Genomic DNA, 132,475 nt, shown 5'->3' with positions numbered 1-132,475 from the left:
ACTCCTTCACTGTCCACAGAAAAGAAGGCGGCAGAAGACTGTATGAGGTGAAAGTAAATACGAGGGAAGCCAGAAGAGATACGGAAAGGGAAGAGGATAAACACCCCAACAGGGAATCTGCCCTCACCCTCCATCCAGAATACCTTCACACACAAGCCAGCTAAAATCCATTGTTTACAGGCCTGTGGATCATTCCTTTACCAGAGTCCCACAAAGACTTTCTGATATTAACAATTTATATCAGTTGGATAGATAAGAGTAAGCCTGGATCAGTGTGCTAATATATGAAAGCTTTTTTGGCCCCCTACAAAAACTGAAATTGAAGTGTTATTTTAAAACATGCCCATGGGGGAGGGTAGTGGCAGGATCCTCCCTTAGCAGCCATTTTGCAGCACTAACCACTGTGTGTGTTAAGTGTTATCAAGTCATTTACAACAACCACAGGCACTCACGACTGCCAAAATGGCCTGTCGATAACCACCTTGCTCACGTCTTGCAATCTGAGAGCTGAGGCTTCCTCTATAGAGTTACATCATTTCCTGTTGAGTCTTCCTCATTTTCTGCTGCCTTCCACCCTCCTAAGCCTAATTGCATAAACGCCGACGTTCTCCAGCGAGTCTTCTGTTCCCATAATGTGACCAAAGTACTCACTACCCCTTCTTTAAAGTACCCAAAGTGCCTGTAGGCTAAAGAAGATGAGGAAGGAGAGTTTCCAGCTCCAGGTTGGGAAACACCAGTGTGTGTGTGTGTGTGTGTGTGTGTGTGTGGTGTGTGTTGGAGATTGAAGAAGACAGGGTTTGGGGAGGGGCTTCAATAGGATATAATGCCGCAGAGTCCACCTTCCTATGCAGCCATTTTCTACAAGTGGACTGATTTTTGGGAATCAGTTGTAATCCCAGAAGATTGCCAGTCACTACCTGGAGGTTGGCAACCATATCAGGAATGCCCTGATGAGGGGAGGAAAGCGTACAATTGGGGGGTGGGAAGGACTACCTGGGGAGCAAGGAATGAATGCCAGCCCACTTACTGATCCATGCATATGCACGGTTTCAGACAGGAACTGAGACATTAAGGCTGGAGCTTAGAAGAGAAAGACAGGGTTTAAAGGAGTAGAGGAGAGAGGCCTCCTACAATGGGTGGGCAGGGACTCTGTGGGCAATGGTGGTTTCACCTACAAAACTCCAAAACAAGGCAAATATTGTGAGCCCAGAAGAACATCCCAACATTTGAAGAACTTCCTATTCCAATTCCAATTTACAAATGACACTTGAAAACCTAGGGAATAGGAGACCCCAGTTCCAATCCCCTCTCTGTCATGGAAGCTTCTTAGGTAACCTAGGGACAGTCACATGCACGCAGCCAAGCATCCTCACAGGGTTGTTGTGAGAATAAAGCAAAGGACAGAAAACCAGTGGGTCCCCATTGGTGAGGAAGGCAGAATGTAGAAGAAGTAAATAAATAAATCCAAGATAAATACCAAACAAGAAGTGGAAATGAACTGGAGCTACCAGCACAGCCAGATGGATGGGACCTATGTAAAGCCCTTGTAAGGAGAAAACTGGCACACTGGTTTTTACACAGCGGAGTGCCAAACCATGCCATCTGATAAGTGTGTGGCACATTCAGTTACCTCAGGAATCTCCCGTGTTGTTTTCCTGCATGCGTAGCTCAGGCTGCAGCTAGGATCTGCCATGGCAGCTTCTGACTGTTTTGTCCCCACCATGTGTCCTCATGAGGTGGGGACAGAACATCTGGGTCCAACTCTGACTTCACCTCTGAGCTCTGTTGTTGGCCGGCGTTGCTTGCAGAGCAAATACCTCAGTGCAACAAGTGCCTGCTTGTTTGACATCAGCCCATTCGTTCAGCTCCATTCTGCTAACATCAGTCAAATCAGATAAGAGGCTCCCTTCAGCTGGCCATTGAGGCTGACAAGGAACAATAGCAGAAACCACACAGAAATGAATGGCAGAGCGGAGCCTTGTCTAATACAACATTTTCCCCCTAGGAGGTTCGATCCTGCTGGCCCTGTGAAGGAAACTGGGTGGGTGAGAGGCCCGGGCTGTCTGTTCTTCTTTCATATGTATTCTCCTATAAAAAAGGTAAACTGTTTGCTGTGGGAGGACATTGCAGGGGTCTGCGGAGTAGGAGAGTTCTAAGGCTTAGTGCTTCCAGGGCTGTAGGATGCCGCTCTGGAATCACTGCTGCTCCCCACCCCCCCCACCCCCCCCCCCACACACACACCAAGCAAAGTTGGTCGGAAGTCACTGCTGCCCCCGGAAGCCAGCTTCCCCAGGGCCATTGGGGCATCTGCCAGAAGTGGCAGGATCTCACTTTTATTCTGTTCCTCTCTACTTTGAGGGGCAATTTCTGGCCAGGATATACCTAGTGGGTGCTGAGGCTGCTGAGCACTTTGGGCTTTTGGGGATGGGAATTATACTCTGTGTACCGTTTCTAGCTGCTTCCACTACCAGGTGCTGGCCAAGGTCAGCTCCAACGGACTTTTGCTCTTATCAAACTGCCTACATATTTTGTTGTCTGTTCACATGGGGGGGGGGGGGTGTTTCCCTCTCATGATATTACTGCTGTTTGCGCACGGAAAAGTCAATTCTGGTTTTTCCAAGCTGTCCTCTGAATGAATAAACCTCTGTTCTCTACAAGGTGTTGTTTCAATCATTGAGGATCTGACATTAAGCCAGAATCATCATCGTGTCAAACTTCATGCTCAAATCTGGTGCTGAAGTTGCACATTTTAAATATTTAGTTGCTTTTCTTCAAAGACTGTCTGGGCTCCCTTTTGATCCTTACGCTATGGAGGCTGCGGCTGGCCTTCATGAGGAGGGGGAGTCTGGTGCGACTTTGGATTCTACCAAGGCTGCTTCTGCAGGGTCGACTACCCTTCGGCTGGATAAGTCAGGACTCGCTGCCTGCGACCCCTACCTAGGGCCAGTCGGGACTGGACGAGCCACTGCCTCCCCTTTGCAGCACGCTGAAGGCCCTTCTGCAGGAGCTACTTGCTTCCTATCTGCTCCACTTGAACCGGGAGTTATAGTTTGTGGGGAAAAACTTCTACAGTGCCAACTGATTCTTTGCTGGAGTTAGACAAGGCTCAAGGGTGGGTTACAGCCCCCCTTATGAGGGGGTCCGTGGTACCCCATAAGCTGGCGGATCCTGCTAAGTCTAACAAAGCAGAGATGTGGCGTTTGTTTCATGCCCAAGAACTCGCTCGGGAAGAAGAACGTGTACCAACGTGCCTTGAACCAGATGCATCGCGATATGGAGCTGATGTGTATGACTGTTTGTCAGACCCGCACTGAACTACTGAGAGTTCAGGATGAGGCCCAGTTGGCTCAGATGCAACAGGTTCCACATGGGCAGCCCCCGATTCCAGCCTATGGGGCGCCAGGTGGGGGTGGACTGCCAGTGGGGGTGCCAGGGCAAGCAGCAGATGGTCAGCAAGGGGCTAGAGCAGGACAACCGGCTCCGCCTGTGATTCCTGTTCTGTGCAGCCGGTGCCAGCACCACCTCTGATCCCTCCACCTCCACCTCCGCCACTCCTGTACCTGATTCAGCCTCCGTTTGGATACCCGCATCCTATAGCCCCTCGTGCAAGGTTGAATGTGCACTATGATGGCTCCCAAAAATGGCTCTCGGCTTTTTTGGTGCAAGTTAGTGCTCATATGCAGCAATACGACCGGCAGTACCAGCATGATACCGAGCGGGTTTATGAAGTGGGATCCGCAATGGATGAGGCTGCGGCGGAATGGTATGTGAGCCTGTTGCAGTGAGGGGCTTTCGCACAGTGGCCAGTAAAATCCCTGATTGGGATGAACCCGTCAAGATTTATGCCTTCAAGTGGGCTCTGCACCCTGAATGATTGAAATGGGCTTTGCAACTGGACAGTCCGGGTACGTTAATGGAGTGGATCATGCTGGCTGGCATGTCAGATGCACGTATGCATGAAGCCAAAGCCCATGCTGGCAAGCCAACAGGGCCTCCCGGGGTCGGTGCCCCAAAGAAACCCGCTCCTCGCCAGAAACTCTCAGAGACGGAGAATGTGCGCCTTCGGCGTCTCGCATTGTGCCTGTATTGTGGAGGATCCGGCCACCTAGCTGCTGCTTGCCCAGCGAAGCAGCCAGCAAAGCTACCCGTCTCCGGTAAGACCGACATGTTGGCCAAGGGACCCAATCCGAAGAAGGGAGCAGCGCGCCTTGCTCTACCTACAGAGCTGGATTACAATTCGTCTGTCGAGGATTACAAAAGTTATGCAAAAGCCACCCAAGAGTTGGCCAAGGATTTCTCGGAAAGGGTGAGTGAACCCATTATCCTCCCCTTAATCATCTCCAAAGGTCTGAAGGGGCCAAAAGTAAAAGTTCACGCTCTGGTAGACGCTGGCTGCTCCCACTGTTTCAGGCACCCCAGTGTAGTGGAGAGCTTGGAATTACAATCAATCTCTTTGCAAAAGACTCTGTCCTTTAATCAAATGGACGGCAGCCCAATGCACAGGCCCCCAGTGAATTTGCACACTGAACAAGTCCTGGTTCAAACTGCACAGCATTGGGAATGGCGCAGTTTTGTCATAGCTAACATTTCTGATTACCCTGTCATTCTTGGCATGTCTTGGCTCATAGACCATGATCTTCACATTCAATGGGCGGACCATATTGTAACTTTTACAAAACGCTCCTGTGGTGACTATATGTCATTACACCCTCCAGACTATTCCGGCCCGCTTAGTTATGGAAATCATGCCTTCCCGGATCAGCACAGCATCCCTCCACCCTACCAGGATTGGTGGCAGGTGTTTGAGGAAACGGAATGCAATGTGTTACCCCCTCATGAGGATACCAATTGCAAAATTGAATTGGTCCCGGTTGTAAATTGCCCAAGGGCCGCTTATATCCTATGAGCCCCACTGAGGATGCTGCACTTCGTGATTTTTAAAGCAAAAACCTTGCTTATAATTTCATTCAGAAAGCTCGCAATAGCTTTGCAGCACCAGTCCTTTTTGTCAAGAAGAATGATGGGTCTTTGAGACTATGTACTGATTATCGAGGTCTCAATGCAGTCTCCACTACCAATAAGTATCCCTTACTGCTCATCAAGGAGCTACTTGCAAACCTTGGCAAAGGCCGAATTTTCACCAAGCTTGACTTGCGAGAAGTAGGGTCTTTGCTCTTACGGGATGGACTGTGGTGTAAGGGTGACTTGCTCTATGTCCTGCCTTCCTTACATGCAGATATCATTTGCTTGAGTCATGATTCTAAGTCGGCTGGTCATTTTGGCTTTGTGAAAATGCTGCATCTCATTTGCAGGCAGTTTTGGTGGCGCTCTATGTGCCGGGACATTAAACTATCTCAATGGCTGTCCTGTGTGTGCCATGGCAAAAAGGGTCCCGGATAAAACCCCAGGTTTGTTGCAACCGTTGGAGTCCCTGGATGGTCCTTGGAAGGTGATTGCAATGGACTTTATCACTAATCTGCCACTTAGTAATGGCAAAACTGTTATTTGGATGGTTGTGGACTTATTCTCCAAGCAGGCACATTTCATACCCTGTGCTTCCATTCTAACAGCTCAGAAACTGGCTAAGCTGTTTGTTCAGCATATCTATCATTTGCATTCTGCCCCTGATAAGATCATGTCCGACAGGGGGAGTCAGTTCATTTCCAAGTTCTGGAAGGCCTTTTTGCAGCTATTAAATATTGATCAAGCCCTCTCCTCTCCTTATCATCCCCAATCGGATGGAGAGTTGGAATGCTCTAATCAAACTTTGGAACAATATTTGCATTATGTTAATTATCAACAGAATAATTGGGTGGAGTTACTGCCGTTTGCTAAATATGCCTATTATAATGCTGTTCACAGTAGCATTGGCAAGACCCCTTTTGAAGTAGTGTCTGGACGTCCCACGAAACCTCTTCCTTTCCTGCCCCATGGAAGGGGCAAACTGGGGCTTAAGTACATTGGACCTTATAAAGTCATTAAAGTGATCAATGGAGTTACTGCTGAACTAGACTTGCCATCCAGAATCTCCTCCTGTTCTGATTGATGGGGAGATCTCTGCTATTCATCATCAGATCTCTGCTATTCGCAATTCACGCATCTATCATAACCGCTTGCAATATTTGGTATCCTGGAAAGGCTGGCTACCTGGACATGACGAATGGGTCAATGTTGAAAACATCAAGGCTCCACGGCTCATTCGGGACTTCCATTGTTCCTGTCCAAGCAAACCAGGAGGGGGGGTCCTAGAGGAATGTCAGGATACCTAGTGGGTGCTGGGGCTGCTTAGCACTTTGGGCTTTGGGGGGATGGGAATTATACTCTGTGTACTGTTTCTAGCTGCTTCCACTACCAGGTGCTGGCCAAAGTCAGCTCCAACAGACTTTTGCTCTTATCAAACTGCCTACATATTTTGTTGTCTGTTCACATGGGGTGGAGGTGGTTCCTCTCATGATAATATTGCTGTTTGCTCACGGAAAAGTCAATTCTGGCTTTTCCAAGCTGTCCTCTGAATGAATAAACCTCTGTTCTCTACAAGGTGTTGTTTCAATCATTGAGGATCTGACACCAGCCCACCCCCACCCCCAGGATGAGGCCCAGGACAGCTGCCCCTTTTGCCAGAGGCTAAGACTAGCCCTGTCTGAGATGCTTATTGCATTTGGGAGCTGACTGAGAGGTGGACCTGCTCTGTGTACAGGGAGCATCCAGACATTGGCCAAATGCCCCCCACCCCAGCAAAGCCTTGCTACAGTGATGACTCTCCACACCTCCCCCCCCCCACCACTTAAAAATGCTAGTTCCAGGCTGGGTCCCTGTCCATATTGCTGCCAGAACGAGATTCTCTCAAACAGCAGCCTGGTAGCAGAGCTGGCCAGGTAATTTTATTTATTTATTTTGTTAAACTTCTATACTGCCCCTCTCCTCTTGGGCTCATGGTGGATTTCAACAACAATATATACATAATAAACACAGCAACTATAATCATCCATTATAAATTAAAAATGTAAAAGTATACATACAGCCACTAAAACAAGATGACAAAAACATCCACTTTCACTGAGCCCCACAAAATCCTAAAAAGAGGGGCAGATAAAAACAAAACCAATTATCTGAAAATGGGGTGGGAGGGGGGGAGGGGGACACCAGGATGGTGGCCACTGCTGCCTCAACCATATGCCCTCTGGAACAGATCTGTCTTACAAGTTCCGTGGAACTGCAATAGATCCCCCAGGGCCCTAGTTTCACCAGAAAGAGCATTTCACTAGGTTGGGGCCAGGGCTGAAAAGGACCTGGCCCTGTTTGAGGCCAGCTGGACTTCCTTTGGGTTAGGGACTGTGAGCCAATCTTCAATAGATGATCATAGTGCCCATTGAGGGACATAAAGGGAGAGAGGGTCTGGCAGGTACATTGGTCTCACAGCATTTAGGGCTTTGTCCATCAGCACTGAAAGCTTGGGCCTGATCCAGTGCTTCACCTGGAGCCAGTGCAGCTGGTGGAGCACAGGTTACATACGCAACTGTCACAAGGCTCCCATAAGGACACTTGCTGCTCTGTTCTGGAGTTCCCAAAGCAGGCGCAAGGATAGCCCCGCATAGAGTGAGTTGCAGTAATTCAGCCTAGAGGTGATCGCTGCATGGATCATTGTGGCCAAGTTGGCTTGGGACAAATAGGGGGCCAACTGTCTTGCCTGGCAAAGATGAGAAAATGCCACAAATGTGACAGTATTCACCTGGACCTCCATTGATAACGAGGTATCCAGGTGTGTGCCAAGGCTCTTGACTGATGCTGCAGCTTGTCAAGGGGTGGCAGCTGACTTCCTCCTATCTGCTTTTGGCTCAGCCACAGAACCCCCATTTCTGCTGGATTGGGTGTCAGCCAGGCCTCTTTCATGCATCCCATCACAGCCTCCAGACAGTTGGCCAGTGCAGCTGTGGAAGCATCTGGATGATCATCCATCATTAGATACAAGTGGGTGCCATCAGAATACTGATGATACCTCAGTCCAAACTTTTTAATCAACCCAGCAAGAGGGTGCATATAGATATTAAATAATAATGGTGAGAGAATTGCCCCTCGTGGAACACCAAACACCAATTCATGACAGGTGGAGGTTCTCCCACCAGTTGCAACCCTCTGTCCTCTGTCCTGGATGTTCACTGGAACTGTCTTTCAGATCATGTCCCAAGAGACCTGCTGTTTCTTCTTCACCTCATGAGCAAATATCTTGCATTTCCCACCCTGCACTAATATTAATGGCTACATCTGCCTGTCTGAAACCTCCTCTTATGGTGGCTTATTTTACTCCATCCTGCTCTGGTTCCCACATTGTGACTGTCTAACCACCACTGAGAGTGTTTCACACCAACTGGAGGGAACTGGTGTCAAGACCCCCTTGGCCAGACAATGAAGACACTTGTAGGATCACAAAGGTTTCTTTATTGCAGGCATAAGTCAGGTCAGGAGCAGTTGCGAGGCAGCTCTGCCAATTTAGCAGAGCTGTTATCCATACAAGCATTCCCCCCTCCCCCCTCCCATCCAGGCAGTGAGCAAGAAAGCAGTTTTGAGAATGTGGCCTTCAAGAGGCCAGCACCAGGGAATAGCTGATAATGCACCTGGCTGTTGGCAGGCTGCGAGCGAGCAAGCATAAGAATTCACACAGTGCAGAAACCCACAGAAATCAAGCCTGACAACTGGTGACTCTTTCTGTTGGCTCTTGTTTTGAACTGGCCTCTCTTTGCAACATCCTGTTAGGTCTCAATCCTTAAGCCAATAAACAGACTCTGTGTAGTTGATCAGTAGCATTTATTGAGAAGCATCAATGCACCAAAACTTGGCAAAGCCAGTTCTGGCAAACCTGGCTTTTGCCACCCCCTTTATCCCCTGCAAGTCCCCCCTCCCAAATTCCCAAGAAATTGTGAAAAACAGTCTCCAGAGCTGAGGCACCCCGAGGTTGGTGGCAGATAAAGCCACCTGGCTTCCTGCCCTGTGAGATAACAGATATGACTCCCTTCCTCATGGGATCAGGGTGTCAGGGGAAAGCCTAGTTATCTACAAAGTGTGTGAAGTCATGTAGTAAAGATCAAAGAAAGAATGCCCCAGATGGCAGTGGTAACATAGGCTGGTTACTATATATTTTAGCAGTATTTGGTTTGCAGTGTTAAGCAGTTACAATGAGGTAGGAATGCAACTCAATTACATAGATACAATCCCCCTTACACATCCCCTCCCTGCTCCTGCTGGCTTTACACTCTGATGCATCTGAAGAGGGGAGCCCTGACTCAGAGAAGCTTATGCTGCAATGAATGGGGTTAATCTCCAAGGTGCTGGGCGACCCCAGTTGCATTTTGCCCGGTGGTGGTGAGGGGAATGACAGGCCACTGGGAGGGGAGGGAGGGAGGGAGGAGAAGGCAGGTGTGTGCGCGTGTGGCTTGAAGTATGGGTAGAGGGCCAAGAGTGATGGCTTTGTTGGCACTCACCTTGCTAGGATCTGTCTGGGCATCAGGAGCTGTACTGTGTGCTCCACGAGGAGCACCTTGAGCCCCCTCTTTAGGTCCAGCCTGGATTCCTGGTGGCTGCCCATCAGCATCTGCCTGGAACTCCCAGGAAGACTATGGGTGCCACTCACTACCCGTGTGGTCTTTTGTCAAGCAAACGGTTAGGTCTTAGAACCTTAAGCCAATAAATAAAGTATCAGTCAGCAGCATTTATTGATGAGGTATTCAATCACCATACTTGGCAAAGCCAGTTCTAAAGAAACTGGCATTTGCAGACCCATATATCCCCTAACAAATCCCCCCTCCCAACTTCCCAGAGGCAGCCTCTGGAACTGAGACTGCCCCAAGGTCAGCAACAATAGCAGAGGAGCCACCTGATCTCCTGCCCACAAGATAACAGTTGTAACTCTTTTCTCACAGGACAGGAGATGTAGGGGATGCCTAGTTTACTACATAGCATGCAAAGCCATAAAGCATAGGTCAAGGAAAGAATGCACAGATGGCAGTGGTAACATATAGCAGGTTGGTTACATATAGCAAAGAGGCATTGATTGGTTATATCTGGCAGTTATATGATTTTAAGAATGTATCTCATTTACTCAGCTATGCACCCCCCTGACACAAATGCAGATCTTGGTTGGGGCTGGCAGCAGCACCGTCGTCCTTGAACAACGTGCTTTGGTCTGCTGTAGCATGTTCACTGTCACACCAAAAGTGGGATAGTTTCCTGCTTGCAAAAGGCAGGGATAATTTCTCGTTTGTGGAAGTCCTCTGCTGAGATTCAAGTTGCAAAACATTCTTTTCCTAAAAGGTAAATAACAAAGTTAACACTGTAACTTGGCAGATTCTAAGGTTTTTTTTAGGGAAGAAGGGGCAGATCCCAGACTTCTGTTGCCCCCCCCCCCCCCCGGGAAAGATGTAGAAACCCGAGGAAAGATGCTTCTGTAGAGGCGTGGAGGGGCACAGTCCTTGGAGTTCAGCAGCCCAGACTGCCTGTTGGTGTAAATGTGGCTGATTCACAAAATCTGGCAACCTGCCCCTCAGGGACTATCATCTCTGGGACTTGTCTTGTGAAAGCGTCTTCTGTCTCTCTTGGTTCTGCTGGTTGCTCCTTTATTTGTTTGTCAATCGGTCAACAGAAGAAAGGGCCCCCCCCCCCCCCCGGCAAAACTCTTAGCTACTGCTTGGATTTGTCTGTACCAATCTCTCTGGGGCTATGTTGCAAACCTGCAATTAACTAGGGCTGGTGAATGTCCCTGGGATTTTTGGGTGAAAGGCGTGATGTGTGAAGCATGAACTTCTGTTCTGGGGATGATCCCTTCCTTGAAACCACACTCTGGGGCGAAGCTTTTGTCACCAGGACTTGTTGGACTTGTTTTGATCTAACTTGTCGGTGACTTCTTTTTGATTTATCACCCAACCCATAAAGTATCAGAGCCACCCGGGAGTGCCACACAATCTGCCGTGGAAGGGAGAGCTCCTCAGCCGCAGCCTCCGGTAAGTGCTATTTGAAAGGACTGTGGTTGACAGCAAGGGAGCCGGCTCCGGCAAGGGCATTCCCGGTGGCCACCGGCTGATGTGGCTCTCCTACTGCTCAGGATTCCAGATCTTCTTGTCAGCAACACCTTTCTCCCTTGCTTGCTCCTGGAAGCCAGTAGAGGGGCCAAGAAAGCCAAAAGGAAGAAAGGTTGCTGCAGGGGGCTGGCCAGTGGCCTCTGTCCTTGGGCTGGGTGCCACTGATCCGGGTCTCTCTCTGCTTGCTGAGCATGTGGCTCAGAGGGGAGCGGAGGCTGCTATCTGCATGGAGGGAGGAAGAGCAAGGTGGCTGTGTTCCTCTGCAGCCCTGCTGAAGAGTAAGCCCCAAAGAATTTACTTATGAGTAAACTTGCATAGGCTCACACAAGTTCGAACTCCACATAGAGGGAAGGGGCTGTGGCTCAGTGGCAGAGCATCTGCTGTGTGTTCGGAAGGGCCCAGGCTCAATCCCTGGAATGCCCAATTAAGAGGATTAAGGACATGGTGATGTCTGAGGTCTCGGCGATTACGGCCAGTCTGAGTAGACAAGCCCGACCGTGATGGATCCAGGGCCTGAGTCAGTAGTCCTCAAACCCCCCCCCCCAACACAAGTTGCTCTACAATAATGTCCAGCATTATTAACATGCTTATCAACTATTGCATAGTGCACCTTATGTCAAATATTCTTTCCTTTCTTTTATGGAGATTTTTTAAAAAATTGAGTCACAGCCGATTTGTTGCAACCCTGTAGTGGGCTGAAGGCAAGAGAAGTGGTTTGCCTCTGACGGTCTGTGCTTTGAACCCCTGGAGTCCCTTTGTGTTTCTAAAACACTCACCAGGGCTGACCCTGCTTAGCTTCTGCACTCTGGCAAATTCTCACTGGGCCTCCTGCCCATCCTTTCTTTCCTCTTATAATAACTGAGCAGCTGTTTATAGCAGATCCTGCTCAAAGGGTCAGATGCAGAGAAGACACAGCGGGGGGTGGGGTGGGGGTCTTGCTCAAAAGCCCCAGAGGCCTTTTGGGGTCCTGGCATCAAACAGATTTTGCTGCTGCTGCTGCTGCTACTACAATGAAATTGCACTGAAATTTTGACTGTGTCTTTGCATGATAGCTCCAGACTTTTATTTTACTCACTGTGAACATATGGGCTGGAAGTGGAAGAGTGCAAGAGACGTGATGAGATGGCAGGAAAATATTTGGGAGATTAAACAGTTGCCTCTAACCCCCCCTCCCCCCCCTATCTCAAGGCTGTCCTGATTGCAAAGAAGTAGCCATGTTAATAAGTCACAGCAAAATGAAGCCAAAAGCCAGGGACACCTTAAAGACTAACAGCATTTATTTTCAATATGAGCTTTTACGAGTCAATACTCACTTCACCAAATAGATACATGAAGGAAAATCTTATGAATAAGGGGTGTGTGTGTCAAAGTGTGGTGAGTCTTTCAAGTATAATAATAACTATTTATTATTATTTATTATAAATTTAACCGTAAGCAGAAAAGGGATTAGGCGACTAGAAAGATCAGGGATGAGTCCCATCATAAATCAACAGAATTAGCAGCTACACATATTGGATGATGGAAGAAGGTCAGAGATTTGAACAGATAAGCAAATAGTTCAAGCAAAAATTAACTGCTAATTATACAGACCGTAGTTTGACAGACCATGTTAAGATTGGCCAATTAAAATTTGTGAAAAGTGAGTCCTGTAGAACTATTAGAGTGACTGAGGAAATCCAAGTGTCTGTTTCAGCCAGAATGACACGTGGCCTTTTTTATTATTGGGGGGTGGGGGGTGGGGGCTGAGCTGTGAATGTGATTTAGCACTTACACACTTTATAGTCTATAGCCCGGGGAGATCAAAGGGTCCCCTACTGGCTTCCCAATGTCATTAGCAAATAGGCACTGTTAGTACATAATGGGATATACAAAACGAAGTGCCAAATGCACAAGTGGGTGAGCCCATGATGGCGCAGTGGATGTGCTTTTGTCCTGTAACAGTACGATAAACTTGGCATCTGGGCCTGTTCCAAGGTTCAGTCCCTGGGTTTGTTGCACTTTTGTGCTGCCTTGAAATGCTGGCTGTAGAAAACTGTGCTCTGGGGCAACCATACAGCTGCCTGGGGCTGGAAATGAAATTAGAGACAGGGAAGAAAGATGGTTGCCAATTGTGAGGTGGGGCCTCCAAGGGAACTGAACTGAACACTGTAGTCTGGAGGGAAGCAGGTTGGCTAATTTTAAATAGGGATGCCAACTCTGGGTTGAGAATTCCTCAAGATATGGGGGTGGAACCTCAAGAGGGCAGGGTTTGGAAGGGGAGGGAACCTCAGCTGGATAGAATGCCATTGGAGGAAATGACGATATTCAGAGGGTGGATTCGATGGCATTCTATCCAGCTGAGGTTCCCTCCCCTTCCAAACCCTGCCCTCTTGAGGTTCCACCCCCATATCTTAAGGAATTCTCAACCCAGAGTTGGCATCCCTATTTAAAATTAGCCAACTTGCTTCCCTTCCACGTTGGGTCTTAGGAAAGGGACTTGGGAGAGGGTACATACTTTGATAGGATCCTTACACATTTGGCTCCATCTAATTCCTCCCTTCTGTTAGGGTTTATTAAGGTGGAGGGGGGCCACCAGGTCTACCAGGACACACTGTGTTTGTTCATGATCTTATCCACCAATATTTGGGGCTGCCAAGTCAAAGAGGCACTTTTCAGCCCCAGTGAGAAGAAGAGTTAAACATCAATAATATCAATGGGGTTTCTCTGAGCAGTAAGACGACACAAGGAATATATGTTAAGCAATGAGCACAGAGACACAAAGAAAACAAGCGCTGACTAAGAGAAAAGGGAGGAAGGTGGATAAAGTTTCAGGGGTGGGTGCCACTTGCCGGTCTTGAAGAGACATGAAGGAAAGCAGCACTGAAGAGAAAAACTAATTTATTGCTCTTCCAAGGTTTCTACTAAAGAGCAGGGGAGGTCTGATGAATCAATAGGACCTACAAGCATGCTTGGCTGATACCCCTGAATTCTGAATGATTGCTGGGATGAGTGCAGGCAGAGTAAGTAACGATCTGCTCAAGTGCTGATTAAATCACCTGAGGGTGACACCATGGAGAGCAGCAAGCTCCATTGTCCAGCCAGGCACAATTTTGGACCAGGGAAAAGTTCAGCAGCCAAACTCCTTCCTGGCTAAGCTTGACACAGAAGATGGATCCCAAAACTCTGTGAGAGGCATTGATTTTGTGGGGAGCAGCATTATGCTCTGATGCCAGTCTTTGACCTCTGTGCCTTCATGGCATCCTTTGGGGGGTGGGGGGAGGGATCCAACTGCTTATCATTAGAATGAGAACTGTTATCCAGGAATGAGCCCCGTTGCATCCACTGAGACGTCAGCCCCTCCCCAACTGTACTAAACTATAAAGAGACTTTAGAAATATTTGTGTGTGTGTGTAAAGTGTTCTGAAGTCACAGCCAACTGACAGCAACCCCAGCAAGGGCCTTTCGAGGCATGTGAGCAGCTGCTGCTTTCCTCTGCAGAGCCTTCCTTGGTGGTTTCCCTTCCAAGTACTGACCCTGCTGAGCTTCTGAGCTCTGATGAGATCGGGCTGTATCTTGCTGCCTCCCCTCCAAAATATTTCTACTAACCTGGAAAAATAACAGGCTCACAGGATGCTTAACGGGGTGGGGTGGGGGGCCTGCGGAGATATGAGATGCTGGTTTGTTGTACCAGAAAGTGGAGGCAGGTGAGCCAAATCTCCAGACAGTGTGATCTTCCTGCCCCTCCATTAACTTCCCCAGATGCTGAAATCCTGTGGGTTCCAGCTATCTCTTCCCATTCCATTCCATCCCCATGGTGTAGCAGTTAAGAGCAGGTAGACTCTAATCTGGAGAACCAGGTTTGATTCCCCCTTCATGGCAAGTAACTACAGCACCATATCTGTTTTTCCTTGAAAACAGTAACACAAGAAGAGCTTTCTCATTGGCCAGATGTAATTCTCTTCCCTCCTCGCTGTTAGACGGGAAATACAAGAAAATCCCTTATGAAAAGAGGCTCTGCCCCTGCCCTCTAGGCGAAATAGATACATTAGAACACATGTTATTTAGATGTCCCACTTTTGAAAAGCCCAGAAAGGAAATCCTCAGCCCAGCCATGACAGGTCTAATAGGCCTAAACTACAAAGATGCATTGGCCTACATACTGACAGTTAGGGACCAGAAAATCACACAGGCAACGGCCCGTTTTTGTTCTTTAATTTGCAAATACAATAAGAGACATCTGCCGACTGAATAGTTTAGGGAGGGAAAGACTGAATGAATTGCGATCCTTAGAAGATATGGTCGGAGGCCGGAGTTTTTTAGTAATGTCACTATAGGTTTTAGCAAGACTGCACAGGCACTTTACAAGTGTAGTTATATTAACTTTTTAATCTTTTGTCATAATCAAATGTATTTTACCTACTACTTGCTTTTTCGCGAGTTGACCTTTTAGTATACAGTCACCGACTGTATATAAGTGCACTTCTCAGTTTGTATTATTATGTGCTGGTCTTTGACTGCAATAAAGAATTTGAGAGAGATTCCCCCTTCCTCCATATGAGTGGTGGACGCTAATCTGATGAACTGAAATTATATCCCCGCTTGTCAGAACTCTCCTGCATAGACAATGAAGCACTTGAAAATTCAAAGGTTTTATTGCTGATGACAGGTGAAAGGCAGAAGCCTGTTTTGAGCTAACAACAGTTTGATAATATGCAACAGTATCCCTCCTCCCAAAGTGCGAAATAAAACAGACCAAGATTCATTTTTTGGTTATGTCTGTAGCAAAAGGAAGAAAAATGATAGGATAGAGTCACTACATGGAGGAGATGGCAAAATACTAACAGGGGATGGAGAAAAGACAGAACTACTCAGCACCTTCTTTGTATTGTTGTCACAGCTGCCAGATCTTTAGCTGGTTGTTGGCCTTCATTACAATTCGAGCCTCACCCAGAGGCCCAGGAAGTTGTAATGTATCGGCGTAGTATTCGTGCGGATCCCAGCAGGGGTGCCTTCTGAATTTGACCAATGTTAATTTTGTCAATTCGAAGATGTTTCAAGTGTTGCCCTAGTGTTTTTGGGATGGCGCCCAGCGTGCCGGTTACCACTGGGACGACCTCAGCTGGTTTGTGCCATAGACACTGAAACTCAATTTTCAAATTGTGGTATCTAGTGACCTTCTCGTGTTCTTTTTCAATGACCCTGCTGTCACCGGGGACTGCTATGTCGGTGATGGTCACTTTCTTGTTCTCGATCACGGTGATGTCTGGTGTATTGTGTTTCAACACATTGTTGTTGTTGTTGTTGTTGTTGTTGTTACTGTAGATTTCACAGCTGCCAAATCTTTAGCTGGTTGTTGGCCTTCATTACAATTCGAGCCTCACCCAGAGGCCCAGGAAGTTGTAATGTATCGGTGTAGTATTTGTGCGGATCCCAGCAGGGCTGCCTTCTGAATTTGACCAATGTTAATTTTGTCAATTCGAAGATGTTTCAAGTGTTGCCCTAGTGTTTTTGGGATGGCGCCTAGCGTGCCGGTTACCACTGAGACAACCTCAGCTGGTTTGTGCCATAGACACTGAAACTCAATTTTGAAATCATGGTATCTAGTGACCTTCTCGTGTTTTTTCAATGACCCTGCTGTCACCGGGGACTGCTATGTCGATGATGCTCACTGTCTTGTTCTCGATCACGGTGATGTCTGGTGTATTGTGTATCAACACTTTGTCCGTTTGGATTCGAAAGTCCCACAGGATCTTGACCTTCTCATTTTCCATTACTTTCTCTGGACAATATTCCCACCAGTTCTTAGCTGTTCTTATTTTGTAATTGCATAAATTCCAATGGATCATCTTGGCCACTGAGTTGTGTCTCTGTTTGTACTCAGTCTGGGCAATCTTTGTGCAGCAGCTGAGGACATGATCTACAGTTTCATCAGCTTCTTTGCACAATCTGCATTTTGCATCGTCCGAGGATTTTTCGATTTTGGCCTTGATCGAATTTGTTCTAATGGCTTGCTCTTGAGCAGCTAAAATCAGGGATTCAGTTTCCTTTTTCAGAGTACCAGTTGCTTACCATAGCCAGGTCTTTGCATTGTCCACCTTGTCCTTGATTTTCTCCAGAAATTGGCCATGCAGTGCTTTGTTGTGCCAGCTTTCAGTCCTCATTTTAATCATTTTTTCTGTATTCTTGTTTGGTTTTCTGAGTCTTCAGCAAATGTCTGTTCTTCACTTCAATCAATGCCTGTTCTTGACTTTCCTTCACATAATTGGCCAGTGCATGCTTCTCCTCTTCCACTGTTTGCTGTACTTGCAGTAAGACTCTGCCACCAGATCTCTGGAGAAGGTATAATCTATCAGTATCACTGCGTGGGTGTAAAGCATGGTGCATTGTCAAAAGCTTCCGAGTTTTTCTATCCAATGCATCCAATTCAGCCTGTGTCCAGTTGATGATTCCAGCAGTGTACCTGCTGGAATTATTATTATTATTATTATTATTATTATTATTATTATTATTATTATTATTATTATTATTATTATTATTATTATTATTATTATTATTATTATTATTATTATTATTATTGTCGTCGTCGTCATCGTTGTTGTTGTTGTTGTTGTTGTTTTTATTATTATTATTAATTCAATTTAATAACCCACCCACCCCCTAAGGGCTCTGGGCGGTGTACAACAAAACAGTGCATAGATACAATACATAATAAATAAAACAAAATATACATGTGATATTAAAACATTAACAACACAGTATTCTCCCAAAAAGGAAACACTGCACATCCAGGAGAACATGAAACAGAAGATACTGTAGGAGAAATGCAGCACAAATAAATAAAGAGGTAGTGCGGGAATACCTAGCTACTTTAAACAAATTCAAATCGCCTGATGAACTGCATCAAGGGTATTAAAAGAACTGGCAGAAGTAATCTCAGAACCACTTGCTATAATTTTTGAGAACTCCTGGAGAACAGGAGAAGTCCCAGTGGAATGGAGGAGGGCTAATGTTATCCCCATCTTCAAAAAGGGGAAAGAGGAGGACCCTAATAATTACCATCCAATCAGCCTGACATCAATACTAGGGAAAATTTTGGAGCAGATCATTAGACAGACCGTCTGCCAGCACTTAGAAGGGAATACTGTGATCACAAAAAGTCAGCATGGGTTTCTGAAAAGCAAGTCATGCCAGACAAATCTTATCTTTTTTTTGATAAAGTGACGAGCTTGGTAGACCAAGGGAATGCTGTGGACATAGCATACCTGGATTTTAGTAAAGCTTTTGACAAGCTGCCCCATAATATTCTCACAAGTAAGCTAGTGAAATGTGGACTAGACAATGCTACTATTAGATGGGGTGGCCACAGGATTCTGTCCTGGGCCCAACACTATTCAATGTTTTTCTCAACAACTTGGATAATGGAATAGAGGGCATGATAATAAAATTTGCAGATGACATCAAATTAGGAGGGGTAGCTAATACCCCAGAGGACAGAGTCAGAATTCAAAATGACCTAGACCAGTGGTGGCAAACCTATGGCACCCTAGATGTTCATGGACTACAATTCCCATCAGCCCCTGCCAGCATGGTCAATTGGCCATGCTGGCAGGGGCTGGTGGGAATTGTAGTCCACGAACATCTGGAGTGGCATAGGTTCGCCACCACGGACCTAGACAGATTAGACAGCTGGGCCAAAACAAACAAAATGAGTTTCAACAGATAAATGTAAGATACTACACTTGGCAGAAAAAATGGACAGATATAGGATGGGTGACACCTGGCTTGACAACACTACGTGCGAAAGAGATCTGGGAGTCTTAGTAGACCATAAACTAAATATGAGTCAGCGTGATGCGGTGGCCAAGAAAGCCAATGCGATTCTGAGTTGTATCAATAGGAGCATAGTGTCAAGATTGAGGGTTGTAATTGTACCTCTCTATTCTGCATTGGTTAGACCTCACCTGGAATATTGTGTACAGTTCTTAGCACTGCAGTTCAGGAGGGATGTTGACCGGCTGGAGCGGGTCCAGAGGAGGGCAACAAAAATGGTAAAGGGTCTGGAGTTCATGCCCTACAAAGAGAGGCTTAGGGAGCTGGGGATGTTAAGTCTGGAGAAGCGTAGGTTAAGGGGTGATATGATAGCCATGTTTAAATATTTGAAAAGATGTCATGTTGAAGAGGGAGCAAACTTGTTTCCTGCTGCTTCAGAGACTAGGACACGGAGTAATGGATTCAAGGTGAAGGAAAAGAGATTCCACCTATACATTAGGAAGAACTTCCTGACCATCAGGGCTGTTCAACAGTGGAATTCACTGCCTCGGAGAGTGGTGGAGTCTCCTTCTTTAGAGGTTTTTAAACAGAGGCTGGATGAGCATATGTTGGGAGTTCTTTGATTGTGTGTTCCTGCATTGCAGGGGGTTGAACTTGATGGCCCTTGTGGTCTCTTCCAACTCTATGGTTCTATGATTCTGTGAAACAGTTCTTCCAACCCCAAGGTTACAGATAACACAGCTGCGGGAGAGAAACGTAGCAAAACAGCAGACAGAGCTTGACACAGCATAGCATCCCAGTAACCACCCATCCCCCATGACACACATCCTAACATTCCGCCTCCGTTAAGGCCCTCCTCCCCTGGTTTGCTTGGGCATGTGCGTTGGAACGCTTTGATGAGCTTTGGAGCTCTGACGCCTTCAGCATGAACCCACTTATCATGCCCAGGTGCGAATCCTTTCCAAGAGACCAAATATTGCAAGCGTTTGTGAAAAAAGTGAGAGTCCAGAACTGCCTGAATTTCAAAGTGTTGATCACCAATCATCAGAGGAGGAGGCGGAGCAGATGAAGTATGTCACATATTGGGAGCTGGAGTTTTTTGAGGAGGCTGCATTGAAACACAGGGTGTATTTTATGTAATGTTTTAGGTAGTTCAAGCTGAACAGTCACCTCATTGATCACTCGAATTACATTGAACGGTTCAATGTATTTATAGCCCAATTTAGTGTACTTACGTATGTCTCTCAAGTTCTTAGTAGAAAGGTACACTGAGTCACCCACAGCCAAGGTAAAGTGTCTGTGATGCTTGTCAGCCTGCTTCTTTTGGGAATCTTTGGCCTTTTTTTAGGACACGCAGAATAGGGTCCCATCCCTCCACAATCTGTTGTATCCATTTCTGCAGATCAGGAGGTTCAACTGCTGATTGCCCTAAAAATGGGAGGGGCTTAGCTGACTGGCCAGAAACCACCTCAAAAGGTGTCTTTCCTGTGCTACTATGAACAGCATTATTATAGGTGTACTCCGGATAGGGTAGCAGGTCCATCCAATTATCTTGATGATAGTTACTGTAGCACCTGAGGTACTGCTCCAGTGCCTGATTGGAGCATTCCACTTGGCCGTGTGGCGTGCTGACGTCAGACCTTGTTCCATGCCAAGAAGCTTCAGAAAAGCCCTCCAGAACATTGAGACAAATTGGGGACCCCTATCAGAAATTATTTTATCAGGAGCTGAATGTAACCGGTAAATGTGCTGGAATGACAATTGAGACAGTTTCGAGGCGGATGGGATGGTAGAGCAAGGAATAAAATGAGCCTGTTTAGAAAACAAGTCCACTACCATCCAAATTACAGTTTTGCCATGGCTTTCTGGTAAGTTGGTTGTAAAGTCCATAGAAATCACTCTCCAAGGACCATCCGGGGCAGGAATAGGCTGTAGCAGTCCCTGGGGTGTGCCCAGAAGGTTTTTGGCCAAAGCACGGACTGGACATCCTTTCACATAAGCCTCAATATCCTTTCTCATAGAGCGCCACCAAAACTGCCTTCATACATGATTAAGTGTTTTTACAAAACCAAAATGACCAGTGATTTGGAATCATGCCACTGCTGGATGATTTGCTTATGCAGCCCAGATGGCACGAACAAGCAGTCACCCCTCCTCCACAGCCCATCCCGAAGCACCAGGGACCTTTGTCATCAGGAACAGGGTGTTGTCCCACCTCCAAAAAATCAAACAACGAACTGGGAGGGGTAACAACACTGGTGGTAGGTGGTGTCGGAGTTGGAGGCCCACCCTGAAGGCAGGTCTGGGAGCGAGTCAAAGCCAAGCCCAGTTGGAAGGGTGTGAGAACAGTACAAGAGGCCTGTAACTCTACCTCTCATGCCACCCCGTCTGGGAGGCGAAAGAGCGCATCAACCAAATGATTGGTTTTGCCAGGGAAAAAATGCACTGTGAGCTTGAAACGGGGGGGGGGGGGGATCAGCCCAGCACATTTGTTTGGCAGATAAGTGGCCAGGCGTGCTAAGCTTGGCTAAGTTCTTATGGTCTGTCCAGACCAGGCGTCTGCAACCTGCGGCTCTGGAGCCACATGGAGCTCTTTCAGCCTTATACTGTGGCTCCACGTGGCCTGGAGATCGGAGGGTAGCATAAGCGTGTCCTGCCAGCCCCCCAGAGCAGTGCTGGAAGGAAAGGTGGGTGGAGGGGCCGAACCGGAGGTGGCTCTGTGTGTGTGGACACTGCTTTTCACGTCCCCTCCACTCACCTCTCCTTCCAGTGCTGCTGTGGAGGTCAGAGAATAGTGTGGGCATGTCCCTCCAGAGCAGCCGCCATCCCCCTCTGCTCCACAGAGCAGACGGCTGCCTGCTCCATCGGGCAGAGGGGGTTTCCCTGCCCGGCGCCACAGTCTCACGCAGCACGAGAGGCAGTGGCACTGTTCAGGCCACAGCCGCCATCCCCCATCTGCTTCATGGAGCAGGCAGAGGGGGTTTCCCTCCCTGGGGTCACTTCCTTCCGCAGTGCAAGAGGCAGCGGCACCGGGCAGGTCGCAGCTGCCATCCCCCCTCTGCCCCACAGAGCAGGCGGCTGCCTGCTCCATCAGGCAGAGGGGGTTTCACTGGCCAGCGCCTCTGCCTCCCAGCTCTGGAAGGAAAATTGAGTGGAGGGGCTGAACCGGAGGCGGCTCCATGCGGAGCTGCCTCTCCGGCTCAGTAGATCTTCGGGCCCATGGAAAACAGGTCCAAATGGCTCTTTGGGTGGTAAAGGTTGCCGACCCCTGGTCCAGACCATCCAGAAAGGGATGCTCTGCCCCTTCCAACCAATGCCTCTACATAGCAAGGGCCTGTTTAATGGCACCAGTTTCTTTATCACCTACAGTCTGGTTCAATTCGGACCCAGAGAATTTTTTCGATAAGTATGCACAAGGGTGTGGTCTGTCATCTAGGCCTCTTTGAAGAAGGGCAGCCCCCAAGGCTTAATCTGAAGCATCCACATGCACAACAAAAGAAAGGGAGGGGTCTGCATTCCTCAAAATAGGTTCAGTGGTAAAGACCCGTTTCAAAGAGTCAAAAGTCTGCTGACAAGCTGGGGACCACGGTATGGATGCGCTGGGATAGGCAGCCTCAGGCCCCCTGCCCTTTCTTCTCAATAAACCCATTAACAGCAGAGCCGGTTCAGAAAAATTTGGAATAAAGTCACAGTAAAAATGAGCAAATCCCAAGAAGGATTGGAGCTGCTTCCTAGTAGCCGGGGCTGGGCAACGCTGCAGATCCTCAACTTTTGCTGGGTCCATTTCCAACCTGGCTGCTGAAACTCTGTAGCCCAAAAAACCCATCTTGGATTGATGGAATGCACATTTGGATAATTTAACAAACAATGAATTATCCAATAGTCTCTGGAGCACCTCCCTCACCAAACGAATGTGGGACTGCTCATCCTCAGAATAGATAAGAACGTCATCCAAATACACCACCACTCCTTTGAACAGCAAATCTTGTAGCACATCATTAATCAAATTCATGAACACCCCAGGAGCTCCACTTAACCTGAAGGACATGACTTGGTATTCAAATTGTTCATAGCAGGTGTTGAAAGCCATAAGATGTTCAAAGTGTAAAGGTTTCAATGGTGTTGATTCTCAGCACAGCCGCTTGGCCTTGACTGAATTCCAGGACTCGGGCGATGGGCCAGAAGCGGCGGCTATTTCTCTGGTAGAGGCCTTATCTCACAGAAAGAGATGAGAATGCCGTTCCCATGAGAATGGGACTGGGGAAACCGGGAGGGGGATGGGACGGAAAAGCTTATAACCTGTGGATCTGGCGGGAGACTTCATTCCTGTCCGCAGCGTTAATGCATTGAGCTTTCTAAGATGTCTGAATAAAGCGGCCTTTCAACCGCGCCTTTTATTTCTGCTCTATGGAATTCCTTACATTGTGACAGAATCATCTTCATTTTGCTAAATATCAGGTGGACCTCTGGTGTTCCGGCATGCAGAGGTTGAATATTCCTGAGACTGTAGAAGGCGTGGCCCCATAGGGGCTCCGAACCTTCCCTTCCTGACTTGGAAGAACCAGCGGGAGAAACCCGGGTCATGAAGTAACTCTCTCCGTCCTGCATACCGACACGAGTCTTCCGCCGCCGTTGGGATGAGGGCGGAAGCGATCATCGGAGTTACGCTTAAGTGGTTTGAAACTGTCTATGGATCGTCGCCGCAATGGATGGGATCTACCATTTTTCGTGTGGATTACAAACCTCAAGATTACAACCTGTCTGGAGATGGGTCTGACCACCTTTCATGCAGCAACCCAGGAGTCGATTGAAAGGCGGTTCCTTATTTGTATTTGATGATACTAAGAATCCACAGTGGCATAGCACGGGCTGATCCCAAGACATAGTTGAGACGGGACTTTGGCGGGATCGAGTTAGGAGGGTTTCGAACCGGCTCTAACCAGGCCCCTCAGATCCCGGACGTAGCATAGCTGAAGCACAGAGGTGCCGATGGAGCCGTCGGTGGACTTGAGTGCTGCTCTCCGATGAGGAGGAATCGAAAGAAAGTCCGACTCCCCATCCGGTTGTTTCCCCCTCCTGTCCAAAAGAAACTGGAGCAGTGGCCCGACTTCTGGCGAGATACCCAGAAGGCGTGGGCGTGAGCGCCAGCTATGGGGAGGAGAGCGAGAACAGCTACAAAAAAATGAGAACCTGCAAAGGAGCCGTGAACAACAGCATAAAAGACATCAGCTTCGAACTGGACCCGTAGAGCTAAAGGCGGTGCGACAATATAGCGGGTTCTCCCGATCCCATGATAAGGTCCTGGAACACTCTAGAATGGACCTGGGCGATCCAACTACAGAAGGCATTAAAACCATCCGACGCCGTGAACAACTGCAACCATGCAACGGGAGCGAATTAGCCAGAATTGGGCTGAGAAAAGCGGCGCATCAAGATGCTGTTCACGCAGAGGGAACTAGCTGTCTTGGAACAGGAGTTGAAGAAACAGCGGAGATAGGATGCCGAGTTGGTACCTACGCCTTCACTAGCGCCCTTACCAATGCCCCTCCTTCGGACGGCGCTTCCTAGGTCCCTGCTACGGCATACCTACCCCGCCTCCCAAAGGTCCTGCGCCAAGAGGCCAGCTGGCCAGGCCCCGATGCCTCCACCGATTCCTGCTCTTCCCGGCTCCGCCCGCCTCAGCCCGGCGCGCGGCCCCAATGATCAAAGGGCCATGGAGAGGGGGGATACACAGGCCCCCGATCCCTGCCCGTTTCGACGGGAGCCGCTTCTAGAAACTTCCCTACTTCATTCTGCAGCTTTCGATGCACATATGGAGAGTATGACGACTATATCGATCTGAATGTGAGAAAATACGAGGGACATGGTCTGTCCTGGATGGGGTGGCTGCTGACTGGTTTGTGACTCTTTTGAGCTGCTGGCGGATGATACTCGCACAGTGGCTGCGTGCTTCAAACCGCTACGGGCCTTCCAAGATCGGGCGCTGAAATGAAGCCCATCCAGCACCATACAAAATCTATTCAGCAGGGCAGCAGTACTTTTGCGAATTTGCTCGGTAGATTCCGTCGCGGCGGCTGCTTTCGACTTCCTCCTGGAGTATGGCCTGAATGCATGAAAATGTGGAGGAATACTTCTCTGAGTGCCGGTGACATCAAACCCGAAGCAGTGTTTCTCTCATCCATTATCCAGCGCATTATGCGGCTGAATGGATGGTGGGATCTCAAGTAAGCGGCTCCGTTGGGATTACGCTTCGCTCCGAAGGCGTCCATGCCCGAAGCTCCCGCTTCTACGACCGCCTCTCTGCGACTTCGCCAGTAAGCCAAGCCCAACCGTCTCTACCCGAAACCACCTCAGGCAGCGCCGTCGGCGTTTGGGATTGTGCCCTCCTATTGCGGAGGACCATAGGCCATCCTAACTGCCAACTGCCCGAAAAACAAGTCCCGCAGCTCCGACCCCGCGCACCCCTCTGCCAAGCCACCCGCGAGGAATCGGTCCTCCTCCAAGCGGGCTCGTCTAAAGCTGTTACGAAGGTGATCGAGGAGGGAAGTGGCGATTTACTCTCATCAGCACCCATGGATGTGGATCCTACTCCAGATCACGGTGAGTGAAGGCAAGCGCCCATTACTGTTCAAAAGCGGTTCTGGCCAACCCTACTAAGCATACCGTGTATTCTAGCCTCAGCCCTCGTATTAGGGTCTGGCTGCTCCCATTTGCTTAATCTCGGCCCCAGAAGTGGCTGAAGAGCACCGGTTTTAGACCGAGTTCCCCAGCCAAAACCCATACCGTTCACACAAATGAATGACGGCCCTTTCGAACCGAGGGGCCGGCACCGATTCAAAGCATAACCTGTCATGCTTGGATTCGCTGACCATTGGGAGAAGATTAGTTTTATACTTGCTCCAGTGGCCAAACATTCCATTTGTCCTGGGCATACCATGCGGGTTATTGTTACATAGGGCCAAATATTATTTGGAAGAGCAGTTCACAAATTCACTTTGCGATCCCCATGTGGAGAGCTTATGCATTGGGGAGACAGCCCACCAAATCCAATGACACAAAACCCCTGGTTTTCTTCGGTTGTGCACATCCCAATGACTTTCAATTCCACAGGCATTCCACCAGCTTACCGGGACTTAGCCAAGAGTGTAACAAGAACAGGAGATAGCGATCAATTGCCCCCCATAGAGACACTGACTGCCAAAATCATATTACAACCCGGGAAACAACTGCCAGGAATTTAGAATCTGTCGTATGAGCTAGCGAAGAGAAGGAACTCCGTGTCTTCTTAGATAAAGAAAACCTTGCTGTAGATTCATGCGAAGGACTGCAAACATGCATGCGCTTCTCCTGTCCTGTTTGTAAAGAAAGGGGCCGGGTCTTTAAGACTTTGTACTGATTACCGAGGATTAAATGCTGTTTCCATGTCCAATAAATACCCTTTGCCCTTAATCAAGGACCTCTTAGATGCATTGGGCAAGGGGCCAGCATTACTAAGTTGGATTTGGGAAACCTACTACAGAGGTCAGGAAGTTAAGCGAAGACTCTGAACATTTAACAGCATTTAATACTAAATTTGGACAGTATGAATACTTAGCAATTATGCCATTCGGGTTAGCTGGGGCACCAGGCGCATTCATAGCCCTCATCAATGAAGTTTTACATGACTTACTATATATAAAGGAGTAGTTGTGTACTTAGACCAGATGTTTTGAATTTATTCACAAACCAGTGGAGGAGCATGAGGCTTTGGTTCGGGAAGTATTCTGTAGCGTTTACTCAACAACTCCCTCTTCGTAAAACTGTCCCCAAGTGCTGTTTTCGTCAATCCTCCGCCATGACTATTTAGGCTACAGGATCTCATCTGAAGGTTTAAAGGCTGGATCCCTGCAAAGATTGGCGATGGTCCTCCAATGGCCTGCCCCACCAACGGAAGGAGCTCCAGTCCTTCCCTGGGATTTACTAATTTTTATAGTGATTTTTATACCCAATTTGCTGAACTAACCCCTTCCACTCACTGAAGACCTCTGCACGCACTAAGGTAAAGGCTTCACAGGCTGCCAAGCCGGAGACTCTCTCTCCCTTGGTCTCTCCAGGAATGTCAAACGGCCTTCCAGCTTTTGAAATCGGCTTTCCACTACCGAGCCTGTCTTAAAAACACCTGACCCAGACTTCTTCCCTTTGCATTGGTTCCGTGGATGCTTCGGACAAGGCTTGGCGCAGCCAGCTGCAGAGAAATAAAGATGGTGAGCGCTTGTTCGTGTGCTTATTTATCAAAAAAAAATTCTCCGACTCAGAACTCCAACTGGACCCGTGGGGGATAAAGAGACTGCTGCCACCAAATTAGCGCTTTCCACTTGGCGTCACTTTGGCTTGAGGGCTAAACACCACCTTCCAGGTTTGAGTGGGATCCACAAGAACTTGGCTGCCCTCTCCACCCCTCAGAATGTCTGCAAAACAGCTTCACGTTGGGCCGATTTGCTTTTCCCGTTTTTCTTTCACTGTCCCATTTTTCCCCTGAAAAACCAATAAACTGGCGCTGATCGCTGTCGCCTTCCGGGGAGGGTGGAGCTGCTACTGAGACATCCAGCGCACTGTTCTCTCCCCTCACTCAACTAGGGCTGGCCCGTCACTTTCGATCTCAAGACATCCGGCTCCTCCTCCATCGCCCGTTCCCAGCCTGGTCTCCCCTTCCTGCGGGGAACTTCGAGGAAGGCGGGTCTTCCGAGAACGCCCGGTGGAAGGCGACTCCAAGCTGGCGCTTGGTGAATGGTGTTTTAGGCGGGGATTGTTGTTTTATGCCTCCCCGCCGTGAAAGCAGAAGTTCTCGAAGCCTGTCATGATGCCCGCTTCGGCTGGACATTTTGGCTTTTCTCAAAACACTGCATTTAGCCATGCCCGTCAGATTCTGAATTGGCGCCATCGCATAAAAGACGACATTGAGGCTTATATCAAGGGGTGCGCTCTGTTTGTGCGGAGGCCAAATCCCATTCCGGGGAAAGCCCCAGCATGGACTGTTAAGAAAACACTCTCCCGGTTGCCCTCCCGTCCCTGGGAAGTTATCTCGATGGATTTTTATTACGGAGTTTACCAGAGTCAAAGGAAACACTGTCTGGTGTGGGTGGTGGTGGACCCTATTCTCCAAACAAACCCATTTCATTCCCTGCGCCTCCAGCTTCCCTCCGGCTCCCTAAATTGAAGCGCTGACTGTTCATTCCAACATATATATAAGCTCTACGTCCACTCCTCCCCTCAAAGGTGGTGTCCGATCCCGCAGACCTCAGATTCGGCAAAATTCTGGAAAGCTTTCCCTGCGACGTATTGGGGGAGGGCCACCCGGTCGCCCATCCCTACCCGTTCAAAGTGACGGTGAGTGGAAAACGGCGAACAGAACTCTCGAGACAGTATTTACGTTGAAGTACGCAACTATCTGGGAGACAGCTGGATGCGATTTAATTCCGTTTACAGAATATGCACTACAACAATGCCGTTCGCTTGATGCATAAAAAACCCCTTGAAATTGTGTCTAGCGGCTCCTTCCCGCCCATTACTTTAACTACCGGCGGAATGCATCGTGTACTCAGAATTCCAGCAATGGATTTCATCTCTGGCTGAGGGGTGGAAAACGGTTCGAACTGCTTTGCAACAAGCTAAGAATTCCCAAAAGTTCCGAAGCGGGATGGCTTGTCGTTCTGACTTTCCCTTTGCGTGTTGGGAAGCTTGGGTCCTATTGTCTCACAGAAAAAAAAAACCTCAGAGGCGATACATAAATTCTCAAAGAGCTTTAGATTGCAAAAGTTCGGTGGGACCTTTTAGAATTACAAAGAGTGATTAATGATCGTTACTGCCCAGTTAGATTTGCCTAATTCTTTAAGTAATATCCATCCTGTGCTGTCATTCCAGCTTGCTCAAGGAGCTCCGGCTTCCGATGCCTGTACGAACCACCTCGGAAATACCCGCCGACTATAATTGATAGCCACAAAGCATTGTTATAAGTGGCCGCCATCCTGGCGTTTTAATGTAATCGCTTGCAATACTTGGTTTCTTGGGTGGGAATTATTCCTCTGGTTTTAACCAATGATTATTATTCAGAAAATATTGGCAGCCCCCCTCCCCTTATTTCTAGCTTTCCATCATACCTTCCCGCACAAAACCAAGGGGAGAAGTTTTTTCTAAAGGGGAGGCAGAGTGTAAAGGGAGTTCAATGGTGTTGATTCTCCAGCACAGCCGCTTAGCCTTGACTGGGTATTCCAGGACTTCGGGCGATGGGCCAGAAGCGGCGGCTATTTCTCTGGTAGAGGCCTTATCTCACAGAAAGAGATGAGAATGCCGTTCCCATGAGAATGGGACTGGGGAAACCGGGAGGGGGATGGGACGGAAAAGCTTATAACCTGTGGATCTGGCGGGAGACTTCATTCCTGTCACGGCGTGTACGTGAGCTTTCTAAGATGTCTGAATAAACGGCCTTTCAACCAAAACGCCTTTTATTTCTGCTCTATGGAATTCCTTACACAAAGCCTTCAGCAATGTGAACCCAGTAGCAGGCTTCCCTTAAATCCAATTTTGTAAAAATGTGACCCTTCCCTAGGCTCGCTAACAGGTCTTTGATTAGCAGAAGGAGGTAATTGTTCGAAGTGGAAACAGCATTAAGACCTCTATAGTCTGTGCATAAGCGAAGGGAACAATTCTTTTTTACAAAGAGAACTGGAGCGGCGTAGCTGCTCATAGCTTTCCGAATAAAGCTCCTAGCCAAGTTTTTGTCCAAAAACTCCCACAGAGCCTTGTCCTCTAGGGAACTCAGCTCTGGGAATGAACTCTATTTTGCAATCCGTGGCTCAATGTGGGGGCATGGAATCACATTCACTTTCCTCAAAAATAGTACTTAAGTGCCGGTAGGGTTTTGGGATCTCTGTGTTACCCTCGGCCCGAAGGCACTTGGCCTGTCCCAACTCCTGAGGTTCTGGAGGAATTTCTAGCACATGGCTGCTGCTTGTAAACGGATGATCATAGGGCTTCTGTCCTCTGGGTGAACTGGGTAGACTGTCTTAACGGAATCATTTCCAGCCTGAGCCCCTCCACAACACTGGGGTGCATAAAGCAACGCAGACACCCGGAGTCCACAAGTGCCAGCATTCTGGTGTTTTTTTGCTGCTTTGTAACAATCATGGACAGGACTATGGGTTTCCCCCCAGCACTCACCCTGCCGCTTTTCGCTGGCACATTCTCTGGAGGTTGGGCTGATGAAACCAAACCAACCCCTGTCCCTTCGCCTTCCAAATCTGCAAAGGAGGGGTCGGTTTCCAGTGGGCCCTTCAGGAGCTGGTTTCACCGGACAGGTGGCTGGCAGATGCCCGCTATCCCCACAACACAAGCAGAGGCCCAGGCGCCTCCGGCAGGCATAAGTTGACTCTTCCTTGATGGTTGTTGCGCAACTTGGCAGCTAGCGGGACCCAGAAGACACCAGAGGTGCATGGTGAGGTCCAGGGGGCTTTGTTTCAAATTATTTCAAAAAAGTTTATATATGGACACTCTCCACAAATAATGACATTGTAGTAAACAAGCATGAAGCGGAGTCCCAGTGGAAAGCACTTTGCTGCAAAGGGGAACCTCCGTCATACTATATCCTACAGCATCTTGAATCGCCAAAGACCTATGCAAGGGTCCTCTTTGTTGACTTTAGTTCAGCATTCAATACTATCAGACCGGACATTCTTCTAAGCAAACTAAATCAGCTGAGCAATTACCTGAGCATATTTGTAGAGTGGATCACAGCTTCCTAACAGATAGGAAGCAGCAGGTGAGGCTAGGAAAAAATTACATCAGACACCTGTAAAATGAGCGAGCAGGGGCCCCACTTTAAGGCTGTGTGCTTTCACCACTTCTCTTCTCTCTGTATACCAATGACTGCATCTCAAAGCGATCCATCTGTTAAAATGCAGAGAATTTGCCAGATGATACAGCAGTGATTGGTCTCATTCAAGAACAACGATGAAACCCGCATACAGACGGGAGGGTTGAACAACTAGCCTCGTGGTGCCACTGGAACAATCTAGAACTGAACACACTTAAAACCGTGAGAAATGGTTGGTGAGATTTCGGGAGAAACCCTCCCATCCTACCTCCTCCCGCAATACTAGACAACACACCATTATCAGCAGTAGAGACCTTTAAATTTCTAGGAGGGCTCCATCATATCTCACTTGACCTAAAATGGTCACCTAATATCAAAAATGTCATTAAAAAGCACAACAAAGAGATGTTCTTTCTAAGCCAACTCAGGAGCTCAAAACTGCCAGGAGACTGCTGATACAGTTCTACTGGAGAGAGATCACTGAGTCTGTCATCTGCACCCTCTATAATAACTGTGTGGTTTGGTTCTGCAACCCAACAAGATCGGCATTTCCAGAGAATAATCAGAACTGCAGAAAAAAACAATTGCTGCTAACCTGCCTTCCATTGTGAGGGACCTGGCCATACTGCGAGGGTCCAAAAAAAGGGCTGTGAAATATGTTACTGACCCCTCACATCCTGGACATAAGCTGTTTCAACTCTTACCACTCTAAAGCATTAAGGCTACAGAGGCACTGCACGCAAGACAACTAGACATAAGAACAGTTTTTTTCCCAGAATGCCATCACTCCTGTTAAACAAATAATTCCCTCGATAATGTCAAACTATTTATTGCTTATATATTTATTATATAATTACTGCACACTACTTTTTTCATCATTCCTATTACCCATCTCCTCCCAATTATGACTGTATGACTACTTAGCCTGTGCTGACATTTCATTTTATTTTATGATGATTTTACATTTTATGTTTTGTTACTATTGATTGTTTTCCTGATTGCTTACTAGACCTATATGACAATCATTGGAGTGCTGTACCTTATGATTCTTGACAAATCAGTAATTTTTCTTTATGTGTACACTGAGCATATGCACCGGAGACAAATTCCTTGTGTGTCCAATCACACTTGGCCAATAAAGATTCTATTCTATTCAATGTCTGGTAAAGAATCCAAAATCAAGCAGCAAGCAGCGTAGCGGTGTTTTCAATGTAAATCTTCTTCAAGGAAATCATTCAGAAATTTTTAACTGCCATCTTGAAGTTTTCCTATAGTGATATGTATTTCTCATCAAAACAGTTTTATAATATACAAAAACAATAAGGTTTTATATTAACAAAGTTCATACTTACAGGAAAGCAACTTCGCTTTTAACATATCCTTCATGGTTGGTCTTGCTTGTCCACGTCTGAACTTTTTTTGCTGTGCTTATCTACTTATATGAACTTTTACACCTTAAAAAAGTTGTATAATGAAATGTGTTGACAATTTTTGGTTCATGAATGATTGCATATCACTACATGAATAATATGAATGAGAGTTTTATTTGTGTGACGTACTGATTGATTCATTATATGAAGGTTAATATAATTAGATGCATATTGTAGTATATGATCATCTGGGTCAGCCTTACTTCCGCAGACTGGGCTCTCATCTGTAAAAGTTCCATTTCACACTGCATTTGTCAGAACTTTTCCTTGTACTCGAGCTTTTCCCATTCCCAGAGGTCTGCTGCCCCAGTATCTGTCCTGGATTCTTTGTCAGATTCTTTCGCTTTATCCAGAGTTTTTGCTGCCACCGTGCCTGCCGGCGGGGCTGTCCATGATTGGGCCTTGTGTCTTTCTTTCCGGGTTGCTGGAGGCACTCGTCCCTGATTTGGACCCAATCCTCCCAATGTGACCCGGTGCCACGGGGGTCTCCCGGTTGATATCCACTGTACCCTCCTGACCCTTCCCAGGGTCGTCTGGAGTGGGGGCCCCCACTGGGTCCATCAAATGCAAAGATTTGTAATCCATGGGATTGCCTCCATAATCCCAATACCATTCATCGGGAACATCCTCTCCCGGATCTGACCATGGTATTGATTCACTGAAACAGTTCTTCCAACCCCAAGGTTACAGATAACACAGCTGCAGGAGAGAAACGTAGCAAAACAGCAGACAGAGCTTGGCATTGCAAAGCATCCCAGTAACAATCCTTCCCCCGACACACATCCTGACACCACTCCTGCACATGAAGCTTGCTCAGTGGTGTAGCACTAATGGGGCAGGGCGGGCCATAACGCCCCGGGTGGAGCAGTGGCGGAGGAGGGGCGGGACTGTGGAGGGGGTGTGGTGGTGTGGTGTTTCGGGATGGGGAGGAGGGGCGGCACCGCAGCAGGGGTGCAGGGTCCCTGCATGCCCCGGGCACAGTTTCCCCTCACTCCACTTGCTGGGTGACCTTGGGCTAGTCACAGTTCTTCAGAACTCTCTCAGCCCTCCCTATCCCACAAGGTGTTTATTGAGGGGAAGGCAATTGTAAGCTGCTTTGAGATTCCTTGTAGGAGGGAAAAGCGGGGTATAAATGCAAACTCTTCTCTTCTTCTCTCCTGCTGCTACCTCCTTAATGAGGAAAAAAGAAAGCAAGAGAGCAGGGGCAGGTTAGGAAACTGAAAGTACCCTGGAGATTATTTCCAGAGGGATCCCATCAATGCTCTTGATAAGGTTTTAGGATACTGATCAAAGTAGTAAGTCAATGGGTAAAGAACTGATTACATCTTTTGGGAGTAATCCTAAGCGGGTATCCTTAGAACTAGCCCCATTTTATTCAATGGAACTTATCCCCAGTTTTCTGTTTTCTTTGCATATGAGTTTCTTCCTAACAAACTTTTCTCCATGTGTGCAACAATATCTGTTGGCTGAGAATTCACTTGATGCATCTGATGAAATAGATATTAACCATGAAACCTGGAACTACAATGCTTGTTATTTTTTATGGTGGTAAAGGATTCCTTTTTGGTTTTGCCACAAAAGGCTAACATGGCTATCCCTCTAGAATGTGTATTTTCTTGTTCCTCAGTTTGTGCAAAGATCTTTCCAGAACTTGTCTTATTAAAGGGAGGGACTTCAGGTTTTGGTATAACAAGGTATTCATTGTATTTCCATAACATAAAAGGAAAAGAGCAAACAATCTCTGCTCTTGCTGCCACACCCGAGCTCTCCCAGTCTTTCTCTCTACTAGCTTCCTGTTTCTTGTTGCTGCTCCTCCCTGTTACAACCACTTAATTAAGATTACATTTCACTACATTTTTTATTCCTTTTTGAGTTTATGACATTTTCTTCTTAAGCACACTAACAACAATATTGAACCGTAGCCATTAACTACTAACACCCTGTATGAACATCCTGCCTTAAGGGGGTAAATAGACTGTCAACCATCCTTAATGGCACCTGGGATTATTCTGCCCCATTATAGGTTGCTATTGCTGTCTAATAGAAAAAAGCCAATCTCTGTAACATGCTGTTATGAATCACTCTGCCTCTTGAGGTCATTCTCTCCGAGTTTGAAGGCAAAGAACATGATTTGCTGAGTGTAGGCTGAACTGGGACTGGTTTGGACATTGGTGCTTCAGTTCTGGTCTGGTGATTTGTGGACAAGCTTTGCACATTATCTGGGTGTTCCTTTTCTCAAGTTTTTGTTGGTGGTGTATCTGAACATCCTTCTGGAACAAGCTTTAAATGTTTTTTTGTTTCGTCTAAGTGTTCCAGCACCAGTTTCCACAAAGTATGATTGTTAGAGTTGGAGATTCAGCCCTTTCGAACCCGTGGTTCGGACCAAGCTGTGCAGGGCTTGGACTATCTCAGATGAGCAGCGTCTGAGCCAGAGCTGTCTGACCCTCGTCTGATCCGAACCCACGGGGTTCTGATCGGCGGCTCGCCTGAGCCGCGGCTCGTCCAAGCCTCAAATGGAAAAAAGGGGAAAAAAACAAACCCTCCCAGCCAGCAAGAATCATGGTTCAGCTGGGGGGGGGGAACTACCCACTCACCCACCTGGCAGCGGTGCCCCACTCCCACCCCAAAATATCCCTCCACCCCAAAACTCCCCCCTCCAAACACAAACTCAAACACAAGTAAAAAAAACCCCAAAAAGGGAAACCCCAGCCGCTTTCTCCCAGCCGGCAAAGATCGCGGCTCAGCTGGGTGGGGGGGGGAACCTCCCCCCTAAATCCACCCCACTCACCCATAGTTGCTTGCTGCTGCAGGTTCCAGCTCACACCGACTGAATGAATGAAGCAGTAGCAGGCCAGGCCGTATGGTGCTGCTACTGCTGAAAAACTGCTGCCAACCCCCCCCCCCCGAATCTCCTACAAATTTCTGGGGTGCCTGCAGGGGGCACATTTGTAGATTTATCGGCACCAAGATTTCTGGGTATCATCAGGAGACTGTCCTGATGATACCCCCCAAGTTTGGTACAGTTTGGTTCATGGGGGCCAAAGTTATGGACCCTCAAAGGGGAGCCCTCATCAGCTCTCATTGGAAACATTGGTGGATAGGGGCACCCCCTTTGAGGGTCCATAACTTTGGTCCCCATGAACCAAACTGCACCCATCTTGGGAGGTATCATCAGGACAGTCTCCTGATGATACCTGGAAATTTTGGTGCCAATGCGTCCAAAAATGCGCCCCCTGAAGGCCAAAACGTAAGAAACACCTGAAAAATTAAAACACATCTGAATTTCTTGGATGTTTCTGCAGGCTCGGAGCTCGGCAGATCCGAGCCCATTCATCTGAGCCTGATTTGAATCTGAACCGGCCTGTATTTCCTTGGTATCAATGAACTCTAATGATTGTAGTGTTTGCATTTCAAAATTACTGCAGGATCAGACCATTCCTTTTTGTTTTCAAGCTTTATTCTCACCTGTGACTCAGTTGTTGAGCTCTGACAGTGTCTGAATGCCTTGATGTTGATCATAGTCTCTCTTATACCAAGATTGTACTTTCTCATCTGCATTACAATTTTCTTCAAATCAGGCCATTGAGGATACAGTTGTCTCCAATAGGGAGTGCAAGTGGTATTTTTTTTTTTAGCAAGCCTTTATTGGCATAGACAACAGTACAACAATAATGAAAAATGGATTAAAAAGCATATACAATACAGGAAATAAATGTCAGGTCGAAGGAAATCTACTGGCGTTTAGTAATTTCCAGGAGAAAGTCTGCCACTATCATACAGAGAGAAGGATCAGGGTTGTCCAACAAGTAGTGTAATCTAATTAAATTGGGGAGATTAGGTAAATGTAAAGGAGTAAGATTCACATACTTGGATCTGATTTCCTTGAATCTGAAACAGTGTAGTAATTGGTGGGCCAGAGATTCAACTGAGCCATCGTTATATGGACACAATCGTTTAGCCGTTTCTTGCTTATTAAGCAAGTGGTATTTGTAGTTGTTGATCTATTATCAATTCTGCTGGACTATGTCCAATTGCATGATAGGTTAATAAAGCCAAAAAGGAATCCTCTTGTTTTAAAATTTGCTTTGCTGTTGGACAGCTCTTTCAGACTCTCCACTGGAATGTGGGAAGTGGGGGTTAGCTGTAACACATTTTAAATGGTATATTTTTGCAAACTGAGCAAACTCTCCCCCTGCAAATTGAGGAGCATTGACAGTCACAAGCTCATCTGGACAACCTTATCTGGCAAATACGTTCTTTAATCAATTAATAATGGTACAATCATACGAGGTATTTTTAGGTATCTTGAGGAGTGGTCAATGGCAACTAGATACCTTTGTCCTCATAGTTCACAAATATCAACTCCGAATCTTTCCCAAGGTCTATGTGGCACTGGAGTAACTATCAAGGGTTGTTTCAATTGCAAAGGTTTATGCTTTTGACAGAATTCACAGGTTTGTATGAGTTTTAAGATCCTGACCTATTCATGGCCACTCAACAGAAAGTTGTGAACATTTCCTTCATCTCGTAATTCCTTGATGTGAAATTGGTGTAGTATTTCTTGTCTCTTTCCTGTTGGGATAACACTGGGATCTCTATAGAGAAGTGACCCTTGTGAATATGTAAAATAAGGTTTGAGTTCATTTGATGTCCTGTGTTTTTGCTGCAACAATCCGGTTTTCATGAATTCCAGCGCATTCTGCAGCTTCGTGTCAGAGGTTGTAATAATCTGCAGCCAGTAAGGTAAAAAATCTGAAATCAGTTTCAAGCCATGTCATATGATTTCATAACGTTCAGTCTCTTCTATACATGGATGTCATGACACTGTATCTGCTACCACTATTACTAATGAATTAATTAATTAAATTTAGTATACCACCCTATCCCCGAAGGGCTCAGTTTTGCCTGGACAGTATTCTGTCTGAGGGTTAAATCTCATATGGCACAGAAGAAATCTTTGACATCTTATGGATCCTTTGTCCAAATCTTTACAGTTTATCAATGGTACTAAAGTTTTATGATCTGTGAAAAGCCGGAAAGAAGGTAGATCATAAAGATATTTGGGGAAAAATGCCAAAAGTCGCCTCGAGATTGCTTTACGGAGTCCCAATTTGGATTCAAGCTATTAACTACTCCTTGAATTCTCTTCAATCCAATTTTTTTCACAAGATAACTGGACTCCCAAATTGCGTGCCCTATGCAGCCCTTTGTCTGGAGTTAGGTCAAAACTCCTTGGAATCAGCCGCTCGGTTGAGGACTTTTAGATTCTGGATGCGAATTCATTTTCTCTCGGACTGTAACTCCCTGGTCCACCGTCTGCTCTCTGACACCCATTCCAACCCCTGGTTTTCCATAATTGAAGAAAAAATGGCCTCTATCGGACTGTCAGTGGATTCACTTTGCCCTTTGTCCTATTCAGAAGCTTATAAGAAATTAAAAGGTCAACTATTGGATAGAGAGTTCTCCACCCTAATCACCGCAGCCAAGAAAACGTGCTCCCCCCTGTATTTTTCTCTCCCATTTGAACGAGGCCACTTGGCACACTACCTGTATTGCTTAATAAACCCTGTTCAAAGGAGAGCCATAATGCTCGCCAGGTTCAATGTTATGCCTTCTGCCTTGTTACATGGCAGATTTAATAAGCAAGAAAAGGCTAAAAGATTGTGCCCATGTAACAATGGCTCAGTTGAATCTCTGGCCCACCAATTACTTCACTGTCTCAGATTCAAGGAAATCAGATCCAAGTATGTGAATCTCACTCCTTTACATTTACCCGATCTCCCCGATTTATTTAGATTACACTACTTGTTGGACAACCCTGACCCTTCTCTCTGTATGATAGTGGCAGACTTTCTTCTGGAAATTACTAAATGCCAGTAGATTTCCTTCGTCCTAACATGTATATCATGTATTGTATATGCTTTTAATCTGTTTTATTATTGTTGTACTGCTGTCTATGCCAATAAAGGCTTGCTTCTGCTTCTGCCTTCTGCAATCCGGACCCAATAATAGCCTTCCCTCAAATCCAATTTTGTAAATATACGCCTCTTTCCTAAACTGGCTAACAGATCTTTGATTAGAAGAAGGGGGTATTTGTTCGAATTGGACACAGCATTGAGACCTCTATAGGCGGAGGGAGCCGTCCATCTTTTCTATGAAAAGAATCAGGGCAGCAAAGCGGCTGGTGGCTTTTCAAATAAAGCCTTTTGCCAAGTTTTGTCCAAAAAGTCTCGGAGTGCCGCATCTTCTACAGGGCTCATGGGATAAAGTCTCCCTTTTGAAAACTTAGCCCCCGGAATCAGTTTGATTTTACAGTCCATAGTGCGGTGCGGGGGCAAGGCATCACACTCCCTCTCCTCAAATACCGTGCCCAAGTCCCTATAAGGTTTTGGAATCCAAGGGGTGCCCTCATAGTGAAGGCTCTTGGCTTGCCTTGACTATGGGGTTTTGGGAGACATATCCTGCACATGGTCATCACGAGGGGGGGGGGGTTGGTGAAACAAACAATGCATTCAGCCCACAAAATTGTTGGGTTAAGATCTACCAGCCATGGCACTCCTAGCACCACAGGGTTTTTGGAAATGTTGGCAACAGTACAACTGTGGCGCTCCCAATGTTGTGCACACTGAACCAGCCCTTTATGCATTTTTAGACGAGCCGGTGTTCCCAACATGGGGCTACAGACCATTTGGGTGAACTGAATGGAATGCCGCAATGGGGTAACTTCTAGACCCAGCCCCTCTACTACACTGGGGTGCATAAAACAATGGGGGCATCCAGAGTCTAGCATTCTGGTGTTCTTTGGTTGGTTGGTGATTGTCAGAGACAGGATTAAGGGTTTCCTCCCAGCACTCACCCTGCCCTCTGGCACTGGCATCTTCTCCGGGACCCGCACCAATGAAACTAAACCAACCCCCGTCCCTTCTCCTTCCTTCCTTCCTTCCTTCCTTCCTTCCTTCCTTCCTTCCTTCCTTCCTTCCTTCCTTCCTTCCTTCCTTCCTTCCTTCCTTCCTTCCTTCCTTCCTTTATTTATTTATTTCTTAGATTTCTGTATCGCCCCATCCCCGAAGGGCTCTGGGCGATGTACAACATATAAACCCTGTAAGACAGTTAAAACATAAAAACATTAAACTTTAAGGCAGCGGTAAAACCATAAAATGAACTCTAGCAGCAATACATCAAATCACAGTAAATTAAAATATAAGTGGCGTCCAACATTCCAACTTTAAAATTCCCTCTTCCCCAGAAAAAGGGGGAGGGGATGGTAGGTCTCCTTGGATGACAAATGGCCCAGGTATTAGGGGCCAGAGGATGGGGGGGTTTAGATGGGTTTAGATGGCTTGGTAATCGGGCGTTTGGCTTGTGGAGGAACGGTGGTCTTCGGTGCTGGTTTAGCCAGGCAGGTGGCTGCCAGATGCCCGCTATGCTTGCAGTATAAGCATAGCTGTCTCCGCTGTCTCCGCTGGGCATAGGCCGATTCCTCCTCAGGAGCGGCGGTGCAGCTTAAACGGACAGAGCCTTCGGCTTAGGTCCTGTCCCCAGCAAGAAAGATGTTCAACTGGGTTTGCTTACTTATATACACTATGATACATTAATTAGCCTATGGCTAGTACAGCCAAAGGTCACATATTTCTTATACAGGAAACTGATGCAATCTTGCTTAGTCATTCTCTTAGTCATCACTGCTGTCAGTCTTTCAGCAGGCAATTAAGGCAATCAAGAGTTTTGCCAGGCAGCTGTTATACTTTAAGCTCCTGACAATTGTAACTCCAAGAGATCTCCCAGGGCCCTACCTGGAATCTAGAAACCCTAATCCTATCTCGTATGATGCTTGCCTTGCTCTGTAGCACAGCAGGGGCCTCTGTTAGGATACAAAATTCCCATCTCATGTTTTAGTTGGTGTAAAAATGTTCATTGCTCAGAATTACTAGTTGTAGCTGTGACAACTGCACCCACGTTGAGTATCCCAATTCAGCCTTCTAGCCAGTGTTGAAGCACCTTTAATCCTTTTGGAATATGAAACATCTGCCATTATGACAGAGGATTTAAATATTTCAGATTGATCATTGTGGAAGTACCATTTGGTGGGAGATGGAATGGTTTCAGACAGTTTTCTAGTATTTTGGACTACGTTACACCAAGTTTCTAATTCACCATTGATGCCTTCTTGAGAGCCCATAACTTGAGGTTCTATGATGACAAATGCAGGGGAGATTCATCAAGATGTTTGTACAAGATATCAAAATCTGCTTGATTTGTGCTGCCTTGGCCAGATGGTGGCCATGTTGGCTTAAAATTCCTGTGTTCCTGCTCAGAATGAATCAGGACTGGTGCCATGCAGATTCTAGACAGCTAGTCAATGTAAATGTCAAATTCCTTAAAGTGTTCTACATGACGTCCTTTGGAGCAAGTTGTTTCATGGCTGGCAACAATGCAAATATTTCCTAGAAACCAGGAGTGACGGTGTGCCCTAAGCAGATTTCCTTTCTGTTTCTGTGTTGTTTGCATAAGGTATTATTCAAATATTGAGGAAAATACTTGTGTTGATTCTCAGTCTTTGTAATTCTCTTACATACCCAAGAGGACCCCCCCCCTTCATCTGGTGAACTGCATTTCTTTTCCCACTCCTTCACATGAAGTCTGCTGGGTGACCTTGGACCAGTCACAGTTCTCTCAGAACTCTCTCATGCCCACCTACCTCACAAAGGGTCTGTTGTGGGGAAATGAAGGAGTTTGTAAACTGCTTTGAGATGCCTAAAGGTTGAGAAAAGTGGGTTATAAATTCAAACTCTTCTTTTGTTTTGTATCATCTTATTCATGAACAGTACTCAAGCTATCTGAAAAACTTAATCCTGATGTCCTGGTGAACAGGATTTACTCTCTAAGAACACTTGCTGAAAATGGCAAACCATCTATTTGTCTTAATTGTACAAGTTAGTCTTTGTTAGTCTTTTCTAGCCCCATCAATGAATTCAATTGCACTTTGCATACTATATGTACCTGTCTTACTTGTGGAACTGTGAACTGCAATCTATGAAAACAGTGGAGTGTTAGTGTTCAGTGTGGAAACAGCATGTTTGTATAGTCCCATTGTCTAGTTCAGTTTGAGTTGTTTCCATTTTTTCCACTCAAATAGGTCACAGACTAGGTTGCAACAATCATCATCTGATGCCCTTATTATAATTCAAGCAGTGAAAAAACTCAACTCAGAGATACAGAATGCTGTAACCCTGATTGCTATTGGGAGACAGACAGAGCATGCATACCATACTCATTCTGCAGTAATCATTGGTTACCTGTCAGTTAACAGGTACTATTCAAGGTTCTGGTTATCACCTACAAAGATTTTGGACCTGCAAATCCGCAGGATCACCTCTCCCACTACACTTCCCCTGGGGGGGGGGGGGGCTGCCAATATTATCTGCCCATTTGTGCACATTCTCATTTGTGCTGCCTTTAACTTCCTGCCATCCGTCTGGAGGGCTTTTTCAAGTTGTTGTTTTTTTAAAATCAGCAATGGCTAGATTGCTATAGACTAATTATGTTATAAAGATCTGTTGCCGTGATATATTTTCTGTGAAGTCTCAGTTTTTATTTCAAAAAGCAAATCTTTATTTCTTTTGGTACAGAGGCAACTTTCCCCCTCTATCCACAACAAGACGGGCTCCTGGCACTCTTTCTTCCTTCTCTCCCTCTTACAGCCGGTGCAACGGAGCACCTGTTTTATTTTGCAGAATTGTGAAGATTTGTGACCCTCATTACATCAGTTTTGGCCTGAACCCTTTGATGCTCTTTCAGAAGTGATTCAAGATAGAAAGCAGTGGAGGGAACAGCTTTCACTCTGCCATCTTTACACTGCCCCCTGGTGCATAACTGGGAGAAACAGAAAGGAATGTTGTGTCATCTATCTTATATCTTCTATATATACAAAAAGCTAACAGTGACTTTGTTAGTCATGCCCTAACGCCGAAACGGCTGGATGGATTGCTCCCAAATTTTCACATGACGTTCCTCCCTGTTGCGGGCAGGTAATCTGACCTTAAATTCGCTGAAAGTCCATATCTGACCCAGGTAAAATGTCTTTTTCCTGGCGCACCAGGCCATGAAGCTGGCTGTGTTTAACTGTCACCCTTAGAATGTTCATGCAGCCTGTCTGTGGCCTGAGGGCTTGGGATGCCCTTAGAATGTTCGTGCAGATGACCAGAGATGAGCAGTTAACCCAGTAAATAGGTAATACAGTAAAGTAATATGAGTGGAAGTGAAACACATACACACTTTGCCATGTGAGACGTCAGGTGGGGTTCCCCCTCCCCACACACATGCAGGTAACTTTCACTCTCTGTGCCTCACCCACTGCTACCACACAACACACATCCAGCTCATCCTCACACACCTCACTCTGCCCCCCCTCACATCCAACCACCACTTACCCACTTCCTCACCCATATTCGCCACAGCTCTCTTTTACTAAAAGCAAGCTGGAGTTTGCCTTTTTCTTTTAACAAAATCTGCGGGGTTCATGAGGGCGTAACCCAACTACTACTGGCTCACAGCTTCTTTTGTATGTGTGGCCCTTTAAGAACCCAGGGAGCTGGCCTCGATCTGAGCGCCTCACCACCCTGCCTCTGCTGCCTGACTGGGATAGCCTCCTTGCCCCAGTTCTGCCTTACCCAAGCCAGGACTGTGTGTGTCAACCAGCCTCATGGTCAGCGGGATTCGCACTCTGGACAGTTCCATTGTGGAATGGAAAGGGTTACCTTATACTAAAAAAACAAGACACCACCATATAACAATGTGCATTGAAAAGGGAAAGAGGGATTCCATTTGACCACCCCAAAAGGCTATGCTGGGGATCATTGGACCTGCATGGACATCTGTGTGGGTTGTGGACTGTGATGAGAAGGACAATTGCCACAGCAACGTGTGGCCGGGCCCAGCTAGTTTAAAAGATTAAAAAAGATGTATTGTGGCAAAAGCTTTTATGCATTTGCAACCACCTAATTAGATACCAGCCTGAGGTACTGATTAAGAGCAGTACATGAAGCCTGTTGGGTGGCAGGCTTCTGCGTCTCCCGCTCCCCCACTCCGGGGCCCTGTTTACGGCTGTTGTGCCCCTGCTACCAACAGTTCTCTTCAGACCTCAAGGGGGGGAAATCACGTACTGTATTTGGGATTTACCCTTTAATGGAATGCAAGATTTCTGTTGTTGCTGTTGTTCTAAATAACAAAACTACCCCAATTAGGAAAGTCATTCTTGAAGAAGTCCAGTAACTAGAATCTTGAAGCTGAAGATCGGCCCTTCTAGTTGAAATTCCCACATGAAATTCAGTCTGCTCTCTCACTTCCAATATACTCTCTAAAAAAGATATCAACCCCAAGGCCAGAGCTGTAGATGGCTAGGAAGTGTTCTAGGAAGATACGGGATGTCTCCTTTTTTTTACTTTGCAAAGAAACCGCTGTTTTTAAGGGAATTTTAAAGGGATTCAAGGATTCCATTTTATAATTGTCGGAGCCTATATGATGTATAAACTATTTATTGGTATCTATTCTTTGCTCCTTTTGTTTGCTTGTAATTATGATGGAATTTTATGTTGTACACTGCACAGAGCCCCCTGGGGATAGGGCGGTATAGAAAACTAAATAATAAATAAACAAACAAAATATGTACTTGTAAATCAAAGTGTATGATTCTGTGAAACAAGAGCCATCTCCATAAATTAATACTGAGCGTTACATACACTTCATCACCAAAGTTCAAGCACAAGCAAGGAACTCTTGGGCGCCACCGTCTCCTGGACTCTCCTGGAGGGGCACAGCAAGAGACGAATAGGGTTGGGGCGTGACACTTTGCAACTGTGTTTCTGCCACTAAAGGAATTTCACAACCTGTCAGACCTTTAGTTACTGAATGCTAGCAACTGTCAGCACAACTATATTGTTACGAGAATCAATAAAAAGATGCCTGAACCTTTTTCCCCCAATTTTTTATAAATCGTGGAGAGTCTTATGGAGTTGAAAGGTCAGATGAAAGGTCAGCCTTATAGAGGACAAGTGCCTCTAATTAACCCTTCATAACCACAGAAAGGTGTAGTCGACCCACGCGGTCAGCGTAAGAACGAGACAAGACGCGGAGATAACATCTGGTGGAGATCGCCAGCAGCGGGAGACCGGAGGTCCGTGTTCCTAGCGAGTCTCTCGTCTGCCGGTTCCTGGCACCTTTTATTGTTACTCTACTCGAGGGGCGTGTAGGAGAGGGAGGACTGGGGGGGGGAGTTCCGGGAGAGCGGAAGGTCGGGAGATCATCAGGTGATGCATGCATCTCATCTGGCTACGTCTTGAGGAGAAAAGAAGCGTCACAGCGTCTGAGTCTAATCCTCACCTGGGGGCAAGACCATTTGTCCCTAAGCCCAGTGATTGAGCCAGACAGTTCACGACCACCAGCCTGACTCATGGTGGGGATGAGGGAGTGGGGGTGCGTCACGACCCGGCAAGGCCCCATGAGTCCCAGCTGGCGTCTAACGTTCCACTCTGGACACTGCTGAGTCAGAGCAGTGCACTACCACATCCTCCTCCTTTTTACATTTTAGAAAGCTGTGGGGGCCCGAGAAAGCAGCTAAGGGAGGCGATTTAAAGGGGCAGCTTGTCTCCTCCACGCCCGTTTGGTCCAGGCTGACCAAGCCCCGCTTATTAACATTAGAATTTGGTTGCGGAGGTAAGGGAAATGCGAGGGGCTTACACGTTACAGAGCAATATTAAACACGCATTGAGCGAAACAAGATCCGGTAATAAGGTACACAATTAGGACAAGCGCCAGAGCTGTACAATAGCATTCAAACATCCATCCACTCGGCAGCCAGCTCCAGAGGGCTGACCACCAGCAGGAGCAAAACATCACACTTCAGATTAGAGGCAATTTCTTGCAATTCCGCGTGAAAGCAATTGGGAATCATCGGGAAGATTAAAAACAATACATGTTATGTACCTCTCACTTGCAGCTTTGGTGATTCGGTTAATAAGCGGCATGATTATCTAGAGGCAGCAATAGAAGTTCTTGTTGCTTTCCCGGAGACCTTTTAGGGCACCAGGGCAGTGAAAGCGGGGTTGGTGGACTTAGCTTGAGGTCACAGTCCAGCTGGCCAATGAGTACAGGAAATAAGTCCGGAGGGAGCTCCCACAAGGAAATTAGCGAAGGAGAGGCAGACTCCGCTTAGGAGAGGACGATAGCATCTGATCAGTGGGGGGGGGGCGGGAGGGATTGAAAGGCGGAGTGGAAGCGATGGCGGCGGTGTCGGGCTCCTGGGGTGGAGCCCTAGGGTAGGGTAGTGGCGGTGGCAGAGAGTCCCGGCAGATAGGCGAGGCGGAGATGCAGTAATGACAAATAGTATAACCCGAAAACTGGAGCATCGCGATAAAAATTAAACAATAAGACATGGTTACCAAAGCTATAAGTTCGGTGACTCTCTGCGAGAGCACAGGTCGTGGAAAAAGTGTTCCGATAACATGCAGAGTGGCTGAGGGCAGCGGGGAGTTCCAAGAGTTAACCTATGCTCGGGATGTTTCCCGGCTGTAAAGCTCAAATTCCGGCCCGGAGGCGTTAGGGGAGGAAAGGAGGATAGGCTGATGCGTAGAATGAGGGTCCTGCAGGGGTGACCGAAGAAAGCTGTCACCCGGTGAAATTGCTGTATTATTGCGCTGCTGATGGCTGTAAAATCCCACAGTGATAGCCCCGCCAAAGGTTGCAGCTTTGCAGGATTCTTGGAGGCGTCTAGAAGCGAGGTGATTCGGCTGCTCGCGGGAGTCTTCGGGTTGGGCGGATCTTCGGGTTACGTTCCGATGCTGATTTTCAACTGGTCTGCTGAAGGCTGTGGGATGGGGTGCTCGAGGAGGCCCGTTCCGTCTTAAGTGGTTATTGGCCTGGCTTCGTTTGGCATCGTTCCACCTCGAGCGGTCCGGACATGTCGGACTGGGATCCCATAGAAGGGACCTGTAGGGAGGAGAAGGACTGAAGCATACCCCTTCCCCAGGTTATGAGGGGCCGGCCCCCGCCAGGTTCGATCTGGGAGTTGGCGGTAGTAGACCTTGGCGTGGGGGAGGGGGTCTGACTGCCTGAAGTGTGTCTTTCTATAGGGGGGTGAGCCCCTGTTGTCCTGATGGCTGGAGAGCAAATTTAGATGATTAATGGTGAAAAGTGAACTTGCCCGTACTGAGACTGTTTGTTGTATGTGGCCTAAATGGGGGGGGCTAACTCCCCTTTCTTTTAGTTGTCTGGCTAAAATCTCTTTGAAGTTGCGATTTGCCCTTTCAATAGCGATTGCTTGCCCGGTGCTGTTGTAGGAATCCCGGTGTGTTAACACGATTCCCCAGTTGGTGCAGAACTGGAGCATGGCTGCTTGCGGAGAAAAGAATATCTGTGGTAGCGTTGTCCCGTTTTTTAAGCGGAGGCCACCATGACTTGAGTTATACCTGCGCAAAGAGGTGCTGGATAGCGTGATTGAGTGGTCTGCATGCTTCGAATGATGAGGTGTAGCCCAGGCGTTACCGAGGAAGTAGGTATCTATGGTTACCGTGCTTAGCAGGGTGCTTCCAGGGGCTAGGAGGCAGGGACCAGGGTTCACGATCCATTTGCCACTGAAGTCATTACTTGCCAGGAGCCCCTCGGGGTTTACCCGAGAGGGTCTGGCGAGGGCAGGCGTGAGCATTGAGCTTTTGCATAAGGTGCCGATGGACTAAGCCACCTGGTTGAGGGGGGGGATGCTGCAGGATCGGAGCGAGGTGCCCTTTGCCCCCCTGGTGGAGAAAAAAGTTACAAAGGTGTGACTGGAAGGGTCGGAGAAAGAGGGTGGAGATGTGGAAGTGGCGTTGTCCTGCGTGCTGGTTTCCCTATTACAGGGGGCCTGGGAGCGGCGTGTGGCTGCACATATGGCCTATAAAAGTACTGGGAGGTTCTGGATGCTAGAAAGGTTCCGTAGCGTCAGGGAAAAGAGAGACTCATGAGGTTTGGAGTGCGATCCGGAGGGCCCACGTATAGGCTCGGGTAAGTGGGCAATTACGTGCGCCACGCAGTATTGGGAATGCGACCAGAAGGTTGAAGGGTTGGGGAAAGGTTTGAAGAAGGCCAAGAATGGCAGCGGCGAGGACCAGCTCCGGTTGGCGGAGAGCTTGAAGGCAGGCGTGTAAAGCGGTCTGCCATTGACCATTTCGTTGAAATGCAATGGCGCCGACGGCAACTGCCCCCGTCGGCGAAGATGGTGGGGAAGCGCCTTGGAATTAGGGGCAGGGCATAAAGAGCCGAATGGGACAGGGGGTAGAGTGGAGGAGAGTAGAGGCGAGGGTCTGGGGGGAGGTGGAAGAGGATCTCCCCCACGAAAAAAAAAGGAATTTCTAGAAGACCCAGCTGGAGGGTGAGGAGGCATTCAGAGGTGTTGGAACTCTGTTCTGGTTTTAGAGAGCATGGCGAATTTTTTAGGGAGTCCCATCCACCATTACCAGAAGTGCGTTAGCGCCCTATGGTTGATGAGATCCTGCGTAAAAGCTGGCCCGGGGTGGAAAGATTTTTGTGAGCACATGAGGCAGGTAAAGCCATTCGAGCAAAAGAGGAAGAAGGTTTGTGGCGGCCGTGTGTACCCTAGGACTGGTAGGGGAGAGGGGGGGGGGTATTCAAGAGGAAAGAGTGAGAGAGGTTGATCTTTGAGGGGACTCGATCCACCCAATCGGAGGGCTAGGACCTCCTTTACTGCTGAAAGGTGTCGCTTGTGCTTCTGGGTGAGATTGGATCTTGTCCCCCTGGATTTTCTTGCACCTGGCAGAGTAGCGAAAACAGGGGAGCTGAGCAAGGGGGTGGTGAGGCGAAGGGGCCGGGGACCCAGTTGAGGAGGTCCCGAGCAGCTGCTGCAGCTGGAGGAGGCGTGGCGTGTCTGGGATTTGAATCTCCGGTATGACAGAGGCGGAGTAGGAGTGGAGGAGCTTATGCCCCAGATACAAAAATGGCTTCGTTCTTCTGCACCTTTCCGGGAGGCTTGATGTGCAGGCCTGACTGTTTTAAGCGTGTCTAAGGCATAGCTTAGCGTCACCCACCTGCTTGGGGGGATGAGGTGGTCTTACGGCTACTAGGATATCATCCATGTAAATGGATGATCACTTAGCTCGAAGCGCTTTGGCGAGAAATGGGAACCCAGAGGCGTGATGGGCCGAAAAAATTGATGACACAAAGGTGGGGCTGTTGAAGGCATCCCTGGGGCAAGAGACCTTCCATTGAGTGGTATCTGGCCGTGGGCTCTGCCTGATGATTAAGCACGAAGAAGGCACCCGTGTGCGAAATGCTACTTTCGGTCTTCAGGGAGAGGGGATACAAAAGAAACAATCCTTCAGGTCAACAACCAGGACCCTGGTAGTCTGAGGGGATAAGGTTGGGGTTGGGTAAACCCCGCATTGAAGAAGGGAGCCACATGGGCTGGATACAGGCATTTACTGCTCTGAGATCTACCTGTAGTAATGCGCCACCGGCCACTCTTCTTCTTTATTACAAAGACAGGTGTGTTCCAGGGCGACGTTGAGACCTCAATGTGGCCCAGCTGGTCAGCCTTGCTTTCCCTCTACGAGTTGGTGCATGGCAATCCCAACTTCTCTCTGAGCCAGCAGCCGCTGTTCTACCATACTGGGGTCGTGTAGAGTGGTCCACGTGAGGGGGAGGGCGGTGGTAGCGCGGAGCTTACTAGTCTCGAGCTCTCGCAGTGACCATGGGGAGGGCTGATGAAGTTGCCCGCCCGACCTCTAAGGGGTTTTCTGGTGCGGCCTGCTCCCTTTCCCTCCCCGGGCCTTGTAGCGTCCCAGCCGGCCACTGATCAGGCCGTCGGACACTGCGTGCGATGGCCGTGCAGAGGCTCCCGCACCCTGGGGTTCACCTGGAGCCTCCAGGCGCTGAAGTGTGGAGTGGGCGGCGGGATACTCTTGGGGCGTAGGAGCCCCGTGGCGTCGCAAGGCGCTGCCCTCGAATGAGGAAGACGTTCCTGCCAGGATGCCAGCTTACATGTGGGGTGTCTGTGGCGGGCTCCCGGCGAGCGAGTCCGTGCCCCCCTGTAACAAAGGGATAGTTTTTGCTTAAGGGTGGAAGGCTCGGGGGCAGCGGGCCTCCGCTGAGGAGTCTTCTCCCTTTGGGGGGAGACCCCTTTCGGTCTTGATCGCTTAAGCCCCCCTACTGGGCAGCCTGGCCAATCTTTACGGAAGTGTCGGACTGGTGGCAATTAGAGAAACACCTCTTCCCCCTCACCGGGGGGGGCTGTTTCCTGGCCGGTGGAAAGGGCTGCTTGGTCAGAAGGAGGAGTCCAGCGTGGTGGGCGAAGGACCCGATATCCTGGCAAGCCTTAAGCATGTGACCCAGTTCAGGGTCCTTACCTAAGCCTGGGATTGCCTTAGGCATTCAGCGGAGGCGCTCTCTTTGGCCGAGGCAGCCTAAGGAGTTAAGCCCTGAGCTTCCCTCGTTGTCAACCTACCTCTTGAGAGCCTCCTGGAGTCTGCTCACAAAATCGGCATTAGGGTTCTTGGGGTTTTTGCCGGATGGCAGAGAAGCTCTGTGCGGGCTGGCCAGAATTGGGGACCCTGACAAAGCGCCTTGTAAGCGCACTCCAGAGGCGACCGTGAGAGTGGCTTCAAGGTAGGACAATCTGATTGTTGTTGGGGTTGCTGAAGGCAGCCGAAGCCGTAGCGTTGCTTGGCGGTGTAGAAGGCGCCGCGGGCCCGACTGCCCTGCTAAAAAAGGCATTACTGGCGGAACTTCGCTCTCCCAGATCATATAAAATTGTCTGCGGGGCTTAGGAGACATCGCAGGAGAGAAATGCGGTCTTCCAGATGAGTCCGAGACCATTAGGTGTAGCTCCCACCATGACCGCCTCGAGCATACTTCTCACATAGAAGGGGTGGTGACTCCCACGTCCCTTTTCCGCTTTCGCGGAGCTTCGGTGAGAATTTTATAGCTCAGGGGGCGGTGCACAACGACCCATAGAACTATGCCATCCTCCCCCACGGTATCTGTGGAGTGGGCGGGGCACAATGTCACAAGAGTCTCGGTATCGTCTTCCGTCCAGGTTTCTTTCTTCTGCAGATGGTAGCTAATACGTTCTGCAAAGAGTTTCTGGCTCCAGCGCCATTACGTCAAGCTGGCCGGAGGAATACAGTGACTTCGGAGGAAAATGAAGCCCAGCGGAGAACGGGGAGGGGGAGGCTGAGCCGAGGCAGCGTTTGAAGTTGGGTGAAGGAAGGAGCGAGGGCAGAAGGAGGCCAGGCGTCCAGTTTAGGGGATAGAGAAAACTCCGGGGCTGCCATTGAAGGTGAAAGATCGAAAGGAGGGCGGCCTACAGGCAAGGGAGCCATACCAGGTCTGCAGGCTGATGGCTGACATATAGCATTGTCTCGACGTCCGTAGCAGCGACGTCGGGGCGTGAGGCTCTGTGTCACGAAGAGTGCGCCCGATGTTTTCCCAGTCGCTTAAGATTCCAATGTCCCCACCCCCCTCTGGGTTACCATGGACACTGAGCTTCAATCTCCTCAACCAATTTGCGCAGCTCCCTTCTCTTCTGGGGACCCTGCAGCATTTAGTTAGCAGCTTTCAGTTCGTCCCAGCGTGCTTGTCATAAACCCTGCTTTTGCAAACTCCCATACTCACCGGTGTTCCGGTCCGGGCCGAGAGAGTGTCCTAGGGCCAGCGTGTCTCTGGATACGCCGATCCAGAGGACGAAGCGATACCGAAGCAGTGGTCCCTGGATGCGCCGATCCAGCGGACTTCGGTATCGCGGCCCTTCCCCAGGCGACGGTGAGCAGGGTGGAGGTTCGAGGATTCCCGGGTTTCGGCACCAGCTTGTAGTCGACCCACGCGGTCAGCGTAAGGAAACGAAGGCAGGCAGCGGAGACTAACATCTGGTGGAGATCGCCAGCAGCGGGAGACCGGAGGTCCGTGTTCCTAGCGAGTCTCTCGTCTGCCGGTTCCTGGCACCTTTGTGTTGTTACTCGATCGGGGGCGTGTAGGAGGGAGGGACTGGGGGGAGTTGGCGGGAGAGCGGGAGGTCGGGAGATCATCAGGTGATGCATGATCTCATCTGGCTACGTGCGGAGAAGAGCGTACGCGTCTGAGTCTAATTCTCACCTGGGGGCAAGACCATTGTCCCTGCGCCCGGTGATTGAGCCAGACAGTTCACGACCTGTGACTCATGGGGGGATGAGGAGTGGGGGTGCGATGCGACCGGCAAGGCCGCAGGTCCGCTGGCGTCCCAACGTTCCACTACGGCACTGCTGGGTCGGCAGTGCACTACTACAAAAGGCCCACAGAGAAAATATATCTTTCATGTTGGGTGCTGTGTGGTTTCCGGGCTGTATGGCCGTGTTCTAGCAGCATTCTCTCCTGACGTTTCGCCTGCATCTGTGGCTGGCATCTTCAGAGGATCCTCTGAAGATGCCAGCCACAGATGCAGGCGAAACGTCAGAAGAGAATGCTGCTAGAACACGGCCATACAGCCCGGAAACCACACAACACCCAAGTGATTCCGGCCGTGAAAGCCTTCGACAATACATTATATCTTTCATGAGTATAAAATGCCAAATGTCAGAGCTAAGCTGACGGGATTAATTTATAAAGCAGAGTTAGCGAAATAATGAGGCAGAGTCAGTTGCTTACTGAAATAAAGTTTACTTACTAGAAGGGTAGGGTAACTTGGAAGAACAAAACAAGAAATATCTTTCTAACTAGCTAGCTCCATTAGCTAGCCTGTTGCTTGACTATTACATGGCTAACAAGCTACTCAGACACACATACATAGACACTGAGACTGAGATTGAGCACATGCAGAGAATATATATCTATATTCTATGTCCAGACTGACATGTAGTCCATGCTGGGTCTGCTTGACCAATAGGGATCAATCATCTGGTCACTGACTTTTGACCTCACTAACTAATTAGCATGCATCAGTTAACTCCTTCATTACTGGATTGTGTGACTGGAACTTGCCAAATCCCAACAGTCAGCCTTCCAAGATTAGCTCAGGAACTTCCAGCAGACTTTGGGGAAATGACTGGGAAGGGAGCTCAGGGGACAGGGGGCCACATACTGTGAACTCCCATCCTGCGATGCCACATTCAGATGGAAAGTCAGCAACCACTCGGATCTGTGTGAAGTTACTCCCAGCCACCAAAATCCAAGTTTTAAGTTTAAATCTCCCACCTCTTCTTATCACACTTCTCTCACACAGGGTGTATACTAAAATTTAATAAATAACCATGCCTGCTATTCACATGCCTTATTCACCCAAGCATAGACGAACAACATGACTGACACTGAAGAATTTGCCAGTTTTGAATTGGGAGATTCCTGGAGGTTTGGGGCGGGGCCTGGGGAGTGGAGGGACTTCTATGAGACCCAATGCCATCACATCCACCCTCCAGAGCAGCTTTCTTCTCCAGCAGAACTGGTCTGTGGAGTCCAGTTGTAATTCCAAGAGATCTGCAGGCCCCACCTGGAGATTGGCAGCCGCGGTTTCAAAACATGCCAGTCTTTTGGGATGCTTGCTCATTTTGGATGGAAATGAAATGCTTCTGATTTGCTGGGTGAGTGTTGGTTGAGGTCAGCCACGCCCTGGTTTCCCTGTGTAATTTAGACATTCTGTTTAATCATCACAAATAAAGCAGGGGTGGGCTGGGAGCCAAATGCAAATGAGGGATATAATTACAACTACTAGAACAAGTCTGAGTGTTGCCAGCCTCCACGTGGAGCCTGGAGTTGTCCCAGAATTACTGCTGAGTTCCAGACTGCAGAGTTCAGTTCCCCAGAGAAAATGGCTGCTTTGGTGGCACCACTTCCCTGCTGAGCCCCTTCCGTCCTCGCCACGGAACCACCCCCAAGCCTTTAGGAATCCCCCAAGCCACAGTTAGCAACTGTAGGAGAAATCTTGCCCAAGACCAAGTGTACCAAATCTAGAATTAACATTGCGGAGGGGGCTTTCTTGCAAGAAAAAACAGCACCCCTGCTGTAGTTAGAAGAATCAGCCCTCAAGGGGACTGGGGAATGATGTCACTTCTGGGCACAAACCAGGAAGTGACAACAGGTAGTTCTAGGAATTGCCAGAAGTTCTATAGTTTCCAGTGGTTCCTGGAAATACCCATTGAGTGATTCCGCACAGTACACTACCCAGCAGGGCTCAACTTGTGTTCGGCCTGGGTAGTCCGCACAGCCGCAGATTTTGACACAAGTCCGACTCTCCTTCGACCCACCCAAGCTAGATCTTCTCGATCCCTGCTCGGAGGGAGTACTTTTTGGTGAACTCGTGTCGAGCTCACGCTTGTGCGGACTGTCTGTTGTACTCGACTTGCCCCTCCAGCCAATCGCATCGTTCCTGTCTCTGCCCAATCAGGGCTTAGTTTCCCTTTAACCAATCACAGTGCGTTTTCGGCCAGCCAATCATAATCGACCATTCAGAGCAACCAGAGTCTGTGGCTTCCAGATAGATTTCTAGCTTTTTAGCCAAGGGGCTTTTGCCAACCTCTGAAAACAAGCTGTGCTGGGGAACGAGAAGGTAGAGGTGATGGCAGCTTTTCCATTTTGATGGGGCGTTTGCACAAGGCAAGCTTTCTCCTGATCTCGGTACCCACCTGAGAAAGCAGGTAGCTCAACGCCTGCGGGTCAGAAAGCAGGAGTCTTTCCCAAACAGCGCGCCTTCCCTCGCCCGACGTTACAATCACAGAAATGCAAAGCGAAACAAACCTTTTCTAGGGGCGCCTCCGGCCTGCCACCCCCTCTCCCGACACACATGCGACCAGCAATGCTCCGCTGCCTTTTCCAGCCCTCATGGCATTCACCACCTCCTGCCTCTGCAAGCCAACCCTAAGGAGAGATGCATGAGCTGGCCAGAAGCCAGTGAGGCCAGCCTTTGGCACCGGCTCCGAGGCGGCCCCATTGCTCACATTTCCTAACTTGACAGCCCCCTCGGCATCGGAAGGCTTGAGCCTCCCTCCCCACTCCCCTGGCGACAACTTTTGCAACCTGGAGGGCTCGAGAGGCACCAGCCCCGGGAGAAGCCCGTGGAGGAAGGCGATGGAGCTGGGCTGGGCGCAAGAGGCTGGAGCCGGGGAGCCTGCCTCCTTCACTCCCTCCCTTGGCTCCCTCACCCACCGGGCTGCAACCACACAAGTCCACGCGCACGCACTTCGCCGCCTGCCTCCAGTGTGGAAATGCGGCCGCCACCGCTGCACGAAGCTGCGGGCTTTGAGGGGCTCTGACCGGGGGCACACACTGCTTGCAGTGGTGGCAGGCAATCACAGCAATCAGTGGGAGACCTTCACTGTAGCAGGAGGCCTTGGTGCACTCACTGTGGGCCGCTTATCTCCCCCTCCGTGGTGCTGGCATAGAAATGCCAACATGGTGATAGTGTGCTTTCCCCTCTTCCCGGCTGAGTCGCAGGGCAAAGCCGCACTGTGGCTCAGTTGGGAATGTAAAAACTTGTTCAAGTGTCCAAAGGGGAGAGATAAAACATGGAACTTAGCCCCACTAGTTGAAAGGTGGAATTTAGCTTTGCCCCCTCCCATATCAACTGCAGTCAGAGCATCCATCCTGGCGCTTGGGCCACAACTACCCATAACTTTTCCTTTGAGCATTTCAAAGGGGAAAGCTCCAAGAAGCAGATAAGTCATTCTTTGAAGGAGGACAGTGTTGTGTGGGTGCTCCCTTTAAAAGTGGGGGCATTCTGGGATCCATTTTGGAAAAAATCCCCATGTAGAAGTAGCTGTAGTCACCCTTTTCCTGCATTTAATTCAAGGTGGGTTTATGCTTTTTTAAATAATATTTTTACTAATTTTATCAAATATAATTCACAAACATAAAAAGGAAATATAGAACAAGAAAAAGAGAAGAAAGAAATACAGCTATCCATAAGTTATATACATTCTAATACGGTGGATCTTTAAATTATAACACTAATATTATTTAGAGAACATTCTATAATTTTAAAATTCCTTGCCTTCTCACCGTTAGTTCCATAACAGCAATAAGCATCTAATAATCAGTTACTTATATCTGAATCATTCACAAATTAATAATCTTACTATTATTATCAATTCATTATCATTATCTATTCAGCCTCAAATAAAAAAATATACTTCCCATTTCTCATCCATTTTGATTGTCTGTTTACAAAATTTGTTAGTTTGGCTATTGTAGCATACTCTCTAACTTGGTCTTCCGAGAGTTCTGGGCTTAGATCTCTTTCAGTTTTTCAATGGGATGCAACTATTACCCTAAAATGGGTTTATTCTGAAGGTATATCTCTTATGTTTAGTCACAAGGATTTAGACAGACACTTTCCCCCCTTCAATTGGAATCCCTGACACTTTAAATGATTTACCCAGTTTATGTGTTGCTAGATTTTCAAACTGGCTCTTCTGTTGGAGATTTAATTTTAAAAAATCTCACTCATCCTTATTTACTTTGGGACTAAGAAATATTTCTGATGCAATTTCCATTTGTTTCCATTTTCTCAACCAATTTTCAAAATTAAAGAGACTAATGAAAGATTTGAATGGGTCATTCTGCCATGGGGCTCACTATGGGGCTTTCCCCACTTACCTTCTGCTGCGCGCTACTCCGGGAAAGTAGCGCGGGGTCCAGCAGCGCTCCCCACTTGCAAGGGCAGCAACCACGCAGCCGCCCTGATGCTGCCGCTCTTGCACCACCTCAGCACGCGTCATTCCTGGCGCTGAAGAAACGGCACCTGCCTGGTGTGCTGGCGCGGAGTGCAGATGATGGGGAACTCCGAGAGCATAGGAATGATGGCCAAGAGCTGTGTGTAGCAGCAACCCAGAGTGGAGTGGGGAAAGCCCCACAGTGTGTACAGGACCTAGAGACTAAAAATAGATCAATTCTCAAGGAATTCAAGAGAAATGAATGAACTCTCTGCCAGCATGGTGATGTCTCTTGCAAATGTCTTACAGGTTTTAAAAGATGACTGCCTTCTTTGATATATGCCTTGGTACTCACAGGCTTCTGATAATAAGTGCAATATTCATCATTATTGAAAACAGTGCTGAAATTACTTCCTAGCCCCAATATAAACCACAACAACACCTCCATTATTTTATGGTAAAACTGAGATTGGCGTGCATTTGTTGCATGATTTGTTCAAATACTAGTTATTTTTCCCCCATTTGAGTTTGGGGCAATGTACAGTGGGGTCCCAAGCAGAACCACACCCATGGAATTATTTAGAAGGGCATATATTTGCTTAGGATGGTGCCATTAGTGAGTGAATTTGAGAGTTTTTCAAGGCCTATTTCACACTGAGGTGCTCCCTGATTTAAGCAGGCTCTTGCTTCGGATCAGATTTTTAATTACGCAACAGCTTCAATATTTGATTTGGTCTAAATTTTCCGGCATCCAGCTGCTCCAAAGTGACCATGCTTGTTTAAGGGGAAGCCCTGCATCTTCCTTGTGAGGGGAAAACCCAACCTTTTTTTTCACTTTGCAGGAAATGTATGCACAAAGCCTCCCTTTCCTCCCCTCCCCCAGCAGTGTCCTCCTACACTTGGTATCATCATCCCTCCCGCTCCCACTTTTCTGGTCAGCTCTCTCCTCATCCCCTCCAGCCTCCATTTTTGTTCTGCTCTCTGGTCCCGTGGCTTCTGGTGGATTTGATTTGATTTTGTAATAAATTAATGCATATATCTATGTATTAACAATATGAAAAATGCACCAGATATCTGTGAACTGCAACCATAAGTCTGTCAGACTATCGAACGTGGAAATACAGAGACCGTAGGAAAGTCCAAAAGCAGTTTATTCCAGGTGATACAAAAAGTAACAATGTAAAGCGGGATCTGAGCTAGAGAGCTCAGATCCAGGACTTATATCCTTTAATTCCCCACCACCACCGTTTTGCCCCACACCAAATGTTCACTACAGTTTCTACTATAAAGCTACAAAGAACCTGGGAACCTTTCACACCTCTTTGAAGATGGGCTGGTGCCAGGAGATTGCTAAGAAGGGAAGAGGGAAACAGGAAAACAATTGCAAATCACACACAGCAAGACATCAAGATACTGACAGGCATGGTCCTGACAAAGTCCTCCTTTTGGGGATCCATGCTGGCTTCTGCCAGCCTTGGAGAGCTGATTGTCAGCCATGTCTGTGTCAACTGAGCAGTGCGGGGGCGGGGGGGGTCCCACCAATCCCAACTTGAAACTTTTTGTTCAACTACCAACCATCCATGGATCACTATATAAATACTACATGAACAACAGCATTGCACACAATGTGTCATGATGGTGCTAGGGGGAATTGCTTTCGCTTTTGCAGGTGCAGTATTATCACTTCTAGCTGTGGCCTTGGAGTTCTGCGGCTGTGAAGAGACTCCAGGCCAGACAGGGCTAACTGTCTGCTTCTCGTGTGGTGGTGGGGATCTTACACTCATATTATCAAGTGTTTGGCGTGATTTTTGCCAGAACTCTCTTTCTATGTTCCTGACATGTCTTCAATAAAAGCCTTGAACCAAACAAGTGATTTATTGTCTGAGTGGGGAATCTGACAATAAGAGAGTTCTGCTTTGTGCATGTTGCCAACTTTATGCTTTGATCACCGGCTGAAATTGCAAACATCTTATCGGTGATTATGTTTCATGGATGAGGGGCACCACACCTTCCCTTTGCTGGGGCTGGGGCACTCTTACAGGAGTAGTAACAAATTATGCACACCAGCCCCCTGATGTGGAAGAGGCCACGATTGGACTTGGCAGCATTCAGGGTCTGGCTGACAACGAGATTTATCGAGGATCGCAGCTGCGGTTCACTCCAAGTTTGATCCGCCACTTGTGGAGTTTTGGCGGAGCATGGAGGTGAACCAGATCCATGGATTCTCTTTGGGACTAACTTCTGAGGAATTGTATTACCCTGAGAGGGAACCTTTGGAACCATGCTCTGAGTGCGGGAAAAGTGTGGTGTGGGGAAAAAGAAAAAATGGAATTGACTGATGATTACTACTTGGACTCCGATTCGGACCCCTCGAGAGCCATGGGTATATGGAGGCAGGAGGCTGTCCTGTGGGACCAGGAGAAGAGTAAATACCAGGCTGTGATTCATCAGCTCCATCAAGAAGTAGAGTTGCTGCAGGCCCGGGCTAGAGCAGCTGAATCGGTTAGAAGTTGGGCTGCAGAAAGCAACCTCAATGGCCCCGCTTGGTTCCAGCTTGGGACTCAAACTAGAGGAGTGATGGCTCCTCCACCCGTAACACAGGCTCCCCATGTCCAGACAATTGGGTTCTGGGCTTAGGAGTTTGCCCTGGCAGGAACTGTCTACTCCACCAAACCTGCCACCTCTAGCCTTACTGGGTAGTGGATTCCCAGGCTAATGCCTCAGAGGCACCTGAAGGTTCAAAACCCTGACTGTTTGCCCTAATTCCTGGTCCAAGTTGATGATACATATGCAGGACCCTGGGCTAACTATGCTAGTGAGGCAGAGAGGGTTCATGAAGTGGGTGCTCTGTTAGACGGGCTGGTGGCTAACTGGTATGTAGGGTCGTTCCACTGGCATGCTCCCAAACTTTCATTACTCCCTCACTTTCTGATGGCTTTGCGGGGACATTTTGAAAACCCGTTTCTGGGGGAGAAAGCAAAAAGGGACATTTTGCAAATGCGCCAAGGCAATAAATCCTTGGTAGAGATTTCAGAGGAGTTTCGAGCGATGGCAAGTAAAATCCCTGATTGGCTGGAACAGATATTCGTCCATGCATACAAGGGTGCGCTCAACCCCAAATTACGCCAGTGGGCTTTGATGTCCGGCAACCCAGACGCCCTAATGGATTGGATTATGCTAAGCCCCCAGTCAAAGGGCCAACTCCATCATGAGTAAGCAAGCCTAGTGCCACCAAGTCTAAGAAAGGATCCTCAAAAGCAGTTTTGGGACCTATCCCATCCTCCTTTGATTCTGATGGAGAAGCACAGGGATCTGAGTGTCTCACTGTGGTCCCAAGTCCCAAGTCCAAAGTCCAGACCGGCAGAAGCTTCAGAATGGGTAAGTGAAGATAAAGGACCCATAGTCCTACCCATGATTGTGTCCAACTCCCTCAAAGGGACCTGAATGATGGTTCAAGCGTTAGTGGATTCCAGATGTTCCCACTGCTTAATGCATCCCAGTGTAGTCAAATTTAATCTCTGAGCCATCTTCTACACTCATAGCGAAATATGAAAATCTAGCAAGAGTGACAGCTGAAACGGTTATTGGATAACTCTATTTGTCAAACTGTCTAAATGTGCCTTTCACCAGAAAAAAATGATTTTGGGGGGCTAAAGAACCTTTAGAGAGGGACTGGAAATGGATCCCTCAAAAGTAAAGTATGTGCTGCAATGGCCACCTCCTGCTACTTGGAAGCAGCTGCCATCATTTCTGGGTTTTGCCAACTTTTATCAGGCTTTTATCCCTAACTTTGCTGAACTTGCATTACGTCTCACTGACTTACTCCGCACTAAGGGAAAGGGTCCTACAGCAACCCACCCAAGTGCCCCTCTTGGGTGGACACCATCCAGCCAGATTGCGTTTGATGCTCTCAAATAAGCATCAACCTCCAAATCTGTACTAACTCATGCAGATCCACCCCAGCCCTTTGTGGTACATGTAGATGCCTGAGATAAAGCACTAGGGGCTGCGTTGCTACAGAAAGGGGCAGATGGCAAAACTGCACCCTTGTGCCGACTTATCTAAAAAATTTACTGGATCTGAAATCAATTAAACAGTAGGTGATAAGGAGACTGGAGCTATCAAGCAGGCTTTGCCTACCTGGAAACACTGGCTGGAGAGTACCCCTTGTCCGTTTGAAGTATGGACAGATCATAAAAACCTAGCCTCGCTTAGCACCCCTGGTAAACTCTCAGCTAAGCAGCTCCATTGGGCAGATTTCTTTTCACTATTCAATTTCACTATTCACCTTTTCCTGGGCAAATCCAATCGGTTGACGGATGCACTTTCCCGCCTCCCAGTGTCAGAGGGGATGGAAATATGACTGCCCCAAACCATACTTTCATCCTCTCAGCTGGGCACCAGTAGCCATGATTCATGCAGACCCACTCATCCTAGCAGCTTCTGACTGATGAGCTTCCATAGTCCTACCTCCCGCAAGCCTCATCTCCTCCTTCCTGGAGGCGGATAAGAAGCAATTCCCACCAGAAGAGGGAGGCCCTCAGTTGAACTTACATGATGGAATGTGGTGGAGGAGAAATCTGCTTTTTGTATCACCCTCACTTCACGGAACTATTATCCAGCAGGGGCATGATTCCAAAGCGGCAGGACAATTTGGTTTTGTTAAAGTTTTACACCTCCTCAGACGCCAATTTTGGTGGCGCACCATGCGCAAGGATATAGACGCTTATGTTAGGAGCTGTCCTGTTTGTGCGATGGCAAAAGAAAATCCTGGAAAGCCCCAAGAGCTTCTGCAACTGATACCAGCTTCCAGCTGACCTTATATTGATGGATTTTATCACTGACTTGCCTGCCAGTTGTAGCAAAACTGTGATTTGGATGGTAGTTGATTTATTCTCTAAACAAGTCCACTTTATTCCTTGTGCCTCCATCCCCAGTGTTCCAAAATTGGCCAAGATGTTTATCCAACATATCTATTATTTGCATTCAGCTCCAGACAAAATTATTTCTGATCGGGGTAGCCAATTCGTTTTGAAATTCTAGAAGGAATTTTTACAGTTCTTGGGGGTGGAGCAAGCTTTATCTTCAGCTTATCACGCGGAGACAGCCAGCCAGTCTGAATGGACCAATCAGACACTAGAACAATATCTCAGATGCTACAGTAACAATCATCAGGATAATTGGGTAGATCTTTTGCCTTATGCTGAATATGCTTACAATAATGCAGCTCACAGCAGCACTGGGGAAAAAACCCTTTGAAGCAGTTTCGGGACAGTTGGGCAGGCCACTACTTTTTCTGGGTCAATCTATTGTTGATCCTCTGGAATTACAGGAATGGATCCAGCAGACTGTTGATGGCTGAGATCCCATTCTCAGAGCACTGCAGAAAGCTAAGGATGCTCACAAGAAACAGGCTGACAAGCACTGCTGTCCCCTCTCCTTGGATGTGGGAGATATGGTTTCCCTCTCTACTAAGAATCTTAGGAACATTCATAAGTGCCAGAAATTAGGATACAAATACTTTGGTCCTTTTCCTGCTATTTGCAAGTCAATGAGGTGACTGTGCAACTGAGACTGCTCAAAGCTCTATGTAAAATCCACCCTGTTTTTCAGCTACAGCCACCTCCTAGAAAGGAGCCACAGCTCCCGACACCTGGCATCCTGCACCTAGTCCTCCTCCTCCAACTCTGATTGATGGGGCCACACATTATCAAATCCAAGATGTATTGGACTCTTGCATCTCGCGCAACCGCTTGCAGTATCTAATGTCATGGAAGGGTTATTCATCTGGACAAAATGAGTGGGTGAATACAACCTGCATTCTGCTACAAAGCTCATTAAAGCATTTCACTGAGCCTATCTGAAAAAACCAGGGGAAGGCCTTAAAGGGAGCGCAAATGTCATGATGGTGCCGTTGGGGGAGGGGTTTCGCTTTTACAGATGCAGTATTGTCACTTCTAGCTGTGGCCTTCGAGTTCTGCAGCTGGGAAAAGACTCCAGGCCAGACAATGCCAACTGTCTGCTTCTCATGTGCGGGTGGGAATCTTACGCTCATATTATCAAGAGTTTGGCACAGTTTTTGCCAGAACTCTCTTTCTATGTTCCTGACATGTCTTCAATAAAAGCATTGAACCAATCAAGTGATTTATTGTCCGAACGGGGAATCTGACATTATGCATGCTACTTGCTCTGCATGAACGGGAGATGAACTTACTGCTGAGAAAGGGTGGAATAAGATGTCAGTAATTGGCTTAAGTATCTTGTGCATCAGAGCAGTGGCGTATCGCTAATGGGAACATGGGGTATGCCCCTGTGACGAAATGGTGTGCGCCTGAGCCACGCACCACGAAGCCCCCACCCCTTCCCCGGCCTCCCTGCTTGCTCCCATAAGTGGGGCATGGGGGGCACGGGGAACCAGGGGCAGGGAAGCGGTCATGCCCCTGGGTGCCATTTGGGCCCTGTACAGCATTGCATTAGAGTCATATCTGCCTTTTATTTTATTACCGGAAAATAGATTTTTCTTCTCTGGAAGTTTCACGCAGACCATTTACATTCAAAGAGTTTTATTTGCAATGAAGCTATTGCTTTTATTTTATTTTAGTCCTGAAATCTTTTTTTACCCATTTATTCAGAAACACTGAAATAGTTTTTCAGAATTTTTTCAGCTTAAACATTTTCCCTTAAATTTGAACTGTTTAAATTGAACATTCCTTTTATAACCAATTTCTCACTTTCTAGTACTGCCAATGGGGTAATGCCACTTCCAGGGGAAACCTGGAGTGAAATCAGTCCTTTCTAGAAGTTGGCAAAACTCTGTGGTCACAAGTGTAGCCGTCTGGTTTTCTGTATAAAATTTCAGGTTCCTTCTGTTCTGTAAAGTAAAAAAGAAATATGGGGGAAAGACTGGGCTAAATCCTCACTGATTTTTAAAGACTGCAATTTTAGATTATTTGGGATGCAGAAGTTCTAGGGTTGCCAACTTCAGGTGGGGGACATTTTGGGGGTGGATCCTGGAGCTTGATGGTTTGGGGAGCTCAGTAGGGCAAAATCAGGGTAAGATCAAGCCCGAGGAAACAAGGGTAAAGGCCAGATTATGTCTGCTGGGACAACTTTGCAAGGCACTTTGAGGGCAAAGGCACTCAGATCCACAGGGAATTAGCTGCCACCACTGAGAACACTCCAGAGGGGGCATCCAGAGACCCAGCTGGTCCAATTATTTTGGATCAGTTTCAATTAATGATGATGTAGACAAGTTGCTTGCAAGGGTCCAGTCAACAACATACCTTTTAGATCCTTGCCCCTCCTGGCTTATAAAAGCTAGCTAGTTGCCTGGGTATGACTGAATAGATACAGGGGTAGTGAATACCTCCTTGAGAGAGGCAGTGGCTCAAATGACTCTCACGAGGACTGTGCTGTGCCCTCTTTTTAAGGGATCTTCTTTAGACCCTGAGGATCTAAAAAACTATTGCCTGGTGGCTGACGTATATTTTTAGCCAAGATATTAGAGTGGGTTGTGACCAGCGACAGGCACACTATGAAGAAGCTTATTATCTATTCTAGACCTATTTCAGTCTGGGTTCAGACCTGGTCATGGAACTGCAACCACCTTGGTTGGCCTGAATGTTGATCTTTTCAAGGAGAGAAATAGGGCCAATGGGACCCTGTTGGTCTTTCTGGATCTCTTGGAGGCTGCTTATACTATTGTCCACAATATCCTCCTGGAAAGGCTATGGAGCTTGGGAATTGGGGGCACCACTTTGCAATGGTTTCACCCTACCTCCAAGGACAGCACCAGAGAGTAGTCACGGGAGACTCTTGCTTGACACCATGGGTACTCACTTGTGGGGTCCCTCAGGAGTCGGTTCTGTCTCCCATGCTTTTTAACTTCTATATGAAGCCACTGGGGGAGGCTATCAGGAGATTTGGAGTAAGGTACCACCAGTATGCTGATGACACTCAGCTCTGTCTCTCAGTACCATCTGAATAAGGAGAGGTGGTCAACATTCTTGATGGGTGGTTAGAGGCAGTAATGGGGTAGATGAGGGCTAATAAATTGAGGCTGAATCCAGAGAAGATGGAGGTGCTGAGTGTCAGTGGGTCTCAGGTCTTTGAAGTGGGGAGATGTCTTACACATGAGGGACTGTATTGCCCTGAAAGGAACAGGTGTGAAATCTGGGGACATTGCTATGACACTTGAAGCTTGGGTGGAGGCAGTGGCCAGGAGTCCCTGTTCACAGCTCTGGTCTCTTCTGGACAGAGACAATATGGTTTCAGTAATCCATGCTCTGGTATCCTCCAGACTGGGCTAATGTAATGCACTTTATGTGGGACTGCTCTTGAAGATGGCTCAAAAGCTGCAACTAGTGCAGAACATGGCAGCAAGACTTCTAATAGGTACTGCTGGCTGGATGACATCACATTGGACTTAGAAGAATTGCACCAGCTGCCAATTCAATATCAAGCCCAATTCAAAGAATTATCTTTGACTTATAATGCCCTAAACAGTTTGGGCCCCAAACATTTAAAGAAACACCTCCCATACCTACCTGCCCATGCTCTTAGATCAGCAGATGAAGCGCTTCTGGAGAAACCAACACCTTTAGTGGTAATAAAAGATGTAGACCCAAGATAGATGGCCCCAAGATTGTGGAACAATCTCTTCCCTGAGGCATGTCAAGCATTTGCATTTAGAAAATTGGTAAAGATGCACCTACTTTCCCTGACCTTTGACTGAAGAGATGGTTTTCTCCTTTGGACGAGACTAGAGGAGGGCAATCAAAATGGAACAAGTTCTGGATTCTATGTCCTATGAAGAGAGACTTTGGGAACTGAAGAAGTTTGTCATGAACTGAAGAAGAGAAGGTGAAGAGGTGACACGATAGCCATGTTTAGATATTTGAAGGGATGTCATGTTGGTGAGGGAGTGCTCTTGTTTTCTGTGGCTCCAGTGACTAGGACAAGGAATAATGGATTCAAGGTACCAGAAATGAGAATCTACCGAAATGTTAGGAAGAACTTCCTGACAGCAAGAACTGTTTGACAGTGAAATTCACTGCCTCTGAGTGTGGCGGAGTCTCCTTCTTTAGAGGTTTTTAAACAGAGACTTGATGGCCATCTGTCAGGAGTGCTTTGATTGTGTTTTCCTGCATGGCAGAGGGTTGGGCTGGATGGCCCTTGGGGTCTCTTCCAACTCTATGATTTTATGATTCTATGAATTTTTAACTTTAGCTTTAACTGAGCATGCATTTGTATACTCTGATTATAACAGGTGAAGCTTACATGAATTAGTTATAAAGTTGGAACACATGTTTGCCAAGGCACATAGGTGGGGCTGCTTGTACTGCGTGCTTAATGCATTAAAATTCTATGGGCAAGCCAAACGCTCCTGGGAACGAACAGAGGTGGTTTGCCCAAGATAAATCTGTTTGGGTTTTTTTACCCTAATACATTATACAAATTGAGTAAACAAGTGCAGTGTTTTATTCTGCATAATTTATTCTTCATTCTTTAGGTACCCTAATTTATTCCAGTTTTGCAGGAAGAAGAAGAAGAAGAAGAAGAGTTTGGATTTATATCCCTTTTATACTCCTGCCAGAGACTCCCGGGGCTCTGATCTCCTTGCCCTTCCACCTTCACAACAAACTGCCTGCTTGAAGTGGGGTGGGAGCTGAGAGAGCTCATGAAGCTGTGTTGGCCCAAGGTCACTTGCATTTGGCATGTGTGGGAGTGTACCATTAAATCTGATTTAAAATAACCCTCCACAACTCAAACGGCAAAACAGGCACGGGAAGGGGCAAGCAACTCAAGCCCCACCCCAAAAGACAGGACTTTTTGTTCAGCTACCCATTCAGGAATTTCAGCAGGCATACTTTTAAATATTGTGTGGCAATCACATGGACTAGAAACTTGCTTACTAAATCAAGTAGGTAAGGGAATGCTGCACCTATGGCTTGAATGGCCACCCAATTCCTATAGCAAGTGAGAATTAAGCTTTACCAACTCATGGGTCGATTCCACACAGCAAATATATAACAAGTTGCAGTTGTTATAACGGAACCCATTTTCCTTTTTCCCATTCGCATGCATTGCAGCCCATGGAAACAATCCGGATTGCATTTGCACCTTCACACAGGGGAGACACCAGGATCACAGAGACACTTAAAAATTTTTTTCCTGCAACACATGCGTAGCTATGCAGGCATGCAGAAATGAACCCCCACAGCCAATCATCCCAAAATATAATCGGCTGCACCTGTGTAGCTGCACATGAGCAACACACAACATTAAAAAGAAAAAGAGGTCTCCCTACAACAACAGGGCAATGGCAGACAGGGGTGTACCGCCCTAGGGATATGGGTACACTCATGTCCCTGGGCACATGCCTTTCAGTCTCGTGGGGGGGGGCACAGGGCACCCCACGTGACCAAACGGTGTGCGCCGCAGCCACATGCCAGCAAGCTACAGCCCCCACCTCCCTGCAGGCTGACTTTTCAAAGCCAGCTTTTGAAAGCACGGAGACTGGGGCGGGACTTTGGGGGGCTGCCCACCGAGCCCCTCCCCTGGGCCTCTGTGATTTCAAAAGCTCCGGCTTTCAAAAGCCGGCCAACATGGAGGCAGGTGTGGGGCTCAAGGGAGTTGTCTCTGGGCTCCATTTCCCCTGATATGCCTCTGATGGCAGGCCAATTCTCCCTGACCATGGATGGCACGGGAGGAGGGAGGGAAATGAAGTGCTTCCTGCCTGGCCGTTTGTGCAGGAGCTGCTCCAACCTGGGATTTTGCAAAAAGACTGCAAAAGGAAAATCAACGATCCTTTTAGGGTAGAGTTGAGGGAAATAAAATGAGGCAGACTGATTTGAGGACGGGACCTGTGTGAAGTTTGTATAGCATCCTCTGTCCATTATATTTTCCTTGTGCAGAATCCACCATGGTGTGAACATTCTGGTCTCCTCTGACTGCTGGTTTGGCAGGACGTGGCAGCCAAATGCCTGCTGTCTCCACAGTAAAGGCAAAGACCCAACCGGCATCGGCGGGCATAGGGGGTTTCTTTGGGTTCGTTGGTTGATCTTCCAGTGTTCCATTGAAGCCTCGTTGGGGCCACCTGCCCCTGAGAGTGACTGGCGGTGGTTTTGCTCTCATAGTTGTGTGCATCCATCATCTGGCTTCAGCCTCCCCGAGCAACACGATCCACTCCATAAGCATATCAGGGTTGCCACTCATTAGGGACCAGCGGCAAAATTCAGGGTGCAAAGCGTCCTTGAATGATTTGCTCCAGCCAATCAGGGGTTTTGCTGGCCAAAGCTCTAAATCCCTCTGAGAATTCCACCAAAGACTTACTACGTTGGCGCATCGGAAGTGTGTCCCGTTTGGCTTTCTCCCCAGGAAACAGGTTTTCAAAACGTTTATGCAAGGCCATCATGAAGTGAGGGAGTGAGCGGAGTTCAGGGGCTTGTCTATGAAACAACCCCACATACCAGTTTGCTGCTGGTCCCTCAAGTAGAGCGCCCACATCATGCACCCGCTCAACTTCACTGGCATAATTGCCCCCATGGTTCTGCATGTAAGCACCCACTTGCATCAAGAAGGAAGGCAAGCGGTCAGGAGTGCCATCAAAGCACACTTTCGATTGTCTGTGGGGCATCGGGACCCTGCTACTATAGGTTGTATTGGAGCAAGTGGGACAGTTGGGGCCCCTGCAGGAGCTCCAGAAACCCCTGATCCCACGAATTGAAGTGGGGGTGCTGCACTACACTGCAGGCGGAGAGATTGCAGCCCCCCTTATTTGACTACCGAACTGAAATTGTGCAGCAGTGGTTGGGTGACTGCCCGCAGTTAATGGTCGAGTGGACTCTGTTGCTTCTACCCGGGCCTGAAGTAGTTCCATCTCATGGCGCAACTGGCGAATCTCGGCCTTGTATTCTTCTTTCTCTTGTTTCCACCAGTCAGCCTCCCACCACGGAGCACTCGGGGCCCTGAAGGGTTCAGAGTCCAAGTCTGAGTCGTAGTCACAAGTTAATTCCACAGGTTTGGCCAGCCATGCTGCGCTTTTCCTGTACTCAGAGCGTTTTTCCAACAAGACCCGAGCCCCCCCCCCCCCCGGGCAGGAAAGTCCAAGTCTCTGTAGGATATTCCAAGGGCTCCCTGTCAGAATTGTAAGAGTCCTCTGACCGTGTGCCCAGAGAGACTCAACAAATGTGGATGCCACCAGCTGTTCTCTGACGGTCCAGCAGCAGCAGTTCAGTAGTGGTTCATTCATTCGTTCGTTCGTTCGTTCGTTCGTTCGTTCGTTCGTTCGTTCGTTCGTTCATTCATTCATTTTCATTTATTTATAGATTGCCCTCCCCTGGAGGGCTCAGGGTGGTGAACATCAATATATAATCACAATAAAACCAGCATAAAAATATAATTAAAACTTACAACATACAATAAATAGCAGTAGCAGATGGCGACTCCCCCCCTCCCCCCCTGGCCCATGGCAGGCTTGGATAGAACGAGGGTCCTGATGGCTAACCCAGCTGGCCAAAAGCCTGTTGGAACAGGTCCGTTTTGCAGGCCCTGCGGAAACTCTGTAGGTCCCGCAGGGCCCTGGTCTTTTTAGGGAGCCTGTTCCACCTGGCCCTTGTGGAGGCCAGCCGGACCTTCTTTGGGCCAGGGATCTCAGCAGTCCCTCAGATATGTAGGCCCAATGCCACTAATGGCCTTAAAGGTCAATACCAACACTTTGAAGATGACCCGGAACTTGATGGGCAGCCAGTGCAGTTGGTATAGGACCAGGGTAATCCAGTCCCGACTTGATGTTCCTGTAAGCAATCTGGCTGCCACATGCTGGACAAGTTGATGCAACCTCGGAACCACGACTGTCCCTGCTAGCAGCCTGCGTCTGGTTTTCACTGATGCACAATTGTTCAACTCCTGCTGCAACTTGTTTCCACGTCGGATGGTTCTCGCACCAATTCTGCTATATAATCCAAAAGTGTAGGGGTTGCCCCCTCCCCAGCCAGAGGGTTGCCAGGGCCCGCTTGGTCCAAAGCCATGATCAACGATAAGGTGTTCACAACTTCAGCTGGAGATTGTAACATGAAGTTGGAAACAGGAACAATGCAGAACTGTCTTAATGTCAGTCCCCCCGCTCAGACAATAAAACGCTTGTAGGCTTTCAAGGATTTTATTGAAGACTTATGAGAGACAGAAAAAGACAGTTCTGGCGAAAGGGAGCCAAGCAGTTGATAATATGGGTAGCATAATCCCCACCCCCACATGGGAACAGAGACGGGCAGAAGTGTCCAGTGACGTAGCTAGGGAAAATAGAGCCCAGGGCAAAATTTGAGTCCCCCCCCCGGCGGCGACTGCCCCCCAACCAAACAATGATTTTTTTGCACCAGGTCATTCTAAAAGGGGCTGCGGGGGGGGGGGGGCTAGGAGAGCTTGATCTGTCCATGGATCCTGTGACCCATGGGCAGAGTCAGATTGCTGGGATGGGGGGTGGGCTAGGAGAGCTTGATCTGTCCATGGATCCTGTCATCCATGGGCACAGACAAACTGCTGGGACTGTGGGAAGGCTGGGAGAATTTGTTCTGCCCATGGATGCTATGATCCATGGGCAGAGTAAGATAACAGGGGATGGGGACTGGGACAGCTTTCGCAGGAGAAAGGTTGGTCTCTCGCCCTTGCAGAGGTGAGCAAGCCCGTTGTTCGCCCTTGCAGGGGCGAGAGAAGCCCCTCCGTAGCCTTTGCAAGGGCGAGCGGGGAGGGAGGGGAGGCTTCTGCTGGGCTCCTGCAGGCCCTGCTGGGCTTTTTGGGTGCGGGAGGAGGGAGGGGAAACTTCCGACGGGCCCAGGCCGCGCCCCCTCCCCCACGTGTCACAGTGGTCTGGGGCAGCCTGTCAGGGCCTGGCCTCCTTCCCTCCTTGGCCTGGCCCTTCCCCACAGACTGCTCTTTCAGCCAGCAGAGAGAGCAGTCCCGAACAGATTGCTCTTTCAGCCGGCTCTGCGGGGAGCAGTCTGTTGGGGTGGGGCCAGGCGAGGCAGGAAGGGGGAGGGGTTTGGGGGCGATTGTGTGCCTCCCACATGAGTTAATTGTGGGGCGCCCAGGTCAATTGTCCCTAGATGTCCCCATTATAGCTTCGCCACTGGAAGTGTCTGGAGGCCCTTCCCAGCCACAGAACTCCAAGGCCAGAGCCAGATAGTGATGCACCTGCAAAAGCGAAAGCACTCCCTAGACAGTTTCCCCCTCCCAACAAGAGCATTCTGATACCCGCTTTATTCACTTGTCCATCATATGAAAGCTGGTCGAGGCAGGCTGCTCTTCCTGAAGCCCGGCTGGTGGGTAGCAGAACCTGGAGATGAAAGCTGCCAGCATGAGAAGGCTTGGAGTGGAAAGCCTGCGGGATAGTCTGTTTGGTGCAGGCCTCCTGGGATCTTGCTTTGGGGGCAGTGAGAGTCTGTCATCACACAAGGTGCTTTCTGCCCCGGCTGTTGGGGAAAGCTTCGGGCACAAAGGCAGTCCTGCACGCGCTCAGCTCCGTGTTCCCCTGTAACTGGGGGGCTTGGAAAGAAAAACACAGGTCACCTCCTGGCCCCCAGCTCCTCCTTCCCTCAGTCTTCAGTTGTTCCTCTTATTGTTGATGTACCTATTTGCATGTCAACAGGATAGCAGCTATGACCTTGCAAAGTTGTCGTCAGCGTTTTCTTTGTAATAGGTGCAGTTATCGTTTTCTATTGGGGGGAGTTTTGAACCCCCATTCTGTGGTTGAGGCTTGTGTGATGTCCACACTGTCTTCCCTGCATACTCCATGCCAAGTTTGATGTTGGTTCCTAACATATTGCTTCTTCATTGCATTCTGCAGATCTGGCACCTCCCTGAACAGGTTCTGGCTCTGCAGACAGAGATCCTGAGCCACAGGCTGCTGCGTCTTGGGTGAAGGGAGGAGCAAGATACAGGGTGCAGCTCGGCAGACTGGGTCCCATCCTCTGCTATCGACATAATCTGTAACCTCGAGGTGATGCTGGGACTGGAAGCAGTTTCTAACTGAGGACTTGAATGCTGTGGCGGTCAATGCTATCCAGTAGGTAGTTTCCACTCAAGTCGGTTGTTTGCAAATGGGGTGTGGTTCCTGCACGTTTTCTTGGGGGCCCGGGAACCTTAAAAGAGGACACTACCATTTAGGGAGACAAGAAGACATGATCCTGTTCTCTTCATAGCTGAGTAGAAGAGGAAATTTTGGGAAGGAATTTCGGGGAGGAAGGCTGTCCCTGATGTCATTCTCTCCAGCAGGCCCCCGGCAAGTGCACCAGAGCCTTGCTGCAGAGCTCTCTGCCTAACCAGGGCTGAGCTGGACACCACCCTGCGGCCAAACAGCAGCTCCCTCAGCTGAGGGTCCATCCGACTGAAGAGGAACTCTACCCTTCCAGGCTACGGTGGAGGTAAGTGCCTGGCTTCTGTTGTAATCAGTATGTAAGTAAAGGGGAGTGGGTGAGAGAGATGTAAGAGATACCCTAGACTTCAAAGGGAACCTGTTCAGTTGGCAAATGCACCATGTTCAGCAGCCACGATCACCTGTGAACTAAATATTTGATCTCTTTGCCCACTGACCATCCACCTTGAGTAGCTGTCAAAAAGGTTTGCAGCTGCGCAGTGGCTGTGTTGGTGGAGTTTCATTTCCTTGTCTTGCAGGGGCTTCTTTTGTGCCTGCATAGAAGGCAAGATGATTTCGCCCGTGTCACTGATAGTCAGAACAGGTCATGAAATGATGTGGGGTGGAAACCACATGGGTGGGAAGGGGAAGGACTCCAGCAGGCTCCCTGAGAACGGCCACGGGCGGAAGGCTGCCGATTGCACTGTGTCATTTGAAGACATGAACAGTAACGTGACGGACATTTGTGATTTAAGGCATAAGAAATCAATTGGAGGACAAGGCAGTCCCCTTTATTTTCCTAATTTATGATTGTACCTGATGCATGATAGTGGAGAGGAGGTTTATCCCGGAAAATCATGCCTTCCTTTTCTTCAAAAACCACTTTCTAGGTCTTGTTATGAGAGAAATTGTTTAACATGGAATGTTCAAAAAGTCAGAGAACCTTTTGCGAGTGTTATTTTGGAAATGTCACAATCTTGTAACCAATTGTCCATTTTTGGAGGCTGATCTATGAGCTCCTTCACAAGAAATGTGGCGCGCTGGCTAGAATGGGCACGATCCACCAGGAGGTTCTCCAGCACCAGCTCTTGTGGAGGAAAGGTTGTGGTGTAGTAGCAGAGCATCTGCCTGGCATTCGGAAAGTGCCACATTCATCTCCACCATCTCCAGTTAAAAAAGAACCAGGCAGTAGGTGATGCGAAAGAGCCAGAGACCTTGGCGAGCCCCTGCCAGTCTGAGCAGACAACACTGATCTTGAAGGGCCAAGAATTTAGGTCTCGCAACCTTAAACCAACAGACTCTGAAGTATTGACCAGTAGTGTTTGTTGAATAGGCATCAAAGCACCACACTTGGCAAAGACAGTTCTGACGAAGCCAGCATTCACAGTCCCCTTTATCCCCCATAGGAACCCCCTCCCCATTTTCCTGAGAGTTTGTGAAAATCAGTCTTTGGAGCTAAGGCTCCCCAAGGTTGGCAGCAGATAGCAAGAGAGAGCCACCTGGCTTCCTGCCCTACAAGATAACGGTTATAACACAGTTCCCATGGGATAGGAGTACCAGGGGAAGCCTAGTTGTCTACAAAGCATGTGAAGCCATAAAGTAAAGATCAAGGAAATAATGCACAGGTGGCAGTGGATACCTATACGGTAGCAGGCTGGTTACATATATCTTTCCAACAGCAGCAATTTGTTATTTTAAGCAGTTGCACAATTCCGGGAATGTATCTCAATCACCTAGATAGCATCCTCCTGACATTCCACCCCCCTTAAGGCCTGCCTCCCAGGTCGATGGGGGCATTGTCTGTGGAATGCTTTTGTTAACTGAGAGGCCTGAACTTTTTTGGCATTGACCCATTTGCTGAAACCAGCTGGGTAATGGGTCCAAGACACTAGGTATTGGAGCTGGCCCCTATAATCCCATGAATCCCAATAGAATCCACTTCGAGATTCATATCTTTTCCAGTCCACTTGCGAGGGGGCACAGCTAATCTTGGATGCCAGAGATCTGCCAGGGGTGCCTTTTTCAGCAAGCTGCAATGGAATACAGGGTGTATATCATGTGAGTTTTTAGGCAATTCCAATTCGATTGCTCCAGGGTTAATGACTCTTAACACTTTAAAAAGTCCCATGAACTTATGCCCAAGTTTCCGGCTCCCCTGCAGCCCCCTAAGGTTGCATGTGGAGAGAAATGCAAAATCCCTCACCTTGAAGGATACAAGCACCCATTTTTTTATCTGCATGTTTTTTGTAGTCCTCATTAGTTTTCTTTAGTGAGACTTCCAAGAGTTATGTAAGTTTGTAATCCATACTTGTAAGTTCACAGGTCCCTCCGTTGGCTCTCTGAGCAATGGAAAAGGTTTTCTCTCTTGTCCATACACCACTTGAAAGGGGCTTTTACCCATACTGTGGTGTACTGCACTATTGTATGTAAATTCAGTGAACAGTAGCAGATCAACCAAATTATTCTGATAGTAGTTGACATTATACCTTAGGTATTGCTCTAACACCACATTTAATCTCTCTGTCTGGTCATCTGTAAGGGCAGGGTAGGCGGACCATAGTCTTTGTTCCACTCCCATCAATTTCAGGAATTGTCTCCAAAATCTCAATATGAATTGGCTTCCTCAATCTGAGATTATCTTATCCGGCATTGAATGCAACCAGTAGATCTGCCCCATAAACATCTGAGCCAATTTCTGGGCCGAGGATATTCCTGCACAGGGCACAAAGTGCACTTGCTTTGAGAATAGATCCACCACCACCCACACAACTGTATTTCCCTTACTAGCGGGCAGGTCGGTGATAAAGTTCATACTTAGATTACTTTCCCGGGAGCTCCTGGCTCCAGTAATGGCTGAAGTAGCCCTGGCTACTGTTTTGGCCATGGCACACTGAACACCATTTTACATGTGCCTCTACATCTTTCCGTAGTGTGCACCACCAAAATTGCCTCCTGACCAAATGCACAAACCCAAAGTGCCCAGCCAATTTTACATCATGGCACCCCTTCAACACTTTTGTGTGCAGTGCGGAGGGGACATACAACCTCCCCTCCCACCACCATAACCTCCCCTCCTCCTTCAAATCATCCCCCAGCTCCTTAATTTCAGGATTTCTTGACACACGGCCCAGAACTTGTCCTCCATGTCTTTTTGGAGTGGGTACTGTTTGGGTGGGGTTCCCGTCCCCCTTTCTCCTCATGTTTGAGTGAGGGTTGTCACATCCAAGCCCAGCTGGGTCGGCATGAAGATGGTGGGGTGGGTAGTTTCTTTGTGACATGGAATCTGGGCAGTGGTGGGATTCAAATAATTTAACTACTGGTTGTTTACAGGCACCTTTTAAACAACTGGTTCTGCCAAAGTTGGGTGAACCTGCTGAATCCCACCACTGAATCTGGAGTAACGGGGAGAGGGCATCAGCAAGAAAGTTCTTTCTCCCCAGGAAAATGTCAGCCCACCGTAGCTGTTTTGCATTTAACTCGCTAGGAGCTTTCAAAGCTGCAGCGTTTTTGTGATCCATCCAGACCTCAAGTGAATGTTTAGCCCCTCCCACCAATGCCTCCAGGTAGCCAGAGCCTTTTTTATTGCTCCTGTTTCTTTGTTCCCCACCATCCAATTTTTTGGACGGATATGTGCAAGGGTATAATTTCCCATCCTCCCCCCCCCCCCCATGGAGGAGGACGGCTCCCATTGCCATATCCGAGGTATCCACATGTACTATAAAAGGCTTTTCGGGGTCAGTATGTCGGAGAATGGGTTCAGATGTGAAGACTTTCTTCAATTTTTCAAAGGCTACCTGACAAGCCATATTCCAATGCAGCACCTCCCCCCCCACCCCCGGCTTACTACTCTGGGGCTCTTTCCCCTTGGTCCACAATAAATTTGTCAGGGGGAGTGCTATCTCTGCGAATTCTGAGATAAAGTTTGTATAGAGATTAGCAAATTCCAGGAAGGATTGAAGTTGCTTCAGTGTCCGTGAAGCCTCCCATCCCACTAAATCCTGGACTTTATTAGGTCCATCTCTAACCACTCATGGGATATGCCGAACCCAGCGAAGTCTAATTTATCCTGGTGAAATTTACATTTCGATTGTTTAACATCTAGCTGGTTTGCCATTAGTCTGGTTAACACTTCTCGTACCAGTTTCACATGATTGTCCATCATTTCAGTATATATCAGCACATCATCCAAATACACCCCCTTGAACATCTGATTAATGAAATAATGCATGGATGTATCTCAGTCACCTAGAGAGCATTGCCCTGACACAAGAGCTGCTGCCGCCATTCTAAGTAGGCTTTTCTGGTGTGGATGGGCCAAGGGTCTGTTTTAGCTTCATGAATGTGTGTCAGTCAGTGGATCCCACGCATTTCAGTGAGGCCTGCCCAGCAGAACTTAATGGTGGATTTTGACCAATTACATTTTGGGGCATTTGGTGATTTTCAGAAGCACTCTAGGTCCAGCATGTGACCTTTCAACAGTGGCAGGTAGATGCCTCTGGGGACTTCACCAGCAGCCGCTCCTGCTCTCTTGTCCTCAGCCACAGCTGCGGGTTTGAGCCCCCATCATTTCCTAGGAATTCACTGAAGAAAAAAGGTTATTCAGTAGGCTGCAAAGCATTTGCTCAACTTCTAATATTTTAGATTTGATCTTTTGTTGATGATGGGGCGTCACATCATTGGAGGAGAGGTGGGAAAGAAACATTGAACCATCAGCTGGACTTCAGAGTATAATTTGTTGACGGGGCAACCAGTTTGGAAGATAACATTTGACTGAAGCAAAGGGTTCCATTTGTCCACTGGTCAGATTCCAAAGGCAGGAGGGGCAGAATGGCAAATTATAGTGATTTGTGAGTGCAACATTTTAATTTGTGAGTGCAACATATAGTGAGTGCAACATTTTAATGAAATATAGTCTGAAATCTCGGATGCTGACAAACTTGTGACAGTTTTGTCGTAAAGCATCAGTACAACTTTCTCTAGGGTCTACGCTACACTTAGCAGGGTGCCAAGTTACGTTCAGGGCCATCCTTATCTGGCGATCTGCCACTGACTTCAGTGGACTTAGGAGGGAATAACTCCGCTCAGGATAGCGCCCATCCTATGGGAAGGCCTTCTTGGAGGACTCCATCTGGCTCCGCCGCTCAGTTCTGAGTCCACGTTGTTGAGAGTGGCTGGGCCAGATCCGGGCGTGGGGATGAGGTGCAGCCACTGCCACTGGCGACAGCCCTGTGACGGGCCTGGTGGGTGGATTCCGCACAGGGCAATATATAATGGGTGCAGGACACTACACAGATCGTGGGGGGGGGGTGTGTGTGTCAGAACTTCCAGTAAAAGACAAACTCGTGTAGTAAAAACAGCAGTTTTATTTTAAGATGGATCTACAAACAGTAAAGCTGAGAATGACGAACTTCAATTTTCACAGCACTTAAAAGAAATCGGGCTAGCCCACCCCTCCCCTGGGAACGAGAGCTGTCCAGGGAATGCATGGAGATAGCGAAGGGAGAGCGCAGTCCGTGACCTTGAAGACACCTGCGATTTGTAGACTTCTCAGAGCAGCTAGAAAAGACAGTTAGAATCAGCATTAACCCCTTAACCCCCTCCCCACAGTGGAACGTAAAGCAGCAAAAGCTATCCCTTGATTTTAGGCCTCCTGACATACTGCCACCTTTAGGGCTTTCCCCCCGGCTTGTTTGGGTAACGTTGATGAAACTTTTTTATAAGACCAGGGGCTTTTACATTGGTAACAAAGATCCATTGATTCTGCCCAGGCAAACAACCTTTCCAGGAGACCAAATACTGCAGGCGGTTTCGATAGATGCGAGAGTCAAGAATATCAGTGTAAGGAATTCCATAGAGCAGAAATAAAAGGCTTTTTGGGTTGAAAGACCGTTTATTCAGACATCTTAGAAAGCTCACGTACACGACGTGACAGGACTGAGGTCTCCCGCCAGAACCACAGGTTATAACCTTCTCCGCCCCATCCCCCCTCTCGTTCTCCCCAGTCCATTCTCATGGGAACGGCTTCCTCATCTCTGTCTGTGAGATAAGGCCTCTGCCAGAGTGATTGCTGCCGTTTCTGGCCCATCGCCCGAAATCTGGAATTCAGTCAAGGCCATGCGGCTGTGCTGAGAGTCAACACCATAGAAACCTTTACACTCTGCTTCCCCTAAGAAAAACTTCTCCCCCCCTGGTTTGTGCGGGAAGGCACGATGGAAAGCAGAAATAAGGGAGGGGGCGTCAATATTTTCTGAATATACCCATTGGTTAAAACCAGAGGAATACCCCACCCAAGAAACTAAATATTGCAAGCGATTGCGATTAAAACGAGAGTCCAGGATGGCGTCAATTTCATAATGCTTGTGGCCATCAATTATAGTTGGCGGGGGTATCTCCGGAGGGTCGTGCCAGGCATCGGAAGCGGGAGCCTCTTTGAGTAAGCTGGAATGGAAGACAGGATGGATATTACTTAAAGAATTAGGCAGTTCTAATCGAGCAGTCACATCATTAATCACCTTAGTAATTTTAAAAGGTCCCACGAATTTTTTGCCCAGTTTTGAGAACTTATGAACGTCTCTGAGATTCTTGGTAGACAAATAGACCCAAGCACCAACACGTAAAGGAAAATTAGAACGATGTTTATCCGCCTGGAACTTTTGGGAATCTTTAGCCTGCTGCAAGGCGGTTTGAACCGTTTTCCACCCCTCAGCCAGAGACGAAATCCACTGCTGGAATTCTGGAGGATGCAGTGCCTCCGCAGGTAATTGGGGTAATGGTGGAAAGGAGCGGCCAGACACAATTTCGAAGGGGTTTTTTTGCGTGCTGCTATGAACGGCATTGTTGTAAGCATATTCTGCAAAGGGAATTAACTCGCACCAGTTGTCTTGGTGATAGTTGGTGTAACAACGTAAATACTGCTCGAGAGTTCTGTTCGTTCTCTCCGACTCACCGTCACTTTGAACGTGGTAGGGGGCGGCACCCGCCGGGGTGGCCCCCAACAAGCCCAGAAAAGCTTTCCAAAATTTTGAAATGAATTGTGGCCCGCGGTCTGACACCACCTTGGAGGGGGAGGAGTGTAGACGATATATATGTTGAATGAACAGTCGCGCCAACTTAGGAGCGGAGGGAATGGATGTGCAGGGGACGAAATGGGCTTGTTTGGAGAACAGGTCTACCACCACCCACAAAACTGTGTTTCCCTGGCTCTCTGGTAAATCCGTGATAAAGTCCATGGAGATGACTTCCCAGGGGCGGGAGGCCACCGGGAGAGGTTTTAACAGTCCATGGGGCTTTCCCGGAATGGATTTGGCTTCCGCACAAACAGAGCACTCCTTGATGTAAGCCTCAATGTCTTTGCGCATGGCGCGCCACCAGAACTGACGGCGGGCTAAATGTAGGGTCTTAAGAAAGCCAAAATGTCCAGCCGAGCGGGCATCATGACAGGCTTCGAGAACCTGCTTACGAAGGGGGGAGGCACGTACCAACAGTCCCCCCTCTTCCAAACACCATTGACTAAGCGTAGCTGGGGATCGCCTTCCCCCGCCGGCGGCTCGCGGAGACCCGCCTCCTCGAGTTCCCGGAGAAAGGGGGAGACCAGGCTGGGAACGGGCGGAGGAGGAGGAGCGGACATCTGAGATCGGGTGACAGCCAGTCCCAGTTGGGCGGGGGAGAGGACAGTGCGCGGGATGTCTCGTAAAGCAGCCCCACCCCCCTCCCCGGGAAGGCGCGAGAGCGCATCAGCCAGTTTATTGGTTTTTCCGGGGAAAAAATGAACAGTGAAAGAAAAACGGGAAAAGAAATCGGCCCAACGCAGTTGTTTTGCAGACATTTTGAGGGGGGTGGAGAGGGCGGCCAAGTTCTTGTGATCTGACCAAACCTGGAAGGGGTGTTTAGCCCCCTCAAGCCAATGGCGCCAAGTGGAAAGCGCGACCTTGATGGCAGCAGTTTCTTTATCCCCAACGGTCCAGTTGAGCTCAGAGCCGGAGAATTTTTTTGATAAATAAGCACACGGAACAAGCCTGCCATCTTTATTTCTCTGCAACAGGGCTGCGCCAAGCGCTTTGTCCAAAGCATCCACATGAACCACAAACGGAAGATCTGGGTCGGGGTGTTTTAAGATAGGTTCGGTAGTGAAAGCTGATTTCAAGAGCTGGAAGGCTGCTTGACATTCCGGAGACCAAGGGAGGGGAGCTCCGGGTTTGGCAGCCTGTGAGTCTTTACCCTTAGTGCGTAAGAGGTCTTTGAGCGGAAGGGTTAGCTCAGCAAAACGGGGTATAAAATCATGATAGAAATTAGCGAACCCTAGGAAAGATTGGAGCTCTTTTCGGTTGGTAGGGGCCGGCCATTGGATGACTGCTTCAATTTTTGCAGGATCCATTTTTAAACCCTCGGGTGAGATCCTGTAGCCCAAATAGTCTATGGAAGATTGATGAAAGCAGCATTTAGACAGTTTTGCGAAGAGGGAATTGTCGAGCAAGCGTTGTAGTACTTCCCGAACCAAAGCCTCATGCTCCTCCACATTTTGTGAGTAAATTAACACGTCGTCCAAATATACGACTACTCCTTTATATAATAAATCATGTAAAACTTCATTTATGAGGGCCATGAAAGCGCCGGGTGCCCCAGCTAACCCGAATGGCATTATTAAGTATTCATACTGTCCGAATTTAGTATTAAAAGCAGTCAAATGTTCGTAGCCCTCTGCAATTCTGACTCTGTAATATGCTTCTCTCAAATCCAGCTTAGTAAAAATCCGTCCCTTGCCCAATGCATCTAAAAGGTCCTTGATTAAGGGCAAAGGATATTTATTGGACATGGAGACAGCATTCAATCCTCGGTAATCAGTACAAAGTCTTAAAGATCCGTCCTTTTTCTTTACAAATAGGACAGGAGCGGCGTGTGTGTGTTTAGTAGCCCGTCGTATGAATCCGCGAGCCAGATTTTTATCTAAGAAGGCACGGAGTTCCTTCTCTTCGGTGGGGCTCATACGATAGATCCTACCCTTGGGTAATTGAGCCCCGGGTTGTAATATGATTTTGCAATCAGTGTCTCTATGGGGGGGCAATTGGTCACATTCTTGCTCTTGAAATACTCTGGCTAAGTCCCGGTAAGCTGGTGGGATGCCTGTGGAATCGTAAGTCACTGGGGTGTGCACAGCTGAAGAAACGGAGGGGTGTATGTCATTAGAAGGTGATTTTTCCCCCCAATTCATATGCTCTCCACAGGGGGGATCAGTGAATTCTAGGATCCGTTCTTTCCAAATAATATTTGGCTCATGTAGTAATAACCATGGCATGCCCAGGACAATAGAATGTTTGGCCACTGGAGCAAGTATGAAACTAATTTTCTCCCAATGGTCAGCGCAACGAAGAAGAACAGGTTGCGTTTTGAATTGAGCCGGGCCCTCGGCTCCGAGTGGGCTGCCGTCCATTTGTGTGAACGGTATGGGCTTCGCTAGGGGAACTCGGTCTAAACCGAGCTCTTCAGCCACTTGAGGCCGCATTAAACAATGGGAGCAGCCAGAATCTACGAGGGCTGAGGCTAGAATACGCGTATGCTTAGCGGGGTTGGCCAGGATCGCTTGAACAGTAATGGGGGCACTGCCTTCACTCACCGCATCTGGAGTCGGATCCATATCCATGGGTGCTGAGGAAAGGCAAACCGCCACTTCCCCCTCCTCTGGATCCCCTTCGGTAACCGCTTTAGACGAGCCCGTTGGAGGGGGACCAGATCTGCGTGGTGGCTTGGCAGAGGGGGTGCGTGGGGTCGGAGCGGTGGGCTTCTGTTTCTTCGGACATTCGGCAGCCAGATGGCCTGGACCCCCGCAATAGAGGCACAACCCCAAACGTCGACGGCGCTCGGAGGTAGTTTCGGAGGAACCTGCTGGGCTGGGCTTGCGAGTTGCAGCGGTGGTCGTGGTCGCGGCGGCGGGCCTCGGGCGTGGACGTCCCCCGGAGCGAGCGTAATCCAAACGAGCTGCTACCTGCGATCCCAAGTCGATCCATTCAGCAACAGTGCGCGGAATGCGGATGAGAAACACCGTTTCCCGAAGTTTGGTGTTGATGGCATCAGAGAAGTATTCACATTTCATGCGTTCAGGCCACTCAGGAGGAAGTCGAGCAGCCGCCGCACGGAACTCACGAGCAAATTCGGCAAAAGAACGGTTGCCCTGCTGGATGGATTTTATGGTACGGATGGCTTCCTTTTCAGCCTCTGGATCTTGGAAGCGGGCTCTTAAGGCTTGAAGGAATGCCGCCACAGTGCGAGTATCATCCGCTTGCAGCTCAAAAAGAGTCACAAACCAGTCAGCAGCCACTCCATCCAGAACAGAACCGATGTCCCGTATTTTTTCACGTTCAGATCGATATAAGTCATCATACTCCTCCATATGTGCATCGAGTTGCAGGATGAAGTAGGGAAGTTTAGAAGCGGTCCCATCGAAACGAGCAGGGATCGGGGGCCTGTAGTACCCTCTCTCCACGGCCCTTGGAGCCCGCTGGGGCTGCGGTTGCACAGGCGGTGGCACAGGTTGTGCTGGTTGAGGCGGCGGCGCAGGTAGAGCCGGAATTGGTGGAGGCGGAGGGACGGGGCCTGGCGCCGCCGGCCCTCTTTGGAGAGTGGGCCCTTGGGAGGTGGCAGATGCGCAGGTAGCAGGACCTAGAAGCGTCGCTCCTACAGTGGGGCCAGCGTTGTTGGGTGCTGGGGTGACGGTGTAGGCACCGACTCGGGGCATCCTGTCCCGCTGCTTCTTTAGCTCCTGTTCCAAGGTAGCTAGTTCTTTCTCTTTGCGAGTCAGGGCATCTTGATGCGCATGCAAGGCTGCTTTCTCACGTTCCAGTTTGGCTAGTTTGTCTCGTTGAATGGCTGCAGTCAGTTCACTTTGCGTACGGATGGCCTTAACGCATTCACGTTGACGTTCCAGATCCAATTTAGAGTGTTCAAGAACCTTATCATGGATCGATAGATCCTGCATGTACTGCCGTTGCAACGCGTCTTTGGCTCGGTCCAGTTCAAGTTGGATGTCCTTGCGCTGTTGTTCACGGTCTTTTTGCAGGTTTTCACGTTCCTTCTGCAGCTGTTCCCGTTCCTCCTCCCATAGCTGGCGTTCACGAACCCATGCTTCTTGGGCGTCCCGCAGTCGAGCCACTTCCTCGTCCCAACTTTCTTTGGACGGGACGGGGAATAAATCCGGATGGGGAGACAGACTTTCTTCAGATTCCTCCTCATCGGAGAGTAACACTTCCAGTCCTCCGACGGCTCCACGGGGCGCCTCACGTGCATCAGCTCCCCTTAGTCCAGGATCTGGAGGATCTGCTTGGGAACCAGTACGGGCACCCCTCCCAATCCTTGAACCCGACAAAGTCCCGGTATCAGCTGCGGTCTTGGGACGGGCCCCAGTGCTTTGCCACTGTGGATTCTTGGGAGGATCATCAAAATACGAGTCAAGGAATCGTTCAATTGATTCCTGGGTTGCTGCATGAAAAGTGGTCAGACCCATCTCCTCTGAGACAGGTTGCATTTGAGGTTTGTAATCCACACGAAAACGGGTAGAGATCCGGTCCACAGGCGCTCGATCCATAGACAGCGCCCCAAATGACTCATGCAGATCCGCATGATCGTTTCCGCGTCCTTCATCCCAACGGAGTAATGGAAGACTCGTGTCGAATCTAGGACGGGAGAGAGTTACCAGCGAGACCCGTTCTCCCGCTGGTTCCTCCAAGTCAAGAAGGGAAGGCTCGGAACCCTCTATGGGGGCTACCGTGCCTTCCACAGTTTCAGGAATATTCAACCTCTGCATGCTGGCACACCAGAGGTCCACTGATATTTAGGGGAAAGATGAGTCGGAGTCCTGTCACAATGTAAGGAATTCCATAGAGCAGAAATAAAAGGCTTTTTGGGTTGAAAGACCGTTTATTCAGACATCTTAGAAAGCTCACGTACACGACGTGACAGGACTGAGGTCTCCCGCCAGAACCACAGGTTATAACCTTCTCCGCCCCATCCCCCCTCTCGTTCTCCCCAGTCCATTCTCATGGGAACGGCTTCCTCATCTCTGTCTGTGAGATAAGGCCTCTGCCAGAGTGATTGCTGCCGTTTCTGGCCCATCGCCCGAAATCTGGAATTCAGTCAAGGCCATGCGGCTGTGCTGAGAGTCAACACCATAGAAACCTTTACAATCAGACAGTTCATAATGCTTGGAACCATCAATCAGAATTGGAGGAGGCACTTTCATCTCTGGATGCCAGACATCCGGGGAATTGGTTTTCTTCAGCAGGCTGCAATGAAACACAGGGTGAATTTTACTCAGAGCTTTAGGCAAGTCCAGTTCAGCGGTTACCTTGTTAATGACCCTGACAATTCAAAAGGGGCCCACATATTTTGCACTCAGCTTGGAGGGTTGGTGCAGGCTACGCAAACTCTTAGTGGACAAATAGACCATGTCACCCACCACCAACGGGAAATCACGCCTGCGCTTATTTGCTTGACGCTTGTAGGCCTCCCTAGCCTTTGTAAGGGCACGAAGGATCTCTGGCCATTGCTGAGCCACAGACTGAATCCAATCCTGAAGTTCAGGTGCGGGTGAAGCATCTGACAGCAGCAAATGGGGCAAGGGAGGTGCTGACTGTCCACCTCAAATGGAGTCTTGCCCGTACTGCTATGAACAGAGTTATTATAGGCGTATTCAGCATAGGGCAACAGGTCAACCCAATTATCCTGCTGATAATTGGCATAACAACGAAGATATTGTTCCAACGTCTGTTGGGATCTCTCGGTCTCGCCATCGGTCTGTGGATGAAAGGCAGATGAGACCCCCTGCTCCACCCCCAACAATTTGAGCAAGGCCCTCGAGAAACGAGACACAAACATGCTCCCGCGATCTGAAATTAACTTCTTCGGAAACGAATGTAAACGATAGATATGCAACATGAACAGTTCAGCCAATTTCTGGGCAGTGGGAATAGAAGCACATGGAATAAAGTGGGCTTGCTTTGAGAATAAATCTACCACAGTCCAAATCACCGTTTTGCCATGACTCAGAGGCAGGTCAGTGATGAAATCCATGGAAATCACTTGCCAGGGGGCACTAGGTAAAGCAATGTCCTGTAACAGACCCTGAGCCTTTGCAGGGATTGTCTTAGCCATGGCACACACAGGGCATCCTTTGATGTAATCCTCAATATCCTTACGCATGGTTCTCCACCAAAACTGCCTTCTTAACAAGTGCAGAGTTTTCACAAAGCCGAAATGGCCTGCAGATTTGACATCATGTCCCTGGTGGAGAATTTGAGAACGCAGTGGGGGTGGGACAAACAGCAGAGATCCACGACACCAGAGACCATTCTGTAAGATCAGCCCATCACCCCCCTCCTCCTTTGCAACCGGAGATTTGCCAGCCTCCAAGAAACCAGAGAGGAGGTGGTCAGGTGGAGCGAGTCCAGGCGTGCCCTGAGCCAGCATGCGAGAGCGGGTAACCACTAGGCCCAAATGGGAGGGGGAGAGGATCGTACGGGGAAGAGCAGACGAAGGTGAGGACACCCCCTCCTCTGGCAACCTAGAGAGAGCATCCGCCAAACGATTGGTCTTGCCCGGAAAGAAATGAACAGTGAATCTGAATCTAGCAAAGAAGTCAGCCCACTGCAGCTGCTTAGCTGTCAGACGACCGGGGGTGCATAAAGCAGCCAGATTTTTATGGTCAGTCCAAACTTCAAAAGGCTGTTCAGCTCCCTCCAAGAAATGCCTCCAAACAGACAGGGCAGCTTTAATTGCACAGGTTTCTTTATCTCCCACAGTCCAATTTAGCTCAGCCCCAGAAAATTTGCGGGAAAGATAGGCGCAGGGGTGGAGGCGACCAGCGGAGTCCTTCTGGAGAAGGACAGCACCGAGAGCCTTATCAGAGGCATCCACATGCAACACAAAGGGCTGAGACGGGTCAGGGTGAGCCAGGACAGGCTCAGAGGTGAACGCAGCCTTCAGGTTGTCAAAGGCTGCCTGGCAGGAAGAGTCCCAGGGCAAACTGGCTCCAGGGCGGGCTGCAGCCGAACCCTGCGTTTTCATACGCAAGAGGTCAGTGAGGGGCAGAGCCAGGGAGGAAAAATCCGGAATAAAGTCACGGTAGAAATTAGCAAAGCCAAGAAAGGACTGGAGCTGTTTACGAGAGCGGGGGGCCTGCCAGGCTAGCACATCGGCTACCTTGGCAGGGTCCATTTGTAATCCAGCAGCAGAAATACGATAACCCAAAAAATCCAGCTGACATTTGTGGAATTCACACTTGGAAAGCTTCACATATAAGGAGTTAGCAAGAAGTCGCGACAAGACCTCCCTGACCAAAGCAACATGAGAGGCTTCGTCCTGGGTATAAATTAACACATAACAGGGGGGAGGGGACTTCGCACAGGTCGTGTCCTCAAAACGAGTCTGACGGGGCGGGAGGGGACTTCGCACAGGTCGTGTCCTCAAAACGAGTCTGTCCTGTTTTATTTCCCTCAACCTGATATTTTCAAAAATTGCTAAACCAGTGAGCTACTCCTGAGTGAGCTAAACTTTGGAGCTACTCCTGCATCAATGACCAGGGAGGGGATGCTTTATTACCCTCCCTTCCACCACATCGTCCACAGTCAGGGAGAATCCACCTGCCGCTGCTCTGCTATTGCAGGGAGCCCCCTTTTTCTTTTGCATTTTGCACATGTGCAGCTATGCATGTGAAGCCCATCAGATTGTGGGATGATCAGCATGGCATCTGGGGTTCATTTCTATATTGCAGGAAATAAAAAAGAGAGAAGCATCTCCGTGCAAAGGTGCGAAAGCAACCCGGATTGTTTCCATGGGCTCCAATATGAATGGGATAAAGGAAAACAAGTTCCTTTATGACGACTGCAACCCGTTATACATTTTCTGTGCAGAATTTACCATGGAAGACTCATCATCCCTTTACGCTATGTGTCTCTACAGGACTATAACGAGGAATGTAAGAATGACCCCCAATTTGTTCAAGGTTTGATGCTTCACATGCTGGTACTCAACCGTAACAATCCCTGTTGACTGGGGCCAGTCATTGAAAGAAAAATATATCAGCCATGCAGGTGATGCAAGGATCAGTGTTTAAGTCTGCAAATTTGTTTTAACAAACATTTCATCTTTCTCAGGAACTCTGGCTCCAGGTAGTCAGTGTAGCTAATATGAAGGCAGGCAACTGTGCTTATTGCGGCGCAGAATGCCAAGCCACATAAATAAGACAGCTTATTTGGGCATAAAGAGAAATTTGCATTGCAGAGTCACAGGATGTGCATTGTAAAGTCATGAGCAATGGATTGCAAATTTGCAAGCTATAAAATGCCTTGCAAATTTGAATATGGAATTTGAAACTATGGCCTTTTCCACATGCACAGCTTACCACAGACTTTCCATGTAGTCAGACCTCATGTTTTGGAAATGTTTTTCATGAAACAATTCATTCTGCATACCTCCATTTCCCCCCATTGTCATTTTCCCCCTTTTCTTTTCAGTTGCATTTATTCCACATGTTACTGTTGAAGACATATTATTCCTAATGGTGGTGGGATGTCATCTGTAACTCAGAAGAACAACCTACCCCTTCAGCCATTGCCTCCTCCCCCTCCTCCTCCGTTTTTGTCTGTCACATTTGTGATGCACACGTACAAGCCATGTCAATTGTATCAGCTTTCTCAGTTTCATCTTGAACAAGTGATGTCACATTTTCAAGCGCCTGCTGCACTAACAATTGTGCAGCAGTCCCATATCAGTTTCCTCCTTCAAAAGCAACTTTCCTTCTCAATTTTACTCGCTCCTAAAAGTGGTCACGGTGTATCTTAGCCTTAATGTGACATCGCTCAAATGGGATGAAACTGACAAAAATGATACAGTCAACCCGGCTTGTGCCTGTCCCCTCATGTTACATCACTAATGCAATAGAGAGAGAAAATTAAAAGTTTTTTGATAACGGGATAAGGGAGGGGACCAAATGAGTGAAGGGGAGCTTGGGTGACTGCCTGGGGGTGGCGGAGAAAGGCCAGGGGGTTGCTGGGGCACAGAAATAAAAGACAGTTTCAACATGATCACATGCTCAAGGGAAGCAGGCTCAGAAACAGATTGAACAAAAATCACGAAAAAGTGCTAAGGGAAATCAATGGAGGAAAAACGAAGGGGAGATCATTCTGAAACCAAAGAGAGGAAAAAACTGCAGAATTAAAAGAAAAATGTAGTGTTTTAAATAACTTGTGTGGTAAAGGCCTATGTGAACAAAATGAACTTTGCCCTCGTCTGACATGACAACATGCAAAATACTTGTCTTTAGCTCCTGTCAGAATCTCAGCCCGCACAGAGATCCCTTTGTGCTTTTTCGTTCCTTTGTTGAACTGTGAAAAACACTTTTCCAGAAGATATTTCTGGCAGGCCATTGAGCGTGATCCCTCGGAAGAAAAACAGTGTAGACAAGGGATTATTCACAGTTGCTCAATGTAGACAGCTTCATGTCTCCAGGTAGCCTAATAATCTTTTGGAAGCAAACTAATCCTTTGACAGGCCAGTGTGGGAAGTTATGATGCTTCTATTAAAGTTCAATCAGGCAATCAGAAGCTCACTTTCATCCCAAGAAGCCACACTGTCTAACAACACGGCAGGCAGGTCAGGCTGCAGTCCTTGCAACTCACTGTACCCCGACCACGATTCCATGCTGGGAGGAAAGGAGACACTTCCGACTTGCTTAAAATGATGCCTCCCATCTACAAATGAACGATCACCGATCAAGCACTACAGACAGAATTCCCATGATTGCCTCAAGCGCTGAACTCCTCAGAAGAGCTGCTTCCCAAATTTAGGTGCCAGTCATCAAAACAGGGTCATGGATGAACTGTCCCCATGTTTTATAGTTGTACAAGCAGGCGTAACCCGGGACAGTGGCCAATTTGGCACTCCATTTTGGGGGAAGGCCTGAGCTCCCCTGATTCTCTGCTTTGCCAGCTAAACAGATGGCTGCAGTGCTAGTTGAAATCAAATGAAATCAAAATGGGGGTAGCTTTAGGAAGTCTGTCGCCTCGTTTGAGGGTTTGTAACTGCCCCATGAGCCAGAGTCTCTGTTGTCTCTCCCTGCTTCGGCTACAAAGGGATGCTTGCAAGGAATCTTCAAGGAGTGCTACTCAGAAAGTGGCGCATGGATTCTGTGCCCACCAGCACCTTTGGCCAGTGGGTGACACTTCCGTCCAGTTATAAAATGGTACCCCGAGCAACATAACTTGTTATGATCACTTTCCCCGCTTCCCTTTATTAATGGTAGCGCTTTCGGACAAAAGTCTTGAGCCAAAATGCAATACAATCAGACACAAATGACATCAAACCAACAAAGATGACTTGGTCTCACACAAGCCTTTATTGGCATAAAGAGATGACTTGGTCAATACCAAAGTACCATGAAAAATATGAGACTCCATCTTGTTAGATCAATGTGAAGTAATATGAAGCATTGTGAAGAGTGTCTTGCAAATATGGCAGACAAAAATTTGGCCCTAGCTTGCGTCAAGATTGAGATTGGCCAAAGGAAAGAAGCAGCCTGGAGTTTAATAGCAAGGTAGTATTTATTCAGAACAGGAGAAATCCAAAGTTATCATAGTGAAAATCATTGATAACAAAACATGATCCATGGTCTCAATTATGCCAGAGGCACAAGGGCAAAAATGGTGTGGAAACAGAATGTTCGTCTGCAGATTGACAGGCATGGTTGTTGCTAAGGATGGTGAGATGTTTTAAATATGGAGGGAGACCTACTGAGGGAGAGATTCCAGATGGTGAGGTGGAGCATACTGGATGAGATTGGAGTTCAGTACTGGTTCTATCAAGTGTGATTGTTCTCTTTTTGAACTCTCATAGGCCCGTTCTGCACAGCAAATGCATAGCGGGTTGCAGTCAGGATAAAGTAATCCGCTTTCCTATTTTCGTGTCCGCATGTATCCGCGCAGGCAGTGATTGGAGCCCACAGAAACAATGCGGGTTGCTGTTGCACATCTTCTTTTTAATTTCATCCCACCGATGCGCAGCTGCTCAGGCACACACAGATGAGCCCCCACAGCCATGCTGATATCTCATGATATGACCCTTTGCTCATAGAGAGGCCTTGGTTTGGCAACTGGGAGGGGAGAGGTGCGCGCAGCAGTGTCTGGCCAATGCCAATTCTCCCTCACTGCTGTATAAAGGAGGATGCAGGCGCAAGCCCCAGCCAGCCAATCTGGGGCTGAGAAGAGCCTGACTGACTGGGAGAACGGGCAAGGGGGCTGCGCAGCTGAACTGGATCAGCTGACCCCCTTAGATGGGATGCAGGGAGGTGTATAAGGAGAATATAAAAAGGAAGAAGGCAATGGAAGGGGGTGAGGAAGAGGAGGAGAGAGAGCAGAGGAAGAAGAGAAGGGGGCATTCATTGAAAATGCTGGGGGGAAGAATTAGGACTAATAAAAGGAAACACTTCTTCACGCAATGTGTGATTGGTGTTTGGAATATGCTGCCACAGGAGGTGGTGATGGCCACTAACCTGGATAGCTTTAAAATGGTCTTGGACAGATTTATGGAGGAGAAGTCGATCTATGGCTACCAATCTTGATCCTCTTTGATCTGAGATTGCAAATGCCTTAGCAGACCAGGTGCTTGGGAGCAGCAGCAGCAGCAGCAGGCCATTGCTTTCACCTCCTGCCTGTGAGCTCCCAAAGGCACCTGGTGGGCCACTGCGAGTAGCAGAGAGCTGGACTAGGTGGCCTCTGGTCTGATCCAGCAGGCTCTTTCCTATGTTCTTATGAAGACAGAGCTGAAGGAAAAAAGAAAGAAGAAAGGGTGGAAGCTGCACAGCAGTCCTCAGTCAGCAGAAGACCCAACAGGAGGCGCTGGACTGGCTGGCCATGGCTCATGGGAGGGCTTGGGGGAACGGCAGAGCAGCACACAAACACATACACACACACACACACACACACACACACACACACACACACAGCACTCCACAGCGTTGCAGAGAGGGTTTTAGTGAAGGAAGCATTTTCATGGGGTTGGTTATTTCTAGAACCTTTTTTTTTACATTCAGTCCCTTGTTTATATTTTGATGATGATAAATGCAGTTTTGCAGTTCAACTACAATCTTGTGCCTTGGACTATTCGTTTTGAAGCTGCATTCACACCTTGTTGGCTAGCGTCCTGTTGCTGCGTTGTAACCATCATTCACACCCCGACTTGTCTTGTCCCCACATCAATTGTGATTGTTTGCTATACCACAAACAATAGTGCAATATCCAGGGATGTACAGATGCAACTACGGATAATACGGAAGGACTTTTTAAGGCATTCTTGAACATCACTGAGGTAGAGACTCTCTGCTGTGGTTTGGGAAGCATGGTTGGGGTTCTTTTAATTGGTTTTGAGAAATGAAATAAAGGGGGTGCAGGGCGAGAGAGAGCTGCTAACCCTGGCTGCAACAAGAGTGCACATGAAGCAATGTGAACACTAGATGGCGCTGCACAAACATTGAAGGGAAAGTCTCTGTGCTGAGAGTCAAGGGACCCTCCATCGTCCACCATCCATGGAGTCTGTTTCATCTGCCTTCAGGCACTCAGTCATCCCTCGGCCTCTCAGAAAATAAGAAGCTCAATTGAATTTAGCAGGCTCAACGCAGACCTCCCAAAGAGATGGGGGAATTCCTAGAGCATGGGGGAGCGGGGGGGGGGGGCAGTGCTGTGATGTCACTTCTAGTTGATTATCCAGAAGTGAGGTTACAGTATGTGATATGTCCCAGTTTTATATCAGTTCTGTATCTCAGTGGTCAAATCCCCACCGCCGATTTATCGCGAGATGCTCACGCGAAATATCCAGGTTTCCAGACGAACTCCCCGCAGCCACACCGCCAAACAGTGCTGGTGCTCCCTCGACCCCTTATCATGTGTTTTTTCAGAACCTGCATGATTGAGCACCTTTTCAAAAAACACGTGTCCAATCCAGACGGGTGGGGAGGATCGGGGATTGGATCCAGGTTTGTATTTTGCGCTATAGGGAGTGACGCGGGGGGGTTCCAGCCAATGAGAGCGCGGCTCGTGTCTGGTGAACTCGCAGGCGTGGGGGTGGGGAGGAGACACCTTGGCACCAGGCTTTCCTCTGTGGATATTGGCCCGCCCGGAGTGAGTGGGAGGCCGTGTACTTGGCGGGGATGCTGGAGCCTGCTGTCAGCCGCCCGGGCGGAGAGACTTTTGCACAGCCTCGCAGGCCGCACCATGCCAGACCCACCCCGCAGCACGCTTCTCCGCACCCCAGCCGGCCTGGCTTCGCCGTCGCTCGGCCACAAACTCCAGCCCAGGGAAGCGCACTGGCTTTTGCCGCCGAGGAAGCACACCAGGAGCCCTTCCCACCGAGGGACAGGAGAAAACTTGCCCCTTCTTTCCTTTGGGCAGAAAGAGATGCTGGAATGGAGGGGAGGCACGCAAGGCCCCCCTGCTGCCATCACAAAATATTACATGGCTTTGATGTCCTTGGAGAAAGAGCATTGTTTTTCTCTGGGAGAAATGGGCCTTTGAGCAGACAATTCCCCATCCCCCACAGCCACTGGATTCTCTCTCTCTCTCTCTTTCTTTCGGTCCTCTCTAATTTTTCCATAAAACTCCTGATGAGTGAATTAGACACTTATTAAAGTCTCCTTTTAATCAGCAGTAAGGGGAGATCCTCCTCGCCCCCCTCCGTTAAAAGTTAAAGTTAATTTTTTTGGCAACATTGGTAAGCAAAGATGCATCAGCCCAGCGGTCTCAACATCCTCTGTTCTGTCCGTGGCTCTTGGGCAAGAGGTTTCCCCGACGCTGTGATCCAGTTTTGAATGGCCTATCAGAAGAAAACTGCTTGGCTGGGGTTATTGTGTGCATACACTGACGTGCTCACATCATGTTTTTTTTAAAAAAAAACGAGTTCCCGCCCCAACATGACACGACAGCCAATCAGGATAGACCTGCCGAGACGATCGTGTGTTCATGGGGATTGCTGCATTGTTTGAATCCGTGATAGACATCGATGTCTTCACTAGAAACATGCTGCAGTGGGGATGGTAAAACCTCGATGAAAAGGTGCGGATTCTTTTGAAACCTGGATGGATCTAGATTTGATTTCTCAGTGGGGAAATGACAAATGTTCCATGCCAATAATGGAAGCAGAGAGGCAAGAGGTCAAAAGAAGTAGGCTCTGTTATCTCCTCGTTTGGCTTCTCCTGAGTGAAGTCCTGAGAGGGTGCACACTTTTTTTTTTATAGGAAATTGCGTGGGAAACAGAATACATCAAGCATGGGGGCAATCTTGTGGTAAAATATATTTGTGTTCTTCAGAAGTACACAATAAACCAGGAATTCAAAATAATAGATCACAAGAGGTAAGTTTACATGGTACAATTACAGCATCTTAGGATAGATAGGATCTTGGGCTTTGATGTGGGAGAGGCATCGTTCTGGAAGGGGAATTCCTTTCCTTGCCAAATGTTTGTCACCCAAAGATCACAAGGTTAGCTGCCGTGTCGCTGACAGGCAACATTTATATTTTCCTATTCGCTAGTATTTAACGCAATGCCTACCTAACCAGGACACAATTATACTGGGTGATGCTTCTTCGTTTAGGAATAATCATATTTCCTTGCTAAAGCACAGCATTTCTAGTACATGGTTTCGTAGATGTCTTTATAGCATCAAACACATCCCTGGGATTTGTATTTTACCAACAGGATATGTAAGGATACAACAAAAACCGATTCTCAGATGCAATCACTTGGGTTTCAAAGGGTTTCTGGCCTCACAACACATCTGCACCAACTCTCCCCAGGCCCCATCTGCTGAAAGCTCCTGGAATTGGATGAAGGATCCTGCTGGATCCTACTAGACTGGGTGAAGCTTTCTTTCACTGGAGTTCAGTTGCTGTCCTAAGTGCTTGAATGAACGATTCCATTCTTCTAAGTAGTAGTTTGCATCAATCCATCTAAACCTTTTCAAAATATCTCCAATTTCCCTTGCCTTCTCTTCTCTTCATTTCTTGGGACAAAATTGGCTCCTCCTATGAACTCGTGGATACCCTGAAGTCTTCAGTTTGTTTCAGCCTCTGGCTTTCTTTTCTCAGTCCAGAGCCCACTGCAGGAAATGTTAGCAGGTCTGGTGGGGTGTAAATAGGTAACAAGATTTGGTCCCTGTATCAGCTGCTGGGGACTAGAGCTGCTTCCCTTGCAATGCTGTGGCTCTTCACTAGGCAATCCTTTTCTGTAGGAGGGATAGAAACCACCAACAGCTGCTGGGTGAAGGAGGAAGTCCACGGCAAATGATGTAATGCTGTAAAATTCAAGTCTGACCAGGGATAGATACAGAAACTATTCTCTAGTTATGCTAAGCTACTTAATACCTGCCATGGGTGCGGTTTTGTTATGATAGTTAACACCTGTAGGGACTTTCAGGGCCATCTGAAGGTGAACCACACCTGTCTGAGCCCATTGACTTGAACTGAGTTCATCACTTATGAGTATTGCAAATGATGCCTCAAAAGAGACAGCAGCTCTGGAGGATAATTACTTGGGAGGCGGCCATTTCCTTTTCAAGTGACAGCTGAAGCTGGAGAAGAAACAGGCGGCTGAATGCCGAGAGCAGCTGAGGACAGGGGGAAGGAGTTGGAGCTTCTTTGGGCTCAGACCTTCTTATTGTATTTCCCAGAGCACCCTTTTTTGTGACTTGGGGAACAACTCATTCTTATGCTTTGAGAATGTGAAGGAGTAAGAACTGCCTACCCTCAGAGGAGCCCACTCTGCTGGTCTCCTGGCTCACCATGGAGACTCACTTAGCGAAGCCTGAGTAGCCCTCTCTGAGGACAGGTCATTCTGCTGTATCCGGCTGCCTTGGGAATGGCTGAATTATCCAATCACATCCAATACCCTATCAGGGAGGAACTACCCACCCCTACTGGAGGTACAGTTGGAGGCAATAAATCATACAGGGCAGTGAAGGCTGGACTACTTCTCAGTGGGCTCACAGGGTACCTTTTTGTAGCATTTTTGTAGCAAACCCACTGATCTCTCACAGCACACTAATGTATCATGGAATATAGTTTGACATTTCTTCCTTATGGAATGCTGGTACCCATCCATTTAGAAGAACACTGTCGTCTCCATGTCCTTCTCTTTGCATTTTTCAGCATCCACTTGTTTGGCTCCCTTATACTGCTGCCATTTTTTGGTTGAGCTTTGCCAAATGCACACCCCTGGTCCCAGGTATGCCCCTCATCCCCTGTGAGGTTTGCCTGGCACTTCCAATGTGTGGGCTTAGGCACCAGGTGAAAACTGCATTGTTTCATCCTGCTTTGGTAGGAGTTTGTTGGTTTGGAATTCATCATGGCTGAGTTTTTGGACGTGCTGTCTCTCAGCTGGACCTGGCTTTCTTGGGCTGTGGTCAATTCCCCACTTACCATCTGCTGCGCGCTACTCTCGCCAAGTAGCGCGGGGTCCTGTGGCACTCCCCACTACAGGGGCAACGACAACGCAGCCGCCCCGACGCTGCCGCTCTTGCGCCACCTCAGCGTGCGTCATTCCTGGCGCTCCTCAAAATGGCGCCTTTTGATGACCCCACGCAGAGCTTTCTTCATTGAGTAAATCCATCACATTTTTTCCTGCTACCTTCAATTTTTTTCAGCATAATTATCTTTCCCAGAGGCTTGTCTTCTCATAATGCACCCAAAGTACAATAGCCTCAGTTTAGTCATTTTAGCTGCCTTATACAAGGATCTTTCCTATCTCTTTCATGGCTGCCCTTTCTAGTCTCAACCGCCTTCTGATTTCTTGGTGGCAGTTTCCCTTTTGGTTGATGATTATGTCAAGGAATAAAAAATATTGAACATTTTCAATTTCTTGTCGAATACTTTTGTAACGAACCAGTAAAGTCCAGTCAAAAGCAACCGTGTTAAGTTCTTTATTGAGCTGGCATTCTTAGTCAGGAACAGGCAATGCGAGAACTGACACCCAGATCTCAAGCAACTGCTTATACAGGGCATCAGACAGGCTCCCGCCAAAAGAATATAAACAGTGTTTCACACAGTCAAGCAAGCAAGTAAAAGATAACCAAAACAGTAAAATTCCCCTTTCTGGGCGTTTAGCCAAAACCTCCGGCGAGAACCTCTCCAAGGTTGAACTGCTACCTTACAACTTTCATGGCTGGAATCACTGGGGTATTGTGGGGTTTCTGGGCTGTATGGCCGTGTTCCAGTAGCATTTTTTCCTGATGTTTTGCCTGCATCTGTGCAGTGGTGTATCTGCCCAAGGACAAACAGACACCTTACGAGGTAGGTGGGACTGAGAGAGCTCAGAAGGTCACGCAGCAGGAATGTAGGAGTGCGGAAACAAATCTGGTTCACCAGATAAATCTCTGCCACTCAGATAGAGGAGTGGGGACTCAAACCCAGTTCTCCAGATTAGAATCCACCCGCTCTTAACCACTACATCACAATGGCTCTCGGTGTAGTGGGGTCTCTTTGCATTTCTCTGTTTACACACAAGGAGGTACCCCACTGCCTGCTGCCACATGCCTGCTGAATTCTCCTGGGTCTGCTTTTCCTGGTTCTCGTTCTTCTGCCAGCTCTCATCACACCCGGTAGTCACAAGATTGCTGGCTTTGTTAAAGCCCTTTGAATTGTTGTTATATTGATATTGTAGCTGCTTTCCAAAAATACCCCCCCCCCCCAATCATGAAAGAAGCAAAGCAATTCTCTGGAGCACACTCTGCTAAAGAAAGGAACCATGTCCTTGAACTGATATTCCCTCCCCCGTCCACCCCCTCCCACACACACACTTCCTGCCACTGCTGCTGCTGCTGCAGGAGAGTGTCAGGCCCACACCATTCTGGGCCTGGCAGTTCAGATGTCCACACCCAGCTGCAGATGGCCCGGCCATTATCATCGCTCAAGGCCTCTCCCTGCTCACATGTAACTAGTGAAGAGAGCTTGGCCGTTCATACTTATCTGCCTTCCTGAAGGAGTGAACTGTCTGTCCTAAACAATGCCTCTATTCCCACCGTCCTTTCACATGCTGATGTTATGGGAATGCGAGGGGGGGGGGGGATTTTGGGTCGAACCTTTTCTGCAACTTACAGGTCAGAGAGCCAAACTTCAGTTTTGGCTGTCTGAGCCTTGGCCTGACACAGTTCCAATAAAGCTCTTGAAATCTTCATGACTGGATTAACAGACCATAACACAGAGAGAGGCTTGTTATTTTGATATTCCTTGGTATTTTAAATATTCTTGTATTAAACCTATCATTATTTTGATAGATCTAATATGGTACAAATGCTTGAAGTTGAAATAAAGGCAGAAGTCGAGTGGGGGAGGCAGGGTGGAGCCAAAAAGCTGGAAGCAAAGAATAAAGCAGGACCTTTGGTTTCATCCTCCCTGCAAAGCAAGGGAGAAGGTCACAGAGATTATGGGATCTGCCATGCAGTGCGGGGCGGGGCGGGGGGGGGGGCGGCATCTGAAACTGTCTATCACAACTCAGTCATAAAAGGGTTAACTGTATGTAAACCAGTTGTTGAGGTCACTGTTTTATGACCTGGTCTATTGATTAGCTATTAGTGAGTCAGACAGCCATTGCTGACATGTTAGTGAGCACATGCATCAGAAGTTATAACAGTGGTGGAATTCAAATAATTTAACAACTGGTTGTTTACAAGCACCATTTTAACAACCAGGAAGTGGTGCGAACCGGCTGAATCCCACCAGTGGTTATAAAGTTAATTCTGGCTGCCATTCGCACAGGGGGCGCAGCTGCTTTGCAGCTGCGCCGCCCTTGCACCGCCCGCCTGGCGCCGAGCCGGCGTTTTTAGAGTGCGCTGGGAAGCGCACTTTTCTGAAAACGCCAGCTGGAAGCTGCTGCTGTGCGAACGGCAGGGGCTTCCCGGCGCTTCCCCCCCCACTCCCTGCCTTCACTCACCTGCACTCCGGCCCTCCAGCACGTCGCCGGGGCCTGGTGACACGCCCCCCTGCTCTGCGACACGGAAGCAGGCGCGCAGGGCAGGGGAGGCGTGTCCCCAGGCCCTGGCGACGCGCTGGAGGGCCGGAGAGCAGGTGAGTCGACCGGGCGACGGCGCCCAGCGGCGCCGTCTTCCCGGTTCTTTCTGGGAACGTCCATGTGGACGGTCCCAGCATTGTCGGGTCGGCGTCAGAAACACCGACCCAAGCCCTTCTGCCTCCATGCGGAAAGGGCCTCTGTTTCTTTGTTTGAGCAGAAGGCAGACAAGAGGAGACACCAGATAGGTAGTGAGAAGTAACCAAACGTACAGTCATGTAGATGTGTAACAGAAGAAAGGATTTCTTATTTTATCTCCATGTAGCCCTCCCTTTATAGTTAGTAAACTCATTTATATAAAAACCAACTGAAAATCTGTCTCTTCTGTCCTACTCTGCTAATATACATGCACCCAACCGTAACAGAAGCTCTGCTCTGAAAAGAATCTCCCTTCAATGCAGGACAGGACAGTAGTGAATAATAATCAGCCTTGCAAGTGATCTGAATTATGGGGTGAAGGAGGTACGGCTTATAAAGAAATGAGCAGGCTTTCACAGTGGACACTAAAAATGCTTGCTGTCAGTTGGAAATTATTTCAGGAACGTGGGGTTAATTGTATGAAATTGATTTCAGTGGCATTTCCTGTAAAAACCTTACTTTTCCCTGCCCTTCTTAGAATGCCCAAGGCGGCAGCAGCAAGAGCTGGACTTCTGGAGCCATGGAAGATTGCACTGATTGTCCTGGCAGGGCTGGCGCTTCTTGCAATCGTTGTTGGGCTGCTAGTATATTTTTTGGCCTTTGGTGAGTACATCAGTTTTCTATCTGATGTGAACTGACAGTTTGGTAACAAATTCTGCAGCAATAACCCCCCCACCCCCCCAGTTCCCTGGCCAAGGACAGCCTTCACCCCAGGGCATAAAAAGGAGATCAGCCAGTGCTGGATGATGGCACAAAACTGTTTCCTCAAGAACTCTGCCTGCTGCTTTTTGCTATCAGTTGATCACCAGTTCACCGCCTTTCACTGAGCTTCCAGAGGTGGCTTTCAGCCGGATTGTGTCTGAAAAGGCTCCCCCACCTGACTTGGGCTACTGCGGAAAGATCCAGTGCATTAATCTACAGAGCTTCCTTGTGTCTCTATTCAAAACCAGAACTCCCAGATCACATGGGTTAAAAATCCCCACAACCCAGAATACTTTTTAAAGAGCTCCCAAAAAATTTTCCATTGGAAAAACTGAGGCAGTCTTCAGGTCTTTCCATGCTGAACATTTGGAATGAGTGAAATACTTCAAAATTATCAGTGATATTTCCTTTAACTTTTCAACTTGGGGGGAAGAATTAGGACTAATCAAAGGAAACACTTCTTCACACAACGTGTGATTGGTGTTTGGAATATGCTGCCACAGGAGGTGGTGATGGCCACTAACCTGGATAGCTTTAAAAAGGGCTTGGACAGATTTATGGAGGAGAAGTCGATCTATGGCTACCAATCTTGATCCTCCTTGATCTGAGATTGCAAATGCCTTAGCAGACCAGGTGCTCAGGAGCAGCAGCAGCAGCAGCAGCAGCAGAAAGCCATTGCTTTCACATCCTGCATGTGAGCTCCCAAAGGCACCTGGTGGGCCACTGCGAGTAGCAGAGTGCTGGACTAGATGGACCAGCTGGCTAATTCTTATGTTCTTAACTTCAACTATATTTCCATCTGGAGAATATAAATACTTTGGGCAGCAAACATAATTATTAACCCTTCAAACAGTGACAATATTTCATAGGAGATTTTTTCAGTGCTTTCCCCATATCTCCCATTTTGTTTTCACTTGAAAAACTGAAGAAGTCTGAGGACTGGACAAGGTGGTATACATTTTGACCGAGAAAAATATTGACTCAAGAAGCATTTTACTCTTTCTAAAAGAGAAAATATTTCACAGGAGGCTTTTTTGGGGCTCCCCCAAATGTTCCTGCTGGAAAGTTTAAAAAAAAGTCCTCAGAAAGTTTTTATTCTGATTTTTTCTTTCTCCTGCCCTCTCCCTCACATCTTTACTTACGCCCGTTGGTGCCCGAAGTGAGGCTGCTGACTCTGGGCTGGGGCATTCCTGGAGATACAAGAGCAGAGCCTGAGAGCGGGTGTTTTGAGGAGGGGAAGGACCTCAGAAGGAGATAATGCCGTAGGAACCACTCCCCAGAGCAGCCCTGGTCTCCAGAGGAACTGCTGTGTGTTGTATGGAGATCTCTTATAATTCTAGGAGATCTCCAGGCCTCATCTGGCAGTTGGCAACCCTAGCCTGAAGGCTTGGAGGCCATGTCCAGCTGTGCCTGGTGTCACAGGGGATAGGAAGGGGAAGGAGGGACATGTGACAAAAATGCCAAGCGGAGCAGCCTTTCCCCTCCCCCCCCCACTAGATATTGCTCTTCCTCCTGGAGACCTGAGAAGGAGGACAAAAGCCAGACTCTTCCTGTCAGATGCAGAGACCTAGCAACCCAGGACTGCCTTGAGGAAGCTGTTTCATGGCTGCACTGTGCTGATATTTGACCAGCAACCTCAGTGCATCATGCAGCTGCAGGCAGCTGGAGGTTCAGGGAGACCAGAAGTTGTGCCAGTCTGGATCACAGTCACAGCCTGTATGTTCCTCGCTAGGTGGTGGGTATGGTGAGGCCTCAGCAACCACTAGACTCTTCTGCCTCTCTGCCACCTGGTGCATGCTTCAGGTTGTGTGAATGTTCTTCTGAAGGAATCTGTTTGCTACAGGTAGCGACTCAGCACTAATTCTCCCAGTGACTGTTCATTTGCAGAATGTCTATCTGCTTGACAAACAACCCAGGCCCAAAAGAGAAAGAGAACATGCATTGGTATTGTGAGGCCAGAACCCATTTCCGACCTGCGCAGCTGTCTTGAGAAAAGATAGGTTAGAAAGAAACTCCAAAAAAGCATCAGACATTTGACATCAGAAACAAACAGAATGTTTTACTGAACAGAATATAGAAGGTGACAGAAGGTGACCTGGGTGCTCTCAAAAGAGAGACACCCCCCCCCATATGAAAGACCTTAGTCTTTATAGATACAAAGAATACATACATCACACAATCATCCCCATACCCACGTACATAATCCATACCCGTTTCGCGTGCTATAAGCATGAACCTTAAAATCCCATTGGATAGTTCTTTCTCCTTGTCACATTAAGACAGCCTCTATTCTATGTGTCACATTCCTTCTGTTACACAAACGCTGCATGCTGTTTGCTCACGTCCCTCTGGCCATATGCAAACGGCTACAATAAAACTAACTTCTGCCTTTTCTGGTTTCCAAGAATAACCAGTTTTCCTACTTTTCTAAGTTTGCTCCTGAAGAGAGATATCTCCCCAGGGTATGCAGATTTTTACATACATTCTTTAAGATCATAAAACTTCCCTTTTCCCAGTTTGAAATGATTTAACAGATTATACAAACATTGATTCTAACAATTATACCATTCGATTCTAATACAATAGAATCATAGTAAAATACCAGTAATATAAATATCTCATTATCATTTCTGTGTTCATTTAACATATATATACAAACACTTTTCAGTTACCCAATCACATTCATTTCTATTCTAACCTCTGATCTCTTTATTTCCCTTAGGCATCCTATATAGCTAGTGCTGAAAACAAAGTTATAAAGTATATGTCTTCTGTCACGTTGGCCCTTAGTGACAAGATCTTAAAGATATTTATCTTTGCTTGCCTGCATAATCACTGACAAGTTTCTGACATGCAGTTTAACCATCTGCTAACATGCAGGCCTGCTGGTCTCTATACAGAAACCCCATTTTGATTCTTAGAAATCTTTGGTTCATACAAACTTCATATTCCTTGATCAAATACAATTTGTAGACATTCTGGTCCATTCCCACAGCATAAAATGCTTTCAGGCCTCATCTCAGTCGGTGGTGGTCTGTGAGGCAAAGCAGGACAAAGTAGAACAACAACATACATGACGTGGGATGCATCCAGTGATGTGTCAGCAGTGCACTGAATGCTTTCCGGCCTGCATCTTATTGTGGCCAGAACGAGGGTTTCCATTTGCCTGCTTAAGTGTGAAGACCAACAGTAATTGGGCCCTTGCCTGATTGGTGGGCAGATTGGTGGGCAGGAACTGGGTCTAAAGGAGCGTGGATGATCATCCCAGGAGAAAAATGAACAAGAAAATAAGACCTCATCAACTACAGGAAGTTCTGATCATAGAGTTCCTCATGATTCCTAGAGCTACCCAGAATTGGCAGGGAATTAGACATTAGAAATGACAGGGAATTCTAATCTGGGAATTAGAAACTCTATGTCCAGAACTTCCTGCTGATTACTAGTCAAAAATTGCTTGCACAGAGTCTTGACAAACCAAAAAAGGGAATCTGATAGGTTTGGTAGTGAAAGGTGCCAGTTTAATCTATTTTCCATTCTGCCATTTGAGCAAGAGCTTTAGCCATCGTAGAAATCTGCCAGTGAATCCAGTCTTCCATCCACTTACAAATATGACCGTAAATCTCTAGGGAATGGGAAAGTGGGCAGGCCAAAACTGTCCATGTCATCTGGAGCTTCTTCCGTTCCTCTCCCTTTGCAGATCAAAAGAAGTTCTTCTACAATGCTACCTTTAGGATCAACAATGTGCCCTATCAGCCTAGTTTGAAAAAACAGACCTCAGAAGAATTTAGACAGCTCAGCATGAGCATTGAGACATTGGTAAGTGGGAAAGGCCTTTTCTGTATGGACTGTCCTCTTTCCATACCTACACGATTTGTTTTTGTTTCAAAGCCTTCTCTTGCAATTATGTAACTATTCCCAGAGAGTCCTTCAAATTCCTCAAATGTAGTTCTAGAGCAGAAACCTCTACCTTTGTCGCAAAAAGCTTGGGCCACAGGGTGACCTTTCGCCTGCCACCCTCCAGAAACCGAGAAGCAGGAGAAGCAGGGTTGGGGAATCCCTGGAGATTTGAAGGTGAAGCGTTGGGAGGGCGGGATTTGGGGAGGGGCCTTCGCTTAGTCCAGTGACATAGAGGCCACCATCCAAAGCAGCTATTTCCTTCCTGATCTCTATGTTCTGGAAATCCGTTTTAACTCCGGGAAATCTCCAGGCACCACTTGGAGGTTGGCAACCCTGCATTGAGTAGGCCCGAAGCTGCTTGTGAGTTGATCATTAGGAAAGCAATCATTAGGAAAGGAGTTGATAATAAAACTGCAAGGATTGTCATGCCCTTATATAAAGCAGTGGTGCGACCACACTTGGAGTACTGTGTTCAGTTCTGGTCACCACATCTCAAAAAGGATATCGAAGAGATAGAAAAAGTGCAGAGAAGGGCAACGAGGATGATTGAGGGACTGGAGCACCTTCCTTATGAGGAGAGGCTGCAGCGTTTGGGACTCTTTAGTTTGGAGAGGAGACGTCTGAGGGGGGATATGATTGAAGTCTATAAAATTATGCATGGGGTAGAAAATGTTGACAGAGAGAAATTTTTCTCTCTTTCTCACAATACTAGAACCAGGGGGCATTCATTGAAAATGCTGGGGGGAAGAATAAGGACTAATAAAAGGAAACACTTCTTCACGCAACGTGTGATTGGTGTTTGGAATATGCTGCCACAGGAGGTGGTGATGGCCACTAACCTGGATAGCTTTAAAAGGGGCTTGGACAGATTTATGAAGTTGATCTATGGCTACCAATCTTGATCCTCCTTGATCTCAGATTGCAAATGCCTTAGCAGACCAGGTGCTCAGGAGCAACAGCCACAGAAAGCCATTGCTTTCACATCCTGCATGTGAGCTCCCAAAGGCACCTGGTGGGCCACTGCGAGTAGCAGAGAGCTGGACTTGATGGACTCTGGTCTGATCCAGCTGGCTTGTTCTTATGTTTTTATGATTTGCAGCCTCATCCATTTGGAATGAGGAATGTAGCGCGTGTGCCCCTCTGGCTCTCTCCAGCTCCTGGCCTCACAAAGGCTTTGTGGCTTGCGTCTCTGCACAGCAAATTTGGACATGCTTACCTTTCCCAAGGCAGCTGCCTTCAAGGGACTCGGGAACTCTGATCAGAATTCAGATAGGGCTGCTAACTCCACATTTGGGAAATCCCTGGAGATTTGAAGTTGGAACCTGGGGAGGGCAGGGTTTGTGGGGGTGTGGTATGTAAGCAAGGCCTGATCTTGGCCCCCCCAAAATGCTATCCATGGGTGCCATGACACCCACCAACATCTTTCCTGGCACCCAGCAAATGTCTTTAGGAAGTGGTTGGGGCCGTGTGGGGCTCTTGCCCATCAGGGCTTCTGATAGACGTTACAGATTAAAACGCAGCTTGATTCAGAGGCAGCTGCCATCACTGCGTTGGTTTTATTCTCTCTCTGTGTGTCTCTCTCTTTCCCAGTGTATTTTTAAAACTGACTCCTTGTCCCCTGCACATGTGTGTGCCTGTGTGCAGTGCCACCTCCTAGGACGGCCCTTTTGTGGTTGTATTCACCAGTATCAGAATTCCACAGATTCAAAAGGTTTAGGACCCCTGCCTCCACCGACTGCCCTACATCAGAAAAAAAAGAACCCCACCTTTTGATGATTTTTAATCTTTTCATCCGGCCAAGTACATCTTGAGAGTTGGCACGCGGCACTCTGTGAGTTTGGGTAGGTCTGAATAAAAGAATGGTTCATCTTTGTGGCCTGGTGTGCAGTCCTGCATGGGGGACTACGCAGGAGCAGGCCTGCCATGGAGAAGAGCCGCAGAGCATCCCCTCCCCGTCCCCCTTGGAGCCGTAGGCAGGAACATTTCCAGCCAAAGGGGTCAGGAGACCGGAGGGAAAGGGAGCAGTCCCCTCAGTTCTCTTCTGGCCTCTTTTGGCATTGAGAGGACGGGCAGCTTTTGCGTTAGTGGTGTTGGCCCAAGGTAGGTTTTTTTGCCTTTGTGTCGACATGCAACAGAAGAGTTCAGCTCTTTTCAGGAAGTGCTGCAAATGTGGCGTGAAGGTGGTGAAGAATGACGGCCACTCAGACTTTCTTCTTTGTCTCGGTGAGGGGCACATTCTGGGCTCATGAAGGCCTGTACTCGGCTCACTCCAAAGTCTTGTCTATTTCCTGCATCAAGATGGAAAGTGCTCCTTTATGAGAGGTCTTCGGTTCCAGAGCCAAAGTCTGATGTGTGTGTGTGTGGGGGGGGGGGGGGGGGGGGAATAAGTCTTCTAAGACTCCTTCAGTTGACCCCTCAACCTTCTACCTCTGGCCAGTCAGACAAGGTCCTTTGATACACCCCTTCCTGCGAAGGCCAAGAAGTGATCTAAGCCAGTTGGGAGGGACTTTTCCCCTCGTTGAGGGAATCCCACAAGGATTCGTCAATCCAAATCCCTATCTCCTATGAGGAAGATCCCGACTTCACTCCGAATGTAGCCCAGAGGACCATCATCTTGGTCATCTTGGTTCAGCTCCTTGCCGCACTTGGGGATTTGAAAGGGTGGTTATATATGGGTTCCACAGAAGGGTCTTTCTCCTCTGATTGAAGAGTGGCACCAGGAACATTCCCTGAACCAGCATATTTCCGATTGGATTGTCAGCGATGAAGAACAACACTGAGACTCGGGTGTGGGGGAGGGGGAAATGGCATCTGGGGCAAAATGGCACCCGGGCCCAGCCCCCCTGTGGAACCCCCCGCAGAGTGCCACCTCCCCACCCACTTACTTTATTTCAGCTGGCAGCTGGCTGAAAAAAATCCTGCTCCAGCTGCTGGGGCCTGGCTAGTGTGGTGGGATGGGGTGAGGGGGGAAGGGGGAGGGGTGTGGGGGTACCTCCTCCATGGAGTCCTGCCCCCTGCGGGGTCCCACCCCCCACCCCCCACCCACTTACTTTATTTCAGCCGGCAGCTGGCTGAAAAAACAGCCTGCTCCAGCCACTGGTGGGGCGTGGCAGGGCGGGGGGGAGGGGGAGGGTGTGGGGGCAATTTCCACCCTACGTGACCCCAATGGCATATGCCCAGGGTGGGGCACCCCATCCCATTATCGCTACACCACTGCTGAGGCTTCAGGCATGCAGATCGTCCCCCACTGCCCTTAGCTGAGGCTCGTCATCAGGGATCCAGCTCGTCAACTACTCATCATGACCTTGAGTTTTGGGAATATGTCAGCTGTTCCAGAAGTTGACACTCTTCTTCCTAAAGTCAATCTCATTGCTGGTCTTTGGTGCTCCCGGGGCCCTCTGAGGGCAGAGGCGCCAGAGAGTTGCCGAGGTCCCCCTTGGGGACTGAAGGGAGTGAAGTTTTTCCACCCTCCTCTATTCTGCAGGGGCAGCCTGTTAGAGATTCTCCAAGTTGTTGATCCAGATCCAGTGGTTTTCAGCAGTGTGTCGGTCATCCAGACAATGATGGCTGGACTCGATCTGGCTTGTCTTATTATCTGGGACATCGTGCCTGCAGCCACAGTGGAAGTGGCTCCCTTTAATCATCTTCTCAACTGAATGAGTCGTCTCATCGTCAAAGAGATCCCGTCTTGTCTAGCCAGAGTTCACCTCAGTGGTAGAGTCCCCTTCGGCACCCTGTTTCCTGAAGCCTGCGCCACCACAGGGGATGTCGTTGCACCAGCCCTCACTTATCCCTTGCGGATGTTGCCATGAGTCATTCAGCCCTCAGCACCATCACCAGGACTCCTACAGCAAACACAGCTGTGATTCACCTTTGGGGGGCAGAATGTCACTGGATATTTTATGTCTTATCATCATAGGGGATTTTCAGCACCAGGATGTCCAGTCTCTGCCTCCGACAGCAGAGAAGTCAGATGGTTCCAAACAGAAGAGTTTTTCACCGTGGGCTGTGCAAAAAGGGCTGGATCTCTTTTCCTGCAAGCTTCCATTAACTTTTGGTTATCTTTTATCTTTGAAACATTTAGGCTTGACTGATGTCTCCATTAAAGTCCATCTTGTGGCTATTTCCGCATATCATCAGGGTTTCAAGTCTGCGTCCTTGTTTTCTTATCCCTGTTTTAAAAAGACCCCTTAAGGGTTTAACCAACGTTTACCCCTCCCCTTCGCATCCACTCCCACAATGGAGTTTGTCTTTCGTGTTGTCCTACCTTACCAGTAAATCCTTTGAACCAATGGCACCATGTTCACTAGCTGACTTTTCTTTCAAGGTGGCATTTCTAATTGCCATTATCTCAGCTAGGCAGCTGGGGGACCTGTGTGGATTGCTTAGCTACCCACCTTCCATAAAGTTCCTCTCCAACAAGGTAGTCCTTCACCTGAGAATTGAGCACCTCTCCAAGATGGTGTCCTCATTTCATTGTACTTCCTCTCCCCCCCCCCCAGCTCTCTCTATCTAGATGTTCATAGGGTTCTTTTGTTTTACTTAGAGAGGAAAAAAGAATTTAGAGTGGACTAGAATTTGTTCATTTGTTCTGCGGGGCCACGTGAGGTCCATGCTGTTTTAGTCCAGACTCTGTCCAAGTGGGCAACAAAGGCCGAATCCCCACTGAAAATTAAATACAGATACAACCAGGTTTCAAAAGAAATTGCACCTTTTCATCGAGGTTTCACCCCCCTCCCCACGGCGTGTGTGTGATTAGGACATACATCTCAATCACGCTTTCAAACAGTGCAGCAATCCCCACTACCACGTGATAGAGCTAGCGAGCTCAGCGACTCTTCCTTCCTCGTCCTGATTGGCTGTCGTGCCATGTTGTGGTGGGAACTTTTTTTTGTGCGAAATAAACGTGAAGCGAGTATGGTTCTTTCATGCACATGTTTAAGTGAGTAATGTTCTCTCATGCACATGTTACAACAATAGACTCAGCCAGCGCGAACAAAAAAAAAGGCTGCACGTGCATCGCGCACAGCTCACCACACTCTGATTGGCTGGAAGGCATTTGTGTCACTCTCTATGGCGGGAAATTTAAAACCACATTAGACCCCCCCCCCCCAAACTTCCCCACCGATCTGAATTGGAGACGTGTTTTTTATAAAGGTTCACATTCAGGCAGATTCAGGAAAAACACGTGAGAAGGGCAGGGAGCGCCAGAACGGGGATGAGTCTGTGTTTGGCAGCTCAGCTGTGGGGAATTCGTCGTGAAACCTGGATATTTCGGGTGAGTATCCCGGGAGTCATCGGCAGTGGGGATATCGCCAAAGGCTGTCTGGAAGGCATCCACTGTGGCCAAGGTGGACTCCCCTTTATCTGTACATGTTCACTCTACCCGAGCACAATCCTCCTCCACTGCATTTGCTGCTCATGTGGACATTGCTGAGATCTGCCAGGCAGTGATGTGGTCCAGTCCATCTATGTTCATCTGGCACTGTGCCATTGATGTGGACTCCAGAAGCGATGCAGCTGTTGGGAGAGCAGTATTACAGAGTCTGTTTGAGTGACTTGATAATAAACTAGTACTGTTTGTTGATGTGCTTCAAAGTCTGTTTTACAATTAGTGTGGTTTCATCCAAATAATCGCACTATGCCTTCATTTAGCAGGGGCTCTGTTTCAGGGAAAGTGGCTTCTTTCATAGTCTCACCCACTTTCAAGGTGGTTAGCTTGCTACTCTCCCAAGTGGGACTGCACATAAGACCACGAAGATGAAAACAACATTGGACTTGCCTGTAACTGTTGTTCATCGAGTGGTCTTCTGTGCAGGCACACATCCCTCCCTCCCTCCCTCCTTCCATGCTGTGGACTGTTCCTTCACTACTCTGTGTGGGTTCACTTAATTCTCAAAGGATCTTGTCCGTGGTGGTGGTTGGAGAATGGAGTGAATGGCTCCCTACCCCTCCAACCTCATGATTGTTTCAGTGGGAAATCCTCCCACCTGCAGCTCCAAGGGGGAGGGAGCTCTGTGTTGCTACGGGAATGCCTGAAGAAAAGCTTGCTACACTTTCCCACGGCAGTCCCATGTGTGCCTGCAGAGAAAACCACTCCACGAACCACAGTTTCAGGTAAGGGCCATGTTGATTTTTCCTTGCCTTGTGAGGATTTTTCTAATAGGCCCACCATCTGGTAAAATGTTGTGCATCCATTTTCTCCAAGGAATCGAATCTCTGTAGTCTGGAGAGGACCTTCAGGCCCCGCGTGGAAACTGGCATCGCTAGATAGCAGCCTTGTTTTCAGCTTCTCCGTACAGAGACTGAGATCTAAGGAGTGTGATTACTTCTGTGAGGCCAAAGGGGAAAATCAATTCTTCTTTAGGGGTTACACCCCAGCGTTCACCAGATGCAGGATATTCCACCCTCTTAGAAATAAATAGCAGAGTCTGTGAATTACTACTTCCAAAGCCATCGAAAGCAACATCTTGGCTGAAGTTGAGGAGGCTTCGAAATCTTTCCCTCCATGAACAGCTGTGAAGAAGAGAGGAGGAGGAGGAGGAGGAGGAGCCAGGGCCCAGAGGAAAGAAAGAACCAGGAGGGTGCATCAAACCCTCTCCTTTCTGAAACCGGAGGTTTCCCTCATTCAGATGAGGCTCCAGTACTTTCCAACATGGAGGAGGGGCTTAGCGGTTGTGTGTCACCTGAGGCAATGGGCATTTCAGAGCAGGTTCATGATATGACCTGCATCAGTTGGTTAAAGAGAATCCAGTCCAGCTTTTCTTGGGCTACCAATGTCCACTGTGTGATGGACCAATGCCATCCTTAGCAGAGTCACTCCCTTCAGTGGATTGAGAAAGGGGCAACTCTGCTTACAATTGCACTGGACACCACTCTTGGAATCCCAGGTCAGCTTGCCAAACTCCATCTGGGGCCTGCAGATTTCAAGGAATTGCAGCTGATCTCCAGTCCACAGATATCAGTTTTCTGGAGAAAATTGCTGCTTGGTGTGTGTGTGTGTGTGTGTGTGTGTGTGTGTGCGCGCACATGTGTGTGTGTGTGAGTGTGTGTGTGTGTGTGTGTGTCCCTCCCCTTTAAAAATGTCATTCTCCTTAGGCTCCACCTTCAAAATTTCCTGATGTTTCCCAACCTGGAATTGGCAACTTTAAACCCAGGCCTAAAAGGTTTCAGGTGATCATTTGGTGTTTTATTTTGTGTGATACATTTCACTGAACTTGCATCACTCCTTCCCTTTTAACAGATCCATCAGGCATTTGAAGATCATACTTTAAAGAAAAAAATGATCCAATCCTCTGTCGTGAGGCTAAGGTATGTCAAAGGACAGTCTGACTGAAGGACCTGCACTGAAATGGATTCCTAAAACTGGGTTTGGGTCAGAGGTCATCAGGCCTCCCTGGAAAGGAATGGGTTTTGTGCTTGTGGCACTTCATAGAGCAGTGATGGCGAACCTTTTTGAGACCGAGTGCCCAAACTGCAGCCCAAAACCCACTTATTTATTGCCAAGTGCCAACACGGCAATTTAACCTGAATACTGAGGTTTTAGTTTAGAAAAAAACGGGTTGTCTCCGAGGCGTGCATTACTCAGGAGTAAGCTTGGTGGTAATCGGTGGCTTTGCTTTGAAGTAACCGTGCATCTCTTCCAATGGGTGAATCACGATCCTAGGAGGGTTTGCTCAGAAGCAAGCCCCATTGCCAGCAACCGAGCTTACTCCCAGGTAAAGGATTGCACTTTTGTTCTTTGCATGAAAATCAGTGGGGTTTAACAGTGCTTAACAGGGTTACCTACACTTCTTCCCCTTGGTCTTGGGTTTAATGCTAATAATCGGGCCGCTTCAGCGCCCAGGGCCAGCCTAGATGTGGGGCACTCTACTTGCTTGTGCTCCACAGAGAGAGGATCTCCCTGAGTGCCACCTCTGGCACCCGTGCCATAGGTTCGCCACCACTGTCATAGAGGCATGCAAGGAAGAGCTTCTTGTTAGCATGTGGCCTGTCTTGCTCAGAGGAAGAGGAGTACTGTTTGGACCTTCATCCCCGGCACCTGTAATGTCTTGGGCCAGCTGTGCGTGGGCAGAGGGGTCATGGAAAGCGTCCTTGTTTGTGTGTTCAACTGTCTTCTTTTGCAGCCCAGACGAGGGAGCCGTGCTGGCTGATGCAGTGCTGGTTTTCAAGTTCACGGCCTCGGATAGCAGAGAGGCGCTCCAGGACAGTGTTTACAGTGCTCTGCTGAGAAGACTGAGAGCTCCAGTGGGGTCCTTGAGCATCGACTTGGCATCTTACAGGCTTTCAGGTGAGTGTCACACACAATGGTGCGGATCTCAGTCAGCTCTTTTGTATTCCTTTGTTTCTCTCCAATTGAATTCATTAGCTGTCTTTGCCACTTAGTGTTTTTGCGGCCCGCACAGTTTATTTTTTGCCAAGAAAATGTGATTGGTTTGCTCCTGACCCCACCCATTAATTCTGCGGGGACTCGTCAGATGCCTTGATTTGTTTTGAGCTTCTGTCCTGGCCTTGGATACAGTAAAAATTCCAGTCAACAGGGCCCAGTGTCAGTCACTGCTTTTGGCAACTTGTGCCTTCTGAGGATCATGTTGACGGTGCCTGCAGAGGTGCTTCTGTGACTCTGTGCTGGATTGGGGCACTCCTGTATTGGTCCTGAGGAATCATGGGTCTAGGCTTCACACTTATAGACACACTGATATCTGCATGTCTCTTTTTGCAAAGGCCCCATGTGTCATTGGCAAGAAGACTTAGCATGTAGCATTAAAAAGAAGACTTAGCATGTAGAGTTATGCTGGAACTGTTGGCTCTTGCTGGCACCTGGTCTTGCAGTGATAAACTCGCAAATGCATTTAACTAATTCTTTAGCTACATTAATTGCTGGTGACCAGGAGATTGAGAGAGTGGCTGCTGTGCAGCAACAGACGTATCTGGAGGATCTAGTCCAGCTTCCAGACAGGTCACAGGGTAGAGGTTGACTCTGACCAACCTTATGGACAACTTCAGAGACACCTGGACCAGGGCAGGTCGGTGGAGTGTATTGTTAGATCTCATGGCAACGTTTGACTTGGTCAACTATGACATTCTGACCAGCTGCCTTGTTGGTGTGGGGATATCTAGGACAGTCTTACAGTGGCTGTGTTCATTCCTCCTTAACCAAGGACAGAGGGTGCAATTGCTAAGAGAACTTCTGCCCCTCATGGACTGGTATGTGGTGTCCTGCAAGGGGCATCATAATTGTTTACCATCTATATGCACTCTCTTGCCGAGTTGATCTGGAGGTTTGGACTGTGGTGTCATCAGTATTCTGATGAGACTCAGTTGTATCTGATGATGGATGGTCATCTGGATGCTGCCACAGCTGCATTGGCCAACTGTCTGGAGGCAGTGATGGAATGGATGAAAGAGAGCTGGCTGACACTAAATCCAGCAAAGATGGAGGTCCTGTGCTTGAGTTGGCAGGCAGGAGAATGCCAGCTGCTCTCCCCCCCCCCCCCCATGCTTTTAATGTTTCAACAAGAAATTTTAAAAATGGGGGGAAAAGAATTTCAAGAAGGAGGAATAGACAAGTAGGAATGGATAAATATAAACATTACATGGACCTACAATAATACTAAGTATTATACTTTTAATTTTTTTATTTTATATTTCGATTTATCCCCATAGGGCTCAGGAAAGGACAGCTTAATCTTAACCCCTTAAACAATCAATTAGATTTTAACTGCAATAACAATTATTACAGTTTAGAGAAAAAATTAGAGAAAAAATGTAAAAAGTGAATACAAATAAACGTGAACACTTAAGCAATCACACCCTGATAAGAACCCACGTGCCTAAATAAGGCCTAGCATTACAGTATGGCTGCTGCCTCCTGAAGGGGTGCCGTGACCATCAAGAGACTCGGTGTATTCCATGATGCCTGTTGGTCAGGGGAGGTTCTGGTGAATGATGCCACTCGCATGGCGTTTTATCGTCTTCGCCAGACAAGACAGCTGACGCTCCATCTGTCCCAGGCCGACTTGACCACAGTGATCCATACAACAGCCACCCTAGGCTGGATTACTGCAACTCACTTTCTGCAGGGCTACCCTTGGGCCTGCTCAGGAAACTTCAGCTGGTCCAGAATGGTCCTTACTGGAGCCTCATGGCAGATATTCAACCTGTGCTCTGCCAGCTGCACTGGCTCCAGGTGGGGAACGGGGTCAGAGTCAAGGTCTTAGTGCAAAGCCCTAAATGGTCTGGGGTCAGCATAGTTGTGGGACTGTCTATCTCATTACATCCTCCAATGGACACTGCAATCATTCAGTGAAAATTTACTTGTGGTCCCTAGCCCACAGAAAGTCTGGCTGGCCCCAGCCAGGGCCAGGGCTCCTTCGGTCCTGACCCCAGCCTGGTGGAATGCTATGTCTAGTGAGGGATAGTTCCACAGAGCCTGTAAGACAGACCTGTTCCACAAAGTATACGGTTGAGGCAGCTGTGGTCACCATCTGGCCTCCTGCACTTCTCTTGTGATTTTTAGTGAGTTCAGTTGCAACTTATAAGTTTTATGGCCATCATGGAATTCATAAAAATGTTGTATGGTTTTAAATTTATAGATTTTATTATATTTATTATCGAATTAACATTATGCATATGTTCTGTTGGAAGCTGCCCCGAATCCAAAAGGGGAGGGGCGGTACAGAAATTTAAATAAATAAATAAAATATGAGCTCAGGTCCTTTGACAGCCTGTTCCCCTTGTGTCCCCCTCCAGGTGTTGCAGAAGTCTTTCCTCTGCTGAGGTGCTCGCTTCCACTGCATCCAGCACTTCCGTGTGGGCAAGATTAATGCTTCTCAAGGAGCTTTGAGTGCACAGAAATGCTGGTGGCAGAGGAAGGAAGTGCTGCAGCCGATGAAAACCAGACAGAAGCACAAACGGAAAGATATCTTAGCAGTTGAGCTACACAGTCTTTCTAGAGAAGGAGAAGGGGATGTTAATTTATTAATAGTATTATTGGGTACTTAAATCCAGTGACGAGAGCTGTGAATGGACAGGACAGATATTTCCACAAACCTGAAAATGGTTCCAGGTTTGCAGAACATGTGAAATCTAAAAAAAAGTATATTGGGTGGTTTTAAAAATGCAAAAATTGTAAAAGGAATGCCTGTAGCTTTAAGCCATGGACCCCCAAGTGGCTCTTGCTTGTCAGCCTCATCATTCAGGCTTCAGTTTCTGTGAGTAAAGACAAGGGGAGTGCAGAGCCTTCCCACTCCTGTTGGGCCCTCTGAGGGAGAATTCATGGCGGCTGAGCCTGGCAAGAGTGGCCAGCCCCAGGTCGGGAAAGCCACGCAGAGTTTGTGGCGGGGTCTGAGGCAAGCATCACAAAACTGGGCCACAGTTTCCCTTGGCAGAGGCTGCAGGGCAGAGAAGCTTGAGATAGAGGATCAGATAAAGACAGGTGGGAAGGAGCTAGGGTTGCCAAAGGTTGATTTGGAGGGTGAGCTCTGGCATTATACCTGTGGAAGTCATTTTCCTCTCGAAACCTTGCCTCCCAAGGCTTCACCCTCAAATCTCCAGGAATTCCCCAATCTGGAGGCGGCAACCCTAAAAAGGAGCAGGAAACGGCTATGGGGGCTATGGGGGCTTTCAGGAAGAGGAGCAATGAGATGCCGCCTGCATTTCTGTGAAGTTGTCCAAATCTGGCCATAATTAAATCTGGTGATAGGTGCTGTCCACGGGTTGGACTGATCTTTCTGCAAACCTGAAAATGCCCCCAGGACTGCAGAAAAATCTGAAATCTAAAATACATTGCAGGGTTTAAAGCTCTCCATGGCCTAGGACCAGTAGCGTACTGTCTGGGGTAACATGGGGTGTCCCATGTCCCCAGGCGCACGCCATTCAATCATGTGGAGGGGGGTGCTGGGCTCTGGTCAGGTCCCACGCCACAGGAACCAGCTGGTGCCCGGTGGCTCCCCACATGACAGAATGGCGGGTGCTGCTTGCCAGCCGCTGAGGCCACAGGCTGGCTCCCACCACTTCCAGGGTAGGTGTGGCCTCCGATACAGGTGTGGGGGGGGTGACCCAGCATCAGCTGGTCCAGGGGCATCCGGCAGGCTCCCAGCCCAGCCCGGCTACTGTCCCCCACCTCTACTGGAGATTGTGAGCAGGCACGCATCTCCGATGGAGGTGGGGGGGGGGGCAGTTCGGGATTGCCTGGCAGGCTCCTGGGCTGGCTGCTGCTACCCACTCCCCACCAGCAGAGGAGTGAGGGGAAACTGCACCCGGGGCATGCGTGCACCCTGTGCCCCTGCCGTAGTATTGCCTGGCCCCACCCCGGAATGCCTCCGCCTCACCCCCACCACAGTGTGCGCCCATGGCGTCCTGCCCCACCCTGCCCTGTCCATGACTTCCCCCTCGCCATCCCCCTTCATGCTGCCAGCTCCTTTCTGCTTCTCTAAATGCTCATACCTGGAAAAGCTGGAAAAGGGGAGGGGTTATGCGGGTTTTCAGGAAAGGAAAAGAGGGTATTGTGTGCAGGGGGGAAATAAGATGCTTCCTGCAGGTCTTTGTGGATTCCCACTTGTTTTTGTATAATATGATAATGAATAATAATTTTCTCCTGACAAATTATTGTAAACAGAAACGGGAGCGTACTGCTATTGGGAGCACTCACATGGAAATGCTAACTTACATACATCAGGAGATGTGTAAACCCTGAGAAAGGGCATTAGTGTCAAGCCCCAGATCTGCAACCAATATCAGACTGAGTGGTTTCAATCAGAAGCCTTATTGATAGACATCAGCATGACCAAAGAAAGCCAGTTCTGAGAACTGTCTTCAAACAACACCTTTTTATGCCCCTTCACTTTTATGCCCTTTTCCACTATCCTAAGATATGAAAGTAACACAGAACAGGAATGCAAAAGCTGTTTTTTCTCAAGACTTTTGCCCCTAAATCACTACACGTTACCATGGCAGAGAACAGAAACCCCTTTGATGCCAGGAGGCTCTCCTGATAATTAGTTTTCTGAAATCTCTTGTTTGTATCCCTCATCATCCATCTGGTACTTTGCCTTGAAACTCACTATGACTTCTGTGTGACCTGCCACACTGACTGTAGCCCAGGAGCCAGATGTGCCCCCCCAAAGCCTGAGACAGCTGCTGCTCTGTCTGCCTCTCTGTCTGCTTGGTCACAAGCCATGAAGCTGAGCATGAGTTCAGGGGCCGCTCTAACCCGGGCCCTGGTTGCCTGTCTGTTGCCAGTTAGGATTCTCCTGCCCTGGCTTGTTGCTGGGTTGCATGAAGGGTGGCCACATCTCAAAAAGGATATCGAAGAGATAGAAAAAGTGCAGAGAAGGGCAACGAGGATGACTGAGGGACTGGAGCACCTTCCTTACGAGGAGAGGCTGCAGCGTTTGGGACTCTTTAGTTTGGAGAGGAGATGTCTGAGGGGGGATATGATTGAAGTCTATAAAATTATGCATGGGATAGAAAATGTCGACAGAGAGAAATTTTCTCTCTTTCTCACAATACTTTCTCACAAAGGGGGCATACATTGAAAATGCTGGGGGGTGGGGAATTAGAACTAATCAAATGAAACATTTCTTCATGCAACACATGATTGGTGTTTGGAATATGCTGCCATAGGAGGTGGTGATGGCCACTAACCTGGATAGCTTTAAAAGGAGCTTGGCAGATTTATGGAGGAGGAGTCAATCGATGATGATGATGATGATGATGATGATGATGATGATGATGATGATGATGATGATGATGATGATGATGATGATGATTGGATTTCATAGACTGCCTCATCCCCGAAGGGCTCTAGGCTACCAATCTTGTTCCTCCTTGATCTGAGATTGCAAATGCCTTAGCAGACCAGGTGCTCGGGAGCAGCAGCAGCAGCAGAAGTCCATTGCTTTCACCTTCATGTGAGCTTCCAAAGGCACCTGGTGGGCCACTGCGAGTAGCAGAGTGCTGGACTAGATGGACTCCGGTCTGATCCAGTATGCTCTTTCTTATGTTCTTAGGGTCTAGATTCAGGGCCTCCATCCTGCAAACAAAGGATTAGCAACTTGGGCCCACACAACAGGATTCCTCAGCGGAACACCATCTTGGGGACAGTAAATTGAAGCTTAGCCACACCTCCTACTTCTCAAGGGCACCACTTTTAAATCGATTTCTATTCAGCTCACTGTCTTTTTATTTGGAAAATGCACTCAGAGCAAGGGAGATGACTCAGAGTGGTCGTTTTGAAGTGACGCCTCCTCTCTTCTTTTCCAGAGATCCCTGCAGACAGTGGTGGAAATCTTATCTACAGCTGTGAGTACCTCAAGAGGTTTTTGAAAGGGGGCTGCCAGAAGTAGCACTCCTGGAGCCCTTAAGCCTTGGGGTGCTGTTGTTGGTTCAGGGATGCAGATCTCTCCCCTCCCAATTTTACTGGCTTTCCCTCTGCTCAACTGTATCCTCAGTTCTTATGGACTAGCTTTTTTTTCATTGGAAGGAAAATATTTAAAACCAAAAAGCCATGCAGATTTCATTTGTTTAATATATTTCCAACAATATTTGTCCTGGCCCCTCCCACGCATGCATATCTCCACTGTTATGCTGTCTTTCTTTTAAAAATTATTATTATTTATTAGATATATTGGCTGCTCTTTTTATCAAGACCCTTTCACCCCTCCCCTTGAAGTGTTTTCCTCTCCCCTGCAAACATTTAACTGCAGAGTTGCCCTTGACATTTTCCCTGAGTCACCCTGAGATGATTTTACCAGTCAGCTTGTGGGCCACCATAATTCTTTGCGTTCCAGGCTTGCGTGGGAGGCTGCTGGAAAATCTGTCTCATTTAATTCCTTCTACATCCTAGTGCAGCTGTGATGAAAGTCTACATCAGAGAAATGAAAGCAGCCACACCAGAGTATTAAGCATCCATGCCAGAGTATTGCCAGAGTATCGCTGAGATGACCTTGCATATCAGGATACTGTACAAGGAACCACATTTTAATTTGAGGTTCATGGTCCTTTGGTGGTTCCTTCTGTATTTCCATCACGTACTGCCATGGTCCACAGTTTTAAAAAAACTGGTTTAGAAAACCTGGCCTCTCATTGTTACCAAGGGGTTTAAACCTGGTCCCACAACACTGCTGTCCTTCTAGTCTGGCACTTCTAGCAAATGTGAGGAGCGCTTAGGCTAAGTGGATTTGGTAATGTATAAAATGACAAGCCGGTATTAAATGCAGATTGCTACGCATCAGTAAATGGTAAGGACATTTATTTGTCATTTGATGTCATCACATAATGGCCATTTGCTCACCCTTTGTGGCTCAGCTCTGGTTGCTGATGTGAAATGTGGGTAATCGCATGAGACGAGGGCATCCTGTGACAAGGCAATGAGGGCCCCTTTGGCATTGCTGACAGAGAGAAGGGTCCCAAAGCACCTAACCCCTGCGTCTCCTGCCAGGCTACCTTTGCCTCTCAGGGTAATTCAGGGAAAGAAACACCCCAGCCCAGTTAAGAATGGGCTGCCTCGTTCCTCACACACAAAATAATATATTTTCAAATGCCTGATGTTATAGTTCATTATCCCAGAAGCCAGAATATTGGGAACTAGATTTTTGAGAGTTCAAGAACTGGACATAGATTACAGATCATGGAAAACCACGCTGACCTAGATGGCTCCAACTATCTGGATCTTGTCAGATCTCATAAGCTAAGCAGGGTTGGTCCTGGTTTGTACCTAGGATGGGAGACCACCAAGGAAGTCCTGGGTTGCTATGCAGAGTCAGGCAACGGCAAACTATCTCTGAACATCCGTTGCCTAGAAGACTCCATGAGGGGTTGCCATAAGTCAGTTGAACTCTTGTGCTTGACACAGCTTATCATCTGGCAGGGTCAGAGTACCCTACCAGGCTGGGCAACCAGGGTCCTGCTGCACTGGCCACTGGTAACATCGGTGCAATTTGGTTAGGATTCTGTCCACTTACTGCAAGAAAATGGAGGGCAAAATGATATTCCTTCACACTACAGAGTGACTTAGCAGCACCAGCTCTCACCCTATCTGGCACTGCTGCTGCCTTCTCCAGCTGTGGCAGGTGGGCTGACGGCAGAGGCGTACCGGGGATAAATGGTGCCCCTGCAGACAAAATTGTGCCTAGGAGTGGGGATCCACCCCCCTCGGTGCTAGAATTCCCTCCAAACTGGCATTGTGGGGCAGTCCCTTCTGCCCTCTTCCTCTTCCACAGGCTGAAGAGATCAGGGGTCCCTTGTTTCGGAGAGCTGCTTTTATAAGCACTGAGGCCAGGGGCGGGGCTTAGTAGGCAGGGCCACGCCCCACCCCTGGGGGTGTGGCCACACCTCCCCAAGCCCCCCCTGGCCTCAGTGCTTATAAAAGCAGCTCTCCAAGGCTGGGGACTGCAGTCTCTTCTGGCCTGCCCAACTGGCAGCCCAATTGGCAAGGGTGGGCAGAGGGGGGGTGGAGCCAGGCACCCTCAACCCTGCCCATGTCCATGTTGATGATGACATGGGCGGGGTCAGGGGCACTCGGAGACCATGAGGCAGCAGGAAGTCCTGCTGCCTTGTATTCGAGCACCCTTGACCTGCCCATGTATCATTGACATGGGCAGGGTCGAGGGTGCCCTGCTCCGCCGCCCCATGCCATCTTCCTGGTTGTGTGTGGGGCCGATTTTGCAAGACCAGAAGAGTGGCCCCCGGAGGCAAGGGGTACCCCTTGCCCCTAGGCAAATACGGCACTGGCTGACGGTGCTTCCCCCATGCATTGCCCTCCCCTACTACCTGTGCAAAGCTTTCAGTGCCCTCGCCAGAGGGAAGTGCAGAAGCCTGGCAGCTCTCCAACTCTGTTCCCCCGGCACATTTTATCCCTCTCTTCTTCCAAGTTGCTTGGGATGACCTCCATCACTCCACCCGCCGAAGCCTGTTAGGTGGGATAGACTGTGACATTACCAAGTGTGGCACAGGTAAAACACCACCTCTGCACATACACAGTCGCCTAGTAGTCCAGTCCTTTGCTGACCAGCACCCCTGGGGCAGAGTGTTCTGCAGGGCAAGGTGGATGAGTGGGGCTGCTGGAGTCTTTGGCCTGGCCAGGCTCCTGTGCCTTTGACACCAGCAGGACTGACAGCTGAGTAGCAGGTGCAGCTCCTCCCCACCCCCACCCCCACCTTGGCACCCCTGGGCTACGTCTGCCTCCAGGTGTTACCCACCTGTTTGTCAAGCAGCCTGCGGAGGCACAGGAGCCCTGGCAACTGTCCCGGTGGAATTGTTAGGCTTGCAGCATTCACTGGGTTCTGGTGGGCTGCCCTGTTTTCTAGTGCAGTGATGAGGGGTGAGGGGCAGGGCTATTAGTCATGCCAATCATCTGTGTCCAGCAGGTAGGAGGGTTCAGAAGCAGAGGCGTAGCTGAGGGAAATGGAGCCCGGGGCAAAATCTGAGTGTGGGTGGCCTAAAAATTGATTTTTTTTTTTGCACCAGGTCATCTCGAAGTCACCATCACATTATAGAACATGCCCCAAACTCACAAATCAGAACACACCCAAGGGTCCCTAGTTTAAACAACATTGAAAGTGATGCTGTTTGGGGGGGGGGATCCACCCCGAAACAGCATCACTTTTAATGTTGTTTAGACTAGAGAGCCCAGATTCTCCTTTTAAATCCACTCCGAAGCGAGTGGATTTAAAGGGAGAATCTGGGGAAAATTTGGGCGTGCCTGTCAGGGAAGCAATGTTTTAGCTAGCAGTACCAAAAATTTAGGCTATCTTCAGGAGACTCTCCTGATGATACCACCCAGTTTTGGTGAAGTTTGGTTCAGGGAGTACAAAGTTATGAACCCTCAAAAGAGTAGTCCCCATCTTCTATTAGCTCCCATTGGAAACAATGGGGGATAGGGGCACCCCCTTTGGGGGTCCATAACTTTGGACACCTGAACAAAACTTCACCAAAACAGGGTGGTAGCATCAGGAGTGTCTCCTGCAGGTAGCCTCAAATTTTGGTGTCACTAGTCTAAAGATTGCGACCCCTGCTGCCAAAAACATCAAAAACACTAAAAATGGGGGGGGGGGGGGCACAAACGAACCAAAAATTTTCTGCCCCTCATGTGATCAAATGGTGGGCGCCTGGGACATTTGTCCCCACATGTCCCCACGGCATCTACGTCCCTGCTCAGACGGGCTTGAAAATGTCACCAACAACTTACCTTTCTCAGACGTGGGCTCCCTTCTGCTGCTGCTGCTGGATCTTGAGGGCCTGCAGATGAGACTGCTCAGCAGTGTGGCTTGTCCTGACTGCCTGTGCTGCTCCATGGGGCAAAAGGGGCTAGCAGGTGCAGTGGTTGGAGTGAAGGGCCTGGCATCTGTCCAGTAAGCTCTGCTACCTCTTGCAGTGGGGACCTCAGTGGGGACCATGGCCAGCAGTGCTTGGTCATCTTCCTTGGAAAACAGGCTGCTTTTCCAGTTGCGGGGAGAGGAGACGCTTTGCCATTAGGCATCTTTCTAAAGTGCAAGGTGGGCCAGGGCTCTCCTTGCAAGACGTGTGTGAAAATACATCCTTTGGCCTATGGGAGGACTTTAAGGGGCACCTCCCTTAACTTCCATAAAGCGTGAGTTCTTTTCTGAACCAAAAAAGGACACAGTTCACTTGAATAACACTTTTTTTTTTCATTTATTCAAAAAGAAGGCAGGGTAATGACATCTGTAACGACATTTGCAAAAAGTGCAAAAAATAATTTGAAAAGCTGCTACTAAGAATAATACTATAGAAAAAAAACAAGTCCATCCAGCTCATAGTAGTGTCGCCTTCATTATGTAGAAGCAAGCAGGAAAAATTATACTTAGCCAGGAACAAAGAAGTCAAGCTTGGAAAAAGGCATGAGATATCAGGCAGCAAGGCCAGCCCATCCAAGTAAAGATGGATTCCTAAGTTACAATAATCTGAACATTATAGCGAAGGCCTAAAACCTCCAGTCAGAAGGCCTTAACTGATTAGGTGTATACGAAAGCATTTGTGTGAGGTTACACATGTTTCGAGGTGCCAAGAACCATGAGCTTACAACAAGTTAATACTAAAACTGAAGCTCCAGTTGGTCTTTGAGGGGGGATCAGGACCTGCCAGCTGAACCTGGTAAGGAAAAGAAACAGAAAAACTCATTGTAGTCTTACAAAAAATCCTTAGCAAAATGGCTGCTCTTATGCTAAGTTAACATATGAAATTCTTCACATCCTGGGTTTCTGCTCACTGGTCTCAGCTGGAAAAGTGCAGTTAAGAACCCTGGCAGGTGTTTATGTCTGGAGACCCACAACAAGAGGATATCTGTAATTTATGCCTGGGTAGAGGCCAGCCGGATCATGGAGGGGCCTAGGACCACCAGCAGATTAGCCTCTGCCGAATGCAGAGGACGAACAGGGACATATGGGGACAGACGGTCCCTAAGATATGTAGGCCCCAGGCCGTGCAAGGCCTTAAAGGTTATAACCAACACCTTAAAGATGATCCGAAATTCCAGCGGGAGCCAATGCAGCCGGCGCAGCACAGGCAAGATGTGGCCAATTTTAAAATTGAAGGCGGCAGCAGGTGCAGATGGTGGGGGAGCATCTGTGAGAACCAGTTTGTTTGTGTGAAAAACAGCACTAGTTAAAGTGTGACTAGCCAAGGGCCTGAATTTACTTCTGGCTGCACTGAAATAGCACATTTTAGACCTGGGGTTTCTGCCGGCGAATTGGCAGGAAACTCAAAATGCACTAGCAGGTGTTTGAACAGTTGGTTGTTTTTGCAAAGTGCTTTTCAGCAGTGTGTCTTGTCAGAAACTGTTGGGTTTTTTTTGCTAAACACAGCCTATATTGGGATTGGCAAGTGTGCTTTCTTTGACCTCATAAACTCAGAGGATCAGTAAATGTCACCTGGACAGATTAGAGAGCTGGGCCAAAACAAAACAAAAAAATGAATTTCAACAGAGATAAATGTGAAATTCTGCACTTAGGCAGAAAAAATGAAATGCACAGATATAGGATGGGTGACACCTGGCTTGACAACACTGGCAGGAGAGAAAAGAATGGGTCTTAAATCAAGTCCCACGACCTGTGTAGGGCCTGCAACATCCTGGTACTGTTCTGTTGCTTGTCATGACTTGCCTTAAGCTCAGCGGTGAGCCAAAGTCACCATTCCAATCCCATGGCCATGACAGAACATACGCTCATGACCACCTCTGCAGCCAGCCAGCCAGCCAGCCATAGCATTTCCATTAGTGGCCATTGACAAGATCTCATCATGCACACAGACCAATCTGACCTCGTATCTTGAAAATATAATTCACCACTGGGATTTCTGGCACTCTCACATCAAAACTGAGGATGCCTTACAGGTGTTAAATTAGCGAGTAACTGAAAGCATTTCTTTGCAAGGCCTGAACTACTGCAACAATTAACAATTTTGAACCAAAGTTCAGCCAAAGTAGTGCTTCCATACAACATACAACTTGACTGTAGAATGCAAATTACTCAACACATGAAGAGCAGTCGTGTGCACTGTACACAGATTGCACATGAATTCACTCGCTTGTGGATGGAGTTTCCTTAGGTCCAGCTAAAAGATATGTTTAATGTACAATATAAAGGGATGTCAGATTGTTTAGCAGTTCTCCTTCCCAGCCCATGAACCTTCACAATGTTGTCTGGCTGGGGGAGGAAGGGGCAGCTAGAGGTAGGCTAAACTTGGCTCCTCTTTGGACAACTGGCCCCTCCCAGCATGACTCTGAAGGGGGAAAAGCAGCAGCTTCAAGACTCATCCTGTCCCTTATCTGGCTGCCAATCAGGCATCAACACCTGAACTATCAGTTGTATCATTACAGAAGATTATTACCAAGTAGCTGCAAATGCTTTTTAATTATTGTGGGTGATTCATCAACTAATGGCTGAATGAGAATGGAAAGATTTAACTGGATTTTAGTCATAGGTGCTTACTGGTGTTCAGTTATGACTGCATCAGACTTCGTGGTTGCTTGATTTGCACACTCTTTCTGTGGTGTTGAAGCACTGGAGCTGGATTTTGAAATGTAGGGGCTGGACTCTGAATCCCTTCCTTACAAAAAAGGAAAGTATACATAGAATCATAAAACCATAGGGGGGAAGAGACCACCAGGGCCATTGAATCCAACCCCCTGCCATGCAGGAAAACACAATCAAAGCACTCCTGGCAGATGACCATCCAGCCCCTGTTTAAAAACCTCCAAAGAAGGAGATGCCACCCCCACCGCTCCAGGCAGCATATTCCACTTTTGAACTGTCAGTAAGTTCTTCCTAGATGGAATGTTTAGGTGGAATCTCTTTTCCTGAACCTTGAATCCATTGCTCCTTGTCCTGGTGTCTGGAGCAGCAGAAAAAAAGCTCTCTCTTCAACATGACATCTCTTCAAATATTTAAACATGGCTATTATGTCGCCCCTTAACCTTCTCTTCTCCAGACGAAACATACCAGCTCTCTAAGTCTCTCCTCATAGGACATAGAATCCGACCCTCTACCAGTTTGGTTGCCCTCCTCTGGACTCATTGCAGATGGTCAATATCCTTCTTCAACTGTGGTGCCCAAAACTGGACACAGTATTCCAGGTGAGGTCTGACCAATGCAGAATAGAGTGGTACTCTTATGTTCCTCCATTGAGACACTATACTTCTATTGATGCAGGTCAGAATTGCATTGGTTTTTTTGACTGCCGCATCACACTGATGACTCATGCTCAGTTTGTGGTCTACTAAGACTCCCATATCCCTTTCACATGTATTGTTGTCAAGCTAGGTGTCACCCATCCTATATCTGTGCATTTCATTTTTTTTCTGTCTAAGGGTATATCTTACATTTATCTCTGTTGAAATTCACTTTGTTAGTTTTGATCCTGCTCTCTAACCTGTCTCAGTCATTTTGAATTCTGACCCTGTCCTCTGGGGTATTAGCTACCTCTCCTAATTTAGTGTTATCTGCAAATTTGATTAGCATGTCCTCTATTCCCTCATCCAAATCATTGATAAAATTATTGAATAGCACTGGACCCAGGATCGAACCCTGTGGCACTACTCTCCAGGGTGAAGATGAGCCACTGGGGAGCACTCTTTGGGTTTGGTCAGTCAACCAATTACAGATCCATCTTACAGTATCATTGTCTAGCTCACTTTTTTTCACTAGCTTGCTTGGCAAGGAGCTTGGGGCACCTTGTCAAAGGCCTGACTGAAATAAAGATATGCTACAGTCAGAATGTTCCTAAGTTGGAAGGGGGGAGGGGGGATGGTCAGGGGGAGGGATGCTTCTCTCCCTTTCCAGCCAGTTGGTTGGGGGGGGGGGGGGCTGGTGTAGCTCAATTGTCTTATCAGTGTGAAATGCTTTCTGTTTTTTGAACTTTCACTTTGATCTGGTGGGAATGAGATTGGCACCTTATTGGGGGGGGGGGGGGACTTAAACCCAAGCTTTGCTTATGATCTCCAGAATCTTCAATCACTGTTCCGGATCTTTAGTATTCCTAATAAAGGCTACAGTTAAATTTCTACAGTTTCCTTATTTTGGACTAAAGTTTGACAGCTACATCCACATGGTTCCCTTTGTCTACCAAGCTTGTCACTCTATCAAAAAAAGAGATAATATTTGTCTAGCATGACTTGTTTTCGAGAAACATGTTAAATTTTAGTGATCATGGCATTTTAAGTGCTTACAAACTGTTTAATGATCTGCTCTAGAACCTTTCCTAGTATTGATGTCAGGCTGATTGGGCAATAATTATTTGGGTCCTCTTTTCCCCCCTTTTTGAAGATGGGGACAACATTAGCCATCCTCCAGCCAACTGGGACTTCTCCTGTTCTCCGAGAATTTTCAGTGATTATTGCAAGTGATTCTGAAATTACTTCTGCCAGTTCTTTGGGATGTGGTTCATCATGTCCTGGAGATTTGAATTCATTTAAAGTAGCCAGGTACTACCTCTTTATTTATTCAGCACTGAATTCCCCCCTACTGCATCTTCTGTTCCATTTCCCCCTGGTTGAGCACTGTTTTCCTTTTGAGAGAAGACCAAGGCAAAGAAGGTGTTGAGTAGTTCTGCCTTTTCTCTGTCCCCTGTTAGGATTTTGCCACTTCCATGCAGTGACTTTATCATATTCTTTCTTCCTTTTGCTATGGACATAACAAAATAACCTTTTTAATTGTTTTTAACCCTCTCTGGCAAGCCTGAGCTCGTTCTGTGCTTTAGCTTTTCTGACTTTCTCCCTACATGTCCTGGTTCTTTCGTTTGAATTCCTCTTTGGTGATTACCCCCTTTTTCCATTTCTTGTCCATGTCATTTTTAAATCTTAGCCCAGTTGAAAGTTCTTTAGGCAGCCATCCTGGTTTCCTGAGACACCTCCCATTTTTCCTCCTCATTGGAACTGTTTGAAATTGTGCCCTCAAGATCTCACTTTTGAGAAACTCCCAGCCATCCTGCACTCCCTTCTCTTTTAGTATTTTCAACCACGGGATGACCCCCAGTAGTTTCCTAAGTTTACTGAAATCAGTTTTGTTAAAATCTAGAATGCGTGTCTGACTACGCTTGGCATCCCCTTTCCACTGCATAACAAACTCCAGGAGAGCATGGTCACTCCCACCTGAGGATCCTGCCACTTCTGCCTCATTAACCAGGGCATCATACTTCTGATCTTCTCCTGTTCCTTTTCCCCCAACTTCCTGAATCTTTTTTTAAAAACAACAAAGAACAGTTTTAAAAGCAACATATACTGTGAACAACAGTGGAAGCAACACTATTTTTATTTGACCGCATGGATTTCCTTGAAATGTGAATGGGCTTTCATGGGCAGTGAATCCGTCAGTTGTTGGGAAGGCTTTACAGGGCATGGGGCTGGTTGGTTGTAGTTTTGTCTCTAAATATCTTTGCCTGTACATCCGTTATAAAACAACTGCACCCACAAATAAATTACAGCTGTGAAAAAGGAACAGCCAACTGTTTAACCTGTTACCACCCACATCCCTCAGCTGGGATTGAAAGAAGCCAGTAGTAAGTGCGCCCAATTTGTATTTACCATTGAAGCTTCTTGGATGCTGCGAGGGCATTGGGAGCGGGGGTTGCAAATTCCTTTGAACTAATTCATCTTGTGTCCGTTTCTTTGCATGGTTTGGTAACTGATGTGATCAAGAGCTGGGGGGTGGGGGTTTAGAGATTGCGTCCCCATAATACTGAAGACTTCAGCTGAGAGGGATGAATGCATCGCTTGGAAAAGATGCTGCTTATGAAACTCTTGACTTCAGCCTCGCTGGGGAAAGGGGTGGGGCACAGGAAGGACAGGCATGCAGGAGACTGGCAGCTGGCGAGGGAGCCAGCCTCAGTGAAATGGGGAGGGGCAGAAGCAAAATGGACACCGAGCAAGACGAAGCTGATCTTCACCTGCTCCTTCGGGCACCTCCAATGACAGGGTGGGGGTGGGGGCTCAGAAACTCAAGTGTGCTGGAATCCACACAAGGTCAGGAAAGCAAAGCAATTTTCCTTTCCCATTTTGTTCTCACAACAACTCTTTGAGGTAGGCTTTTCTGAGAGAAGGGGGCTGGCCCACAGCCACACAGGGAGCTTCGTGGCACTCAGAGCTCAGACTGAGGCACTGACAAAAGCTGTTGCTGCTGGGGACGTGGCGCTGGCAGCAGAGGCAGTGCTTGTTCCAGGTTTGGGGGGCTTTGAGAAGGGGAGGTGTGTGGGTGGGAGTCTGTGGCAGTGGACCCCGCCAGAAATCCAGGGCTCTGAAAGCTGTCCCACCTCAGGGAATGCCGAGTTCTTTGCCAGCCTCATGTTTTAATTAGGCCAAAGCCACAAGCAGCTAAAGTTTTGAAAGAAGCAGCCACATCTTAAGTAATAAGTTTATTTACAAAGCAGTAAGTCAATTTTGGCCACGCATAGACCTCTTCTTCTTCAGGCTAAGTGTCTATGTCACAGCATTCCACTTAGGGTAACTCGGTTTTAGCTAGCACTGTCTGGATGTGCCTGGGGGCAATCCAATCCTAGGCAGAATTAGGTGGATTCTGCACGGCAAATGTATAACGGGTCGCAGTCATTATAAAGGAACCCATTTTCCTTTTTTCCATTCACATGTGTTGGGGTGCAGGCAGCGATTGGAGCCCATGGAAACAGTCCGGGCTACTTTTGTGCCTTTGCACAGAGATGCTTCTCCCTTTTTCTTTTAATGCCCTGCAACAAATGCATAGCTGTGCAGGCACACAGACATGAACCCCTGCAGCCACGCTGACCGCCCCACATGCCTGCATAGCGGCGCATGTGCAACATGCAAGAAAAAGAAAAAGGGATCTCCTTGGGCCAAAGTCATTTTGGGGATGGGACCTGGGCAAAGCCCCCCCCCCCCCCGGTTTGTATTGTGCCCTACACTCATTATATTTGCCCCGTGTGGAATCCACCTTAGTTACTCCTGTCAAAGTCCATCACTAGGACTGCGTGACTGCATAGGATTGCCCTGAGACCGCCTGTGTGCATATGAATCCCCGCTAAAGCAGTGGACAGCTTGGTTTAGTTTTGGTCACTGGGCTAAAGGGATTTATATTGATGTATAGGACAGGATTCAATGCCTTCTGCTTTTAAGGCTATGGGATGCATAGCATATTCAGATGGTTGGATGGATGGGGATCGCTACCAGAGAAACATGCACGGGATTACGCTGCAGGTCTTCAAATTTCAAAACTTTTAGAGTTCTAGAAATCCAATCTCATTTTTTATTTTTAAAAAATTCCCTGCCTACAACAGAGGGTTACATCTGCAATATAATGCCATTCTTTCCCCACTATTCATATTGTGAGCAGAAGCCTTTTTACTTCCTGAAAAGTAACTTGACTGCATTTATATCCCACTTTGACAGGCTGTGGGACACGAATCGATAAAAGCGGTGAAAGAATTTTTGACGGAAACGTTGCCGATGAAGGGGAGTGGCCCTGGCAAGCCAGCCTGCAGCTGCAGGGCACCCATCGCTGCGGGGCGTCCCTGATCAGCAGTAGCTGGCTTGTAACTGCAGCTCATTGCTTCAAAGGGTGAGAATCACCACCTGCACCAACACAGTTGAGGTCTCCAACCTCTGAAAAGGAATTGCACGGCATCTGCGTGCCAGCCCCAGCCTGCTGCCCCCCTCTCGGCATGTAGCAAATCCTGCAAAGCGGTAGGGCGGGGCGGGGGGGGGGGTTGAGAGCAGATTTTGATAGGAGGATTGCTGTCCATGTAGACTAAAGTCCCCAGTGTTTTAAGCCTATGGGTACCTTTACCATTCTGTCATGGCATGCATGGTAGATGCAACCACAAAATGGATGCTGAAAAAGGTGAAGCCAGCCACAAAATGGCTGCCACATCTTACCTTCAGTCCCACAGGCAGGGGCGTACCGGGCCTAAATAGTGCCCAGGAGTATGACCACCTCCCCGTGCCCCTCCCCTCCGCCTGCCTCCCATGGTCCACCCCTCTGCTGGCTCCCCACGCCCCACTTACAGGAGCCAGCAGGGAGGGCGGTGGAGGGGAGGGGGAAGGGCAGAAGCCAGCCTGCAGGATGCCCAGGAGGGTGGGGTGCGACAGTGGGTGGCCCAGGTGGGCACTGCTGCCAGCACAGAGCCCCGTCCCCCTGCAGGCCAGCTCCTCCTCTCCCCAGGACCTGCAGGGAGCCCGGGAGCGCCGTGGAGCCCTGCCTCCCCTCTGCGTCCTTGCAGGCTGGCTCATGTTCTCCCCAGAGCCTGCAGGGAGGCCAAGATGGGGAGGGGCGACACGGTGTGCGCCCGAGGACATGGGATACCCCATGTCCCCATAAGTGGTATGCCACATCCCACAGGGAAGATCCTTGCAGCTACTGCAATGCACTGTTTTTAAAAAATCTGCATAGACAATCAAATCTCCAATGACCAATCAGAAACCTTGCTGGGCAAAAGCCCCACCTGGCCCTGCTCACTTTCTTAATGCAAAGCAGGAAAAGTGATGCTGGGCATTCAATGGGCACCAGGTTGTTGTCCTCTGTTATAGATGAACAGAAAATGAGTCATTCTCCCCTTCAAAAACAAAGCAAAACACAGAAATGTGGAGAACATGGTCTCGGGAGGCACTCGAAGTGCTTGGATTGCAGCGGTCAGGTCAAGAAGTATGGGGCAAGCTGCCGCACCTGTCGGAAATGAGAAAAAGTGATCTGGGCCATCCTCGTGACCTGGTCTTCCAGAGTCACACCCAGGCTCTTGATCGATGCGGATAGTTGAAGAGTTGCATTGCCCAGGGTTGGCAGCCAGAAATCCACAGGTCTCCCCCACCCCCGCCAGAGCCATAGAACGTCAGCCAGCCATGGTTTCCATACAATGCTGGAAAGCCTCAGGGGCAGAGGCCGGCCGGCCGGCCCTCCACTATGAGAACGAGCTGGGTGTCATCAGCATATTGGTAACACACAAGCCCAAAGATTTGCCAGGGTAACATATAGTTACACCTCAAGAAAGATTTAGATTAAAAGAGAATTCTACAAAAATGTTAACTGTTCTTGATTATCATGATATTCTATATATTTCCCAATTTCTTTCAGGTTCAAGAAAATCAACTTCTGGACGGCTAGCTTTGGTGCCCGTTTGAGGTCCCCCAAAATGAAAAGGAATATTCGCCAGATCATTGTCCACGAACACTATGCAGATAATGTCTTGAGCCATGAATATGATATTGCTGTTGTGGAGATCTCTCCCCCAGTGCAATTCTCAGCTGAAGTGCATCATGTCTGCCTTCCAGAAGCCACGCAAGTCTTCTCAGACAATACCACATGCTTCGTCACAGGGTGGGGAGCTCTGAAGGATGACGGTGAGAAATTATTCACAGCATAAAGTCAGATGAACAGGCCCCATCTGGGCTTCATCCACGGTGTTTCATCCACAGTATTTCGCCCCATGCAGCCAAATAAATTCAAATGCAGATAAAAGGTAGAATGGTGAATGGCTGAAGAGGAGAAAGGGGATTGCCAGGAGGAGAGAAAAAGAACATAATGGGGGGAGGGGAATACAAGGAAAGGGATGTGTCCCCTTCCCACACAAGTCGTTGAGGGTTCTCTAACACTCAGTGAGGCTGGCTCAGGGGGCACACAGCCAGGCCACAGTTTTCTGAGAGGCTGCGGGGGATGGGGAGGATGCAAGACAAAAGAGTAGGTGAATGGAGGTTGGCTGTTGAATGGAAGAAGGTAGGGTTACCAACTCCAGGTTAGGAAATTCCTTGAGATTTGGGGGTAGGGTCTCGGGAGGAGAGGCTTTGAGGAGAGGAGGGAATGCAGAGGAGTATAATGCCATAGACACCATCCTCCAAAGCAGCCATTTCCTCCACATGGGCTGGAGATTACTGGAACTACAACTGCTCTCCAGGTGACAGAGATCAGTTCTCCTCAAGAAAAGGCCTGCTTGGGGGGGTGGGGGTGGTGGATTGTATGGCATTATACCTGCTGAGATTGTCCCCCCCCCAATCTCCAAGAATTTCCACATTTGTTGCTGGCAACCCCTAAGGGGAAGCTGATCTCTGCAGCTGAGAGATCTGTTGTGATTCCAGGAGATCTCCAGCCACCACTGGGTGGTTGGAAACCCTAGAAGGAGAGAAGGAAGCAGGAAAAGGGGAGGGACTATGTGGGTTTTCAGGGAAGGGGGAAAGGGAATAGTGGAGGAGAGGGAAATAAGATGCCTCCTGCAAGTCTTTGCAGGTCCCCCCTGGTTATATCTAATTCTGAATTTGGGTTTAGCCATTGTGCCCCTCTTTGGGGCCAGAGTCCCTCTTTCTCCTCCCCATGCAGCTGAGGTCCTTTGGGGAGATCCATATTCCTCTGTGGATCTTCTCTTCTTTCTCCCTCTCCAAGTGTGAACATGAGTGTGAGCTCACTCTCCTCTTTTACTTCTGCATTACTAATTACCAACTCACTCTTTCTATCCCAGAAAAGTAAATCTGTGGGGGGAAAAGGGGGTGGGGAGGACAAAAAGCAGAACCACTTTTGATCTCCAGAAAGAAGCAAAACAGTGATGGGGGTGGGGTGGGGTGGAGTTCTATCAAAAGCCGGGCGGGGGGCAGCAAATAGATTCCCTACTTTCAGTTTTCTACAAATGTCTCTATATTACTGTCTTACGTTAAAATTGTTAGTTTTGCTATTTCTGAATATTCTGTGACCTTTTGTATCCAATCTATTTTTTGTTGGGATTTTTTCCTTTCTCCATTTCTAGGCATACAATGCAGAGGTATATGGGGGCCAAGTGGCGCCTAAAGACAAAACCCCCTCTGCCCCCCCTTGTGGAGCCCCGTCCCCACCCCGTCCCCCCACCCCCCACTTACCTGAGGGGCGCCCAGTGGCCCTGTGGAGTGCTGCCGCCCAGCCCGCCTCTGCTCTGGCACCTTTTCAGAGAAGGCACCAGCTCAGAGGTGGGGTAGGTGGCAGCCTCCCCGTGCAGCTGCTTGGTTTCCTGCTGGCCAGAGGCTGAGCAGCTTACTCATGAGTTGGGCTCCATGAAGAGGTGTGGCGGCGGCTGGACTAAGAACTAAGAACACAAATATGCAGACAGAGAGAAATAAAATGCAAGTCCATTAGAGTTGGCCTTGACCAACACCTGCTGGAGGAAAAGAGCAGAAACACACTACATAATATCCAACTGCAGTCCCTTCCCCCAAGCCCCAAAGATGCAAGCGGCCCCAGCATTCCATAGGCATCCTGACATCTTGCTTCCCCTAGGGCTCTCCCCCCTGGTTTGCTTGGACAGGAACAATGGAAGTCTCAAATGAGCTTAGGAGTTCTGATGTGAATAGCATCCACCCATTCATTATGTCCAGGTAACCAGCCTTCCCAGGAAACCAAACACTGCAAGCGGTTACGATAGATGCGAGAGTCATGTATAGCAGAAATTTCATAGTGCTGCTCTCCATCAATTAGAGTTGGCGGAGTTGAAGTAGTCTCTGAATGCCACAAATCCAGGAGTGGTGCCTTCTTGAGCTAACTGCAATGGAAAACAGGGTGTATTTTACACAATGCCTTTGGCAAGTCCAGCTCAGCAGTCACACCATTTATTATTTTTTAAATCCTGTAAGGTCCAATGTACTTCAACCACAATTTAGTGGGCTTGTGAATATCATGGAGATTTTTTGTGGACAGGTAAACCGTGTCTCCGACCGCCAGAGGGAGCTCACGCCTATGTTTGTCAGCCTGCCGGTTATAAGCAATCTGAGATTTTTGCAATGCTTGCCGAATAGCAGGCCACCCTTCAGACAAGCTATGGACCCACTCCTTCAATTCCGGGGGAATTGCCTTTCCTTGTGGGAGGAAAGGAATAGGCTCAGCGAAGTGCCCCGAAACCACCTCAAAAGGCGTCTTGCCTGTACTGCTATGAACTGCATTATTATAAGCATATTCTGCAAACAACAGTAAATCAACCCAATTGTCCTGCTGGTAGTTCACATAACACCTCAAGTATTGTTCCAAAGTCAGATTAGATCTCTCAGATTTACCATCAGATTGAGGATGATAAGGAGAGGAAAGAGCCTGTTGAATTCCCAATAACTTCAAAAAGGCTTTACAAAACTTAGAAATAAACTGACTGCCTCTGTCGGACACTATTTTGTCTGGAGCAGAATGTAAATGATAAATATGCTGAATAAACAGCTTAGCCAGTTGCTGGGCGGTAGGCAGTGAAGTACAAGGAATGAAATGTGCCTGCTTAGAAAACAAGTCCACAACCACCCAGATTACTGTCTTTCCATTGCTGGATGGCAGGTCAGTTATAAAATCCATAGA

General features: G+C 48.3%; 1 protein-coding gene across 1 annotated transcript; it reads left to right on the top strand.

Annotated features, from left to right (window-relative positions):
- Positions 1-10,936: 10,936 nt before the first annotated feature.
- Positions 10,937-129,548, top strand: LOC125441032 (transmembrane protease serine 11A-like). Its single transcript, XM_048511294.1, has 10 exons — positions 10,937-10,991; positions 70,596-70,818; positions 71,021-71,172; positions 97,591-97,715; positions 101,512-101,630; positions 108,955-109,022; positions 109,838-110,001; positions 115,977-116,015; positions 127,582-127,750; positions 129,260-129,548. The coding sequence occupies exons 4-10, from the start codon at positions 97,592-97,594 to the stop codon at positions 129,546-129,548; spliced, it is 972 nt and encodes a 323-aa protein (XP_048367251.1). The 5' UTR covers positions 10,937-10,991; positions 70,596-70,818; positions 71,021-71,172; position 97,591.
- Positions 129,549-132,475: the final 2,927 nt, after the last annotated feature.

The sequence above is a fragment of the Sphaerodactylus townsendi genome, linkage group LG11, assembly GCF_021028975.2.
Source record: "Sphaerodactylus townsendi isolate TG3544 linkage group LG11, MPM_Stown_v2.3, whole genome shotgun sequence".
Taxonomy (NCBI): Eukaryota; Metazoa; Chordata; class Lepidosauria; order Squamata; family Sphaerodactylidae; genus Sphaerodactylus; species Sphaerodactylus townsendi.
The sequence above is the reverse complement of the archived record's forward strand: the minus strand, read 5'-3'. Positions and strand labels throughout refer to the sequence as shown.

Excerpts from the sequence above, each read along its gene's own strand:
- LOC125441032 (XM_048511294.1), top strand. The coding sequence starts at position 97,592 with ATGCCCAAGGCGGCAGCAGCAAGAGCTGGACTTCTGGAGCCATGGAAG. Across the intron at positions 97,716-101,511 it reads AGTATATTTTTTGGCCTTTG|ATCAAAAGAAGTTCTTCTAC; the intron begins GTGAGTACATCA and ends CTCCCTTTGCAG. Across the intron at positions 127,751-129,259 it reads GCAGCTCATTGCTTCAAAGG|GTTCAAGAAAATCAACTTCT; the intron begins GTGAGAATCACC and ends AATTTCTTTCAG.